Source organism: Drosophila innubila, chromosome X, assembly GCF_004354385.1.
Source record: "Drosophila innubila isolate TH190305 chromosome X, UK_Dinn_1.0, whole genome shotgun sequence".
Classification (NCBI taxonomy): domain Eukaryota; kingdom Metazoa; phylum Arthropoda; class Insecta; order Diptera; family Drosophilidae; genus Drosophila; species Drosophila innubila.
The window spans coordinates 3,263,907-3,386,478 of record NC_047626.1 but is presented as its reverse complement, the minus strand read 5'-3'; the positions used below and the strand labels follow the sequence as shown (position 1 = coordinate 3,386,478).

The following is a 122,572-nucleotide window of genomic DNA, read 5'->3' as shown; positions in this document are numbered from 1 at the left end:
ACTACAAATTTTAGCGATAAACCGACGGCAAAAAAAACGTCACAAACGATGCGTTTAGTGCAAAAACTGCACTCGACTGACGTCAGTGGCAACACTGGCAGCGGATGAAGAGCAAAAGAAGCGAAAGCTCAAGCTGAAACTAAAACTGAACCTGAGCGAGCACAGGGATGCACAAAGAGAGAAGGAGAGAGAGAGAGAGTGTGTGAGAGCGTGGACCAATCAGCGAGCAGCTGTGCAGTGTGCGAATGCGACAGCAAGCTGTCTTTTTATCCTGTGTTTGTAAAAACAAAATGGCTAACGTTGTACGTAACGTTGCACTTGTCGCTGTGTGCGAGCGAGATGCTGCGACTGTTAAGCTGATTTAATCACAGCTAAATAAGATGTTAACAGGCTGAGAGAGTGAGTGGTGAGAGTGTGGAGAGTGGAGAGAGGAGAGAGGAGAGAGGAGGGAGAGCGGAGAGTGGAGAGTAAGGCAGCTGTGCACGTTAAACTGTGCCGTTTACAGCAACAAATCGCGTAATTTACTTGTGTGCGTATGTGTGTGTGTGTGTGTGACGGATGTGTGTGTGTGTGTGTGTGAGCCTTGCACTGCGCTAAAAGGATTAATAAACGTTCCGCATCTCAGTTGTTCATTTGACTTTGCGCTTAACGGTTCAGCTGCCAGCGTTGCCAACCAAATTCAATTAACAAATTCTACAACTTTAATTTTTTATATCACAAAAAAAATAATAAACAAGTTGTGTGTTGTTGTTGTTCTTCTGCTTCTTGTTGTTGTTTAAGCCGTCGGCTCGCGTTCTTCCTCTTATTTTTTTTCTGTGCCATGTGCTATATAATTATAAACAATAAATAATTAACTAAGAAGTATAAAATATATTTATCAATAAAGCAAATTGCAATGTTGTTCTCATTGCTTTGAATTTCCGTTAAAAATTCCAAAAAATTGTTAAAACTGTCAGTGTTATTTATTAAAAAAAAAAAAACACTGTAAAGTTTTCGATAAAATGCAAAGTTCGAAATCGTTTTTGATACGCGATCTACTGGGAGACCTCATCAATCGCCGACAAACGGATTCTGGTAAGTTACGAGTATTATCCTGAAAAATTCGTTTAAATTTTAATAAAGATTCGACGGGGCTAAAATATTCCAGATAATATCCATAATTCTTGAAGAAAATATGTACGAAAGTTTATAATTATGTTGTTAAATATTATATGTTAGTGTAATTATCAGAAATCAGGAGTTATATTGGGCTTCAGATTTGAAAATGCGGTTTTTAAATTGATATTAAATATGACTTCAAATTTTGAGCTGAACCTGTGAGAATATCTACTTCGCGAGTCTGATCCTCAACTGAACCAATTTTTTGAAAAACAGGATCAATTCAAAAATAAATTAAATGCCATAAATTTCAAACTTTTCTTATATCACGCAGTTATTTGAGACTTGGAATAAAAATAATAAAACAATTTGTCTTTTTTGAATCATAATATACACTTAGAAAATATAAGTTTTGTTATTACAAAACTTAATGGATTTAATAAATCAAGAAAAATTTAAGACATGAAGTGAACCAAGGTTCAAAGGGCTAAGGGAATATAAAGTTTGGTTCGTGAACTGAACCTAAACTTTGTACTATGGTTCGAATTACCGAACCAAACATTTGGCAAAATGTTGGTTATTTTTAACATCTTTTATTATTTCAGGAAGAAAGTTTATTTTTATGTTTCTCCGCATTTCTTTTAATAAAAAAAAAATGTAAATATAAGAAAATACCAAAGAAATCATTCTTAAACTTGTGGTAAGGATTATTAAAATCTATATTAATGAAAACAATATCACATAAGATCAGTAATGTTAATACATCTATTCGTCAGATAATTTTGAAATAATTTATGTGATTGCTCTCATTTTAATAATTATTATAAAAAAAAAGTTTCTTAGGATTGACCCATATTTAAATTGCAACGCTTAGAATGCAAAATAATATAAAAGGTATAAAAAAACGCAACACACACACACACAGAGAGTTACACTCTCACACATTTCCACACACACACACACACACACACATGTGTGGCAAAACAATTAGCTACTAAATAGTTGTAATTGTTGAGCTAAACTTTATTTAATGTCATGCATAATTAGACGACAACCCTAAACACATGCACACAAACACACATACACACAAAGAGAGACTCAGGCATAGCAGATATACAAATGAGCGAACACCTGAGGCCATTTGATACCCTGTACTTACGTTCAAAGCGGGTATATTAGCTTGGTTTTCTTTGGTTTCCATTAGGAAGGTTTTATTTGAATTTGTTATGCACATGATTTTTTTTAATGATGATATTTTACTGCAAATGGATTATCATATTTTCTGCACTGAAAAAAAAAATACAGGTCTCAGGGATAAAATCAATTCAATGCGGTGTCAGAAATACGCTAATCGTCGAATTTTTTTAAGTCAAGAATTAAATTCTTGATTTAAGCACGATTTTTTCAGAAATGTTTTGATTTTTGTGGAACGAATTTTTTTTATTAGATCAAATACTTGGTTTTTTTTTTTATTCTTTGAAGTTTGAGTATTTACCATTTTATCCGCATATTGTCTAAATCCTGAAATCTAAATTTTTGATTCTGCATGCATTTAAAAAAGAATACATGTTAATTTCAAAAATATTAATCTTGCATTTTATTTTTTTCCTGTGTATTTACTACTTATTTTCAGTTCGAATTGATTTTAAAAAATACTTAAAAATTGTTATGCTTAAAAAAAAACAAAACGAATAAATTTATGACACTTTAGCTGCTAAATTCGTGTTAGTAAAAATTCATTCGTAAGTTTTGTCTTTGTTGAACTGAAATTTTTAATCAAAAAACAACAACAACGTATTTAGTCAAAATATATAATTAACTGTAGTATTATTACGATACAAATGCGTTATATGTTAATTAATTTGAATAAAATAATAAAAGAAATAAATAAATTTAAAAAAAAATTCAAAACATTTTTCATAGCATACTTTTGAGCGTTCTAATTATAGGGTATCCTTTAATCGCCTGCTGTAAGAGTTTTAAGGGGAATTTTGCATGCCATTATTTTGCATTGTTGTTGTTACGATTGTTGTTGTTGTGGTTGTTGTTGTTGTGGTTGATTCGAGGCTAAACAATCAAAGTTGTTGTACGTGACAAATTGCTCGAGCGCAAGTTACGAGTACAACAACAGCAATAACAACAACAAATTAAATTATTGCCCAAAGCGTTTTGTTGCTTCAACTGCACCAACCCCATATGTACCAGCCCTTACCCCCCCTTAACCCCTCTTTGCCATATTCGCACAATTTTTCTAGCTAAAAGTTTTGTTGTCGTTTCTAATTGAGGAGAAGTGTGAGATTTAAATGCCTGCGGCCAGTTTTCAGTGGTTTCTCCCTCCACCCCTGTCTTCTCCTCACACCCCCTACCCCTCACACACACACACACCAGCACAACATCAAAAGTGCTGGGTGCATGTAAAGTGACAGCTAATTGCCAGCAAGACAATTAAGAATCATGTGAAACAAAGCCCTAAAAATGGCAAAGAAAAGAAAGAAAACAAGTAAAACCGTAAGAAAGTCTTTCAGTGTTATCAAATCTGAGGTTATGTCAAGTAACAGTTAAGTTTACAGTTCGTTGCATACTTAACGGCGCATGTTATGGTTAATTTTTTATCAGGGACAGTAAATAATAATTATTTTGTTTTTTTTCAATTGAAAAAATCATTCAATGCTAATAACTGTTAAATATCGTGAAATATATCAACATTTTTCTTTAATGGTAATCTATGCAATTTTAACATGATCTTCAGATTTATGATTTTTATTAGTTTACTCATGAAATAATCATTATTTTTGGGCAAAAAAATAAAATTTAAGAAATAATCATTATTTTTGAGCAAAAAAATAAAACTCATAGCTTAAGGATTATTTCTTGAGTTTTATTTTTTTGAATCAAAAATAAAACTCAAGGTATTATTTTGACTTTTTTATAAGGAATATATGGACAACATTTAAATACATTCCTAGTCAGTGGACCATTTATAAATCAAAAACAAATTTTAATTAATATTTCCAATTACATAAATTAAATATATCATTTTAATATTTTTTTATAAAGTCATAATAATAACTTGAGTTTTATTTTTGATTTAAAATAAAAAAACTCAAGAAATAATCATTATTCTATGAGTTTTATGTTTTTGCTCAAAAATAATGATTATTTCTTAGGTTTTATTTTTTTGCTCAAAAAAAAAAATGAATATTTAATAAGTAAAAAAATAAAAATCATAAATCTTAAGACCATGGTAAAAAAAAATATTTTGATACATTGAAGTCAATAATTTTTTTAATTGAAAAATAAAAAAACAAAATAATCATAATTTACATTCATTATTTAATGATTATTCCTGAGTTTTATTTTTTGCTCAAAAGTTATCATAAATAAAATAATAAAACTCATAGCATAATGATTATTTCTTGAGCTTTATAATAAATCTTATAATGATTACAGTCCCTGTTTTAAACAGATTTGTAAAAAAAATAGATATATTCAATGTGATATTTATATGGAGGATTATGCTTTATATTAGCCACAAAACAATTCAATTAAGATTAAGATTTTTCTTTTTCTTCTTCAGTTTCTCAATAAAGCGTGGAACAAATTGCATTAAGAATATGATTAAATTAAGAAACTAAGATTGTATTCAACTAATTTTAATTACATAGTAAGCAAGGCAAAAAATCACCAAAATTTTGCTAAAGCTTTGGTTTGATAGAGAAAGACTTAGGTTCGGTTCGCCAACCGGTTTATATACCTACTGAACCCAAGGGTTTGGTTTAATTTAATAAGAAAAAAAATTTTATTGTTTAAAATTCTGCTTGATTTTAATAGCAAAGTAAAATTTTGATTTAAAAATATATGGAATTTCATAAAAATCTAAATTAGTTCTAGCATGATTTATTCTTTTATGATTTTTATTCAAAGTTTCGAATAGTTGCGCCATATTTGAAATGCTTAAAATGTATGTAATTATTTTATTTATATATATATATATATATAGAGCTATCTTTATCTTATCATTATATTTATCTAAACTTATCTTAACTTAAATTGGCGGCACATGCGAGTTTTTCCTTGTATCTCACAGTTCAAGTGCCTATTAAATGGCAATTGTGCCGCAAATTGATCCGACGTGACTTTTCATCAAAAAATGAAGCAACTCACTTGAGACGTCCCACAGTTCTACACACACACACACACTCTCTCACACACACACACGCATAATTGAATCATCATTCATATGTCGTCGTCTTCTTCTGCTTCTTCTTATTTTTCTATATGGTTCATATAAATAGAAGTCAAAACCATTTGGGGTTAAAACATAAAAAAATAATTTCCGCAGTAAAGTTATAAAAATACAAATCGTTTGCAACAAAATTGGGTATTCGACTAGCAGATACCCTGTAGTTAACAATAAAGACATTTAGGGTACAAAATAACGTTGAGTAGAATAAATATAGACAATTCATATTGGGTAAATATATTTTCTGCTTTACAATAAAAATATAAAAAAATGTTGACTTGTGAATTTGCTAGCTTGAAGTTTTAAGCAACTTCCAGCATTCATAACTTTGCCAAAACTGGATCAATTCTCCAGTGGAATATCATTTTGATCGTGTTTTGCTTTCTTATTTCATTTTGCATTTAAATAAAATTGATTTCGAAAAAAAAGTGTTCCCTCTAGATCTGAGCTTTGATACCAAAGGCTCCCCCTTTGAAATTTTGCAAATTAAAAATTTTAAATCTCAAGTTTTCACTTTTATTCAACTCCTTATTTCATAATTGTTATAAAACAACACTTTAAAATTAATTCTGAGACATTTAATTTTTTTTTAAAAAAAAAACATGTCAAATTTAACAAAAATTTTGACTTGTAAAGTTGCTAGATCCAAAGTCTAACCAACTTGAAACTGTCATAACTTGATCAAAACTGAACCGATTTTCAAGCGAAATGTCATTTTTATCTTGGTTTGACATTTTTATTCATTCTGCATTAAAATTTAAGTAATTTTGTAGAAAAAATTATTTCCCTCTAGATCTTGGATTTGATGCTAAGGGTCCCCCCTTTGAAATTTCGAAATTTTAAAATCTTAAATCTCAAGTTTTCACTTTTATTCAACTCCTTATATCATAATTGTTATAAAACAATACTTTAAACTTGATTCTGACACTTTTAATTTTTCTGTAAAAAATCATGTCAAATTTAACAAAAATTTTGACTTGTAAAGTTGCTAAGTCAAAGGTCTGACAAACTTGAATGTAGCATAACTTTGTCAAAACTGAACCGATTTTCATGGGAAAGATCATTTTGATCATGATTTGGCCTCTAAATTCCTTTTGCATTCAAATTTAATGAAAAATTTAATGAAATTCCACTAGTACGTTCCAGTATTGAAACCGAAAAAAAGCAGTATATATAAAAAACATCCTTTTTCCAAGTAGTTAATTTTGGGACAAACCAAAACAGCAAACGATATTTTTATGGGTCCGATTCCCTAGTTTAGTTAATTGTGCAACTATATGATATCCTGATACCCTGTAAATTGTGTTTTTTTTTCAATATTTTTTTTAAGGCACTAGTCACTAAACAATTTTTTTTTAATTTTTGTGCAGGGTATTTAACAAAGCAGAATCCTTGCTGGGCGTACACACACACGTGCCCAGAATCCTTCCACTGGTGGTTGTTTTTTTTTTTTTACCAAATCCTTATGCTGCTTCTGCTGCCCTCGGGCAAACATATAGTATGTGGGAAATAGCGTAAATTCCAATAGGAAAGGAACAATTGAGACAAGACACGTGAATTTAATCAGGCAGCATCCCGTAGCGATTCCAGGATATATATATATATAAATGTATATAATATATTTATAAGGATATTGCGAGACGGATATAAATAACATGTTTGATTGCTCTTCGAAATCAGAATCCACATGATGTATACTTGACTTTTTTTGTCTTGTTAATGGACCTCAACCAACGCCCACTTAGTGGACCCTCTCCACTTCTCTTCTCTGCTCTCCCTGACTTCGTCCTTTATCTTCTACATACATACCACAGGGTGCACTTAGCATCGTTGTCTCGCCACAGGATGATAATGAGAGTAACTTGGATAGGTCAAAAGTGCCTGCACGCGCTTGCATCTCTCAGATTCTCAGACTTGGAGACTCTCAGCTCTCAGCTCTCATCTCGTAGTTCTCAGTTCTTGGAACGCATTAACGCCACGCTGCGCTCAAAAAAGCAGACTACATTTTAATTTCAACCTCAATTTTCAATCGAAACAATCAAAACGTTAAATGTACTTACAAATTTCAAGTGCAATTGATAGAAATGGATCAAATTTCAGAAACACTAAGTTAATATTGAAATTTTTTTGTGTTGATTCAAGCCTTAACAATTTAATGTTAAACTTTATCTTGAGGTTAAATAAAATTGATTGAAATTCGAATGCAAACGTTTAAAAAATAAAATTAAAAGACAAATTTAAAATAAATCACATTCATTTTAGAAAATTTAATTATTTTCGACCAAGATTCGATTTTGATGCTAAGGGTCCCCCCTTTGAAATTTTGAAAATTCAAAATTTTTATTCTCAAGTTTTCACTTGTAATCAATTTCTTATATCGTAATAAGTATTAAACAACACTTTAAACTTGATTCTGAGACTTTTCATTTTTTAGTAAAAAATCATGTGAAATTGAACAAAAATTTGGACTTGTAAAGTGGCTAAATAGTATTTAGTAAATACGAAGTCTGACCAACTTCAAACTGTCATAACTTGATCAAAACTGAACCGATTTTCAAGCGAAATGTCATTTTGATCATTATTTGGTATTTTAATTCATTCTGCATTTAAATTTTATTAAATTTAAAAAAAAAATAATTTCCTCTAGATTTTACCAGATCTTGATTCGATGCTAAGGGTCCCCCCTTTGAAATTTTGAAAATTCAAAATTTTAAATCTCAAGTTTTTACTTTTATTCAACTCCTTATATCGTAATTAGTATAAAACAACACTTTTAACTTGATTTTGAGACCTTTCTTTTTTTTGTAAAAAATCATGTCAAATTGACCAACTTCAAACTGTTACAACTTGATCAAAACAGAGCCAATTTTCAAGCGGAATGTCATTTTGATCATGATGTGGCCTTTTTATTCATTCTGCATTCAAATATTTTTAAATTCGTTCAAAAAATTTGTATGTTTGAGGTCTAACTATTTATTTCCATGTCATATTTAATATAAAAAGACATCTTAACATTTTAAAATGTTTCAAAGTTAATTTGTTGTACCGTTATGTACCGGTACTGATACCGAAACCGAAAGAAAAAAACTGAAATAGAAGCTTTTATCGAAATAGTTATTTCGGGACGTACCGAAACCGAAAACGTAACATATATTTGTTTCGGTTTGATTCTCTGTTCTTGACGCATTTTTTAGACCAAAATTCGTAGTTTTAAAACCAAAATCTTGATTTTTGAACATATTTCATATCAGTATAGTTCCCAAATATTAAATAACGTAATATTAATTGACTAAATCTGTAATCCTTTCAGAAATCAAATTATCCAATCTGTAAATAATATAATTAGAGGTTATCTAAAAAAGTAGAAAGATTTTAAGACTATTGGTATTATAGGATATATGTTAAAGGGTATGTTTATTTACCTAATCATCTTAAAGTAAATAATACAATTTAAGGTAATTTAATTGTATACAAACATGTACAGGGTATAATGTAAATACAGGGTATAAATCATGCATATTTTATAAAAGTATTATTAACTGACTGAATCGTTTCAGAAATCGAATTATCCAATGTGTAACTAATATGTTATAATTAGAGGTAATCTAAAATAAATAATTAGAGGTCATCTAAAAAAGTAGAAAGATTTTAAAACTATAGGTATTATAGGATATAAAGAGTATGTTTATTTACCTAATCATCCTTAAGTAAATAATACAATTTAAGGTCATTTAATTGGATATAAAAATGTACAGGGCACAAGGAAATTACAGGGTATAAATTATGCATATTTTATAGAAATATTATTAACCGACTGAATATAATATATAATCGTTTCAGAAATCGAATTATCCAATGTGTAACTACTCGTAATATAATTAGAGGTCATCTAAAATAAATAATTAGAGTTCATCTTTAAAAGTAGAAAGATTTCAAGACTATAGGTATTATAGAACATAAAGGGTATGTTTATTTACCTAATCATACTAAAGTAAATAATACAATTTAAGATCATTTAATTGGATATAATAAATGTACAGGGCACAAGGAAATTACAGGGTATAAATTATGCATATTTTATAGAAATATTATTAACCGACTGAATATAATATATAATCGTTTCAGAAATCGAATTACCCAATGTGTAACTAATATTTAAAAAAGTAAAAGATTTTGAGACTATAGGTATTATAGGATTTAAAATCATCCTAAGGTAAATAATACAATTTAAGGTCATCCAATTGGATATAATAAATGTACAGGGCACAAGGTAATTACAGGGTATAAATCATGCATATTTTATAAAAGTATTATTAACTGACTGAATATATAATGGTTTCAGAAATCGAATTATCCAACGATGACTCGGACATAGACATTGAGGATCGATCGACACCGGATTCCAGGTCGAATGGTTGCCAGCAGGATTTGTTGCTGTCGCATCACTACAACCACAACGATGAGTCCAGTGTGGAGTCGTGTGGCACGGCAACGCCAGGACCTGCCACGGGTCATGGTCATGGTCATGGATCAGGATCAGGCGCAGGCGCAGGCGCAGGATTAAGTGCGGCAGCTGCTGCGGCTGGCATGGCAGCGGGTCTGCTGGCAGCCGCAGTTGCCGCTGACGGCTCGTCGGTTGGAGGTGGTACACCTGGTGGAGCCGGTGGAGCTGGCAACCTGAGCAGTGGCAGCTATGCGGAGCACAAGTTGCAGCTCAGCAAAAGCGGCAGAAAGCCGAGGCGACGACGCACGGCCTTTACACATGCTCAGTTGGCCTATTTGGAGCGCAAGTTTCGTTGCCAAAAATATTTAAGTGTCGCCGATCGCAGCGATGTGGCCGAAACATTGAATCTGTCGGAGACACAGGTCAAAACCTGGTACCAGAATCGACGGTGAGTAAATGCTATTTCTGATTACCTATACAAATGTCTAAAAATAATACTAAGAATAGCCAAATTTGCAAATTAAAATTACGAAATTACGGACTACAAATAAGATATAATTTTAGTAGAAAAATAAAATTTTTATTACCTTTAATTATAATTTAATATCTTTATATCTTTTAATTTGACAAAATTTATAAGAATAAATTATACCCTTTATTGCCCATTTTCATTCAAAAGGCACAGGTTATAAAAATAGCTCATAACACATTTTTCAACAAGATATTTTTTCTTATAACTTATAACACGTCAGGTTGGCCGAGTGGTCTAAGGCGCCAGATTTAAGCTCTGGTTCTCAATCGAGAGCGTGGGTTCGAACCCCACACCTGACAGCTTTCAAGACGCACTTTTTTTAACTATTCTTAACATTTTTTTTTTTTGCAAATCTAAAAGTGTTTGTCTAAAATAATTTAAATAATTATTATTTAATAAAAATAAATAATTTAAAATTATAAGACGCCTATTAATTTTTTTTATACTGTTTTTAAAATATATTTTATTCTATCATAACTAAAAATTTGGCTCTAAAATTTATCTTAAAATAATTAATAGCTAATGACTAAATAATAATTAAATAAAAATAATTAAAATTATAAGACACATATTTTTTTGACCTTTCCTTAAAATTTGTTGTTCGCAAAACTAAGAATTCTCTTCTATAATAAATGAAAAATATAAGAAAAGAATAGTAATTGAGATTATCAGGCCTGTTCCGGTTTTCACTTTCAACAAGAAAATCATGAACCTGTTCTTATAACAATCTGGAAATAATTTGCGTGTTGAATTTACTTTGAGTTGCTGAATTTAAGTCCAATAAAGTGCTAAAATATAATTTTAAAATGTTTAGCCCAAATGCAACATGAAAAATAACATTTTTTGAAATCCGATAAATGGGAAGTGAAAACCGGAACAGGCCTGTATAAGACGCCATTTTTTAAGACTGTTCTTACATTATATTAATTTTTTTATTCAAAACTAAGAATTCTGGTCTTAAATAAATAAGATTTAAAAAAATTTATGATACTTAAACTTATAACATTTTTAAAGACTGTTCTTAAAATATATATATTTTTTTCAATTCTAAGAATTTCGAGTAAAATAAATAAAAAAAATAATTAATAAAATTATATGACACATTTAATTTTTTTTTGCTAAGACTGTTCCTAAAATCTATATTTTATTTCACAAAACTAAGAATTCTTATCTCATGTTTTTTAAATATTTTTTTTTGAATTCTAAAAATCTCGTCTAAAATAAATTTAAAAAAAAAAGAATTTTAAAAAATTATATGACATATTATATTTTTTTTTGTTTTGTTTTAGACTGTTCTTTAAATCTATATTTTAATTTACAAAACTAAGAATCTCGTCTAAAATAAATTTAAAAAAAAAATTAATAAAATTGTATGACATATCTTTGTTTTTTTTTTTGTTTTGCACTGTTCTTAAAATCTATATTTTAATTTACAAAGCTAAGAATTCTTTTCTCAAAAATGGTGCACTTTTCTTGTATCAGTGTATAACATCTGTGTCTGTCTCTGTCTTGCTTGCAGCACCAAGTGGAAGCGTCAGAATCAGCTGCGTTTGGAGCAGCTGCGTCATCAGGCAACGCTGGAGAAGGACTTTGCGGTGCAGGAGAATGGCGCTGGCGGCGCTCTCGGCTGTTGCCCCAGCGGTTTGTCCAGCTCGTTTAGTGCCGCCGCCGCCGCTGCCGCAGCGGCAAGCAATCCGTGCAACTTCCTGACCTCGGCCGCAGCAGCGGCAATATTCCGCAACGTTGGCTATGTGCACGGCTGTCCCATGTAGAGACAACACACTTGCAACATGCATCATGCAACATGCGGCATGCAACATGCGGCATGACGTATTGTCATCGCTTTCCCTCGCTTGCCTATGTAAATAATATATATAAATGTTTTTGTGCAATACACGAATCTGTGCTTTCAACGAATTCTCGATTAATCGATAAACGATTTATCGATTATTTGTATTATCGATAAATTGAGCTATCGATTTATCGAAAAGTCCTGTTTAACAAACCAATACCCATCTCCTGCCTATCCCCCTAAAAGTCCTCTCTCCGCACGCCAGATCTAATCATAAACATTAGGCTTAGTCAAATTAACTGTAATATACACGCACACAAACATACACACACACACACACACACACAATTACAATTGTAAACACCATGCACTATATAAAAGTTTTTTTTTGTGAAAAATAAAAATTGGATTGCATATTTGATAAAGTTCGTTATGAAAATGAGCGAGTAAAATCATTGGGAATTTGGGAAAAGCTACGAAAATAAATGAACATTTTTTTTTCTAAAGTAAGTCGAAAATATTTGAACTAATAAAATGATTTAACTAAGTATTCGTACTAAGGGCCCCTAAATCAAATATGTTGTACAACTTCAAGTATCTTTTTTTATTTCTCAACTGTATTTAGGTACATTTTTGTACTGAAAATAGGACTTTACAATTTGTTAAATAAGCCTTACAATTTAGAAAGTTTTCTGTTTTTCAAAAAATTATAAAATGTTAAGAAAAAATCTTTTTAATTTCAAAAAATAACATCTAATAAAATGTAAAGAGATTTTTATTCGAATTAAAATTGAAAATCAAATAAAGTTAGTGTTTTTCAGTTTTGGTATAATAAAAAAATTAAGTTTCGATTGGGTTTTCCGATTACAATCGGTTAGTATAAGTTCACGGTTACGGGCTTTGACCCTGTTTAAAATTTGTAGTCTAAAATTGTGTTTAACATGCACGAACATGTCTAAATTACCGTTAGTCAACTGGTTAAAGTTAAAGCCCAAACATAAAAGCTTGCGCTCCGATTCCGAATCCGATTGCAATTGGAATTGCAATTGCAATTCTTATTCCAATGCGAATTCGCATTCATTGAGTAATGCTTAAAAATCAACTTGAGCGAATCATACAAAACGATATCAATTTGTCGCTATATAGTAGTAAATGGCAAGTTATCTATATACATATACATACAAATATATATGTATATCGATAGGCAAGTGTAAAAGTGCTTGTAGCTGGGGAAGGAGAAGGAGAATTGTCAGACATGCTGTCAGCCAACCGGAAAACAAGCAACAACTCGGCACGCAATTATAACGGGCCACATAACCGCAAAGAGCGCCCGCAAATGCAATATGCCCGAGCGCAAGCGAGACAGCAATAGTAACAAGAGCAGTTAGAGTGTGAGCGCTGGGGCAGCAGACGATGCGACGTCGCTGTCGACGTCGACGTCGCAGTCGAAGCGTGTGCGGCAGAGTTGTCAACTCTTGAGATGCAAAAAAATGCTGTTATAGTTGAAAAAAGCTAAATTTTTCATTAAAAAAAAACTGGAAAAAAGCGTTAACTTATTTAATGTTTATTAACATATTTTTTTAACTTTTACTTAAACTCTTAAAGTTTATCATAATAATTTGAAATTTAATTATTTTGTACACTGCCTCAAAAGGGTCTACTTAAATAGTCTATACACAGATATAAAAAAAATCTAAAATTCAAGATTAAAATTCTTTTTTTTTTTTTGATTTGATTTTTTGATTTTTTAATTTAAAACAATATGCGCATTAGATGGCAACGCCTCAACATTAATAAAGTCAAAAAGCAGCCGAAAATACAAACCTAAAATATTAAATAGCTATAATCATGCTTACAGAACCCCAAACATCTAAATATTTGCTGAAAGAAAAATGAAAATATTGTTTGAATCAAGAATTTTGTACTTTGTTTAGGAAAGTTGGGGATTAATGTATTTTAGACACCACATTGGATTAGGAGATAAATAAAAAAATCTTGCTTAAATCTAGTATTTTGTACTTGGCTTAAGAAAGTCCGGGATTAACTTACTTCAGACATTGATTTTATCCCGGAATCTTGAATATTTTTTTTCAGTTGGGTGCTATAGCTAATTTAAAACATATATTAAACCTTTTAATTGTACATAAGTATATATTTTTAAAAGTAACCAAGAACTGTACAAATATAAAAGCAAAACGCTTTTAAAAATAAAGCCAGAATTTATGCTGTCCACTGTTTTAAATTTGCTTACGCAAATTGACTTCGAAAAAAGCCAGATTTGATGGCAAAAAAGCTGTTGTGGCAACACTGGTCTGCGGTTTGATTTTTCATGCACATTTAGCTCGCGAGGATGAACGAAACACAAAAAGGACGAGAAATGTTTAGTCACAAATTGAATCTCAGTTTAACGAGCAGCAGCTGTGAGCGAGAGAGCAAGCTGGGCAGAGCGAGAGAGAGCGAACTGTTGAGAGAGACACACACTGTGATAGGTGACTGTAATGGCAGAATGAGAGCAGGCAGGGGAGGGGAGGGGGGGAGTGTAAGAGAGTGTAAGAGAGAGTGCAGTCGTAGTTCGAGTGGCCGCAAACGGAAGCAGCGCAGAACGCTAATTAAAAAGACACTTGACTTGTGGCAAAAGAGAGAGAGAGAAGTGGAGAGGAGAGGAGATGGGAAATGGGAGAGTGGCGTGGTTAGGGGTAGGGGGTAGTAAGTTGCCTTTGCGTTAAGTTTTGCCATGAAATTGTCTATGAAATGTGAATGTAATTTAATGAATAAAATGCAGCATAGACAGCAAATCTTTCCCTTCCTTTTTTTCTCTTACCTCTCACGATCTTTATTTCTATACACTTCGGAAAAAAAATCAAAATTTGCGTACTTAAACGGGGTATACTCAAGTGCAAGCGTTGTCAAAAGCTGACTGAGTTGGAAATTTTTAAAATTTATTAAACAATCTCAGTCTTCAAATACGCTTTTCGCTATGCCGGAAATTTTAAAATGAGAATTTTCTGAGATATATTTTTTAAGTACAATTTTGGGATTGATTAAAGTCTGCAAAATATCGAAACATACTAGTTTAAGTACGCAAAAATCTTAAATTTATTTTAAAATGTAGTTATTTCCACACTTCGAAAAAAAAATATTCCTTTTTTAGTCCCAAAAATCTGAAAATCGTCTTAATAGTGTTTAAAAAAGATTGAAAAGCAAAATCACCCAGTTTTTTTTTAGAAAAAAAAACCGTTCGTGCATATTTTAGAAATGATTATTCTTAGAAACCTCTTTTAAGGGTGATTTTTTTACAGTTAAGAAAAATATATTTTCCAAATTTCTTACTATTATGGCGATTTTATATTAAATGAAAATTTTTCAAGAGTGTTTTTTATTCTAAGTGTAATTTAGTTCATTTCAATCTTGAAACGAACTGTAGTATTTTAAGCATAAAAATCTCATAAACTAATTAAGTTTTAAAAACTCTGTTGTTTCGGGAGATATTTCAAAAAAATTTACAGATATTATAGTTGTCATGGTCTTATATATTCTGACCAACTTTGGCAAAAATCGGTCGATTATATCATATAGATATCATAGAAATAGTCAGTTCCAGAATTTTAAATTTAAATTAGATTTAAATATTATTATATTTAAGATTTGTAGTCCACAGCAAACTTGAAACTGTAAGAGCTCAAAGGTGAGTACCTAACTAATATTAGAATGTCATATTTTTCTTAGTGTACCCCAACTCTAACCCCCTTCCCTCTTCGCCACTACTGCTTTCATTGAGCTTTCCCCTCACATAGATTTTACATGTTTTATTGCGGTTCATTTGCGCATCTATTGAAATTTGAATTGCATTTTTAATTGGTACATTTTACGTCTGCCATCCTTTTGAGAGGACCCAAAAAGGATCCTCTCTCGCCTTTTGAGCCAACTTTGTGGTCCGTTTGTGGCTGCTGTTTCGTCCACTTTGATTTGTATTTATTTAATGAGTTATTAATTGCATTAAGCTTTCAGCTTTTGTAATTAATGCAACAAACTCGCAAATCAAACGAAAATACATAAAAAAAAAAAACATAACCTCAAAAGGATAAAGAATAAAGCATAAAAGGCGGTCAAAGTCAAAGCCTGACTGACTGACTGGCTGTCAAGTGGCCAGGCCAATTCAATAAAGTTGCAATACGAGTGTTATTCAGTATTATTAAATACAACTTTATTTATTTAAGTGCAGAGTATTAAAAAAAAAAGCAAAAAGCAGCTTTCAACACTGTTTTCTCTTTATGAGCATTAAGTTAAAGAAACATAGGTCTTATAGAACCGTTGCAATTTTAATGCTAAGGGTCCCCCCTTTGAAATTTTGAAAATTTAAAGTTTTAAATCTCTAGTTTATACTTTAAATCAACTCCTTATATCGCAATTAGTATAAAAAAACACTTTAAACTTGGTTCTGAGACATTTTATTTTTCTGTAAAAAATCATTTTAAATTGAAGACAAATTTTGACTTGTAAAGTGAACGGATGCATAGTCTGACCAACTTCGAATTTTCATAACTTTGTCAAAACTAAACCGATTTTCAAACGGAATGTCATTATAGTCATGGCTTGGCCTCTTAATTCATTCTGCATTCAAATTAAATTAATTTTGTAAAAAAAATTATTTTCCTCTAGATCTTGGTTTTGATGCTAAGGGTCCCCCCTTTGGAATTTTGAAAATTGAAAATTTTAAATCTCAAGTTTTCACTTTTAATCAACTCCTTATATCGTAATTAGTATAAAACAACACTTTAAACTTGATTCTGAGAGCTTTCATTTTTTTGTAAAAAATCATGTCAAATTGAAGAAAAATTTTGACTTGTAAAGTTGCTAGATCGAAGATTGGACCAATTTTAAATTATCATAACTTTGGCAAAACTGAACCGATTTTCAAACGGAATGTCATTTTGATTATGTCTTAGCCTCTAAATTCATTCTGCATTCAAATTAAATTAATTTTGTAAAAAAAATTATTTCCCTCTAGATCTTGGGATCGATGCTAAGGGTACCCCCTTTGGAATTATGAAAATTTTAAATTTTAAATCTCAAGTTTTCACTTTTAATCAACTCCGAATATCATAATTAGTATAAAACAACACTTTAAACTTGATTCTGAGAGCTTTCATTTTTTTGTAAAAAATCATGTCAAATTGAAGAAAAATTTTGACTTGTAAAGTTGCTAGATCGAAGATCGGACCGATATTAAATTATCATAACTTTGGCAAAACTGAACTGATTTTCAAATGGAATGTCATTTTGATTATGGCTTGGCTTTTAATTTCGTTCTGCAACCAAATTTTGGTAATTTAAAAAAAAAATATTTTCCCGGAGCCAATATTTTTTCGGTTTGATTCCCTGGTTTTTAATGCTAATGAGATTAAGAATTAAATTGAAATGGCTTTCTTGTGTTCTATTTTCATTTCAGATTTTTCATATTGAAAAATTAATGTATTTAATCTTCCCTATACTTATTTCGTACTGTATAAAAAAATTATTTTTATATTCTTTGTTTTGTAATGTAGAAATTTCAAATTTTTATATTTTTGTGAGACAGTATTTTAAAAATATATGCAAGATAATAACAACTGAAGAATTTGAAGGCAGATTAATATTGCAATGAAAATTTATTTTATTCTATTCTTCTTTAAAGAAGAATCGAAGAGAAACAGCAAATAGAGATAAAATTTAAATAAAAGAGCTTAATTTGATGACAAAGAATGAGATAAACTGTCTTTGAATTCTTTTCTATGTATTTTATTCGTTTTTGAAATCCAAGCTTAACGAGAAGCTTTGTTGGTTTTTTATTTTTTTTTTGTTAACGACTAAACAATTTAACAGTAAATGCGAGACACAAATACAGATGCACAAAACAATTAACGGCTAACGATGGTGACATCAACAACAGCAACAACAACAACAACAACAACAGCAACAAGCACAACAACAATAGGTGGGGTAACAACCACCCAGACAAGTGTCATCACGCCCTGCGGCACAAACACAATTTGCAACATTTTTCCAAACGGATAATGACAAACATTTTAATCACAAAATGAAACTGAAACCGCAACCGAAACCGAATCTGAAACCACCACCGAACCACTAAGAGTAAAAAGGACAACAACAACAACAGCAGCACACACACACACACACACACACACACCACTCTCAAACACTGTCAACTCAATTCTCTTCCGGCTAAAAGTCTCAGTCGGAAGTCAAGTGTCTTTTGTTATCATTGTTGTGGTTGGAGTTCGTCGACAAAGGCAGCAAAGGAGTTTGAGAATAGCGATAAGTCGGTGTTATCGATACTAACGACTATCGATAACAAACGTTCGATTATTATAAAGGTAAACAGCATCAATACGCAGAACTAGACTTCTATAAATGTTAAAGATTGTTCACATTATATAATTGCAATTAATATATCGAAAACAAAAAATTATCGATTCATATATATCGAGTATATATTAAGTATTATTTCTTTAATATACTATTTTGAAATTTTTTTAACTACTATATATTGATATGTATAATCAATTGTCAGTTTTTATATTAACTTTATTTCTTTTTGCAATTGAAATCAAATTTATTCTTTTGATTTATCGATAGAAAGCTTACCAACATAACAGACTTTACTTACTACAAAGTTATAGAAAAAAAAGGAACTATCATATTAAAATTATAATGAATATTAACTTCATAAACTATACTTATATAGCTTAAGTCAACATTAATAAATTATGAAATTAGAATTAGAATGCTTAGAAGTTATCTATAGTTTTATGATGTTTTTATAGATCTTCTAGTTTTTGATAGAGTTTGCAGCTTTAATTAAAAAGAAACCAACAAAATTTGTGAGTTAAACGGCGCTAAACTTAAATTACAACTGACTTTATAGGATTTCCAGCTTAGATAATTATTTTATTCAATATATTATAAATAATATACCCTAATATAATACTCAAATTCATATAATAATCTGTAATTCTAAAGAAACTGTTGTAAATCAAACCCAACTTTGGTTTTGAACTCTTAAAGCTAAAGAGAGAATCAGAGCAACGATCGAGCCTCATCGAACCTTAGAAATCCGTCGAAACTAACCAGTAGTTCGAACCTGTTTGATGTTTTAGGGGCAGCTTCAGACTCGGTCGATAAGGGTCGAGGCGCAGTTGATCGTGGTGCGTTGCATGGAACGCAACGATATAAAAAATAGTGGGATAGAAAGAGAGAGAAAAATAGATTAAAAATAAAATAAAATGGAACCGTCGTAAGTTAAGTGAAATAATATATTTCACATGTCTATAGTACTATACTTAGAATATTATTTCAAAACATGATGTTTCGTGAATCCAAATCTACAAACTATCGTGTAGAAAAAGAAAAAACAAAAGATTTACATAAAAAAAAAAATTGAACAGTCGTAAGTTAATGATAATTTCACATGTATTCTTAAAATAAATTCGAAAGCAACTTCATGGTAACGTTTCGTGAATCTAAAGCTACAAAATATCGTAAAAAAATAGAGAGAAAATTAAAAAAAAATTATGATAAACAAAAACAAATAAACAGTCGCAAATAAATGATAATTTCACATGTATTCTAAAAATATAATTCGAAATCAACTTCATGGTAACGTTTCGTGAATCTAAAGCTACAAAATATCGTAAAAAAAATAGAGAAAAAATTAAGATTAACAAAAAAAAAATTAAAAGTAGTAAGTAAATGATAAATTTACATGTACTCTCAGAATATAATGCGAAAACAACTTCATGGTATTGTTTCGTGAATCTAAGGCTACAAAATATCGTATAGAAAACTTTAGTCATCGAGATCCGAATAGGTATCGACGATAACAGGCACGAATGTCTCCTTCTTCGGCTTTTCTTTCACCTCCATTAGCAGGGGAACCTTGCGATAGATGCGCTGCAACTTGCACAAGATTTCACGTTTATGAATACCAATCTAATAAATTATATAGATAAAATATTTATTATAAACATATCGATCTATCGATCTATTAGTGGGGTGTTCAACCAACCTTAGCATACAAACCAAAGTCCGTGGGTATCTCATGGTTTATAAATTTGACCCAATCAACGATCGAATCAATATCGACGCTTCGCACTTCAAAGAAATGTTGTGGATAACCGAATTTCTTGAGATCCATATTATTATTGAAAAGCACAAATTCCAGCAGGTAATTAATCGACTTCAGCAAAATCTCCAGCTCTTTGAGCTCTTCCAGCTTCTCCTGAACCAATTCCAATACTTTATTATATCTCGACTTCCATTCAAGTGATAAAGCGAGTTCCTTGAACTCCCGATAACGATGCATTGTTAGGTCCATCTTCAATATATTCCCAACTATAGCCCACAATAGACACACGGCAATAGGAATGGCACAGTTATCGATACGCCCCAAACCTACGGCCAGTGTCAATAGATTTTTATTGTTATCGGCATTAATTTTACGCATTTCCGCAAGTATAAACTCCACATGGCCATGCACCTAAATATTGAAAAAAATAAGGATTAATTATTTGGTATACTGAATAAATAAATAAGGATCAATTAATTGGTATTCCTGTTATCGATGTCTTAGCAAACCTATCGCTAGCTCAACATTTTTGATGTAGAATTATAATAGCGGCCAAATCTTGATTATAATGGCATTCCGCAAGCAAATCGCTTAATATTTAACAAACTAATGACACTTTGAAAGTTTTAAGAAAGTGTGGAAAAAATGGACAGTAAGGTCAAAAATCGATTTTTTTAAATAAATAAAATTTGGATGTAGAATCAAACTAGAATGTAGTTTTCGGTTTCGTCAAAAAAAAAAAATCAAGTTAAAGTAGTTTACAATCGATTCCACAAAAATCGGACGAGGTTATATTTACTAAATGTAAACTTTATTAAAAAAAAAAAATTCCTCGAGACAAAATTAATATAAATTATTATCTGCAAGGGTATTTCAATATAATTTTACCAAATAAACTCAAATTTTGAAAGTTAAAGTAGTTTAAAATTGATTCCACGAAAATCGGACGAGGTTATATTTACTAAATATAAACTTTATTAAAAAATAAAAATTCCTCGTGACAAAATTAGTATATAATATCATCTGCAAGGGTATTCCAATATAATTTTATTAAATAAACTCAAATTTTGAGCTATTTATATCCTTATTATGCACATTTGGTACTATAATATTGATAACCTCGATTACATTAATACTCGACTTACACTGATTGGATCCATGCAATCGATCAAAGACAGAACATTCTTGACCAAAGAACATATAGATGACGTCTCGGGATAAATCGTTTCATTAATCAGGACTAATATGCAAGTTCCCAACAGCAGAGATCGATGCATCTGCACATTAAACATCAAGCGTTCAAATCTATACAGTCCATCAAAACTAGATATGATCTATCAAGACGGTAAAAGGTTAAAGTTATTATTGTAACATATAAGACTAAGTTTACTTACCGCATCTACTTGCATACCATTGGAAATGATCAAACTTGGATACTTTTTAACCAGTGGACTGCTTTTCAGATAGGAACGAAGTTTTTCGTAGAGAATGAATTTTTGTATCGATTTGTAGCGCATTTTTGTCTGAAAAAAAAAATAATAATAATTTTCCGATAAATTTAACTTAGTTATATTGTGTCAAAAATTCAGAATTGTACGACTTATGGCTTGGGCTGCACTATGATCAGTCAGTCAGTCAGGTCAAAGAGTTTTATATACATATATCGAAGATATTATTCCCAGAACTAATCGATAAACCAGACTAGCGATCGATTAAACAGAAGCAATTAGAGTTTCAGTATTGAGTATGGATTCTTTTTATTTAAATGTTTATTTTCCCATAGAAAATGATACAATTCACGTAAAATAAACAAATCCGCGCTACAGTTTAATTTCCTCGGATTTTGTTTATGAAGAAAACTGTCTATGTTTATGGAAATTAATACTTTTTTTTAACAGAAAGAGATGGGAAAGAAACGAGTGGGAAAAAAGTAATGGAGCTTTTGAGTTTTACAATACTAATTGGCAATTTAGCGACTTTAAATAATATTTAAATCGAACTGCTACTTAGAGGGGGGTCTATCCTCTCTTTCCACCCTCTGTCTGTCCTTCCGACCGTCGGTCTGTCGCCATCTGTATTATTTACATGTTAAACAACTTCGTTAACTAACAAAAAAAAAAAAAAAAAAAAAAAATTAAAACCGCCTACAGCAACAAACACATCAACTCGGTTTTTCAACAAATCAGCTCATAATGATATGAAAATCTGTTGGCTTTTGTGGCCCTGTCCAACCCCCTACCCCGCCCCTTTTCATCCACCCCCGCCCCACATTTACAGTGGCATCTGTAAACCACAAAAGTGCCAACTGTATGTCAACAATTTGTCTTAAATTAGGCGTAAAATTTACAGATTGCCCGCTTGCAAAACAAACAACGAACTCACCCCTAAAAATGCAAGTCACAAACTGACAAGTTATAGCGTGCACAGCTAGCAAATACCCTGTAAACTACTGTTGAAAGATGTTCAAAAGTGACAGAATTACACTGTAATCCAGATTTACTAGTGAAATATTGTCAAGCTTTTGTTTTTTAATGTTATGCAGGTGACTGATCGACTCACAGATGCCCTGTAAGCTAGTTTAAAATGCATCGAGTGCCAAAATATTGAATTAATTGACATATAACATGGAAATTCTGTCATCTGCTGTATTTTTCTTCTACTCAAAATATTGATAGACTAGTAGATACCCTGTATATAACTCAAAATTTGTATTATTATTTGGTGAATAAAATAATAACCATGTAAACGACATTTACTACAGAAATATAATTTACTGCTCTTCAGAAGTGATCGACTAGTTCATACCCTGTACCCTAAATAATAATAAAACTTGTTTTAAATATATATGTGTATATATACAAAAAAATTCATTAAGCCGCTTTTAATCAGAAAATTGATCGACTAGCAGATACCCTGTAATCTAGTGTGCATTTAATAAATGATTTTAATAAGGAATTTGTAAATAATAATACATACTATTGCTTGTCACACACATTTACAGGGTACAAATAGCCTCTCAATTTGAATGCTAATAAAAGGGTAGTTGCTACTTATCATCATCATCAACATCATCATGATTATTGTTATCGTTATGTTTGTTAATTCACATCTTTTTTCCACTCTCCTTTTTTTTCGGACCACACTTGACACTTTTCAATTGCACTACGTTAGAGGGGGATGGGGTTGGTATAAGGGGTGGGAGAGAAAGAGAGAGAGAGAGAGAGAGAGAGAGAGAGAGTGATACACCCCTCTGCTAATTTGTTGCTTTTATGCCATCTAATTGAAGTGAAAATACAGTTGGCATTGATTGCGACTTTGTGAAACAGTGGGCGGATTTTAGAGGCTGGGAAAATGATAATACTGCACTTATGTAGATGAACAGAGTATCAAGATTGCCATCAGTTTGACATAGATATAATAGCCCATGTAAGACTGAGCTGATTTGCATAATTGGCTCTGCTTTGTTCAGGCCAAGTTAACAGATAAATCATGCACCTTGCAAACAAACAATTAGGTAATTTAGATTCAAATCAGTACAGAAATTAAACATACAGTATGTCAAGTAATTGTTCTGACATAAAAAAACATTACGTAGAGGTTTTAGCTTATGTTAAAGATAGGCAAATGTATCTTGATAGATTTTTTTTAAGCTTGTTTTAACAATTTCGAGACGGAGTTTTTTTCTTTTTTTTTTGAAAACCAAGATATTATTTGGATAAAATTTTATATATATGGAAATATGTTATATGAATCGCGCCAAATTATTATGTCTTGAATACTCAAAACTATCAGTAACTATCGAAATAAAAGAAAAAAAAATAAAATAATTTGATCTTTTACAAAAAAATATATGAGAGTATTTTTTTTTTTTAATTCCTTGGTTCAAACCATAATGCAGGATTTACTTTTGTTTCGCGAATCGTTTTGTATATAATACCTAAGGACCTAAGATTTTGCATCAAACCCTTGTTCAATTTAAGATAGTTACAAACAAATTTTATTTTGTTATTTTTTTCCAGTTTTTTAAAATTCATACAATTTTCAATAAGAAAAATAAGTATAATAAGTAACTTTGGTAGTACTTTCAGTTTTTTTAATATGACATATTATTTTATAACTTGAATTATAAATCTCAAATATTTGCGTAATCTTAGAAAATCATGAAATTTATGCAACTATTTTTGTTTTTGAATCAAAGCTTTTATTTTAAAAAGTGGTTTGGTTTGTGCACATTTTCGCGGAGTGAAAAGGTTTAAGGATTCGGTTAGAAGTGAATAACTTCAAAGAATCGGTTCTGAAACGGTTTGCAACATTTTTTAAAATAATTATTTAAAAAAAAAGAAACTGCAAATAATTTTGCTGTGGGATTCAGTTGAAAAGCACAGCACTTATGCACCTACATACATATGTATTTGTGTATAGTAATCATATCTATAAGTTGAATATGTCGCATGCACATACATACACACATATAGTACATATTTACATACATATTTGCCCCTTGACTGCCTTTGTAAAATATGCATAATTAAAATATAAAATGCACAATGCTGTTGCCGTCGATGATGTCTTGGCAAAAGTTGTTAATCTTTTCATGCAGCTGCATAATTAAAATCTGAATATGGAAATTTCTATGAAATTTCATTCCTCCATTCCTTCCCTCTCGCTCGCTCGCACGCAAATGGGCCAAATGGCAAATAACAAAAATGAAAAAGGCAAAATAAAGACGACAACAAAAAATAAAAAAAACAACAAGTCGAAAAGACTACACTTAAGTGCACGCGACAGTTTGATACCCTGTATAGATGTCTATTAAAAATAGTGATGTGGAAAAATCAATTTTAAAATTTAACTTGTAATTCCTTTATTCATAACATATTTATACATGACTATACATATTTTAATATGACTTAAATAAAACGGTTTTTTTAATATTTGACCCACTATTTTTTAACTATGATTGTTTTTTTTTTTGCTAAATTCAGCTGTAATATACATATAAAATTAAAAAAAATAAATTGTATTTAAATTTAAAAATTTTTGAACAAATTTGCTTTTATATTAAATTTGAATCTTTTTGCCATTAAAATATAAATTCATTTAAAATATGTTAAATGTTAGTGTAGTGGGTCAAATAAGCTGTCAGCCCCATATATAGATTTAACAAAAGTCGAAATATCGATATATCGAGTTCTTTTACATCACTAACAATAATTATTTTCATATTAAAAAGAAAACTACATGCATATATATTGTACATACAGTTAGTCAAGTCACTTTTGTGACAAAAAAGTCGCCTTAATTTATATATTTCTGCTACAGGGTATCAAAAGGAAGAAAACTCTTAAACACACACACACAAATACACAAACATACGCTGACAGCAACTTAACAGCCGCCGTTGCTCGTTAACAGTCAGAGCTTTGGCCTCGCTGCTACTGTTGTTGTCCCTTTCACACTCTGGCATATTTGCGCTTTTAGTTGACGTTATGATATTTGTTCGTGCGTGTGTGTGTGTTTGTGTGTGTGCGAGGCAAATAATTGCAAAATATGAATGCATAATGAGCAGATATTTCCCAGTGTGCAAAGAAACTTCAAGCAGCAAGTGGAGGCTGGGAAGGGCAGAAGGGGGAGAGGAGAGGGGGGCGTGGGCGTGGGCGGCAACTTTTATGCTAAAATGTGTGAGTCGCGCGTGTTTTTGCATTTTGTCAGTTTCTTTTGCAAATGCGGCGCAAGGACACACACACACAAATGTATGTGTGTGTATGCTAACTGCTCTCCCACTCTTCCTCTCTCTCCCTCTCTCTGCTCCAAGACACTGGGGTTATCTTAAGCAAGTATCATTAGCACACATTCCACAACATCCACAGCACAACAACAACAACGCAAACAAAATGGCGAACTTTTGCAGCTCATTAAAATAGTGTTAAGTTGTCGCTGTCAAGTTAACCATTAACAGCAGCCAAAGGCAAATTGTAATCACATATAAATACACACATATATACAGACATGTGTACGTGTATGCATGTAAATGTGTGCTAGAATTTTCATATTAAATCAAATATAATTAAGTTGTTAAACTAACAAGTGAGCACGCTTTAGTCAAGTATCAGACAATAAAATACCCATTATACTATTAATTATATATGTATAAGTTTTTAAATCTACCTGTGTGCAAATGATTGCATACATTTCGGTCTGATTTTTTAAATCTCTAACGCTCAGCGAACCAAACCGAAACAAATATCGCAAATATTTCTATAGTCCCCATTGCATTAAAATTCATGGCTAGATCTAAAAGAAAAAAAAATTTTTTTGTGGAAATTAATTAAATTTGAATGCAGTATGAATAAGGAGGCCAAACCAAGATCAAAATGACATTCAGTTTGAAAATCGCTTCAGTTTTGACAAAGTTATTAAAGTTCGAAGTTGGTCCGACCTTCGATCACATGACATGACACTTTACATGTCAAAATTTTAGTTCAATTTAACATGATTTTTTTACAGAAAAATGAAATGTCTCGGAATCAAGTTTTAAGTGTTGTTTTATACTAATTACGATATAAGGAGTTGAATAAAAGTGAAAACTTGAGATTTAAAATTTTTAATTTTCAAAATTTCAAAGGGGGGACCCTTAGCATCGAAGCCAAGATCTAGATGGAAATAACTTTTTTTACAAAATTAATTAAATTTGAATGCAGAATGAATAAAGAGGCCAAATCTTGAACAAAATGACATTCCGATTGGAAATCGCTTGAGTTTTGACAAAGTTATGCAAGTTTGAAGTTGGTCAGACTTTGGATCTAGCCACTTTACATGTCAAAATTTTTGTTCAATTCGACATGATTTTTTACAGAAAAATGAAATGTCTTAGAATCAAATTTAAAGTGTTGTTTTATACTAATTACGATATAAGGAGTTGAATAAAAGTGGAAACTTGAGATTTAAAATTTTCAAATTTCGAAATTCCAAAGGGGGGACCCTTGGCATCAAAGCCAAGATCTAGATAAAAATACTTTTTTTACAAAATTATTTAAATTTGAATGCAGAATGGATAAGGAGGCCAAATCTTGAACAAAATGACATTCCGATTGGAAATCGCTTGAGTATTGACCAAGTTATGCAAGTTTGAAGTGTTGGATTACACTAATTATGATAAAAGGATGTAATTAAAAGTGGAAACGTGAGATTTAAAATTTTCAATTTTCCAAATTCCAAAGGGGTGTATTAAATTTGACTTGATATTTTGTAGAATTTGCAGTCACCATGCCATACGACCACAGGGCTTTGATGTCGAACAACTGCGTCAGATACTTGGTCAATCGTGTCTGAAGGATAAAACGGAGTTTATACAGGTTGCCGATAATGTGCTGGAGGTAAGTGAGTTCTAGAAATGGTAAATTGGCAATTCTCATGGTGTTCCGAACAGTTTATAGAGGGACTTGGCCAATTGATGGCACACGAAGAGATCGAATTTGGTTCCGAGCCGTTGGCAGCACTACACGTGGTCGGAATGATGGTCTATATGCTGCATCACGAGGATTTGGCCAGTACGCAGGTGCAACGCACCATTTTCATGCAACGCTGCTTCGATTATATGGCCTGCACCGAGGAGACGCACGTAAAAAAAAAAAAAAAGAACACTTAAATTTCAACAATTTTCAAAAAAATACTAAGAATACCAAAATGAATGGAAATGGAAAGTAGAAAACAAATCAGGAACACAAAACTAGGAAATAAAAATAAAAAAAATCAGAGATACGAAAAATATATCAAAATTGAAATAAAGGAAAAAAAAACTGGGAAAGCAAAACAAATAAAAATATGTTTGATTTCACATTTTCGTCTGTTTTTAAATTATTTTGATCAAGTTTCATAAATAAGCTAAACGGGAACTATTTTTTTCAAGTATTTGAATCCAAAATTAAATAATGGGTATAATAAGTGTAATAATTCTTACACTGCAATTATTAGTCAAAAATTTTTACATATTTGCAGAAAAAAATGCCAAGGAATCATTACTCTTTAATGAGTTTTACTTTTTTTTTGTTAAGAAATAATGATAATTGCTTAAGTCTACAAATATAACTCCAAATTCACTATTATTTTGTAAGTAAATCAATGAAAAATCGTGCTTTTCTAAATCATGATTATAATGCACAGATTAACCTTAAAGAAGAATTCAGGTGCCTTTATTTCTTGTTAATTTTTTGTATCTATAAGTGAAGGATTTTTCAATTTAAAAAAAAAAAACCGAAATAATTATTATTTACAGTTCCTGGAAATAATTGAATCTCTTTTTTTTTTGGCCAGGTGCATGATTTGTGCGCACAGATCCTGTGTCTGTTGGACATCAATGATGCGGACATTATGCTCAATTTGATTGTTTGCTGCCGGAGTGCGAGTCCGTTGAATACGATGGCTCAAGTCGTTAGCAGCTGTTTGCTCTGGGCCATGTTGGATAAACTGACCGATCTGGGCTTCAATACGTATCGTCTGCGCGCCTATCCCGAAATCATGATGGCCATAGCAATGGTTAATCCCTTGGATTATTTACAAAATTATCTGCATTCACTAAATTTGATTGTACGTGTAATTGGAGCACTGTTAATTGCCGGACCGTACGGTTCAACGGAGAAGTTACGCACCGAAGTGGGCGTACCACAGGAAATTCTCGTATTTCCGAACGATGATGCCGCCGTGCTTTTCCGTTGGCTCAACACGATCGTCGATGAATTGCGTGGTGAAATTCAGGTGCGCGATGCTCACGTTCAGGAACGCATGGTGATTTTGGAAATTTCGTGTGAACTGATGAAACTGGTGCATGGTAATCTCACGGAGTTCTATCAGCATCTCTATAAATTCACAGACTACGATGATGATGGCTTTATCTCCGATCATCAGTGTGACAACGACGAAGATTTCGAATGGTTGTTGTAAATTTTTTTTCACCTTTTTGTTTTTGCCTAATAAACTAAATAAACTACTTGTACCATTATTACCTGTTGTTCTGCTGCTCCGTGTGAGTATAAATATGTAAATTGTATATCTATAAAATATATTTAATGCAACAAATTAGATATTTTAAGCTAAAAGTTCCACGCGCTAAAAGCGTCACACCAAAATAAAACGATCTAAGCGATCCGGCAACTCTTTAGCGCAGGACTAACGGAATCAGCACAGCAATCGATTGTTGTCAACACGATAATTGCTAATCGAAATTTACATATTGTTAGCTATGCATGAAATTTAAAATAAAATTAGCAATTTATTATTATTTTTTAATTTTACAAAGCAAGCTAAAAAAGAGCTTGTGAAAGTTTTTAACTATAATTCTAAGCTCCGCGTGTTGTTCATTTTAGTGTTGAGTAATGTACGCTGCCCATCAAGATCACTACATTTCGATACATTTTTTAAACAGTGTATCAAAATTGAAATGAAACAGAGAATGCGTTTCTTAGAAAATTGTACTTCTAAATAAAGAAAAATAGCAGTAAGTTTAATAGTCGCATGAAGCATGTTCTAGATCACCAAGTTTACAAGGCAGCCAAAATCAGTTTTACTTGGACTTTTTTACATCAGTTTTTATAGGTGCTAAGCAATTGTATTAATTAGTTTTGTGTTCAATTAATCGACTTAAAAAATATAGATTAATCACTTTATATTAGATTTAACTTAAGCCGATTTAAACTGTCGTATAAACTCTTTGGAATCCACAGTCAAGTAATTGTTTTGACAAAAATTCTTATACTACAATTTAAATCGACTTAAAAATAAATCACTAAACAAAATGTGTTTATAAATGCGATGTAACAAAATTGGATTTAATCTAAATCGATTTAACCACATGACCCACTGTATGTGGATTAGTTAGTCCATGGATAACCAGCTAATTTAAATCGACTTAAGCTGCTGCATTAACTTGTTGGAAGTGGATATACAGTTTGTCAAGTAATTGTTTTCACCAAAAAAAAATCGGATTTTTATTTTTACTTGTTCTAAGAACCATTAAAAACTAAAAAAAAAAAATTTAAATATGTAGAATTTTCAAATTTGATTTAAGCAGTTACTTGACCCACTGTTTGTGGATTAGCTGGCCTATCGATAACCCGCTCACTCATCGAGAACACTATCGAGCCACTGTTCCACCTCGTTTTTACTGGCACTCGTAGGAGTCGCTGGTTGCACCACCGGTGTGGCAAGTGGCAGTATAGTTCCTGTGGTCAGTGTGGTCTGCTCCAGTTGAGTGTTGGTCAACGCAAGCAGTTCGTCCAGCTCATCGGGTGCTTCGATGGAAGTTGCCACTGGCTGTGAAGGTGGCAACTCTTTGATGGACTTGGCCGATGGCGCACGAGATTTGGAGGCGCTGACATTGCCATTGGACTCCCGTAGAATGCGCTCCTGATACGAGCGCTCGGCACGCTCGGCTGCTTCGGTTTGTGCCACGATTTGGCGACGTGTAAACATGTTTGTCGGATAATCCATGCGTTTGTAGAACGGTATTGTTTGCAGTCCCGCATTCAGCAGACTGAGATTAAGCGTAAAATAACTGCTGGCTGACTTTGTATGCAGCTGGGTTTGACCCTCGGCAATGTTGTTCCATTCCTTTTCGGCGCCAAAACTGAAATGTCCACCGCCAAGGCTGGGGAACTGTGACATCTGCTTGTAGTCGCCAGCGCGCAGCTGAGCCCGCGCATTCTCATCCATTGGTGCCCCGTCCACGCCCAACTCCGCCACATCCTCCGTGTCCGTTGGCATGTCCCGGCACTGTTGTGGCGCCAGGGAGCGTGTGCCACTGTTCCAACCCTTGCGTCCAAAGCGCGGCTCATCACTGGAATCCGCCACATCCACCAGACTGCGCACCGCTGTCGTCTGTGGTGAACTCGATGAGGTGTTCCCACCTCCAACTCCACCACGCTGCTGCTGTTGCTGCTGCTTGTGATAGTATTTATGCTGTTTCATATTTTTGCGATTGCTGCACAAATTATAAATTATTTTTAGCAGAGCAATTGCCACGCTTGTGATTACGTCAAACTTACTCCTTGGATCGATCGTCCTTGCCGCTCATTTTGCCCTTGGTTCAGCTTTTATGTGTGCTCTCCAAAAATTAGAAATTCAAAAACGCTTTGTTTACGTTTTACGTATTGTTGCTGTGGCAGCAGGAACAGCTGTGTGCAAAACAGCTGTTATAACAGTGCTGCCAGATGTCACGAACGAAATTGTTGGCATCGATAATTAAAAAAAATATATATATTCTTATTTTAAGCAACTAACTGAGCAATATTCATAATAAAATTGAAAATATATTAGTCTAATTTTTGGTTTAATCAAGAGTTTCTTGAAAACTAATAAGAATGATCTAAATTTTTTCGCTACCAACAATATAAATGTATTGTGCCATTGTACAGAAATTCTCTATGTTATTGCTAATTTGAAATAATGTTCTTTGTGATTTTTTCATTTAAATATTTTATTATTTAAAGGAATTTTTTATATGCAAATAATTAGGTTTTCTTCTAAGAATTGGGTAGTTTTCATAAAATTGGCTTTTTTAAATAAAAATTGGATCATTTTCTGGCGATTTTTTATTTTATTAAGTAGCAACCGTGGTTGACAGCTAATCGTAATCGTTAGTTGATAACATAAACAATAAATTTATCGATATATTATCAGCAGGCCTTGTGAAATCATTTCGTTTTTATACTATGAAATATTATGAATATTTGAAGTGAAATATCGTTAGAGTAGCGGCAAATGTTGCGTTTTGTACAAGGCATTCGACTTAGCAACAGTCAAACGGTGACAGAATTATCAGTGCTTACCGCTGAGATTTATCGTCATTGTTTCGCCGAGTTGGCCAAAAGCGACATCCATCGGCTGAATGGCGAACAATCGTTGAAATTGCTGCACAGCTTCGATGCACAGCCGAGCAATCAATCGGAGTGGATAGCGCCCACAGTGGATGATGTGTGGATCTTTGGCTATGGATCGCTGGTGTGGAAAGCGGACTTCCCCTATATAGATCGAAGAAGAGGCTTCGTTTGTGGCTATAAACGACGTTTCTATCAGCACAGCATCGATCATCGTGGCATTCCAGAGAAACCAGGACGAGTAGTTACTTTATTACCCGGAAATCCAGAGACGGATCGTGTTTATGGTGTCGCCTATCGCATAGCAGCGTTACAAAAGTCCCAGGTGCTGGATCATCTGGATTATCGCGAAAAGAATGGCTATGATCGTGTGAATTTGGAGTTTCATGAATATCCGACGGCCACGATACCCATTAAAGTTATCATGTACATGGCATCGCAGGCAAACGATTCCTATGCCGGAGATGTGTGGCAAGTGTCATCGATAGCCAGACAAATCTTCACCTCAGCGGGTCCCAGTGGTCCCAATCGCGAGTATCTATTCAATCTATCGATTGCAATGCGTCAGCTATTTCCCGATGCTATCGATGAGCATCTCACGGAGCTGGTGGATTGTGTTCAGCGTTACATTGAGCACGATGAGCCCACGTTACTGGAGCGTGCCTTGAGTGCAGAGATCAACCAAATATTGAGGGAGTGCATTGCTTATAATCCTCCCCAGCAGCACGAGGAGATTGCCCGACGCCTGGAGGCGTTACGTGTACGCTTTGAACGTCCGGGTTGGCGTGAAACATATCTGCAACAGGAATTGCCACCTGAGCGCTCTTGACCGCACGCAAATCGGGCGATTTATTTATTTAGACTAGCTTGTTCCCCTATGTTCATTCCTTAGTAAAATATAGCAACGATTATATACAAAAATTTCGAAAGTTCTGCTCTTTTAATCGTTTGCCAACAGCAACAGATTTTTTTTAATCTTTCTAAGATAGCACATAATTTATAGACCCTCTATTTTCTTCCATTTGAAGTTCTTTGATACATTTGATAAATTGATATTATTTAATTTTATAAGCATATAGTCATCAGTTTAACTAAATTATTATATTTATAAAATACATAATTTAAATGTAGCAATGAAATCGCGAGCAATCTCACAACAAACTTTTATTTAAATTTCGCGCTTAAGTTTTTGCTGACATCAGCTGTTAAATATATCGATAAGAAAACATCGCATCATTTTTAATTGAGTCGCAGCCAACTTCATTTTTCTAGCAAACGAATTCTGACAATAGCCAGATCTAGCTATAAAATATCTAAGTTGGCAACAGTGAACTCTATTCTGTTTGTCTCGTTTCGAACAGCAAGCAATATGAACAACGTGAGTAAAAATAACAAATATAATACAACATTTAAATAATATGAATGCATTTGATTTAAGGAGCTGAAAAACAAAGTTGAGACCTGTTGCCGTACGGCCGAGGACTTTACGCGTTTATATTATGCCTCCTTGGACAATCGGCGACATGTAAGTAAATTGCCGGCAATGGCGAAATATGCAACAACAAATAAATTAAATAAAAATATGTAATAAATGCATTTCTTTTTATGTACACAGCAAATGGGTCGACTGTATATAGATAGTGCGACATTCAGTTGGAACGGCAACGGTGCGCAGGGCCGGGAAACTATTGAACGCTACTTTCTGGAGCTGCCGAGTTCCCGCCATCAGCTGACGACCCTGGACTCGCAGCCCATTTTGGACGCCGCTGTGGGCAATCAATCGACATACATCATCTTGGCCAGCGGAACGGTTAAGTATGCAGAACAATCGATTCGCAACTTTCAACAATCGTTTGTTATAACCGCCGAGAATGATAAATGGAAAATTGCATCCGATTGTTATAGATTGCAGGAGCCATTACAATAAATGAATGTTAATATTTACATACACATATATATTATATGTTTATGTGCTCAGTGTCAGATACGAATTGAAAATGCTTTTTGATAATATAGCATAATTATGACTTATTAATTAATTAAGATAGTGGTAATTTTGAATATAACTACTATATTTAGTAAGCAAATAAATTGAAACTAAATTGTTTTTAAAATGTAAATACAAATGTAACTTAATTTGTCCCTTGTTTCTATAATTTTTTTAAAGTCCTCACAAGAGTTTTGAAACCAATCTTGTCATGATCGAAATAATGATATGCTAATCATAACATGCTAAAAATTTCAAAGTTACACATTTTTCAACTCCAAAGTGGCAGATTTGTTAATCAATGCTTAAACTTAAGCTAAATATTAGACAAAAGTTTTAGACTATGTAAATATTTATGTACATAGATCTTCCCATAACACAATCTTCATTAAAATCTTTCAATTTATTGCTTATACCATTTTTGCTTGCCCTTTTATTAGTTCTATCGGTAAACTAAAAGAGTCAATTAATTTTTTTAAACTAGACAGATTTATAGCTAAAGTCATATCTTTAAATTTGCAGTTTGTGTAATTACAAAATTGCCAGCCTAGCTAAAGCCCGGCCAAAATGGCAGCACTGCTGCCGACGAGCCGAGAGAGAGAGATGCATTCGCGTTAATTTCGCTGCACTTCGTCGTTGCTTGGTCTTTGGGGTTCTGTGCCGTTCGTTGTCTCTTTCTGGCCACGCACTCGCGTGACAACAATCTTCCAGTCCACACGCAACTCCAGCAGCTGCAGTTTAGGTTTCGCTTCATTTGCATTCCACATAAATATAAATTGAATTTGCAACGGCAACGGAAACGGATCAGGAAAAGGAAACAAATAAATAGCAACAACAACATAAAGTAGCTAAAAGGCAAGGCAACAAGTCGTGAGTGTTGTTGTTGTGGGGAGTGTGTGTGTGTGCGTGTGTGTGTGTGTGTGAGTGAGTGACAAACTGCCCAGTGCCTGACCTTGGCCTAGTTGGCGCGCACAGCAACAGCAACACTTGGAGTGGGCAGGGGCAGGAAAAGGAGGAGGTCAGCTGTCTTAGACAAACTGGCGGCAACATTCTTGTTGCCATGCCCAGTCAGAGCGTAACGAATGCAGCTGCAACTCCGGCCGTAGCTGCCGGCGGTGGCATTAATGCAGTAACCGCAACCGTAACATCTCAACATCAGCAGCAGCAGCAGCAACATCTTCAGCAGCAGCAGCAACACCTGCAACAGCAGCAGCAACATCTGCAGCAACAGCAACATCTTCAGCAACATCATCATCAGCAACAGCTTGCCAGCAACATGAGCATGTTGACAGTCAAAAGCAACATGGGAGCTAGCGCTCGTTATCTCTGGACAGATCGTGAGCTGCTCATGCATCTACAAAATTATACACCATTGATATTGCTAATTGATTTTGTGGAAAAGACGCGCACAAAACGTTTCTATGAGAGCTCCGAACGTTATGAGATACTCATGCTGGTGTTTATAATGCGCAAGGGAGCGCCATTTTGTGAGAACAAGCGATTTCCGGCCGAATATTGGGTAAATCTATCGGTGGGTCCAATTGCCGAGGCATTTGATCGATTGCAGGCGGCTATCGATATACCCGATCCACAGATGCCCATCCATATGAGTGTAACGGATTTGACCAGCTGGAAGCAAATGTTCGATGTCGCCATGTTGGATATTAGACGTTATGCATATTATACAGATCCAATGCAATTGGCCGATGTTGGCGTCTTTAATCGCATCACATTCGAGCAACGTTTTGGCATGCAGTGGCAGGAATAGAGAAATCTGACGATATCCTTGACCCACTCTTAAGAATACTCCTCTTCTAAATACATAGCATACTTATGTGCTAGGCACACACACAAACACACACATGCATATGTACCTCAGCAACATTTTGTATGTCATGGTGCAATTATTAACGAGGTGACTTATTAATTTACCACAAGGAGTCAAGGCTGCCACATTTGGTACATTTCCACATAAAACTGGTACATTTCTACATAAAACTGGTACATTTGTAGCAAATGTGGTACATCATTTATTTTCGAAATGGTTCATATTTACGAATATTTATGTATTTTAATTATTTTTTTTTTGAGTATATATTCTGAAGCCAAGTGAATTAAATACTTCACCTCGTTAATAATTACACCATGCGCAATTTACGTATGTATGCATTCCCATTAAAATATTCACCAACACATGCACACACATACAGTGGCTCACAGTTTTTTTGACCTACTACTTTTTTAGCTGTATTGTTTTTATCAGATACCGTAACGATTATAATTTTTTTTCTAAAAGATTAGAAAAAAAAACTTACTTTTGAATTTTTTAAAGAAATCATTTTTAATTGTTAAAATTATTTTAAATAATAGCAACAAAATATATTTATTAAATTTCAATTTTTTTATAATAACTAAGCCATAACTTTTTCAAAGCTTTATTATGTGTATTTTTTATAATAAGTAAAATGAAAATGTTTAGCTTAAGCTTAAACAATATTTAAGAAATCTGCGTTTAAAACTTATTTGTATCTCCTTCCTATTGAAATCTAAATTTATGTAAAAATTTCAATATGTAAGTCTAGTGGGTCAAATAAGCTAAGCATCACTGTGTGTTATATTAAATGTTGGTTTTAAGCATAGCGGAATTTACTTACTGTGCCTTCTCCTCACTCCTCACTCCCTCCATCCACTCACTCTGACCATCCTTGTCTCCTGTTAGCCATCTGGCAGCTCTCCAATATAATGGGACTATTATATATATATTATATAGACTCTGTATGAATATCAGAAAAATGCTTTAATGGAAATAAATGTTATTTATTGTTGACTAGCGTAATCGACGCGTTTTACAATTCTGTTGAAATATGCACATGCAAGCACGTAATTATGATGAATAATATTATTATAAAAGCCTCTTATCACTAAAAAAAAACAATCAAACCAATTTGTAATTTTTTAGTGAAAAGATGGCCATAAGTTGGTAATTATGTAAGTATTATAATCTAAAGTTAATCAAGTCTGACGTCAGAGATGTTTTGCTGCGCATTTGCTAAAAATTAATTTCGAAAATCTTTCGTTTTCGTAAGACGATCGCGATCAAAGATGCCCAAAAGTTTGCCTCGAGTCATCTCTTTGGACTCACGCAGTCCCAACTTGTAGATTTCTTCCTGCATTGCCTTAATCTTATCAACCAGTTGTTCTGGCGGCAAACGAGCAAATTCTAAAAAGGTTTACAGTATTAAAATTATTTCAGAGATTTAAAGATAAGCTCAGGTCAATTTTAAAACAAGCTGACATATTCACTCTAATCGGCTTAACTATCAGGATTGTTTTAAATTTTACTTTTCATCTTATAGAATTTCATTACATTGTATGAAATAAAATGTTAAGTTTGGACCTAGTCGATATTAAAAGCTTTTAAGGCCTGTCTAGGAACAATTCATTTAAAAAATTGTGTTTTTATTCCTTGCGTGGACGAAAATTGTTTCTTTGATTCTATGAAGTATTGAAGGTTGTGGTCCTAACAAGAGTTTTAATACCAATCTTGTCAGGATCGGGCTAAAAACACTTAAGAAATGCTAATAATAACGTGCTAAACTTTTTTGAAAATAAATAAATTTTTCAACTCAAAAAGGCGGGGACAAGGAATTGATTTTAGATTTTTTTTGGTACAACATCTTGGATTTAAATTTTTTTTGTGCCCATACAAATCGATGCACCCTACTGTATATAATTCTATAATAGCTCTGTGGACTGTCGCTACCTTGTTATTGTACCATGGTACTCTGCGCTGCACAAAGTTTGAACTAAATAGATACTATAGGTGTATGAATATGTCACCTTGTTAATAATTTTAACAACTCTGCTTACGGTTAATGGCCGACAAGTTGGCATTGGTCAAAATTCTTGCGGGATCAATATTTGGTGTATGTATCGGTGTATCGCTCTTGGTCAGAAACTCATCCATGCCAGGAACTAAATGTGTAAAATTGAATATGAAAATAACACACGTGTAACAGAGTGTGTGTGTGTGTGTACTTACAGCGCTCTGGCCACTGTACGGGCGACTCCCGCAATGTCTCCGCTGATTTTAAGTCATCCTCTTTGGCGGTCAGATTATTATTGGTGGAACTCTCAGCATCGTTGCCTTCGTCTTCAGTCTTCAAAGTGGTCTCTGCGAATTAACAAGTGATTAAAGGCAAACATAATGGTAAAAGGCGTATGTGCAACCCACCTGGCTCCAAGATTTTAATATCCACTTCTAAATTACTCATTGTCGCAATTTATTAAAATAGAATAGCAAAATCAATTACATCAATTGTAAACAAAATTTGTCCGCAATATGAATTTGGCGTTGCCAGCTACACGAAAAATGCTGCATGGTTGCCATATACCGATAATAATCGTCAAGCAATGCTGCAGTGCTGTACAATGCATATATGTGGGTAGTGCTGCAAAATTAAATTTAATAAATTAGGAGCTTGGCACTGTTGTCAGGTTAGCTATTTTATAGCTAGTGCTGGCTATTTTCAGAGTTAGATTTTTAGAAAAATTTTAAAATTGCTATTAGCTGGCTATTTAAAATATATATATTCGACTATGTTTTGCCATTTATATTTTTTTCTAAGACTATGCAGCGCAGGTACTACATTTGTAAATCAGCAATTATTTTTTTGTTATTTTTTTTTAGCTATTTTGCATTTAAATTACAGCTATTTTTCTGATGCTTTCCAGCTAGAAACACATAATTTTTTCTCTAATAAGTTGACAACACTGGAGCTTGATTTATTGAGCACGTTATTTACAGCTTGAGTTCTTGCATTTGCTGTATTATTTTATGTAAAAAAATATAAAGTTGTCATTCACTTTGCCTAATTTAATTTATAGTTATGCAAACTGTATGTTCTTGCGCTCTCTTGCCATTGCCAGACTATTGCCAGCTCGCTCTGACGCACTGACAAGCGACCTGACCTCTCTCTATACTCAACTTACAGTGACAGTTCAAAAGCTGTGGACGTCAAATTATTTTAATTCTTGACGTCTTAAGAGTGATTTAAGTGTGCCATAACTAAAAGCAATTGAAAGTGATAAAATTAAATATATTATATTTGTGGTAAAGTAAATCAATTTTGACATTGTCGTGACCTAAAGTTAATGTGCTGCACATGAACTTACGCGCCCAACTGTAGAATCGTGCGTGCGTACACTTTCTTTCAGTCATTGCCTCGCTCTTACTTTGCTTACATATTTACCTGTTCCCTTATTTAACCTTAGTACAACGTTTTTCGTTTTTTCAATTCAGTTGCTGTTCAACTAACGTAACGCGTGCAACTACCTCCAAAAAGGGGTTAAATATATACGATAAAATATTTGTTTTCCTTCAGTGGCGCCAAATATTTAAATATTAAAAAACAAAAGATTACAATTCATATGATATTTGTGCTGGCCCCGCAACTCCCCATTGATCCCCCTTGAGTAACTTAGTGGCTTCTACAGTGCGTGGCAATAACTCATGGCCGCTAGCAAACTTTCAACAGCGACGGTAACAACGAGCATCAAGCATCAAAATCCATTCGATGGCATTTGTGCGAAAATCTCAGCGTTCTACTTCGACTTAGATAATACACTTATCCCAACGCGGGCCGGTGACTCCAAAGCAATACGCAAGGTATGTACGAAATGTTTATACGACAGTTAAAATCAGTTTACACGAAATCAATCAACTCGCGACTTTCGTGAAAAGTGACTTTTTTGAACAACTCGTTCTAAATACAGCTAGTCTAGGTAGTGTTTTGGCAACATCAAAATGGAATACAATTAAACAAAATTTTATGGAATTTTATTTTATTTATTTTGTTCTTAGAATTAAAAAAACGTTTTTTTTCCTTGAATTTAACGATTATTTTAATTAAAAACAAATATGTAAATTTTTACTTTGTCAAAAAACTTTCTTGACAAACTGTAAATCTTTTTTAAGTGGGAGAAAATAAAATTGTATGTCAATTTGTCTTGCAATAAATATACATAAATTTTTTTTATGGATTAATGTCTATGGTTCTAAGAACAAGTTAAACAACTGTCAACTAAGCTATAAAGAACTCTGTCATATGCTTTATTATTATTATATATATTGCCTATATATTGTATAAAAACACAAAGTAACAGCTTTAAACTATTTCAAAATAAAAGTCCTGTATGTCAAAACGATTTAAGCTAATTGCGGTTAAGCTGCCTTATAAACTTCTTACTTCTGCCCCGACGGGTGAAAGTGCGCGCGCTCTGTGTCATGCTTCACCCACACTCTTACACGCACACACAGTCAAAAACATTTTTGTAAAAATTTTCCACTGCATTCGTTTGTTACGTATGTATGTATATATATATATATGTGCTACATATATGTATATGTCGATGATTTCTATGCCTCACTATCAGCAGTCGGCACGCGCGCATTTCTCATAGGGTATAAATACGCCTATGTGTGTTTGTGTGAGTGTGTGAGTGTGTGTGTGTGTGTGTGTGAGTGTGAGTGAATGCAAGTTTGATCAATGCACGTTGTCCGTATGTCTGTCTCGCTGTCTCTGTCTGTCCAACGCTAGAGGTCAAAGTCATAACAAAATGTGCATGCACATCACTAAATGCGCTGATGACACTTGTCAGTTTTATGCTTTGTTTTGTTGTCACATATATGTAAACAAAAACTGATCATTGATAAGAGATCAGCGAAATTGATTTTAATTTTAAAATACTCTACTCTCTTTTTTGTTTTGTTGCGTTTTCAATCAATTTTTTCGAAATGACGCATTTATGCGGAAGCTAAGACGTAAATGTCACTTGAAACGAGTTAAACTTATGCACTTTTTATCAGTGACGAACAAGTTGTATTGCGTACTTTAACCACTACATACATACGTACATATGTGACTGAAAATAACTGGACACACCTATTTTTTTAGTGAGATATGTAAATTTAAAAATTGTTAATGATAAAGTACTTTAAATTGTTTGTTTATTTTATTTGTCTAAATTTCCAACTTACAACACTTTCAAAATAAATACATCTGTCAAAAAACTAAAACAGCTGAATATATTTTAAAACAAACCATTTACAACTTAAGATGTTAATTAGTCAGTTAAAAATATAAAACACGCTCGACAGTAGGATATCCTGAGCCCAGGTACTCTTTTATAAAAGTTGATTTTCGACCAATTGTTCCTATGGCAGCTTTATGATATATGGAACCGATTTGAATCAAATCTGGTCAGAATGTACAAAACCAACATTTATACATATTTTATCAGTTTGGTTGAAAAACAAAAAACTTTCATACTAAAAGTTGATTTTTTACCGATTGGTCCTATAACAGCTATATGATATAGTCGATCGATTTGTACGAACTTCGGTCAGGATAGGCAAAACCAAGTTAAATTCTTATTCTATCAGTTTGGTTAAGATATCTCAAAAAACAAAAAACTTTTTTATACCAAGACTTCATTTTCGATTGAGCGTCTCTATTGCAGCTATATGATAAAGTAGAGCGATTTTAACCAAATTTGGTCTGGATGTATAATACCAGCCCAGATGCATATTTTATCAGTTTGGTTCTGATATCTCAACAAACAAAAAACTTTTTCATACTAAAACTTCATTTTCGATGTATCGTTCCCATGGCAGCTATATGATATAGTGGTCCGATCTAAAAATAAAAAGAATTTGATCTGCCTATGGTATCCAGGAACCTACATACCAAGTTTGAAGTCTCTAGCTTTTATGGATTCTAAAATCGACGCGTTCAAACAGACGGACAGACAGACGGACAAACAGACAGACATGGGGGTCTGCCACGCCCCCTTCTGCCTGTTACATACATTCTGCCAAACACATAATACCCTTTTTTGGCCATTTTCATTGGGCTCAGGGTATTACAAAACCTGTTAAAAGAAAAACCGGCTATAATAACATGCTCATTAATTAATTTATTTTTTGTTGACGCAAACTTGATTTATAATTGACATTTTTTTTGCATTTACAGCAGTTTTTCACTGTTTTTTCTAACTTGTTATCGTAGGTTACTATCGGTTTCGATTTTGCCCGATAAACAGTTTATACATATTTTGCAACTCACTTAAAATATCTTTTTAAAAAAAGATATGTGTGATACAAACTTTTAAGCTTTAAATGTAGTTTTTAAAATTATTTTTTACTTCACATTTAAATGTGTAAAATTTAAAAGATCATTTATAAGCATTCCGAGAATTCTATTAGTAGATAAAGAATTGATTTCCTTGGGTATTTCTTTATTTTGTGTTAATGGCTTGGATTGCTGGAAAATCCCATGATGCGTTCGGTTTATAGGAAATGCGCGTTATTACGAGTATTATTCAAGAGCTAACAAGTGTCATGACCTCATAAGTAAAACGTCTCTAATGCAAGAGTTTCCCCTACTCAGTCAGTCGTCAGTCAGTTTTGACAAAGTAAAATCGTTAATATTGCATTTTGAAAAATTTTTTTTTATGCTTACTCATTTTTAGAAATAAAATATTATTGTACTTTTTTGGCAGCTAAAGCTAACAAGTGTCATGTTGGCATAACTGCAACGTTGCTTGTCCAAAATTTACCTTACTCACTTACATACAGTTAGTGAAGTAATTGTTTGGTCAAAATTATATAATTTTTTGCACTTTATTTTGGCGAAAAAAAAACACTTGAATTAAAAATTTATTTTTTTTTTGTGTTTCTGCTTCTTGTTCTTAAAATAAGATTCATTGGACTTAACTATTTTGAGTAATAGCAAATTAGTATATTTAAAAATTTAAGAAAACAAAAAATTTTGATTAAAAAAACCAATTTGGATTTGCTTATGTGTTTGCTTATGGTTCTTTAAATAAGATAATGGTTTTAACTATTTTATGAAATAAAAAAATTATAAATTGTAGAATTTTAAACAATAAAACCTTTTGCAAAAAAAAAAAAACATTTTGGATTTTTGAAAATGTTGGCTTATTGTTCTCAAAATAAGATTCATTGAGTTTAACTATTTTAAGAAAAAAAAATCATTTGGATTTTCAAAATATCTTTAAATATTTTTGCTTATGAGATAAAAGATTGTAAAATTTAAAAATATCAAAAAAATTTCCAAAAAAAAAAAAACCATTTGAAATTCTAAATATGTTGGCTTATGGTTCTTAAAAATGCATCCTGCATTGGGTTAAATTATTTTAAGAAATTTAAAGTTTTTAAATTGTAAAAGTTTTGCAAAAAGAAAAAAAACCATTTGGATATTCAAAATTTGATTAAAATAAATTTTGTTTATGGCTCTAAAATAAAGTGTATATAACTTTTTGAAAAAGATAAAAAATTTGTAGATTGTAAAATAAAAAAAAAAATGGAAAGTTTGTAAATTTTGTGTGTTGTGAAAAGAATTACTTGACACACTGTTTGTATTTATTTATGTCACGTTCCCATTTTTAATTGCACATGTGTATGTTGTTAACATTTTTTTTTGGCAGCTTGCCGACGTGCTGGAAACGCAGTATAGCTTTACCAAAGATGATGCCAATCTGGCCACACAGAACTTTTTAAAGTCCTTCCGTCGCTGTCCGGACAATTCGCAGACGTCGCTGGACTCGTGGCGGACACATTTGTGGCGCGAATCGTTGCAGCAGAAGCATAAACATCTGGCCGATGACATCTATCCGCAGTGGCTGAAACTACGCTATCGTTATTTGGCCGTGCCGCAGGATTATGTGCAACTATTGCAGCGTATGCGACGTGCCGGCTATGCCCTGGCACTTATCACCAACGGGCCGTCGAATGCACAGTGGGAGAAGGTGGCCAAATTGCGGGTACGCGGCTATTTTGACTGTGTGCTCGTCTCATCGGATCTGCCGTGGGAGAAACCACATCCGGAGATATTCTATGCCGCATGCAATTTTCTCAATGTCAAACCGCAGGAATGCGCCATGATTGGTGATAAACTCGAGACCGATATCAAGGTGAGTGCATTATCTTATTGAAATAAATAAATCAACACACACAATGCTCGGTACGTTCAATAAAAGTACAAAACAAGAATTGAAGTAAAGTAAAAAATAAATTAATACTTCAAAATGCGAAATTTCAGGATTTTTAATATATAAGACTTTTTAATCGATAAAAATATCACTTTTAACTTAAATAGAATCTGAAAATCCGTTTCAATCAATCTTTGATCTGCAGATTTATCAGAGGTGCCTAAAAACAGAATTTTTAATAAACAATTTTTTTTTTAAATTTGTAAAGTAAAATGAACGTTCTGATAAGAATTATTGCTTGAAAAGAAATCAAGAAACAATTTTGAATTTCTTAATTTCTTTTTAAAGGTAATTTAAAAGTTTAAGTACAACTAAAAATAATAAAAAAAATGCAATATTTTTTGGAAATGTTTTTGTTTAAAATCTTTAAATAAATAAAGCAAATAATTTGAATTTTTTATTTATTTTTTTTTTTTTGAAGTTATATAAAAACGAAACCTTTAAATAACATTCATTTATTTAATTATTATTTATTCGTGTTATTCGTTTTTATTTTAGCCCAAAAATAAGAGTTAAATTTGATTAATTAAGTAAACAATTCAGATAATTTTTTTCGGGTATGATTTTTTTGTAAACCTTAACTCTTGTTTCTGGTCAGTTATAATTATTATTATGGCATTAAATGTTTATTTTCAAAAGTATTTTAAAAATAAAATATTTTCATAAAATTGATATTTAATTTATTTTTAATATCTCTTCTTAAGGTCAAATAACGAGTTAAGTTTAAGTATTTTTATTCGATTTTTTTTTAAGCTCAAAAATAAGAGTATAACATGTTTAGTTAAGTAAAAAGTGCAGGTTTTTTTACTGGATTGATTTTTTTTTTGGTAAATCTTAACTCTTTTTTCTGGTTAGTTATTATAGATTCAATAATTATTATTAATTTGGCATTTAATGTTGATTTTCAAAAGTATATTAAAAGTAAAACATTTGAATAAAATTAATATTTAAATATTATTAAATATCTCTTTTTACGGTCAAAAAACAAGCTCAGTTTAATTAATTGAATAAAAAATAATTTTTCTTAGATCTTAACTCATATTTTTGGTCACTTATTATAGATCCAATTATTATTATTATTTTTATTATTATGGCATTAAATGTTTACTTTCAAAGGTATATTAAAATAAATAATATTTAAAGCTTTTTTTAGGATAAAAAAAAAACAAGTTTAGTTCAATTAATTGAATAAAAAATTTAGGATCAATTTTTTTTTATCATAACTATTTTTCTGGTCAGTTATTACAGATCCAATTATTGTTATTAATTTGGCAGTAAATGTTGATTTTCGAAAGTATATTAAAAATAAAACATTTTAATAAAATTGATATATTTTTTTTAATATCTCTTTTTAAGGTGAAAATAAGAGTTTAATTTAATTAATTGGATAAAAAATTCAGAATCAATTTTTTTTTAATCTAACTCCTATTTCTAGTGACTTATTATAGATTCAAATATTATTATTAATATTATGGCATTAAATGTTTATTTTCAAAGGTATATTAAAATAAATAAATATTTAACATCTCATTTAAAGATCAAAAATAAGAGTTTACTTTAGTTAATTGAATAAAAACTTCAGGATAAATTTTTTTTTTTTTCTAAACTCTTATTGCTGTTCTGTGCAGATTATTATTAATATTGCTTCAAGCAACATATATAATTTGAATTTGAAAATTGTGTATTATTATTATTAATATTGCTTCAAGCAACATATATAATTTGAATTTGAAAGTTGTGTGCGCTCTCTCTCGCTCTCTCTCTGTTTGTCGGTCTGTCTCTGTCTAATCCACTTCATATTGTGATGTATTCAAGTTGATGTTGTTTCTCTATTTTGCAGGGCGGACACCTCGCTCAATTGGGTCTGACATTCTGGACACCGTTGAACAGCAGCAGTGCTGCACAGTGCCTGGACGATGTGGACTATAAGCCGCATATAAAGCTGAACAATCTGTTGGAGATTTACAAATACTTTCCGCGCTTAAATGCGGTGGTGCCACCGCCAGCATCGCCGAGCACAGCGCATCGACGTGGCAGCCACATGTGCTCCAGCAGCACCAGCAGCAGCTGTGATAGTGAACGTGCCACAGCAGCAACAACACGTCAGCAACAACAACAACAGCAGCAGCAGCAACAGCAACAACATCAGCAACATCAGCAGCAACAACAATACCATCAATGGGCATATAGAAGAGGCGGATCTTTGCCGGCAATGGATTGTTCCAATAGCGAGACGGAGAATAGCTGCGATAGTTTTCTCTAATGAAAAATCTAATGAAAATGTAATGAAGTACCTTCAGTTTACAAAAAGCTAAAAAAAAACCACACACTAAACACAACCTGGGACACAACACTAGAAACAAGCAACAGAAAATGAATTAATGTTAACTTATGCAGGAATTTTCAAGTTCAACTACAAAAAGCAGCAGAAGTCAAGAGGATTAAGAAGAAGAAGCAGCAGCAGCTACAACAACCACGTTTAATCTCGAAATCTGCCATAAAAATACTCAAATAGTTTTAAGGCTTTTTCCAACCACAACTTCCACTCCTTCAGCCACTCTCCAGGAACAGCAAAAAAAAAGAAATATATATACCTTAAAATATAAAAAAAAATATACATATACTATATGTATATATCATATGTATTTTTGTAAAAGCAATGTGAATATGAATATATATACTTGTATAATATATATACATACAATATATGGTACTGCATAGGTTAGTGTGCACAACACCCTGTATTTTTGTTGTTGTTTATTTTTGCACCAACCGCACCACAAACAGAGCAACTCTACACAACTCTACAAATAAAAGAAATTGTTAACTATTGACGTAGGATACTCTCTGTCTCTCTCTATATATATATATATTTATACATATATACTGTTAGCTGTTGTTGTTGTTGTTGTTGTTGTTGTTGTATTTGTTAAATGCTTATAATTTTTTTTTTTTTTTTGCATAAGCGCATGTTAACTAATATCCCCGCCAGAACTGAGATACCCATTAATTACCAATTTAGCAAACTGTTATTTGCAATGCAAACGCAAAAATCCCAATTCCCCAATACACAGTAAAGTAGCCTTAGGGATCTGCCTGATGTGTGTGTGTGTGTGTGTGTGAGTGCGAGTGTGTGTGTGCGAGTGTTGTGTGTGTGTGTATAGAATTGCACTGTTATATATTTATACATACAAAACAAAAAGTAAATGAATGAAAAGAAAAATAAACAATTATATTGCAAACTTAAAAGCTGTAAAATTTCAATTCTTTGTTGGGAATTTCTGTGGGGTTTTCAGCGGGGAAGTACCGACAAAAATCGAGTTACAGCTAACAATTGAAATATTATGCAGTATCAAAAAAGTGTTCAAATAATAATAGAATTGATATTCCACTTGCAAATCGGTTAAGAATTGACAAAGTTATGACAGTTTGAAGTTTTAGATAAAATTTAACTATCAAATTCTGATGCAGAATCAATTAAGAGGTGAAATAATGTTAAAATTGACTTTCCGCAAGGTAATCGGTTATGATTTGACAAAGTTATGAGTGTTTGAAGTTTTTGAAAAAAAAATTGAAATTTCATATTTTAATGCAGAATCAATTTAGAGGTGAAATAATGATATAATTGACATACCGCAAGGAAGTCTGTTAAGTTTTCACAAAGTTATGGCAGTTTGAATTTTTCTAAAAACAGACATAACTACCGTGATTCACCGTTATATTCAGAAAACTGTGGGTGCAGTCATACCCTAAATATACTACTACACTAGTATATCATAATCTTATAACTATTATTAACATAAAGATATTGCAATTATACTTGCTTGTTATTTTTACTACCTGTAAGAAAAACCGCAGGGTATTAAAAAACTTTATCAACTTGTTATCAGCTGTCGTACATATATTTTCAAATTAGACATTGTAAATACCATCTGATACTCAGTATACCTATTCTTTAATCATTTGTACGAATTGTGTCTTTATAGTGATATATTCAATTGTCTCTTATGTGCCAACTATTTTTAAATGAAACTTGGCAACAAAATCAAATCGTTGTACTCGTCTACAATTGGTTGCAGTCAGTAAATAAATGGGTCGACAAAAAGTTCGATGAGATCATTAAAAGTATTATTTGACATTTAGAAGAATCTTTAAGTAGATTTCAGAGAGACAATGATGGGAAAAAAAAAGAGAACGTGAGGGATTGTATAGATGAGATTCACGTATTCATATTCAACATATATATGTTTATTCCTTGGGAAAATATTCGAAATCAGAAATACTTCATTACAAAAAAATTAAGTATATTGAGAATTCTCGTTAATAAAAGCTATTTACAGCTTTAATGTGTTTTTTATGCAGTGTTATATAATGTCAAGTTGTACGGGTTTATAATTTATCCATTAAAGCAGGCATTTCCAAGTGGTTCGTCCATTGTCCTATGTGAACTAACTATCCACTAATGATATTTAAGTGAAACTTGGTATACATGAGTCTTATGCCTCTTTAATAAACATATGTTGAAATGGTACAGATCGAATTACTATATCATAAAGCTGTCATAGCAACAATCGCAAGAAAATCAATGATTATATAAAAAAAAGTTATTTTTTTTTTAACAAAGAAACAAATTAATTAACAAAGAATTATTACCCGACCACATGTGTATTATTGATACAAATAAAATGCATTATTTTAATAGATTTTATAAACTACAAATACTTTATTTATATGATAAATTGTAGAGCTTGCATATATGTAGAGTCTGAAAATGTAATCAACACACGTAAAACTGCAGCAAGGCTAAATTTAAAGTTAATGTTAACTGGCATTATCGTCATCATTCCATCCAAATATTTCATTAAATTATAAACATATAGATCTTTCTTTTCATCATTTTATATAGTATAAGTATAGTAGATATCATTATGCAAAATAAAAAAAAAAAAGTCACAAAATTATGAATACACAAATTACAATCAATAAAATTCTGAATATTTTTGTTTTTTTCTTTTTTCGGAACTGGTTGGAGGACTGGCTATAGCCGGATCTTGTCTAGACATTATAATTTTTTTGTTTTGTTTTTCACATACACATAACATATATAATTATGTAGTTGCATAGATTTAGTTTCATTATGAAAGAGCACTTTATCAGACTAAAAGAAATAACGTTAAAACCTTTAACCAAATTTGGAAATGGACATAAAAACAAACAACAAAAATATATATATATGAACATAATGTAAAATAGATCAATGGGGGAGGTGTGTTAAACTTTAGAACTTTTCACATTTTGTAGTCGTGTGCTTTTGTTTTGTTTTTGTAAGCATTGAACAACTCGCTTAAATCTTATGGAGCATCCAGATTGGATAATTTATCTCATATTGTTGTAGAATTTCTTTTGGGGGGGTTAAAGTTGGGGTTTAAGGGGGTTTGGCGTTTGTCCTTTATTCCTTGTTTTTTTTTGTAATGTTGTTGTTGTTGCTGTTGCTGTTATCGACTCATTTGTTCTGCGCCGCATAAATCTCCTCAATCTTTTTCCTGCGCTTGGTCAACAGCGGATTGTTGGACTTGTCCAGCGCCTTAATTTGCATCTGCAAAGATTATAAATAATTAGTTAAGCGAAAATGGTGAATCGAGTTTAAGCACGAAATGAAAAAAATCGAAAAAAAATTCGATAAAAATATCTAGATTTCTTAAAACACTTTTTATTTAAACAGGCAAAGGATGATAAAAAAAAGGGCCGTTGGAAAAAACTTCAATTTTGATGCAGGCACAAATTATTGCAAAAAGTTATAACAGTTTGAAGTTTTTGAAAAAGGTTCAAGTATGGAAACAATGGATAGCAATATAATGAAAATGAGTTTTCCAATTTTAAGCAGTATCAAGTTGAGTAAATTGATCAATATTTCATGAAAATCAATTTTATTAACTCGATTTCTTGTCAAAAAAATGTTATCGAAAATCGATAATAATATTTTTCATTGTATTTATTATAAAATAAGATATGTAACTTTGGGATTGCTTATGTGTAGGAACGCTTACCTGATCGTAATCGACACGCATGGTGGCCAGCGATCGTGTCATCTCCTCCTGGACTTCGGGCCAGGTTTCCTCGCCCTCTTTGAGCATGCGGCCGGTGCAGAGCGGCGTTTGGGGCACCGCATGGAACTGGGCAATCCATTTGTTGCGCAACACATCCTCGATGTGCAGACGCTTGCTGGGATCCACATTCAGCATGCCCTTGATTAGATCCTTGGCCGCTTGACTCACATTCGTCCATTCGGGATCGGGAAAATCATATTGTCCGGTGCGTATGCGTTTCTTCATGCCCGGCGATATGGCCAGACCGTTGTTGCTGTAGAACGGCGGAAATCCGCACATTATTATGTACATGACCACGCCCAGCGACCAGATGTCACAGCTTTTGTCATACTTTTGCGGACCGAGCACTTCGGGAGCTACAAATCAAATTAAATCGAATCAAATCACAAATTAATTAGTCATGCGATTTCCAAACGAGGCACAGTGGGTCGTTTGTTTAATTTAGCTACGATTTATTTAAAGTTGTACAACATTTCTAGTCGGAGTAATGCTTTTTTCGAATTAATCAATTTAAAAAATATTAGTTTTTTAATTTAATTATATTTAAAAAGCTTTAAAAACAAAATTAAAGTTTGTCCTAAGATTTATAAAAAGTTTCTAAATTTTCTCATATATCCATGTAAACCAAAGGAAAAATATTAGTTTTTTGATTTAATTAAATTTAAAAAGTTTTAAAAACAAAATTAAAATTTGTTCTAAGATTTACAAAAAGTTTCTAAATTTTCTCTTATAAACCAAAGGAAAAATACTGGTTTTTTTATTTAAATAGTTTAAAAAACAAAATTAAAATTTGTTCGAAGATTTAAAAAGTTTCATAATTTTATCATAATATCCATGTAAACCAAATGAAAAATATTGGGTTTTAATTTAATACAAATTTTAAAAAGTATTAATGAAATTAATAAAAATTATCTTTAAATTTTTATAAAAAAAAATATTATAAATTTCTTATTTACTAATTAATAAATATAAACGTAACTGAACCCGAAATTCGTATTAGGCATACAAATTTGGTAATTTGGGGACAAAGTTTTAAATGAATGTGAGCAAAAATGAACAAAAGGACCACTGTGCGATGTGTGAGAGAAGTAGGGAGATTAAATAGGTAACTGACCGACATAGTAGGGCGTATAGCAGGGCGTTTGTAGGGTATCATTGGTGAATGTCTCCTTGGCGAAACCGAAATCGGTCAGTTTCAATATCGCATTTGGCTGCTTTGTCGTATACAGCAAATTCTCTGGCTTGAGATCGCGATGTGCGATATCGCGACTGTGCAGATAATGTATTGCCGCACAGATCTCGTGCATTATCTGTGCCGCCTCCCGTTCCGTGAATGCCCCATCCGCCTTGTCCTGTATGCGCTGGAACAGCTCGCCACCTTCCATGCTGCAAAGAAAAAATATGCATTAATAAAAATCTGGGAATCAAACCGAAACAAATATAGGTTACGGTTTCGGTTTCCGCTACGTACCGAAATAACTATTTCGGTAAAAGGTTCTATTTCAGTTTTCTTCTTTCCATTCCGGTATCAGTACCGGTACGCAAAAGGTACAGCAAATCAGTTTTGAAAAATTTTAAGATGTCGTTTTATAATAAATATGAACGAATTTAAAAAGATTTGAATGCAGAATGTATTAAGAGGCCAAATCATGATCAAAATGACATTCCGCTTGAAAATCGGTTCAGTTTTGATCAAGTTATGACAGTTTGAAGTTGGTCAGACTGCGGATTTAGCCACTTTACAAGTCCAAATTATTGTTCAATTTCACATGATTTTTTACAAAAAAATGAAAGGCCTCAAAATCAAGTTTAAAGTGTTGTTTTATACTAATTACGATATAAGGAGTTGATTAAAAGTGAAAACTTGAGATTTAAAATTTTGAATTTTCGAAATTTCAAAGGGGGGACCCTTAGCATCCAAGGCAAGATTTAGAGAAAAATAAATTTTTTTACAAAATTAATTAATTTTTAATGCAAAATGAATTAAAATGCCAAAAAGTGATTAAAATGACAATTCGTTTGAAAATCGGTTTAGTTTTGATCAAGTTATGACAGTTTGAAGTTGGTCAGACTGCGGATTTAGCCACTTTACAAGTCCAAATTTTTGTTCAATTTCACATGATTTTTTACAAAAAAATGAAAGGTCTCAGAATCAAGTTTTAAGTGTTGTTTTATACTAATTACGATATAAAGAGTTGATTAAAAGTGAAAACTTAAGATTTAAAATTTTGAATTTTCAAAATTTCAAAGGGGGGACCCTTACCATCGAAATCGGATCTTGGTGGAAAGTAATTAAATTTTCTTAATGAACAAAAATTGAATGCAGAATGAATTTAGAGTCCAAATCATGATGAAAATGACAGTGCGTTTGAAAATCTATTCAATGTTGATCAAGTTATGTCAGTTGGAAGTTGGACAACTCTTTGACCGGTTCCGGTACCGCTTCCGGTACCGCTTCCGGTGTTATTCCCTGATAAAAATAAATCAATTTACAATACCAAATTTACATTAATTAATAATCTCGCAAAATTAAATTAAATTTAAAATGTTATACAACATAATTTTAGATAAAAAATGACACACAAAGCGAAATTGCTCTGTTTTCGCAATTTCATGAGAAATCTAAAAGTAACTGCGTTATTTTTAAACCTGCGGTAAGAAATCGTAATGTAAATTTGCTGTTCTGTCAGAATATTATATGATATTCCGGACTAATTTAGACAGACGTAATGATATTCCGAATGAAAATCTGACTAATTTTGACAGAGTTATGCCTGAGTTTGTATTATACCTATTCGTCACTTATTATCCATGTATATACATGGCTTTTGAGGTTGATGAGACATTTTTAGCAATGGCATTTAAAACTGTCAATTTAATATCGATTATAGAAAGTGAAGCTATGATTTTAGTAGAAAATTGGGAGGTTTAATGGTTTAATGATATGAAATTGGATAAGATGACTCCATAACTACTTTTCGGATTGAATTTGTCTATGACATTTTCAAGAGATTCAGAGTTTTAGTTGGAATATAGGTGTAGAATTTAGACGCACCATTCCATCACGACAAGTAGACACTTGCGACCACTGTAGGTGTTCTCGTAGACATCTACTATATTGACTATATGTCGACATCCGCTGACCCGCCAATGCAAATCGACCTCACGTCGCGCCTTCTCATTGTCCAGCAGCACTTTGAGGGCATAGTTCTGTTTGGTGCGTCGATTGGTGCACTGCACCACTTTTCCATTGATGCCCAGTCCCAGCACAGTGTCCGAGATTTCATAGTCGTCGACGAGCGGCGTCGTCTTCGGTTGCCGTTGATTCTGCAGCGAAAGCATTCTCTCTTTTTTGTGAGCCGAGCAGTATCTGTGACGGGAAAAAAGGAAAAGCGATTAGTAGTGCCTAAAAAGGTAGAAAGAAGCGTGGTAGACCCCATAAAGTATATAAACCAATTCACTAACTGACAAAAAAAAAAAGAAAAAGTTGAATTAAAAAAAAAAAATGTAACGGGTGGTAACGGTTGTCAATTTTATTTTTTTGATATTTTGGTTTTGATAAAAAATAAATAAAAGATAATAAACCGTTAATAAAAAAGTTTTTTTCGGTTAGGATATCGGTTAAGGTTACCAATTTCAATCGGTTAATACCGGTTATAGGTTACGGTTTAAATACCTTTTATTTATATTTTGTTATAATATGATCTTTTTGTAATTACAAAAAAAAAAAAAAATAAGAATCAAGCCTCAAACGCTTTCTTTTCAATCTAGATTTTCTTAATAATTCGAATTTTTTTCGACCCCGAATATCGAAAAAAAAAAACAAATTCGAGAGCGAATTTAAAGCTACATTGTTGAGTTTTGGAACATATAATATGTATAATAAACTCGAAAGGTATTCAAGAAATAGCTTAATTACAGGGTCTCTCACAGTCGGATTCCTTTGGTACTAGAATTTTTTTTTTATTATTGTTTATGAAATGCAAAGAAATTTGAAATTACTGTGTTTTGGCACTGCCAATATTGCCGGATCGTTGATAAATTGCAAGTGTCATCTTAGCATAGTAATTATAATGAATTTACATTCGTTAATTTTGAAGTCAATTTTATTTCAGCAATGACGTCACGTGCGACCGACAATGTTTAATAATTCATGTGTCTCACTTACACACACACACACACACACACACCCACACAAACTGACTTCCATGCAATATAATTTACAAATAAAACAATTCACTTTTTCGAGTTTCGTTGTGGGTAAAACAACAAAACAAAAAACAAAAACAACTTGTTAACAATGTCCAAAAGTTCACACTGTATTTATCGGTTGGTGGGAGGGGAAGGGGAAGTGGAAGGGGAAGGCAACTTCAAATAATTGAATATATGCATCTATCGAGTGATTTACAATGGCATAAATTTACTATCGACTGCCCTAAATTATATATACTTTTGTATATTTTTCAATATGTTAATGGGCTTACACAGATTTCCGTTTTGTTTATGAAATTTTATGCAAGCGGTTTTACCTGTGTTTGTCGGTGTGTTCAGTGTGTGTGTGTTGAGTGCGGGTGTGCGTGTGGGTGTGCAAAAAATGAACAGTTTGGTCAGCTGGTTCTTGGCCATGCGACTTGCACAGTTAGTTACAATAATAAATCTTGCACTAATTGTTAGGCAAACAAAAAGCAAACAAACATTACACAATTGTTCAACTGGGGAGGAGCGGTAACAATAAATAAAATAAAACAAAAACAACTAAGAAAATAAAATGCACTTGCAGGCTGGCAACTCTGATTGGACATTGAGCTGCGTTGGCATGCCCACTTTTTAGCCGATGACATTGTGTGTGTGTATGTATTAGAGATGGCACTTTTAGTTCAGCTTGCTAAACAAGTTCACTCGTTCACATTTGAGTCATTAACTAATTCAGTTATTTAGTTTTATGAACGATGTAAATAGGTTACAGCTGTTGACTGATAGTGAGTGAAATGACTTATAAATTTAAAATTATAATAAATGACAAATGCTTATTATTTTTAGAACTGAACTTTTATTTGTTTGTGTTGTATTTTGGGTTTGAGTATACGCTCAAAAATAAATTAAGGCTGTCAAGATATTGTGGGCTTAAATTGCTAAATTTAAAACAAAAAGTTGCTTGAAATAGCTAAAACAAAAATAATTGATAATTTTGTTTAAAAGATTTATGAATATGGACATATTACTAAGATTAAGATTAACTTATTTTATTTCATCTAGTGATATTTTGACAATGTCGATGAAATTAAAATCATTATATATTGAATGTTAAAAATTTTTTTTTTGACAAAATGGATTTTCTCTTAGCATCTCGTTGAATTTTTCAGCTTTTTCCATTAAAAAAATGTTAAATCTAGTTTTAATTTGTTAAATGGGAACACTGATCGTGCATCACGTATTATATTTAAATTTGCATGAATTTTATATCTTTAAGTGGATCAAATAAGCTGAGAGTCACTGTAGTTCATAATTGACTGAATTAATTCGTTCATTTGAACTTTTGTAGAACGAAACGACACAGCTCTACTGTAAATGTGTGTGCGTGTGTGAGTGCGTAAGTGTATTTACCGCTGATGAAATTTGTGCCTGTTATTATTTATTTAAATCACATTATGCTGAATCAAACAAAGACGGCATAGTTAATAAAACATGTGGTGAATTCTTAAAATGCCGTTGCGGTCACACATAACGACATATTGCACGCACACGCACTCACTGTAAGTTAAGCACACACACACACGCGTACGCACACACACATTCACCTGGCGTGTCAAAGCGGCAGCAACATGCGTCATGTCCCCCAGTAATTCTGTTTGCTATTTATTTAGTAACATTTTCACTTTGCGCTTATTTTTGTCAACGTACAATTGGTTCTTCTTTTTTTAACTCGTTTTTCAATTAAAGCCTCGTTTTGTTAAGATTGAAAATTAGCACTCAATGCTGCAGTTCACCTAAATGTTCTCGTTTTCATTAACATACCTCTTAAAGTATTTGTTTTTCGGCGTGCTATGTAACAATAACAACAACAACAACAATAACAAAAAGAAAACAACAATCCGAATTGAATGTTATTATTCACGAACGCAGCACGCTGCGTGTTCAAGCAAAAGCAAAAACAACGACTGAAGCAATGTTGCCAACTTTTTAGATGAAAAATAGCTGCTTCTGATTGGAAAGCATCCGAAAAATAGCTGAAATTGCGATGCAAAATAGCTAAGACCGAGACGGCACAGCTGTTTACCAAATTAAGTTTTAGTACTGCCAACTTGTCTTTTAACAGTCAAGTCGCAACAAAAAACGGACTGGCAGGCTTGGGTCACGCATTAATTTTTGCTAAAAAAAAAAAATTTTATTGCGCTCCGTTATAGATTGTGATAAAAGTGTGTCCGCATTAGAGGAAAAAATAGCCGGTTCTGTCTGAAGAGCTTCTGAATTTAAATTTATCTTGCACTTTTTCATAGTTTTAGAAGGTATATTGATAATAGCTAGATTTCCGGCTAATAGTTTAAGTTTTCTAGCAACGAACTACCTATAAAATAGCTAAGTTGCAAACAGTGTTGGCAGCACAGAAATGGTTACACCTACCTGGCAATAACAGTCTGGCAGCGCTGTATGACGCGCCATATTTGAATTATCACCACGTCACTGCTTTGAATTCACTTTTGATATTAAAGGGTAGTCTAAGCCGGCATCTTTACTTGACATCATTCATATATTAATGACTGATTGATTTATAAGCTAATCTCTATGTAAAAGACCTTAAGATTTAAACAATAAATAAGTATATTCAGGTTTTATAAGAGAACACGCAATCTTTATCATTGTCTTTAGCAGGATGAAAGGGATGTGAATACAACAAGTCCATCAACCTTGGACTCTTAGCGAAATAGGACGTCTTCTTCACTTACAAATTGTACGCATTATATATGTATATGCCTATCTTAATCTATTCTGTTCGTTATTATTGTTGTGCTTCGGGACAAAATGTTCTTTGAAAAAGGAAACTTAAAAAAAAAATCGTGAGTATTGCACTGATAACTCGCTTGGCTGTTGAACTTATAGTTTATTGCTAGGCACAAGCAGCAACTCAATGTGTCATTCATTATTCTTTTGTTTTGGGCTTAAATCAAATTGAAACATAATAACTAATTGCAATTTTAATTATTCTGTTTGTAACCCAACGAAAAATGTGTTACAACATTTTACAAATTTACGGGGATTCCAAATCTATTAATTTTACAATTATTTGGAATTATTTTGATCATTTCGAATTTCTGTTACAATTTTGAATGCACACACAATCCACACACAAACACACGTTCACACACACACTCACATACTTGCCCACACACACACGCCACACACACACACATACAAACAGAGGCGGCGATTTGGGTTTTTATGCGTTTCCTTTGATTTTGATTCGTTTTCTTGAATTGTTAATATTATATTGTTAGCTTTTGTGGTTTTGCTATTGTTGTTGTTGTTGTTGCTATCTGTATAAACGAAGGTATTGCTGTGGTTCGGGGGGGTGAGGGGGAGGGCACTTCAGTCGAGTTTTTGTGTTGGCAATCCGAGAGTTTTACGGACCAATCTCTGTGCGATCCTATTAAATTCCTCTCTCCGCTCCCGCCACATAATCGCTGCATCCACATTGGCACCACTCTCATCATTGGGTTCTACAAATTAATAATATTTATAATAATAAACTAGAAAGAAATTTTATACTTATGTATATACCCTTGCAAAGCCCTGAATTCCACTTTTGAATTAATTGTTTCCATGAAAATAATCTATATGATATAGTCGTCTGATTTTAGACAAAAGTTGTGCAGATTATTCAACGTAATAACAAGTACACAATCTGCGAGTTTGGTTGAGATATATTTAGAAACAAGGAACATTTTCATACTAAAATTTAATTTTCAAAAATTATTTTAATGACAGCTATAAGATATGGTGCACCGATTTGAGCCAAATTTGATCGAGATGTATGAGGTAATTTTAAATACATACTCCGATAGATAGAGTTGATTTTTGATAAATTGTTCCTATGCCAGCTATAAGATATAGTGCACCGATTTGATACAAATTTTGGTAAGGAGGAAAAACACCGATTGTTCCTATTGCAGCTATATGATATATTACACCGATTTAAACCAAAATTTGTCAAGAAGTATAAGACCAACTTTAACGCTTTTTTTGAAAAATTGGTTGAGATATCTCAGAAAACAAAAAAGTTTTTAATACTAAAACTTAATTTTCAACCGATCATAAGAATGATAGTTTTACGATATAGTGCACCGATTTGAACCAAATTCCGTGAGAATTTAAAAGACCAACTTGAATGCATATTCTGACAGATTGGTTAAAATATCTCAAAGTTTTACACACTAAAGATTGATTTTCGACCGATCGTTGCTAAGGTAGCTATTTATCCGATATATAAAAGATATCTACTTCATTCTCATACCCTCTGCAAGGGTATTTATGGGTATTTAAGCTAAGGCACACACTTACCGGCTAACATGCTGACCACACTCAACAGGATCTTCTCAACGCTCTGCACGGGACTCCAACGTTCGGCCGATAGTTCGTATCCCATGGGATCATCGCCGGGTGCATGTAATATCGATATGCAAACACGGCCATCGGCAAAAATGTTTGGATGAAACATATCACAAGTGAATTTCATTTTTGGTGGACTTAGTGGATAATCGGGTGGAAAAACCAGTCGAGCTGGAAAAACGCCGCCCTCAAAGCAAGTGCCTTCGGGTCCACTTAAAAATAAGAAAAAAGATAAAGGGGAGAGTTTAACAATTTGTTATATGCTAACAGCTTATCATACTATACGAATAATTCAAGTAATGATGATTAGGCATTTGCAAAACTCACGCAATTAGCGCCTCCCATTCAAAGAAATTGTCCTCACTGATCGGTCCAGCTGCAATCCCCTCGGGTGGATCCATCGTCAGCTCTGAAAAAGTGTTGTACAATTATAATAATGGACTTTAACAGGTGACAGCACTCTCTCCCCCTGCAAACCGCTAAAATTCTCTCACGCTCGCTCAATTACACCAAGCTTATGCGGCAGCAAAACCGCATTTCATTCAAATCTTTTGCTTGCGTGCTGGTGTTTGTAAACTGCGTTGTAGGGCAACTCGATTTTGTTTTTTTTTTTACAGGGACGGTTAATAATGATAATTTTGTTTTTTTTTTCAATAGAAAAAAACATTCACTTCTAGTAACTTTAAATGAGCGATTTTTATTATTTTATCGTAAAATAATAATTATTATGAGCAAATAAAAATATATATATAAAACTCATAAAAAAAGTGATTATTTCTTGAGTTTTATTGTTTTGTTTATTACTTGAGTTTTACTTTTTTGCTCAAAAGTTAAAAATACAAATGATTTCTTGAATTTTATGATTACAGTCCCTGGTTTTTGAAACCGACACTAACTGTCGTATAAACATGATATTTTTGTATTTTTTTCTATTACTTACGTTTGTATTCCGCCATCAGGCGACGCAGCGCCGAGCCAGCCATTGTTGTTGTCCACTTGAAATTGCAGCTGGAGGTCAAGTTATACGAATGCACCACGTTGGTATTTGCAAGCGTGTGTCATAGACTCGCTAATGTGTTTTGTTTTTTTAAATTTTATATAAAAAAATATATAACATTCAACTTTGAATAATATGTGTTTTGGCTTTTATTTTTGTCCGTATGCGTATGTCGATGTCGGCCAGCTTGAAAAAAAAAAATGAAACTACATTTTTCGATAGGGTTGCCAGCCTGTCTGCTTGTTTACAACACACACGTATGTAGTATATATTTTATACTTGTATGTATATATTACAATTGTTGCTTGTGTCACTAATTCCCATAATTATTTAGCGTTTTCATTATTATTCTTCTTCGCACGCAGTGCATTCGTGTTTGTTGCTCAATGCGATTTCTTTAGTTTATTTGTCACTTGCCAAGCAGCTGAGCGAATTCTTATTTTCTGCATGTGGCAACCACTAGCTCTTATCCGAGCTACCAGCTTAGCAATTTTCGCTCCAGATCTGAAGTTTTTCGAATTCCAATTAAAAAACTACTGAAAATATTCCAACTCATTACTACAAGAATCAAATTGTTATATGATTGTAGTTTTTTTTTTGTTTTTTAAACATTTGGTGGTGAAAAATAAATTATATTGCCTGTTTCTGTGTTTCAAGCTGTTCATACATACACCGAAAGACGGACAGGGCATAATCGACTCAATTTGAATTAGTGATCTATAATATATATTGCCTATTTTGCCTATTTTCAAGGAATTGAGGACAGAAAATCGATTAAGAAATTGTAAAAGCTTTTTATCTGACTCCTTGCAGATTTCCTGGCTTTTTCTAGCTATTTTTAAATACTCAGATAGCTTTTTAGACCCTAAAGTAGTTGACAGCACTAGCACTTAGATTGCTGGCGATATCTGGCAGCGCTAAATATTTATTATTGTTAAACGAAAAATCTGGTAACGCTCTATATATATTTATTGAAACGTAGAGTAAAATGTATTTTTTAACTATGAAAATGATGAATATTATAGCTCGTGATGCGGATGCGTTCGCTGATGAGCAGGCAAATGAGCCTTGAGCTGCTGCCAAAAGTCCACACGTTGCTGCAAGAGCGCTGCCTCCATGCGCAACAATGCTGACAACTTGTCAACCAAATCGTCGTCCACTTCCGACTTGGAACCAAGGCGCGCAAATTCAACTGGATACGAGGATGTGGGCAACCAACTGGGTAAGTTGCTGTTGTTAGTAACAGAATTCGGATTGCTAAAAGAAAGTTGTTTTATATATTTTAGTTGGTTAAACACTTGAAATCAAGCTTACCCTGTGCGCGCAAAGTTCACCCAGAGATTGAGCATAATTTCCCGCAGCTTTAGATCCTGACTTGTGGGCACAGCGCTAACAAATAGCTCCCGTCCAATGGGAAACAGATATTGCAGCTCCTCGGCATGACAGGCGCCATAGAAATCATTGCGTCCACCTTTGAATAACTCGGAGAAACTGGCGGCACCTTTATGCTCAAAGAGATAGACATAAGTGGGCGCCACTTTTGAATGTTGTGGATGCAAACGCATCTGCAGATACTCATCGATGCCAGCCACAAACCAGCCATCGGATACAAGCTGTGGAAGATATAGAAGTCAGTGTAATCCTCCTATAAGAGATGCCTTAGGAAGTTAAACTCACATCGGTCAGATTCTGATGATTGGACTTGTTGTAGTTGTGACCCGTTTGGAAGTAGAATTGCTCAATTTGTTGCGTTATCTGCTGTTGTGTCTGCTGCGGATGATGATCATAATAGAGCACAATGGGCAGCAGTTCTGCAAACTTTGTTTTGAACTCCTCCAAGAGTTGTGGCATGTTGAGAAGTGCCGCCGTCTTCAGCAATCCCTCTTCGGATGTCACGCCCAGCATCAGCGGCAGCTGCTGACCATGTGGCGCCTCTGCCTCACGTGGAGGCACAGTGAGAAAGGCGCCCTTGTGAGCGGGCTCAATGACGGGCGGAAAGGGTATCATCGGATCAAAGTCCCACAACTGTCAAATGATTATATATATAAATACTATATACTATATACTAGTTATAGGTGCATCGAAAGAAATTAAGTAATGGTAACACAAATTTTGAATTTGCGTTAATTTTTAAGGTTTTTTCAACAAGAAACCTTAGTTCTAGAATCAATTCTTGTTACCCTATTTTTGGGTTGGAAAATGTATTTTTTTCAATTGTATAACATATCATTAATAGCATATCTTTAGAGTTTTTGGTATAGATTAGTAGATTAGTACCAAAATTTTCAAAATTTAATTTTTTTTCCACATTTTTGAGTTTAAAAATATATGTTTTTTTTAATATTTAGCATATTACTAGCATATCTTTAGAGTTTGTGGTCCGATCCTGACAAGAAAGCTATCCAAAATCTAACTAACCAGGACTTTCAAAATGTAGAAATTTCCCCAATTTTGGAGTTTAAAAATGTAACTTTTTGAAATTTTAGCATATTATTAGCATATCTTTAGAGTTTGTGGTCCGTTCCTGACAAGATAGCTATCCAAACTCAAACTAGTACCAGGACTTTTAAAATTTCAAAATTTTCCCAATTTTGGAGTGTAAAAACGTAATTTTTTGAAATTTTAAGCATACTAGCAAAGTATATTAGCAAATCTTTAGTGTTTTTAGTCCAATCCTGACCAGATTGGCATTAAAACTCTTATTAGGAGCAGGAGTTTTAAAATTTCATAGAATCAAGGAGCGTTTCTTCTTCAAACATAGTTTTCGCCCATGCCAGGACTAAAAACACAAAATTTTTAAATGCAAAAAGCGGCGAATTAATTTTTACACTGTTTTTTTTTGTTGAAAACATTTTAGAATTGAACGTAGCTCGAATTTGGGCTACCATTTTTTGTGTAAAAAACCGATGCACTCTAAAATACACACACACACACACTTACAAACATATCATAGAGCGTTTCCACAATTTTCTCAGCTGATTTGCCGCGCAAACACTTCAATTTGGCTGCCCAATCCTCACCAGCTTCGCTGCAGTGCAGCAACTGCGTCAACTTCTCGGCCCGCTGAGCTGCCACGCCCTTGTGGGCGGGCTGTGCCCAGGGATTGTAATAGGTGCCCGATTGGGCAATGCCACGATGGAACAAACCACGAGATTGCTCCGAGAGCATGTGATAGGTGACACTGGCACCGCCGGCACTCTCACCAAACACGGTCACACTGTGCGGATCACCGCCAAAGGCAGCGATATTGTCACGCACCCAACGCAGCACCTGCAACTGATCCTTGAGTCCATTGTTGCCCGGACAGTCGAGTGTCTCCGTGCTGAGGAAACCGAGCGGACCCAAACGAAAGTTGGCCGAAACGAAGACAACATCATGTTCCAGCAGAAAATCGGGACCATAGAAGCTGCTAATACCCGAACCACATTGCCAACCGCCGCCATGGAACCAAATCATCACAGGCAGCGGCTTTGAAGGATTCGGCAGCGGATCTGGTGTATAGACATTCAGGTACAGGCAATCCTCGCTACCCTCAATGATCATGTCGCGTCGATACGGATCCCGTTGCATACAAATGGGCGCATCCTTAAGCGCCAAACGTTCACCCTGCCAACCGGGTTGCTCCACGGGCGGCCGAAAACGCAGCTCCCCCAACGGCGGTAGTGCATAGGGTATACCCATAAAGGCTCTCATATGTCGCCCGCTAACCGTGGTACGATGTCGTCCTCTAAGCCAGCCGCCATGTGGCAACTGCACCTGCATTCCCTGCGAGACACGTGCCTCGCTTTCGGTTCCGGCCAACAGGAGCAACAAAAATACAACCAATATCCACTTTAATCCGTTCCGCAGCATTGTCGGTGTGTCAGGTCTTGAAGTCGAACTGATTTGGCCAACACGGCGTGCTAACGGTTTTAAAATTACAACAATTCCACAGCAGCATCAGCACACTGGTTACAACTGCTATAAAAAAAAGTATATAAAAAAATATATATAAACACCAAAACGCAGAAAAAAACAGCAATTAATTTAATTTAATTGTTCAAAAATAACAAGCATTGCTAACAATATTTTTAACAATAATTAATTAAATTTATGTGAACAACTCAAGCCCAAACTCAACTGATCAACTTTGATTAATGTCTTCAAGTTGTGTCGAGATTTAAAAGAACCTATAACTAAAGCTTTAATGTGCTTGCTAAGCTTAAGATGTGTAAAGTGCAAATAATTTAAAAATTATGATTTTTAATCAACATAAAAAAAAATTAAATCGGAGAAAAACGTTTCAATTTCCAAGTAAGTTTGTATTTATTATTTATTTAAAAAAAAGAACCTTTAATTTAAAGCTTAAAAACTAAAGCTTTAATGTGCTTGCCAAGCTAAAGATGTGTAAAGTGCAAATAATTTAAAAATTATGATTTTTAATCAACATTAAAAAAAAAAATTAAATCGGAGAAAAACGTTTCAATTTCCAAGTAAGTTTGTATTTATTATGTAATTTTGCTCAAATTTGGGTTTTTTATGGGTTCTTAATTTTTTACAGTTTAAACTATCCCATCATATAATTTTAAATCTTTTATTTCTTTATTTACGAAGGCAAATACAAAGCTGCACCTAATCAAAACATAATCATTATTTTATATGTTAAAACTTAACAGGTTAAAAACTTAACAAAAACATAATAAAAGTGAAATAATGTAATGTGAAACTGAAAGTATTTTAATTTGAATTGCATTATAAATTCTTGATTTATTCAAATGTGTTTATTTTTATTTAATATCGCGAAAGTTATTTTGTGTCGACTGTTCATAGTAAATTCAAATTAATTAAAAATAAATTAAATGTAATTATAAAGATATTTTCATCCTGGTCTGATTGTTTTGCTTTTTTGGTTTTTCTTTAATCTTGCAACAAATGTTGGACCAATAATTTTCTTTGCCATATTAATGTCAAACTAAAAATTGTTTATTTATTTTGTTATATTAAAATGTTGTGTTTTTTTTTTTAAATTTTAATTTAAATGTATAATCTTATGTGGCCTGACAATAAATAATTAACTAAAAATCATCTCGCATAAAGATTGTTCATTTCGCAATTTGACGCAGTGTTTGTGAGTTATGCACCACTGTAGCTTGCAGGGAACTCGTTTACATACATACATAATCGCGTATATAGATATTAATATCACTTGTTCATTAATTAAAAATTCGTTTCATTTTTCAAATGTTTCTTTTTTTTTTTTTTATTCTTTTTTTCTACTTTAAGCATACGATTAGCATTAGTTTCTTTTTCAGCGTTTTTTCTATGCTTGACTTTGTACAATGGCTCCAAAACTAGACATAATTGATTAGAACAGTTAAAAGCAATCAAAATGGTTTTAATTATCAGTTTATGGACTCACATTATGTTGAAATCGATAATAGAAATCAATTTGGTATAACATTTTAATGGAGCCACATATTTAAGGAATTTAAGCGTCACAATTTCGGTGAGATTCTTGACTGAATAATGGGTAATTAAAACAGTATTCCTGTTTTCTTGCATTAATTTCCGTATTTTATATTTGATCTTAAAGTTTATTCACTTATTTAAATTATAACATATTACATTCGTTAATACAATACTTATATTTAAATTTATTTGCTGAAACTTGATGCGGGTGAAAGGTTCTCATATAAAAAATAATTTTATTTGCCAATCATTTGTTTGACAGTTTTAATATATTTCCCTGTAATTTTTTTTTAATATTTTTGACTTTCGGTTAGATATTTCAGAAGCCAATATCTTTAACCTGTTCTTAATTCATTTTGACCATTTTTGGGTTGATGAATTTGAGTCCGATAAAGTGAAAAATGATAAATTTTACGTTCTTAGCCAAAGTCATTGTAAATATTAACATTTTATTAAATGCTATCAAAAATTAAGGTAAGAACGGAAGACACCTGATTATAATGAATTTTTGCGTGATCGTTCTTTTGAAAAGCTTAAGTTAACTTTATATACATATTTTAATTTTTTTTTTTTACATTCTTAGAACTTTTCTTAATTTTTAACCAAAATTTTACTGATATTTCGAAGTCGAAACTTAAAAAAGTCGCTAACCGTTACGAAACCGAAATACAAAGACATTGCGTAATCGATAACATAGAACCAAACTAGAAACATTACCAAAACCCTAACTAAAACCGATATTCGTTAAGTTTTAATAACCAGACATGTTTATTTTTGTAATTTTGCCTAGTTAGCCATCAGCTTTGCTCCACTGTGCAACATAACTGAATCTGTCATGTTCTCAATCTGTGTCGAATGACCAGCAAATTATTTTGTCGATTAGAAGCGTTGAGAATTGTAGCTCCTTTCAATATTTCGTTAATTAGTGGTACATGCCACATGCGGATTGTGGATTGCGGGTTGCGAGTAACGCACTTCAGATGGATTTGTTGTTCACTTAACGGGTTTACTGTCAATCGTCCAAATAGTTAATGTGGTCAAAATGGTCAAAACATCATCATCATCAGTGGCCTTCATTTCGCTTTGCGTTTGAGGTTTGGCATCTAGGAATTTAGTTAAAGTTTTGTATCTTACACTAAGAAAAAAAGATCAACTTATAAAATTAAAAACATATATCTTAAATATTTTGTTCTTAAAATAAGATTATTTTAAGAAAAAATTACTTTTTATTATTATTATTAATTATTATTAAGACTAAGACAAGATAAGACAGAATAAAAAGAATTTTAAATCAAAATTTAAAAAAAAAATTATAAATATAAAAAAATTTTTTTGGTATTTTTTGATTTTTATTTTAAGAACATTTATTCCTAAATTAAGAACTTGGTCTTATTTGAAATGTTCTTATAACCAAGATGTTTTCTCTTAATTTAAGAATTTAAAAATTAAGAAAATTTTTTTTTATCAGTGTACTTGATTTTGACCAGTTTTTGATACTTCAATTTCAATTAAATTTAACTTGTTATCTTTTTATTTATGCATAAGCACGCAAAATATGTTGATATGAATGTTGCATGCAACAAATATTTCATTGAAACTCGAAAAAAATTAAATAAAAATTAAAATTAAATAATAAATTCATGTTGTTTAGCTTCGAGACTTGAAAGTTGACGCAACTGGGAGAAAAAAATGATTAAAAAAAATTATGCATTGAGACTCAGCAAAGGAAAAAAACGGAAGTAGCTAGTTTGGGTATACGCAACTTGTGTTATACCCTGCGAGCAGCAAGGTATAAAATTCAATAACTGATACTCGTGAATCTAGCTATTTGTAATAAAAGTAATATGTAATTTAATGATAAAGCATAGCAAAAAAAAGTATAACATACCATCCACTTGTTACGGATTTTTAGAATACGGGTTTTTATGGTATGTAATCTTTATAAATCCGTCCAAATTTAATACTTTTATATTGTTTAATTTATTAATATTATTATCCTTATAATATATTTAGAATATATAAAGAAAATTCTTTACGAGGTAAAAGTCTAGTGACGAAAGCATGTTCATGTCCCAAATTTTTTGATAAACTATTTTGTGACAAATGATATTCAATATTATTATTAATTCGCATTTTTTTTTTTGAATTTTTTGTACTAAATATAAAGCGTATACTTTAATATTTAAACTTTTTCCTATTTAATTTAAACAAAAAGTTTATATATAAACTTTTAATTGGTATATTTAATTCTTACATTAATTTGCTAAAGCATAATCAATAGATTTGCTAATTCTAGACAAAATCAAGTCCTTCTATTAAGCTGACTGTTTCAAACGCGACGATATACCTTATATTTAGTTACGTACAGGGTATCAAATACTGAAGCGCACTTAAAAAATGCCTTTGCATGCCAAAAAATACCGACGACTAATAAGCGCAGCTTCTGAGGCCTTTGAAGTTGACTTCACTTAATAACTGAGAGACAGAGAGAACGAGACGGCGAGAGAGAGAGACAGAGAGATGAAAAGAAAGAGAGGTAAAGGTAGAGAAAGAGAGTGATTGCTATAATTTTTGCTTTGCTTTTTTTTTTTCATATTTACCTCGCATATTTACCTTTAGCAAGTTTTACTAATATGCGACAAAAACCACTCTGAACCACACTTGACCCACCCGCTGTCCAATTGAAACGCCCTGTGCGGCGACTTATGACAAATGTGCTTGTCTAGGCCGCAGATTTATCTAGTTGGAATCACTTTTAATCCACTTGAGTGGCCATTTGTCAAATAACCAAACCAAAACAATGCACAAAATGACATTGGTCATTCGTAAAAGTGCCTGAATATTACATAGGATTTATGTCACTATTCACTTGATGGTTTTTGTTTACTCAGAAACCTGCTAAAGTGCATTTATTATTATAAAAAAGTTAGTGCTGAGTTAATTTCATTAAAAAAATCAAACAAATTAAAAAGTGAATTTTTCAGTGATTTAAAGCGAAACAAATGTCAATTTTGAAAAACTTTTAATATTGGTATATTTCTTTTAATAAGTTAAACAGATTCCAGATCTAAAGTAACAAATTTGTTATTGAAATTAGTTAAATTTGAAATGCAAAATAAATTAAGAGTCCAAACCATGATTATAATGACATTCCGTTTGAAAATCGGTTCAGTTTTGACAAAGTTATGGAAGTTCGAAGTTGATCATACCTCTGACTAAGCAACTGTACAAGTCCACATTTTTGTTAAATTTGACATGATATTTTACAGAAAAATGAAACGTCTTAAAATCAAGTTTAAAGTGTTGTTTTATGCTAATTATGATACAAGGTGTTGATTAAAAGTGTAATTTTGAGATTTAAAATTTTCAATTTTCAAAATTCCAAAGGGGGGACCCTTAGCATTGAAATCACAACCAAGATCTGAAGAAGTAAATTTTTTTTTTTTAAATTGAATTCAATTTAAATGCAGATTAAATTTATAGGCCAAATCATGATTATAATGACTTTCCGTTTGAAAATCGGTTCAGTTTTGATCAAGTTATGACAGTTTGAAGTTGGTTAGACTGCGGATTTAGCCACTTTACAAGTCCAAATATTTGTTCAATTTCACATGATTTTTTACAAAAAAATGAAAGGTCTCAGAATCAAGTTTAAAGTGTTGTTTAACACTAATTACGATATAAGGAGTTGATTAAATGTGAAAACTTGAGATTTAAAATTTTGAATTTTCGAAATTCCAAAGGGGGGACCATTAGAATCGAAATCAATATCTAGTAGAATCTAGAGGAAAATATTTTTTTTTAAGAATTTAATAAAATTTAAATGCAGAATGAATTAAAATGCCAAATAATGATCAAAATGACATTCCGCTTAAAAATCGGTTCAGTTTTGATCAAGTTATGACAGTTTGAAGTTGGTCAGACTGCGGATTTAGCAACTTTTCAAGTCGAAATTTTTGTTCAATTTCACATGATTTTTTACATAAAAATGAAAGGTCTCAGAATCAAGTTTAAAGTGTTGTATTATGATATAAGAAGTTGATTAAAGGTGAAATCTTGACATTTAAAATTTTTCCAAAGGGGGGACCCTTAGCATAAAAATCGCAATTAAGATCTGAAGAGGAACAATTCAATAAATTTGATGTTCTATTAAAAAAAATATTTATAATTGAATTTAAACATAAATAAAATGAGAGAAAACACCGAAAAAATGTAAAAGGAAAATCGCGCGTTTAAAATTGGTGTGAATGAAATAAAAAGGTCAACTTAAAGAATGCCTTAAAGATATTATTTTTGTTGTCTTACAAATATTTATTAACATATATTTTGCTTAGATTATGCAGGCTTTTGCGCTTTAAAAATGGGAAAGCGAAACGAACCCAAACCAACAAAACCTCCCACTCAATTGACAAACCCTTTTCCCAAAAAAACCCATGCCAAAACTGCCTAAAAGCCAAAATGAGAATGAGAATGAAAATGAAAATGATTTATTGAAGGTGAAATATTTATTGTTTTTTACACAAATTCTCGCTGTTGAGCAAATTTTTTATTGTGTTGCAGTGATTTTTTCACTGGATTTTTGTTGTTGTATTTTTTTTTGAAAAATAAACAAAAGGCTGCGCGGCATCTTTTGAATTTTTGTTTCTTACCCCTTACAAAATAAAAGTGAAATAATTATTAGCAAAAACAAAGGAAAATAACAACAGCAACAACGACAACAACGACAGGCAGCTGCTTAGAAATATGCGGGAATCCCCCTGCTGACTGCTCCTCAGCTATTGCCGTCCAAAAGTATTTATTTATTTTGCGTTTTGGGTCAATTCCTCTGGTTTCATTTAATTAAAAAGAAAAACGCGGCTCGCGACGCATAATAAAAAATATCCACATGCATGTCTGTCCCTTTGGCTTTTTGGCTGACTGCCAGAATCACTGGCTGCGCGTATTTACTTAGGATCAGGTGGTGAGACGGCCGTTTTCCAAAAAAAAAACTCACAGCAGAGAGTGAGTAAAGAATACACAAAAAAAAAATACACAAACAATGCAAAGAAGCCGCTTGCCGCCGCCGCAGCCGAAGCCAAATTTCAATTTCGCGGTTACTGCATATTTTCCCAGCCTTTGGACCTCTCTACACATACCCTGTACGCCACTTAATGCCACTGGGTATATAAAAAGCTTATGATGTTTCACTTTCGAACATATATAAGTTCAGCTTTATTATCATTTTTTATCAGAAACACTCCCAAAACATCAATCAACCATTAACTTAACAAGTAGCCTTACATTTTAGAACGGTTTTCGTTTGGTTTACATTGCTGGAACACCTCAGTATATGATTTAAAGTCTGAGAAATAGTTGGTTGATACTTTTGTCTTTAATTTGAAACTTTGCTTTCAACTTCTCACTTCGTTTTCTGCTTTACTTTCCCTTTACTTCTCGCAGTTCTCCTTATTTTTTTTTTTTTACTTTTCTTAGCTTCTTTCATGATTTTACTTTTCTTAGCTTCTTTCATGATTTTACTTTACTTTACTTCTTTATTTGCTTCTCACTTGAATTTATGCTTAACTTATCACCTTGCTTCTTAAGTAGCTTACTTCTCGCTTTGCTTTTCGCTTTACTTCTCTTCTTCTTATTTTTTTTTTTTTTACTTTTCTCAGCTTTTTTCATAATTTTACTTTACTTTACTTCTTTATTTGCTTCTTACTTGAATCGAAGCTTAACTTAACACCTTGCTTCTTAAGTAGCTTTCTTCTCGCTTTGCTTCTTCCTTTGCTTTTCGCTGTGTTTGTAATTTTATTTTACTGTATATTTGCTTCTCTATTAACTTTTCTAGATAACTTCTTGCAGTGCTTCTCAATTTTCTTATTTCTCGTTTTGGTTTGTACTTTACTTTTCGCTTTGTTTTTTCATACCCAGTGCTGATTTTATTTTTTATTATTGTGTTTTATTTATTATTTAAATTTTAATTCAAGCTTAGCTTTGCTTCTTTATTTGCTTCTCCCTTTAGTTTTAGGACTGTTTCTTGCTTTACACCTCAATACAATTTCTCTTAGCTTTTCGCTATGTTTCTCATTGTTTTTTATGGCTATATCGATATATTTCTTGTTTCTACACTTAATTTGCTTCTCATATAATTTAGTTTTTTGCTTCTTGATTTTCGATTTGCTTCTTTTACTTCATTTTTGCTGGCTGACTTTTTTTTAAATATTTTTTTAACGTTTAGCTCTATTCACATAGCTTCTTCTTTTTTTTTTTAATGTTGTTTATTTTATTGACTTTTACTTTAATTTACTTCTCTAATATTTGTTTATGTTTTACTTCTCACATAATTTTCCAGTAGCTTTCTCTTACTCCTCGTAAAACTATTCACAAAGTTATTGATTTTTAAGAGTATTAATTATTTATCATTCTTTTGATTAACTTCTCTAAATTTATTTATTTGCTTCTCACTTTATTTTTAGCTAGCTTTGCTTCTTCTTTTTTATAATGCGCGTTACGTTTCTTATTTTATTATAGTTCCTTAACTTCTCTGGTTTCTTCTTTTCATTCAGTATCGTAATTTACAGGGTATCTTTAGAGTGAGTTTTGCTTAGTTGATTGGCTTATTACTTGTTTGGCTTGAACGTTTTAAGGGCTGACAGAGGGGGGCGTAAAGTAGGCGGGGCAATGGCAATGTCAATGGAATTTAAACGAAATTTTGTAAAAGATGCCAAATCCAATGCCAAGGTCCAAACGGTACAACTTTAAAAGGCCTAAAACGCAGCGGCTTAAGCGATAATTGGCCACTAGAAAATGTCGATGAGAATATCAGGAATATGAAGGACATAATAAGACAGGGATGGAGTAAAGCTTAGAGATAGAGAGAGAGAGAGAGAGAGAGACAGGATGTTGGCATTCCAAATGTAAATTGCCAATGTCCGGGCCGGGCTTAGAGTCTAAGCCATGGCCAAAAGTTTGTGTGTGTGTGTGTGCACTGAAAAAAAAAGAACAACTTCTAAAATCAAGAACATTCATCTTAAATATTTTGTTCTTAAAATAATATTATTTTAAGACCAAATTACTAAAACTGAGATTATTAATCTAAAAAATTTTAATATCGTAATATAAGAATAAAAATCTTAAATTGTTAGAAAAGTATAAATAGGTACTATTTCGAATCAAACAAATTGTGACCCTGTGGCGCTCTGGTTAGAGAGGTCGCTTCATTTTGTGAAGCAGTACGCGGCGGTTCGAATCCCACTCGTATCAAATGAAAAGAACATTTATAAAATTACTAAAACAGAATAAAATATAAATAAATCAAAATTAAAAAAAAATTATAAATATAAAAAATAATTTTTATTTTTTTTTGATATTTTGATTTTAATTTAATTTAAGAACATTTATTCTTAAAATAAGAACTTCTTCTTAATTCAAGAATTTTATGTTCTCGACACATTTTTTAGACGAAAAATCTTAGTTCTGAGACCAAAATCTTGATTTTAGAAAATTTTTTTTATCAGTGTGTGTGTTTGTGGTGGTGAATTGGATTGAACGTGAATGCCACACAAATTGATATGCAGCAGCTGTTGCGTATTTAAGTAGGCTAAGATGACTAAGATGGCAGCAGCCTGCACTTTAGGCCATAATATTGTAGTAATAATCATAAAAATATATCTACCATCTATCCAACCATCCATCCATCTATCTATGTATCTATGTATCTTTGTATCTATATAGATATTCCGACAGTGAGTCAGAGATTAGTTCGGCTGATTGGACACGATGTGATTAAGTTGTCGTCAGGCGTTGCCTTTTGATGCGAGCACGTCGCGACACGTTGTGACAGGAATGAGCACACGTACTCTGCCAAAAAAAAAAAAAATAAAATAAGGGGGATTTCCCCACAAAAATTAACCCATTACGCAGACCATTAACAATCCAGCCGACTGTCAATGCATGTATGCTATAGCTAATTAGTTGTGGCAGCTGCTAACACACACACACACACACACACACATATATACACACGCACACCCACACACACACACACACTCAGTCACACCCTCAGTCACAGACTCTGTTGCTTTTATTCAGTTAAAAGCTGCTGTCAAACTTAGTTATTCAACACGATTTAGTGCAAAATCGAATGCAATACACACACACACACTTGCACACATACACTTACACACACTTACCCACACACACACATACTAGAAGAAGCGCTTGAAGCTTTCAGAAATTAAATTTTAGAACAGAATAAAAAACAGTCCTTGAGATTTTTTGGTTGTACATTATTTTGAGATTGCATTTCTAAGATTAAATTGCTTGGTATTAATCAGAATCCTTTAAATTCCTTTGGCATCCTTTTTTTTTTTTAAATTTAAATTGTCATAACTTTGTCGAATCTTAACCGATTTTCTTGCGGACTGTCGATTTTATCATGAATTGACCTCTTTTTTGATTCTGTATTCAAATTGAATTTAGCTTTACATATTTTTATCATTGACACTTATTCAATAACTTCACACCGTTATAACTCTGTCAAATTTCAACCGATTTCTTTGCGGAATATCAATTTTATAATTATTTGGCCACTATTTTAATTCTGTATCGAAATTTAAAAAATTTTTTTTCTATACTTTTCTCTTGAATCTTTTTCATAAAAATAATTCTCTGAAATAAACATTATTTAAAAAAAAAATAAAACTCATAGAATAATGATTATTACTACTTCTTTTTTAAGAACTTCACCAGTTTTTTTTTCCAACAAGACTCACGCACATTAAAGTCTCTTAGGCTGGTAAAAAAATTGTTGCGTATCTTGGCCAAAACAATCAGCCTAGAGTAGGCTTTTGTTAGGGCTGCGGCTGGAAATGGTGGGGAGCAAAGGGAAATGGGAATTTGTATTTTGAATGCCTTGGTATACCCTGAGTCCATTGAAAATGGGCAAAACAGGGTATAATGTGTTTGGCAGAATGTATGTAACAGGCAGAAGGGGGCGTGGCAGACCCCCAAAGTATATATATTCTTGATCAGAATCAACAGCCGAGTCGATTGAGCCATGTCCGTCTGTCTGTCCGTCGGTCTGAAAGCGTCGATCTCAGAAACCATAAAAGCAAGAGACTTCAAACTTGGTATATAGGTTCCTAGATACGATAGGAAGTCAAAGTTGTTTTTATTTTTGGATCGGACCACTATATCATATAGCTGCCATAGAAACGATACATCGAAAATGAAGTTTTAGTATGAAAAAGTTATTTGTTTGTTGAGATATCAGAACCAAACTGATAAAATATGCATCTGGGCTGGTATTATACATCCTGACCAAGTTTGGTTACAATCGGTCCACTATATCATATAGCTGCAATAGAGACGCTCAATCAAAAATTAAGTCTTAGTATGAAAAAGTTTTTTGTTTTTTGAGATATCTTAACCAAACTGATAGAATATGCACTTAACTTGGTTTTGTCCATCCTAGCCGAAGTTCGTTCAAATCGGGCGACTATATCATATAGCTGTCATAGGACCGATCGGTCAAAAATCAACTTTTAATAAGAACAAGTTTTTTGTTTTTTGAGATATCTTGAAAACTGTTAGAATATGCATTTAAGTTGGTTTTTTACATAGTGACCAAATTTGGTTTAATTTGGTTATATATATCATATAATTGTCATAGGAACAAGTGGTCGAAAATCAACTTTTTTAAGAGAGTACATCGGCTGAGGGTATCCTACTGTCGAGCGTGCCCGACTGTAGCTGCACCTCACCGCGAGCGAAGCGAGCAGGGGGCGGAGCCCTCTTGTTTTTTATTTTTTTTTGTTCTCTTTGGTTCGTTTTGTGCTTTTGCCATTTCAAGTGAAGTGCAGCTACCAAGGCTCATGGGCCAATGCATTCGAATGCCTGGCATTTGCCTTCAACAACAACAATAACAATACGAACAACAACAACAACGGGATGAATCTGAGCCATATGGCGGTTAAGGCCACGCCCTGTTGACTGCCCAACAAGCCGCTAACAAATCAAGTGCCACAATTGCTCCCCTTTCCTCTTCTCGAAACAAAAAATATGGTTTTGGTTCCACAAATTTTGTGGAGAAGTAGGCGTACCTCAAATTGTACGGCTCATTTTTGAATTGTAAATTCAATAAAGTAAAATTGTTTCTACTTTATTATACTTTGCTTTTTATTCAAAATTTGTTGTCAGATCGACTTATTTATATTTATAGACATTGTCTTCTTAAAATGAATATACAACATGAACTTAAGCGTTGTAAGGCCTGCACCGATTTAACTGAGGTAAGGTTCTAGCCAACAAAATAAATAAAACAGCCCGGATTCCGTCAGACGCAACTTATTTCACCGACACTTTTTGCTTAAAAACCGGCTTTATGTTAAAGCGTCAATTTTTCACCGTCATTCATCGATGAAAATAGCACAAGTTCGATTTGAGCGGTTTTTGGGTCGCACAAAAATAATAGAGTGTGCCCAGACTTTATGAAAATTAAAGTGATGGCATTTTTGTGCAAAAATCTATGCGAATTGTGTGAATATTAAAATTCACCGTCGGTGAAAAAGTGCTCGTCTGTAACAACTGCTCAGCCTAATCCAATTCCCACTCTATATACATCTAGCGTCGCTTAGCTGATCGTCTGACTGCATTGCGTATTCAAACTGAACAGAAGTTAATTGAATTGGGAGTTCAGGATACGCTACGTCACATCGATGGTAAATCATCCAATACTAGCTATACGGAATCGGTAAAACGATTACGACAGGCATTGTCAAACTATGTAAGGCTGGAAGATGATACTCAAACTCTACGCGAAGCAGCGCCTGATATTTCCCAAAGGAAAAATATCAATTCCAATGGAAATCCTTACATCCGGACTCAATTGTTCCTAGATTAGCGTTGAGGTATCCAAAAAAAAAAAAAAAACAACTCTCAATGGGATTGTAAATCTTACATAATGAAGGAAGAAATCCATTTTTAAACAGGTTCATCATTATGTCTGAATAACATTTTAAAGAATTATATAATAAAATATAATTATCTTTATCTTTAATCTTTATACTTAGCTAAGCAATAAGAAATGGTATTTACTCTAAGCTCTTTTCTTAAGATAAAATTCTACAGATATTTCACAAATCTAATCCAAACTGTTTCTAGATTAGCGTTGAGGTATCAAAAAAAAAAAAAAATACAACTTTACGGTGATTAGGTTTCCTCAATAGGATTGTAAATCTTACATAAAGAAGGAAGAAATCCATTTTTAAACAGGTTCATCATTATGTCTGAATAACATTTTAAAGAATTATATAATAAAATATAATTATCTTTATCTTTAATCTTTATACTTAGCTAAGCAATAAGAAATGGTATTTACTCTAAGCTCTTTTCTTGGGATAAAATTCTACAGATATTTCACAAATCTAATCCACACTTTAGCCAGTTTTAAGAGTTCTCTCTAAAGATTTTACACCTGCAAAAATGTTTTCTCTTTTGGAAAAATCTTTTAGACATAATTTTACAAGAATTTTAATTTTATTATTTATTCTAAAACAGAGCTATACAATGTATCCCTCAAGTTAATCCGTATTAGATGAAACAGAAACTACCAAAATATTTATTTCTTTAAAGAAACATGTTCTTTTTAAATTAAATTCACTAGAAGCTCCAACTTTTCTGAAGGTGAACGTCTAAAAGTAATTAACATCCGAAAGGAATAACTCAAGAACCGCTTAGTTGTACTATGAAATAAACTTGAGTAGTTCTCAAGGGGCATGATTTTCTGCTCTGCTTAGAATTATGGACCGGCATTCAAAGTATTCCCACTTCAAGTTGTCCAAATGTTTTAAGTGCACAATGCGACAACAACTAGAGACTCGAGACCCTTCGCAATCTTCCAGCTCCTTGGACACACATACTGAAACAATGTGGTAACAGGGCGTGCGAATATTTCAACGTGACGGTGCGTGATTCTTACTTTATACCCTGACTTGGGTTATTATCATTTAGTCAGCGAGAATGTTACAGGCTATTTGCACGACCACTCACATTTGCCACATTTGCCACATTTGAATGTGCCTCATATTTGGCTTTCCACGACCAAATGTGAAACTGTTAAGACACCCAAATTATAAATTATGATATTATAATTGGCGCAAATTTAATGCCTACCGATTTTATTGATGAAAACAGCTGGTTAAGGTGATAATTAGTCAGCGAGAATGTTACAGGCTATTTCCACGACCACTCACATTTGCCACATTTGCTCACATTTGAATGTGCCTTATATTTGGCTTTCCACGACCAAATGTGAAACTGTTAAGACACCCAAATTATAAATTATGATATTATAAATGGCGCAAATTTAAGGCCTACCGATTTTATTGATGAAAACAGCTGGTTAAGGTGATAATTGTTTTTTTTTTTACTAGCTAATCGATAAACATCGCGTGCTCGATAAAAAAATACTTAAGTTCACCGGAGAGAATGCCAAAAAATCGGCTCATTCATTATAAATGAGCCAAAATGATCATTCGGATTTTGTTCTGAAATGAAGTCCACATTTGGGCCAAATAATGAAAATGGCGTCGAATGAGCCAAATGTGCTGTCGTCGAAATAGGCTATTACTTACAGATAGAACTTAAACTTGTTTGAATATTTTTTTTTTAATGATTGCAACCATGTAAAAAAAACGGATTTGATAACACATCATTTTTGTTAAAAAACCGTCAGTGTTTTGTGAGCACTCAGAATTAAAAAGCGTCGGCTTTTCACCGGTGCTTACCGATGAAAATAGAACACTTTCTATTTCCAGCGGTTTTTTTTTATATTGGTTAAATGCATCTTAATTTTGTAATGATCAACCTTTCAAATGTCATATCAAGAGGTTTGATAAAATTTAAGTTTGATTGCTTATAGTAAAATAATTTTTTGCTTCATTTTGCTTACCTATTTATAGGAAGGGTATTTAATGTTTGTTATGTGCTCCCCTTTTTTTTAAGCTTGTTGTATTTTTGAATTTTTTTTTTTTGTTTTTTTTGGCTTTTTTTTGCGTTGGTTTTGCCATTCACACTTGAGCGAAGGGTGCGAATTTTGTCACTCCGTTAACGTCAAGGCCATGAATACATCAGTGGAAGATGTCGCGGATGCCAGTGTGGTGGGAATTAAGGCGGGGTGCCACTAACTGTGTGTTGGGGGCGTGGCAGGGGCAGGAGGCATGGAATGAACAGTTGAATGCCTGTTTTGGCTGTTTTGCGGACTGCCGCGACTTGTTGTTGTTCTTGTTGTTGTTATTGTCATCATTTGAACCCAAAAATATTTCACACCTATGTGTGTGTCTCTGACTGTGCGTGTGTGTGTGTGGCAAGTGGCAAGTGGCAGTTGCCGCTGCTCGTTTGGCTGTCACTTTGGCTGCTCGTTGAAATTCATTACGTAAAGCGGCTGCCAGGAAGCATCCAGTGGCAAGTGGCAAGCAGCAAGTGGCATGCAACATCGCAGCAGACACTGTGAGAGCTGAGCTGAAATAGAGAGAGATAGAGAGAGACAATGGCAGGCCGTGACAAACGTAACGGAAGACGGCACAGACACGGCCACAATGGCTAGAACCACTTGGTAGGGTGGGTAAGGATGGTACTATGATAGGATGCCAGGGTGATAGGGTGTTACGGGTGGCGGTGAGGTGGGGGCGTGGCAGTTACAGCCAAGTGACAGTGGCATGTCTAAATGTCGACGACAGGCCATTTTCTATAACTTATCTGATTTTAATTGCTTCAAACATGTGCGTGCACAAACTGCACATTATTGTCTCTATATATAAGTAGGTATTTGTATCTCTGTGTGTGTTTACACTCTGAAAAATATGTCAATCTTACATTAGAAATATTCTTACTTAAATTTAGGCCGTTTTGTTCTTCAAATTTCCAGATAACTTAGTACTGAAATTCTTAAAGGCATGCATCAATCTTAAATTGAAAATGCTGATGGAACATTTATATATATGAAATAATAATACGATTTTAGCCACACTTAGTCGATATATAAAAGACCAGGACAAATTTAAAATCTGTGAGTTTGATTAAGTTACCGTCAAATATAACAGATTTTATTTTTATTTAAATACTAAATTAGTTTAAGACTGTTTTGTAATTAAAAAAAGTTTTTTTAAGATTGAAATGGAACTAAAATTATTTGGATACAAGTCCATTTTGGTATTACTGTAAGATTTTTGTGTTTCGATCTTTTGACGGCTTGACTTAATCCCAAAACTTTTTTAAAGTAGCACAGAAAAATCGAATTTTTCGCTTTCCGGAACTGCAAAAAGTGAACTTGAAATGCGAGGTTATGTACTTTTTTTTTTTTTTTAAATTTAGAGTCTTATCAGCTGTTGACATTATTTATACTTGAATAAACCATGTTTAAAGTAAGTCTTGATTTTTTTTTAGTGTATATATATGTATATATAGTAAAAAAGGTTTTTAAAGATTGAAATGGAATTAAAATTATTTGGATACAAGCACATTTTGGTATTACTGTAAGATTTTTGTGTTTCGATCTTTTGACGGCTTGACTTAATGCCAAAACTTTTTAAAAGTAGCACAGAAAAATCGAATTTTCCGCTTTCCGGAACTGCAAAAAGTGAACTTGAAATGCGAGGTTATGTACTTTTTTTTTTTTTTTTTTGAAATTTAGAGCCTGTTCACATTATTTGCACTAGAATAAACCATGCTTAAAGTAAGTCTTGATATTTTTGTAGTGTATATATATGTATATATAGTATATTTCTGTGCTTTTGTGTGTGTGTGTGTGTGTGTGTGTGTGTGTGTCTAGCGCATCCTTTTGACATCCTTTTTTGGCGCTGTCAACATTATTTCACGTTGCCGCTTGCCAGACAAGCTGTTGACCCCTTCCTCCTCCCTCTCTCTTTGTGCTACCCTTTGTACTCCCACTCTAATTTCATGCCACTGTCCAACTACAACACGTAGCATGTCCCATGTGTGTCTCCAGCATTCTCTCTTGCTCTCTCTCTTTGTCTCTTTGTCTCTCTCTGCTATCTCTTTTTCTGTTTATCTCGCCAGCGCGCTGCGTCTTTTTATGAGCTTTGTCGGGCTTTGATGTTAATTACCCTGTAACAACGACGACGACGACGACGTATTCTCACTGCGACGCTACCCCCTCCCCCGCCCAACTCACCCCTCCTCGCGGCCCAAGATGTACACCCCCTCCCCCGCTGGCTACTCTACCCACACTCAAACCCAGCGAAGATAATCAAATATAAGGAATAACTCTAGGCAAGAGTGCTCGACCTTAAGTTACCCAGTGTGACTTGTACTCAACATAAACATTGTACGATATAATAATAATATTTTAAAATAAGTAATTACAGCTTTAAGATTAAATAACTTAACTTAAATTGACTCTTGACTCAAATTTGAAAGTCGAAAAAATAATTATAATAATTAACACATTGTTTTTTGAAAATTAACAAAATATTTTGAATATAACTTGCTTCTGATTGTTCCTCTATGACAGCTTTATGATATAGTAATCGAATTATATATTATAGATATATAGATTAGATTAGTTATGTACTTATCTCACATTCTAGCACTATCATTTTTATTTATTAAATGCTACCTACTAGTTTCTATAACAGCTCGGAATTTTTAAAATTTTAAGGAGCAAGGAGCAAAAAATGTAAAGCCTGTTCCGGTTTTCACTTTTAGCTGGATTTTTTTTTGATATAAATATTTTAACCTGTTTTTATTTTATTTTAACAAAGTTTTAAGGATTTTAAAAACTTTAAGTTGTAGAATTTTAGTCAAAGCAAAACGTGAAATTTGAAATTCTAATCCTAAACATAACGTACAAAATTTTATTTTATTTTAGAAAAACCAGAACAGGCGTTCATAAATTGATTTAATAATATAAAAATATTATTTGTACTTAAAAAAAATTTTGTTAGGTATATATTGCAATCTGTAAAACAAAATTCCAGACTTTAAAATAAAAAAATAAAATTTAAATAAAATAAATTTCTGGATTATCTGGTTTGAACACAGTAAATCTGCTATTTACATTTTAAATTTAGCGTCTATTTTTTTTATTTTTAAACTTAAATGTACCAAATTTCTTTAAAATTTTTTAAATTTGAACTCATTTAAAATAGATTTTTTTTTTAATCTGTGTCAAGTTGTCTGAAAAGTTGCTGGTGATTCTGAATTTTTAAAGTTTTTAGGGTCGACAAAATCTTAGAAAGCTACAAACGATTTCACACATTTAAAATACCCGCTTTTGGGTAATTTTTGTTGGTATAAAAAGCCAAAAACCACCCAAGCCATTGACGCTTGGTAAACAAAACAGCAGCCGGCAGCGTTGTGTGTGTGTGTGTGTGTGTGTGTGTGTGTGTACGAAGCGGTGGCCGAGATTATCTCAAAGGACCTATAAATCCAGTCATTAAAGTCAAAGTCACAAGACGTTGCCGGCTTATCAGCGTCGGGAGCTCAGCGTTGCCACTTGGGTAGCTCTCGCTGCGTTTTATAATAAAATTAAGCTAAAATACACACACACACATACAGTCATACACTCATACACACACATAGTCTAGTTGCTGCTTTCATTCTTCTTAATTTTAGCTTCATTTTTATTGCACGCATGTAGTTGGCACTCAATGCTTTTGTTGTTTTGTCTGCTCAAGAGTTGCCAGATGTTTTCTGCATACATACATATGTGCAAATGAGCTTGCTAGCTCCCTCTCTTTCCCTCTCCACTTCTCTGTCTTACTTGCAGACATATGTAAAGAATTGCTTAAAGTTGGAAATTAAGTTATTGCAACATCTTTGAATTGAAACGAATTGGAATTGGAATAGACTTTATAGTTCAGCAGTTGTATTTAAGAATTTAATTCATGAAAGCTTAAATATGATTATTTATTTATTAACATTTATTATTTACGTATTAATTAATTTGGTTTTTCTCATCTGCATGTTAGCCTTAACAGTTGGTTAAAAATGTTTTCTTGCATTTAGTTTAGCTGTCATTGTCTTGCAAAAATTTAACATGCAGTTTACCTACATGTTAGATATTAACAGCGTTGCCATCTGTTACAATGACACTAGTTGTATTAGGGATTTGTTTCTGAATGCCAACAGATATTCATTTATTTATGTAAATTTAATATATATGTATTTATAAGTTTGGTTTTTTTCATCTGCATGTTAATTTTAACACTTAGTTTTAAATTTTTTTTTTGATTAATTTTAATGTCATTGCTTGGCATAAATTTAACATGCAGTTTAGCCGCATGTTAGAAGTTTACATGTTAGTAACAGCGCTGCCACCCTTTTAAGCGGTGCTGCAAACATTCAAAATATATTTCTTCAAATATCATTTGTTTTTTTATTTTTTTTTTTTTTTTTTTTATTATTATTAAGTGTAGAACCTGTACAACATAAAATGTACCTTAACAACACATGGATGGAACATTAAAAAATAGACCAAACCTCATAGTAAATATCATTTGTAAAAGCAAAATTAAAATTGATTTCAGTCCAACTAAATTGTACTTTAACATCCACATGAGAAAATGTTATTACAAGTTAATTTTTCTGCTGAATTTAAGAAAATTCAAACACTATTATAGATATTTTTTTCAACATTAAACTATTTGATCCGACAATCAGTTGGACATGTTCAATTTCTAGGGAAATAAATCAACTGCAAATAAAGTTGTCAGCAAGAAGTTAATGTATAAGGTCTGAAATTGGACCAGCTCTATAGTTAAGCTACTGCTTTTCACATTCTTCTTTTTGCCATTTGATTGCTGATCTCTGGCACTTCGATTATGTCAGTTACAATCGCTGCCTTAAGCCAAATTTGTTGAAGGGCAAACGAGGGCAATTGGCAGCTAGAGATTGTTTAAGAGGGGTAGAAAGTGGACCCAAGAAACCTATACACACTCACACACACTCACACACTCTCACACACATTTTCATCGAAATCCACTTAACCCAACGAATATCAACGGACTCTATTAAAAATGCTTAGAAATGCGCTTAACATTCGAATGTGTTGCAAATAAATCTCCATATGTGAGTTGACATGCCCCATCTCCAGTTCCAGCTTTGGAATCCAAGTTCTACACCCTGCGGGAATGCCAACCTGCACGTGGTGGCAACATTGGCACACCCATGGCGCTTACAGCAGTGCTGCCGTATCTTGAGATGGCCAGAAAATGGCTAAAATAAATATATATGTGACAAAATTTAGCTCAGAATGTGTTTTAAAATTTTTAAAAATCTTGAAGGTGAAAGCCGCTTTAAATTTTATTGCTAAAAATTTATTTAACATATTTTAATAATTTTAAAATAAAAGAAATTTTCTAAAAAAAAAATAATTAATTACCTAAATTATAACCAATTTAATTTACTATCTCAATATATCTCTTTTAATAAAAAAGTATGTTAAAAAAATTAGTCCTAATTAATTTTAAGTTATTTTAAGGTTTAGCTTCTAAATTATTAAGAAATGTCTACTATTATATATTATATTATATATTATATATATTATAGTAAACTTAATTTACTATTTTAAAGATAGTTTCAATAAAAAATTAAATTAAAACAATTTAGTCTGTATTAAATTTAAAATAATTGTAGATTGTTAAACAATTTATTTTTTAACTTGTACAAAGTTTTTAAATACTATATAAGTTTTGTCTAAAAAGTGGTTTGAAACATGAAAAATAATGAAGTTTATTTTTATATTTTAATATTTCCAACAAGCTCTTGAAACTTGACTCATGCAATCTCAGTACTTTATAATCAGGAAGTTTCAAAAACTAAACGCATACGATTATTATAATAATTTTCTACAGACGTCAAAACTTGAGTTAAAGTTGAATTTTTTGAAGTTATATATATTTATTTTTATTTTGATATTTATTTTAATCAAAAGCTCTGCTAAAATCTGTCGGAAAAAAGGCTAAAAGTCGCAGCACTTGGAAGCTGCTGTGATTTTTTTTTTTTTTTTTTTTGAAAATTGTAAGATTTTTGCTGTAGCTTTAGCTGTCGCTTAAAAGCCATAAATAACTCATGGCTTGTTGCCTATTTCGGCTGCTGTCGATAGTTATCGAATGTACTGCCCCCTCTACTGGCCAGAAAGTGCCCCTTCTGGTCTATATCCCTGATTTCTCCTGATTTCTGTGCTTGGTCAGCAGCTGCCAAAAGTCACAGCGAAAGTTTTTGTTGCTTCACCAAAAAAAAAAGGAAGAAAATAAGTAAAAAATGCTGCATGAGTTTAATAGGCTAGAAGGGAAGTGTTAGCGGCAAAGGGAAGGAAGGTAAGGGTGAAGGAAGTGGTGAAAGCAGCGGTGAAAGCAGTGGCGAAGTGAGCAAAGTGAGCAAAGTGAGGAAAGTAGAGCGAGTTGTGATTTGCACTAATTTGGCGAATGTTGCCTGTCAAATTGCCTGCCATGTGTGGGTGTCATTAATGTCAGACTCGTGCCTCTGCCTCTGCCCCTGCCACGCCCCCCCTTGCCACGCAACCAGCGAGACAAGAGACAAAAGGCGACACAGAAAGACACTAAACAGAGAGATACAAATATGTAAGTCGTTAGACAGTTGCAGACACAGAGACGACTCATTAATGCCACTCATCAAAACTATAACTAATGTTGCAAGCTGAGTTCCTGTGGCATGTGACGCATGAATATCCCGACACTATAAATGATGACTGCAGCAAGGGGAAGGAGAGAGACATAGAGAATGGGGTGTCAGGCTGTCGCCTTGTCGCCCTGTCGAATGTTGTCCTCGTTGTCCTTGCGCGTAAATTGCTGCTAATTTTGTTTATCGCAGGACAATTATCCAAGTGAACGCACTGACAAATGAGACGACACACACATGTGTCTATTTACACTGCCAAAAATATGCTAGTCTACACAGAAAAAAAAGCAAATCACTTTTAAAATGCAGCCTAAAATTTTTAATTTTAAATATATTTTTTAAGTTTGTATTGTAATGATTATTTTATTTTTTTTATATAAAAAAATCACTCACTTCTCATGTACGTAGAAAAAAACTATTTACACCAAAAACTTTAGTTTTGTACAATCTCTGCATTTATCGCATGATTTTTGAAAATTCAGATTTTTACGATTTTCTTTAACAATAATAATTATGTTTGATTAAAAAAATAAAACTAAAAATAATGTTTATTTTTGATCAAAAAAATAAGACTCAGCAATAGTGATTATTTTTGATCAAAAAAATAAAACTCAAAAAATAATGATTAAAAATGTTTTTTATTTTCTTTCGCTTAAAATAAAACTCAACAATAGTTTATGATTCAGTTTATTATTGTTAAATTTAGAAAAAATGCGCTTAAACTGTCAACTACTTAAAAAAAAAAAAACAAAGAAGTCTCAAATATTTCATTTAAATAAAAAAAATCTTACAGCACATCAAAAATTTTTATATTTACCAGGAGTAAAAAAAAAAATTGTATTTAAATCATGTATTTACTGCTTGGTTTAAGAAAAATCTGAGATTAACTTACTTCTGACAGCATATTGAATTAATTTTATTTCAGAGTATTGGACTTTTTTTTTCGTGTAAAATTTGGTGCGTTTATAATTGAAATTATACTGTTGTCTTCTATAAACTTTAAGATTGCCGCGTATTAAAATTCTTAAATTTATTATGAATTATCTGAGGTATATTGTCTCGAAAATTCAGGGTTGCACGTCAAGCGCTTTGGCCTGTACAATGCTCAGTCAGTAAATATATACAGACAAATAATTTTATATATATAGATTGATTTTTAATTTAAGATTGTGACTGACTATTTATTTGACTGCTATATCATATTAATAGTCAGATTTTCAGTCGGAATATAAGAGACCAGGACAAACGTAAAATCTGTGAGTTTGGTTAAGTTATAACCAAATATAACAGAGTTTTTGGTTATACTAAATTAGTTTAAGATTTTTTGGTAATAAAAAAATGTTTTTAAAGATTGAAATGGAATCAAATTTGACAATGTTTAGTTTTACCACTTAGAAGCAAGAACATTTTGGTACTACTTCAGATTTTTGTGAACATAAACTGGAATGTTTCTTTTAATGACTTGAGTTACTTTCAGAAGAGTCTTATTTTAAAAGTTCGGATACTATTAATATGCGATTTTGGAACTCAGCTGGAAAATTTGACATTGTTTGTACTTGAATATACCCTGTTTAAGTATGGATAGCTTGATTTTTTTGCTGAGTGTATGCGTTTGTCCGTCTGTTGATGCCACAAACAGTGGCGCCACGGCTTTAAAGCCGCTTCAATTTGCCAGCTCGATTTTTGGCAGCAAAAGCAAATCAAATGAAATGAAACTCAACCAAAAAAAAAAAAAAAACGAAAAAACACGTTCGCATCTTTATCCAATTATGAATTTTTGTCATTATGCCGAGGCCATGGCAATAGCCAGTTGTGTGAGGGGGTAGGGGGGGGGGGAGGTAGGAACTCACCCCCTCTTTGCAGACTGATCCTGCTGCTTCCTCTGCCGCTGATGGCGACAAAAAACGAACGCAAAAATCTCATTATGATTTCATTTCGTTCAAATGAAGCTCGTGCTGGGGTCTAAAAAAGCTACCGTTGTCCAGCTGTTGTTGTTGTTGTTGTTGGGAGGGTGACAGAGAGGGGGTTGGAGGTGGGGGGTGGCAACTTGTCGCATGTGTTGTCCAGCATTTGGCGTTGGCTTCTTTGTTGTCCTGCAATTGGCGCTGCAACAGAACCGAAAAAAAAAAGATAAAATAAAATAAAATAAAACTTGACTTTGACTCTAGCTTGTCTGCTTCTCCTCTCTCTCTCTCTCTCTCTCTCTCACTCTCTCTCACTCTCTCTCACTCTCCTGCTGCTTCTTCTGTTGTCCCATTCGACGTTGCTGTCCCGTTTGTCCTGGCGACTCCTGCGCTGCCGTGGACAACGGATAAGGCGATAAATTTATTTTAAAATAAAATTTACTTTCCCACTGCTGCTGCTCGTTTCTTATAACCTGGCATTGCCTGTGGCAAGTGGTGTATGCTCAACTAACTTTTTTTAATGCTAACAAAATTATGTTTCATCTTCAATTTAAATAATATGAGTCAAACAATTATTTTACTACAGAAATAACTTAGTTTAATTATTTTTATTTTTATTTTTTTATTTTTTTTTTCAATTATAATAAATTTTTGAAAGTAATAATCAAATAATTTGGGATGGCATTATAGGAAGAAATTCATTTCAATCTTTATAATATATCACATTTAGTTGAGATCGAACTACTATATTTTAAACCGATGGAAAATAGTAATTTTGTATTATAAATTTCTTTTATTTAAGAAAAAATTATATATAAAATATAAAATAAATTTTCGTAGCCGTTTCAATTAAAATAAATTTCTTAAAATAATAATCAAAAATTTTGGGATTGCATCATAAAAAGAAATTCATTTTAATCTTTATAATATATCACATTTAGTTAAGATCGAACTACACTATTTCAAACCGATGGAAAATAGTATTTTTGTATTATAAATTTCTTTTATTTATAAAAATTATATATAAAATATAATAAATATAAAATAAATTTTCGATTCCGTTTCAATTATAATAAATTTTTTAAAGTAATAATCAAAAATTTTGGGATTGCATCATAAAAAGAAGTTCATTTGAATCTTTATAATATATCACATTTAGTTGAGATGGAACTACACTATTTCAAACAGATGGAAAATAGTATTTTTGTATTATAAATTTCTTTTATTTATAAAAATTATATTTAAAATATCATTATTTCTGGTTTCCATTTTATATGAATCTTAATTGTCACATATATTGCTCGTCTAAGCTAATTACAGGGTATCCTGGCTGTCGACTCACACAATTGGATGGCTCAATTTCTTTTTTATTTTCATTTTTTTTTTTTGTATATTTTCTTCTTATTTTTGTTGCTGTTTAATTTTGTTTGCTTTCTCGTCCTTGTTGTTGTTGTTGTTGTTGTTTGGTTGTTTGGAGGTACTCTTTAAATATGTATTTTCCCCCAGATTATTGTTGTCGTTGTCGTTGTTGTTGTTGTTTGTTGTTGTACCTTGTGCTCACCTTAACGGCTAAAAAATGTGCTGCTGCTTTTGTTATTATTATTGTTGTTGTTGTTGCTGTTTGTCCTGTCGTATTTAAATTAAAATGTTATTTATGTCAGCTGTTTGATTTCTTAACTTACCGAACCACCCTACCACCCCCCACCCTACTTTTATCTGCCCTGCGGCACATTATTTTTATTTTTTCCTCGTTTTCCTTCGCATTTTTCTTTTGTATTAGAAAATCGCCAGCAACAACAACATCAACAAAAAAAAAAATAAGCAGCTTAGTTAGTGTTAAACGGCTGGTACTGATGCGTAAGGGCAGCTCTGGAGGGGGTACCAATTGGGGGTGGGGGGTGGTTAGGGGTAGGGCTGGAAGTTGGGGGTGTATACATTGTATATAGGTCGTTGTCGTATCTTGTAGCTTCCGTTTGTTGCAGCTAAAGTTGCAACTCATTTCCTTGATATATGCAACACTCATTTCCATCTCCCTCTCTCTTGCTCTTGCTCTCCCTCTCTCGCTGTGACATCTTTATTTGCTATCAGCATGAAAATCAAAAATACAAAACATTTATATACTTTGATAGTAATACTTGTCAACTAGCTATGAAAATACAAACTTTAAATCGAGCTTAAAATCAAATTGTAATAATCGAGAAAAAATAAAAATAGAGTCACAAATATTGAGTTTCCCATATCACTTTTTTTAAGTTTTACTTATTTTGATGCAGAATCCGAATAGAGAACAAATACTGATAGAATTAGTATTCCGCTAGAGAATCGACTCCCAATTGACAATGTTATGACAATTTGAAGTTTTGAAAAGAGTGTATGGAAAAAATGCAAGAGTGTAAAGAAAATTGACTTTACAATTTTGATGCTGTATCAATTTATAGGCCAAATACTGTTTAAAATGTTATTCCGCATGAAAATCATTTAAGATTCAACAAAGTTATGACAATTTCAAGTTTAAAAAAAAAAAAATTCCAATTTTGATGGAGAGTTCAAATGAATTTGGTTTTTCAAGAAATTAAAAGAAAATAGCTCTATTGATTGTCAAAAAATTAATAGCGAAAGTTGAGTTTTGCTTTATTTGATGTATTTTTTATATAAATAAAACTCTTTGTTCTGACTGACTGATCATTGAGCAGCCCGAACCATAAGACCTCGAAGGCTGAAGTTTTTACACAACATAGCTGAGATAATCACTATACTAAACCTATATAGTTATCAAATCAAAACGAAGTCAATATAGGTTACGGTTTCGGTTTCGGTACGTTCCGAAACAACTATTTCGGTAAAAGGTTATATCTCAGTTTTTTTTCTTTCGATTTTGGTATTAGTACCGGTACGTAACGGTACTACAAATCAGTTTTGATGTAGTATGGAAACGTATGGAAAATTGGATCGAAAAAGCATCAAATTTTCTAGATGACAAAAATGCAGAATCAATTTAGAGGTCAAATCATGATCAAAGTGTCATTCCGTTTGAAAATCGGTTAGTTTTTGATGAAGTTATGAGAGATCAAAGTTTCTGAAAAAATGTCAAGGGGTATAAATGGGAAATTCCATAATAGATGGCTTCGGGTCGAAAAAATATCAAATTTTTTAGATGACAAAAATTTAAATGCAGAATCAATTTACAGGTCAAATCATGATCAAAATGACATTTCGCTTGAAAATCGGTTAAGTTTTAATCAAGTTATGACAGTTTGAAGTTGGTCAGACTGCGGATTTAGCCACTTTACAAGTCAACATTTTTGTTCAATTTCACATGATTTTTTACAAAAAAATGAAAGGTGTTAGAATAAAGTTTAAAGTGTTGTTTTATACTAATAACGATATGAGGAGTTGATTAAAAGTGAAAATTTGAGATTTAAAATTTTGAATTTTCACAATTTCAAAGGGGGGACCCTTAGAATCGAAATCAATATCTAGTAAAATCTAGAGGAAAATATTTTTTTTTAAGAATTTAATAAAATTTAAATGCAGAATGAATTAAAATGCCAAATAATGATCAAAATGACATTCTACTTGAAAATCGGTTTAGTTTTTACCAAGTTATGACAGTTTGAAGTTGGTCAGACTGCGGATTTAGCCACTTTACAAGTCCAAATTTTTGTTCAATTTCACATGATTTTTTACAAAAAAATGAAAGGTCTCAGAATCAAATTTAAAGTGTTGTTTTATACTAATAACGATATGAGGAGTTGATTAAAAGTGAAAATTTGAGATTTAAAATTTTGAATTTTCACAATTTCAAAGGGGGGACCCTTAGAATCGAAATCAATATCTAGTAAAATCTAGAGGAAAATATTTTTTTTAAGAATTTAATAAAATTTAAATGCAGAATGAATTAAAATGCCAAATAATGATCAAAATGACATTCTACTTGAAAATCGGTTTAGTTTTTACCAAGTTATGACAGTTTGAAGTTGGTCAGACTGCGGATTTAGCCACTTTACAAGTCCAAATTTTTGTTCAATTTCACATGATTTTTTACAAAAAAATGAAAGGTCTCAGAATCAAATTTAAAGTGTTGTTTTATACTAATTACGATATAAGGAGTTGATTAAAAGTGAAAACTTGAGATTTAAAATTTTGAATTTTTAAAATTTCAAAGGGGGGACCCTTACCATCCAAATCGAGTCTTCGGCTGAAAATAATTAATTTTTCTAAATGAACAAAATTTGAATACAGAATGAATTAAGAGGCCAAATCATGATCAAAATGACATTCCGCTTGAAAATCGGTTGGATTTTGGCAAAGTTATGACAGTTGAAAGTTGGTCAACTCTTTGACCTTGCAACTTTACCACAAAGCGTTTACCGGTACGAGCGTTTCGGTTTTCCGTTTTTGTAAGAGAATTAAATTCGGTTACGATTTTAGTTCGGATACCAAAAATGAAAGGATTAGATTTGATTACGGTGTTATTCCCTGGTTATGAGTTTTATACTGATTTCAATTTAATATGATTTTATGATATTTAATTATTATTTATTTAATATTTATTTATGTTTTTTCTTTTTTATTTATTTATTTAAAATAAATTATAATTGATAAACTATGCAATATCATGTTGGAAAAGTGTCTTGTAAAATATTGACTGAGTTGTGGAAATTCTTTAACCTCTTGTGTTTGTGTGTAGGTGTATGTGCACGTAGGGTATAGGTTTGTGTGTGTGTGTGTGTGTGCATGTGTGTGTTTCATATCTATACACATGCTCAAAGCTTTTATTGCTGGCTGCTTCAACAATTTTGCCAACATTTTGCTTTATTTTTTTTTATTGTTGCAGCCATTTGTTGTTGTTTGTGTTCTTGTTGTTGTCATACATAGTTGCTGTTGTTGTTGTTATTTTTTTTTCATTTGTTGTCTTTCTCTTGAGAGGCTTTTGTTGATTTCTGGCTGACTGAGCTTCAGCTTCAGCTCTTCAGTTATTTTCCATTTCTTTGCTTATTTCTTATTTCTTCTATTGCTAGCTCACTGTCTCGCTGTCTCTCTTCTCCTCCCCACCATTTGCTTCTCTTTTTCTTCTCTATTTTTTTTTTTTGCTATATATATAATATTTTTTTCCTTTTTATTTTGATATATATATAAATTTTTTTGCTCGTGTTGTTGCCATTGTCACTGTCGACTGCGACTGTGGATGAGACTTGCTTCTGATTGGACACATCACACACACACACACAATCACACATATGCGACACACACACACACACCCACACACTGTGTGTGCTCTTGGCCATTTTGTAGGCTCCACCCACCGCACTGAGAGATTCGCTTTGCTCTTTCACAAATATATATATATGTATATATTTTTATTTATATATGTGCTGTATATATAAGCATCGCCCCCACCCCCTGCCACACACATACTCCCACACATTGCTCATGTGTGTATGTGCTATCTATGTGTGTGTGTGTGTGTTTGTGTGTGTGCGCCAATAGAACAGATAAATCGATTTCATTTTGGCATTTAGCTTTGCTCTTGTTGTTTCTCTTCTTTCTTCCACTGCCTCTACCTTTCTTGCTGCTCTTCTTGCACCTTTTCTTCATCTTCTTCTTTTTTTTACTCTTGTTGTTGCATTTTAAGCTGCAAATTGTTGTTGTTGTTGTCGATGTGGCAAAACGTTTTTAAACCAAAGCAAAAAACTGAACTGCAACCTTTTGAACCACCTCCCCCCCCAACACCACCCTACAGCCACACCCCTCCGCACCTGTCTTCTCCACTCTCCTCCCCCTGCAGTTCAATACTCCCTTCACACACATACCCTAGAAAATCGCATTGGACGCACTAATTTAGCATTCCAGAGCCACAGTTACAAGTGAAGCACAAACTAAAAAATATACACTGAGAACAATAAATGCGTCACACGTTCACTATGTAAAAACAACTTTGAAAATTAAATTCTTAATATTTAAATACGAAAACATTTTTACTCAGAAAAAAAAATATCTTTACAAAATTCAGTAATAAAATTCTTGATTTTAGACTTTTTTTTTTGGTAATATTTTTTGGTAATTTTGGTATCTATTATCCCACTTAATTGCAGCAAGATCGGACAAGTAGAACGGCAGTAATAGCTAACCAAAGTAATCAATAATTAAGGCAATACAAGCACCCAAAAGTATGCAGTAGTCTTTATTAGATTAGATTAGAATTTCTACAAAGTACTATTGTATCTATTAAAAAAGGTTAAATTAGATATGGTCTGATTCTCGACTATAGCCTTATCGACTTGTTTTAACTGATTTTCATTTTAAATTTGTATATTGATTTATTAAATAGATCTGTTTTGAAATTAAAGAATTTTTTTCTTTATATTAAAGTTTTTTTTAAAGCAATTTTTACAGTCATTCACGCTGGTATTTAAAACCGAAACATACAAGTATTGGTAGTCGTTACAAAATCGATATACAAAGATTTTTTGTAATCGATAATCGAAAACCAAAATTAAAACATAACCAAAACCTTAGCTGAAACCGATATTCCTTTCGCTTGGATACCCTGCCTCTGACAGCAAATTTTTCTAAGTGTAATAGACAATTTTCAGTGTATTTCCAGATGATTTATTGGATATATTGAAATTATTTATTTATTCATTGTCTTAAGCTACAAAAAAATAATAATAAAATTTAAATTTTCCAAAAGCTGCTCACACCAAATTTCTGTTAGTGTAAAATCGAGTGTTTTTATCAGGGACCGAAGCACTTTAAAAATAAATATTATGAATTAAAAATTATTTGCTGATTTTCATAAAAAAGTTAAAAATTAACTATTAGTTAAAATTTTTATCACAAAAAATTAAAAATAATTATTAATTTCATTTTTTTACTTAAAAATTAAAAATAATTATTAAAATTATATTTGCTTGGTTATTAATTTCAATAATAACAAATTTAAAATAACTATTAATTTTATTTTTTTATTTAAAAATAAAAAATAATTATTAATTTTAATTTGTGTTATAAAAATCAAAAATAAAAATTATTTGTCAATTGTTAGTATAAAAATTAAGCAATAAAAATTGATTAAAAATTGAATGTAAATAAGCTTTGAAGCAAGTGCCGTATTTTAAAAATTCAAAAATATTTATGATGTGTGACTCAATACTTTTTATATAATACATTAAACGTCTCTTAAGGGACGTATATTAAGGATATTTAAGGTATTGAGGTTTACACTGGATTTTTATTCTTCAATTTTTATAATAGAAATTGACAAATAATTTTTATTTTTGATTTTTATTATAAAAATTGAAATTAATAATTAATTTTAATCTTTATAATAAAAATTGACATTAGTTATTATTTTAATCTTTATAATAAAAATTGACATTAGTTATTATTTTAATCTTCATAATAAAAATTGACATTAGTTATTATTTTTAATTTTTTATATAAATTTTACGTTGTCAGTTTTTTAAAATTCATAACTATTATTTGCAGTCACTGGTTTTTATTTAGTATTTTTCTATAAAATGTGATATGATATGAAAAATAATTTGTTGGTAGTACTATGTGATATTTTTGTTTGAGATGAGCTAGCATATTTTGCTGAGTGTACACTGAAAAAAAAGACCAAGTTCTAAAATCAAGAACATTCATCTTAAATATTTTGTTCTTAAAATAAGACACTTTTAAGACCAAATTACTAAAACTAAGATTATTAATCTAAAAAATCTTAAAATCTTAATATAAGAATAAAAATCTTAAATTGTTAGGAAAGTATAAATAGGTACTATTTCGTATCAAACAAATGATGGCACCATGACGGCAGTTCGAGTCCCACTCGTAACAAATTAAAATAACATTTATAAAATTACTAAAACAGAATAAAATGTAAATAGATCAAAATAAAAAAATAAAAAAAATATAAATATAAAAAATATTTTTTATTTATTTTATTTTTTTATTTTAATTTTAAGAACATTTATTCTTAAAATAAGAACTTGGTCTTATTTAAAATGTTCTTAAAATCAAGATGTGTTCTCTTAATTCAAGAATTTTATGTTCTCGACGCATTTTTTAGACTAAAAATCTTAGTTCTGAGACCAAAATCTTGATTTTAGAACATTTTTTTATCAGTGTAGCTCTAGGCCATATCGGAGGCAGCTGTAGCCGATAATACCAGCAGAGAAAACTTCAAAAGAGCACGGAAATGATTTCATTACCAGACACGTTCGGCGCATCACGTGGCCGGCTGAGAAGGCTTCCAGCTGCCACAAAAGGTGGGCGTGGCAGGTGCAGAGATGGGCGGCAGAGGGGAGGGAGGGGGGATTATAGCAGCTGTAAAGTGTGTGCGAAAACTCTTAAGAGGCAGTGTCACGTACGCAACGCGCCGCACGAAGCGTTTTTATTAAGCTGCAAGCGAATGGAGGGAGAGAGAGGGCTGAGAGAGGGCTGAGAGAGGGTTGGGGGGTATGGCAACAAGGTAGCAGCATTGATTACCAATTCAGCGGTCATCTAATCACGGCCTGGCTAAGACTAAGAACGTGCCACATGGGGCAAGCTAACGAAATTCGTCAGCTAATTAAAACACACTAAAGACAGAGGCTGTCTCTCTCTCTTACACCCACTCGCTTACTCACTCTATGTGTGTATGTGTAAGTGTGTGATTGTGTGTGTGTGTGTTTGTGTGTGTGATTGTGTTGCATACTTTCAGGCAGGCAGCACAATTTATGAAGCATAATTTCTATAAGCCAACACTCACTCCTCTTTCCACACGACAACCATTTCTCCTCCCTCAGTCACCCCCCCTTTAACCCCTCTTCCCACTCCCCACGCCACTGTAAATGTCGCGTCGCTGCGACTAAGCGACAAATGCGGCGGCAATTTAGTTAATTGCCTGCAATTATCCTAATGAGCGCCTCGCCTGAGCGCCAATGTAGCTAGCTAAGATTCCTCCCTTGCCCCTTTTCACCACTCCCCCCCCTCCACAGTTGTTGTTATTCGCGTATAAATTCATACATATATCCATATATTTCTTGACGGGGTACAACTTATTGTATTTATGACCTTATGGCGTCTGCCAAAGCATTTAACAATTACGAGCTCGACGCATCCCAAGACAAATCAGAACTAACTCTAATCTATTCACAGCAAACATAAATGTAGTCAAATTATAATACTATAGTATTATATATATTATAAATAATATATTCTTTATCTAAAAAATATAATTAAGCAGACTACAAATTAATTAAGACAAAATATAGCTAATAAAACTATTTGATTATCAAAATTGTTCGCATACTTAAAATTGTTTCTTAGCATTAAAAAATTGTGACTAGTGCCTTATAAAATATAACTTTTTAATCATCTAGGAGTAACCGAAATAATTTATTTTTCTAAAACCGAAACTTACAACGTTTGTACCGGTACACTGATAAAAAAAATGTTGTAAAATCAAGATTTTGGTCTCAGAACTAAGATTTTTGGTCTAAAAAATGCGTCGAGAACATAAAATTCTTAAATTAAGAGAACACATCTTGATTTTAAGAACATTTTAAATAAGACCAACTTCTTATTTTAAGAATAAATGTTTTTAAAATTTAAATCATAAAATAAAATAAATAAAAATTATTTTTTATACTTATATGAATTTTCAAGTTGTGATTTATATATATTTTATTCTGTTTTATTTAGTAATTTTATAAATGTTATTTTAATTTGTTACTCGTGGGATTCGAGCCGCCGCCGATACGAAATAGTACCTATTTTTTCCTAACAATTTAAGATTTTTATTCTTATATTAAGATTTTAAGATTTTTTAGATTAATAATCTTAGTTTCAGTAATTTAGTCTTAAAATAATCTTTTTTTAAGAACAAAATATTTAAGGTGAATGTTCTTGATTTTAGAAGTTGGTCTTTTTTGTCAGTGTACAGTTTCGGTACACGTTTCCAAAATAATATGTTAGTTTCTGCATTTTTTTTTTTTAATTTTCTTAACATTAAGTACAAAAATTTCGACTTGTAAATTGATAGCTCAACTTAATATTTCCATAACTTTGTCAAAACCGGTCCTCTGCATCCCGGTTCCGGTTTCCTTTTTTTGCAGTTTGAAAAATTAAATTTTTAAATCGCTAAATTTTCATTTTTATTCGACTCCTTATAGCGTATTTAGCAAAATACAAAACACTTTAAATTTGTATCTAATACATTTCAAAACTGGACCGATTCTAATTATAATATAATTCATTCTGTATTCAAATAAAATTTATTTCGTTAAATTTATTTTTTTTTATTCAAAACAAGCAACAATCTTCATTAAAAGTACTGTGAGGACAAAAAAACTATCGTGGGCTGTGAAAAAGAATATTTTTTTTGAACTTAATGAAGCTCCTTAATTTTAAAAAATGAATAATTCGATGTAGGATTGGAATTTTTGTTCTAGTTCAGTAATCAAAACTTATCAACTTTTTAATATGGAAAAATCTTTATGAGCGAATTTAAATGTGCAAAACAAACAGACTTGATTAGATAAATGTTTAAATTAAGGATATTTTTCAGAGTATTATTATGATAACGTCTATGTCAAGGAAATTGTTGAGTTCAGAATTCTAAAAAATTATCGTTTTGAATACCAAAATAAATTAAAGTGCAGCGGTTTTATTTGATGTTGTGACAAACATATTGCGATAGTATAATTATATTTACTCAAGGGGAGGTTTATTATATCCCCCTGCCAAGAGCGTTACCCCCTGCAATCCCCTTATCACAGCATGGGGCAATAGTTTCCAATCGAAGTTGAAAGTTAAGCGGTGAATGCAATTTAGGCAAATTTGATGATGTCTATGAGACACACAAGTAAACACACACTACACACACACACACCACACACTCGCACACACTTCCAACCACACTCGTATGTGGCATGTGGCATGTGACATGTGGCTTGCCGTTAGTCAAGTCCTGAGCTGTCGTTGCTGTTGCTGTTGCTGTCGTGTCTTGAGCTGTTCCGGCCCAAATGACATGCCATTTAATGTTAAACTTTAATGTTTTCTTGTAAGTGAAGTCATAATTTTGTCAAGCGGTGCGAGGGAGGCAGCTAGGGAGATAGATGGAGAGGGGAAGTGAGACGAGGAGCAGCCAAAACTGGAGCAGAGCTTTAGTTGCAGCACAGGTGGCATTATTTACGCACCCAAGCACCCAACCACCCACCGTACAGTGGACACAAATTCCACAGTTTGTGACAAAATCATATTTCAACTCCTAAAAATTTTCAAATGTGTTATATTCATAAATCTGTTGATGCAGAATCAAAATAAAGGCCAAATAAAGATAAAATTGATATTTCGCTTGGAAATCGGTTAAGATTTGACAAAGTTATGACAGGTTGAAAATTGTGAAAAAATGTCAAGTATGGAAATAGTGAACAGTGATGAAAAGTATGGAAAAAATTGACAGTCAAGGGAAAAAAATTGAGTTTTTCAATTTTGATGCAGAATCAAAATAGAGGCCAAATATTGATAAAATTGATATTTCGCTTGGAAATCGGTTAAGATTTGACAAAGTTATGACAGGTTGAAAATTGTGAAAAAATGTCAAGTATGGAAATAGTGAACAGTGATGAAAAGTATGGAAAAAATTGACAGTCAAGGGAAAAAAATTGAGTTTTTTAATTTTGATGCAGAATCAAAATAGAGGCCACATAATGATAAAATTGATATTTCGCTTGGAAATCGGTTAAGATTTGACAAAGTTATGACAGTTTGAAATTTGTAAGAATGTGTCATGGAAAAAGTATGGAAAAAAATGGACAGTAATGGGAAAAATCAAATTTTTTAAATAAATTTAAATTTTAGTGCAGGAACAAATTAAAGGCCGAAAAGATTGGATTTAAAATAATATTTAACACTAATTTGTTAACCAAACCTTAACAATTTTAAAACTCAAATTTTATTTGCTATATTTTTTTTTTTATCAAATTAAGTTAATTTCAACATTTTATACAATTTAAACTACCAAAAAATGCTATAGAATTATAGCAAAAATATAAAATAAATTGTTTTTTTTTTTGGTATTTTTTTTGTTGATTTCCTTGTAGATTTTTGATTTCTCAAAGTGCACCACAGTGCGCTGTTGTTGTTATTTATAGGTTTGTGGCAAGGCCACGGGACACAAGACGCGCCGACGGTAACGACCTCATGAAATAATGCGCCAAGTGGCGTTGCCGTTGCCAAAGTGTTTTATGCCATAATATTTATCTACCAAGCTACCCCACCCCGCTGTACCACCCCGCTGTACCACCCCGCTGTACCACAATGCCACCTGTATGACGGCGGTGGCGTGGTTCATTATGGAAATCGTGGATTTGCCAAATGTTTGCACGATCATTTGTCATCCTTTTTTACAGTTGACTTTTCAGCAGGGGCTTTTTCCTTGACTTTTCACGCATTTTCCACCGTCTAAATTATTGAAAATTTGCGCCGCAACATGAATGATATATAAGCTAGAAGCCGACAGAAGGAAACAGGACACAGGGCACAGCATACAGGACATAGGACACAGGAAATGGAAGACTGAGCCACTAAGGAGTCGCTGACAATCACAGACTCAGTTGCTGTCAGAGGACTTTAGCCGCTAAGTGGTGGCATGCCACGTCCTGGGGACTTTGTGGTAACTACACTGAAAAAAAAGACCAACTTCTAAAATTAAGAACATTAAAATTAAATATTTTGTTTTTAAAATAAGATAATTCTAAGACCAAATTACTAAAACTAAGATTATTAATCTGAAAAATCTTAAAATCTTAAGATAAGAATAAAAATTTTAAATTGTTAGGAAAGTATAAATAGGTACTATTCGTATTAAAAAAATGGTGGCACCATGACGGCGGTTCGAATCCCACTCGTAACAAATTAAAATAAAATTTATAAAATTAAAAACAGAATAAATTATAAATAAATCAAAATTTAAAAATAAAAAATTTATAAATATAAAAAATAATTTTTATTTTTTTTATTTTTGATTTTAAAAACATTTATTCTTAAAATAAGAGCTTGGTCTTATTTAAAATGTTTTAAAAATAAAGATGTGTTCTCTTATTTCAAGAATTTTATGTTCTCAACGCATTTTTTTGGACCAAAAATCTTAGTTCTAAGACCAAAACCTTGATTTTAGAATATTTTATTTTTATCAGCGTAGAAGAGGTGTTTGGGCGTAGAGAAGAGGAGGGAAGGGGAGCAGGAATTGGGGGAGGGGCATGTTGCCACACACGATTATCTCTCGTCGACGTAGACACACTTGTTTTATGACCAAACTGCGGCAACGGCGACACTTGACGAGCATTAGGCGCAGCAGATGAATGTGAATGTGAATAAGAGTATGAGTATGAGTATGAGTATGAGTATGAGTATGAGTGAATGTGTGTGTGAATGTGTATGAGTGCATGTGCAATCGAGTGATTGATCGATCATTCGCATCTGGGAATTGAATACATTTACAAAAACAAACAGCAGACAGGAAGAATTTTTACTCTATCCACCAAAAGTGTCCAATGGCAAAGAGTATGTGCGTTAGACTCATGCTCCAGAGGTCCACGGTTCAAATCCTGATGTATGCATTGGAATTTATCAAATCTCTAGCCACCAAAAATAAAATTTTTGAATTTAAATGGGGTCTTTTTTGTAAGTTGTGTAAGTGAACTTACAAAAAAAAGGAGTTTCATTTCAAAACATTAATTATTTCAATAAACTGAACCTACGTAAAAATGTTGTATTCTCTTACAAGAGAAGGATTATAAATTTATATAATCGTTGACAGAAAAATTAATCCGGAACTTTGGAATAAAACCAATCCAATGCGTTGTCCGTAGTACGTAATTGCCAAATTTGCTCAAATCCAGTACAAATCACTTTAGAAAAGCACGAGTCGATTTAGTCATGTCCGTCTGTCTGCTCATCAGTCTGTCCGTCGGTTGTTTGTCCGTCTGACTGTTTAAACGTATCAACCCAGAAACTATAAGAAATTGAGACTTTATACTTGGTTTGTTGGTTCTTGGATATCGTACGCAAATCAAGTTTGATTTTATTTTTGGATCGCACCACTATATTATATAGCATTATATATATAGAAAAGATCGGTCGAAAATCAAGTTTTAGTTAGATCAGATATTTAAGGCTTCTTTGACATTTTAAACTTTCCTTTCAGTTGTTTCCATTTGATAAACTTTTGTTTGACCACATAATAGGGTGGGTTGTTTATTGTTTGATTTTATTTTTAAATCAGACCACTATATTATTATATAGCACTATATATATAGAAAGGATAGTTCGAAAATTAAGTTTTAGTTAGATCAGATATTGAAGGCTTCTTTGACATTTTAAACTTTCCTTTCAGTTGTTTCCATTTGATAAACTTTTGTGTGACCACATGATAGGGTGGGTTGTTTATTTGAGGGTTTGTTGTGGTTGGGGTTAAAGACAAGTGTTTCGTTATGCAACTGGAGGGAAACTTAAAGTTGAAGTAACGCTGCAGTTTTGGAACTTAATGCACGCACTTTACTCAAAGTCGACGACTTGTATTGATTTTTTCGTTAAAACTCCGTGCACGCATTTGCCACAAACTCTGCCTCTCTTCTGCCCCTGCCTCCCTACTACATAGCTCCCCTTTTTCGACCCGGAACACCCCATTCAGGAACTTTTCAAAAACACAAACACAAAACTTCTGAGGTCTATAAAAGCCGCCGTCGTCGTCGTCGCCGCCGCAGAAGTTTCAAAAAACAAAAACAAAAAAAAAAGTGTTGGAAACTTTTGCGACGAACTAAATGTTATCATTCGTTGTTGTTGTTGTTGTTGTTGTTTTTGTTGTGTCTAAGCCATAGATGAGAGTACAGCCAGAAAAAAAAAATAGGCCAAGCGGTCGCTGTCGCTGTCGACGTCGCTGTCGACGTCGCAGTCAACGCAGCACGCAACTCTTTAAAGTGGCCAAGGCAGCGACGCTGGCAGCGACTGCGAAGGCGGCAGCATCAGTGTTTTGCCACGCCCACTCGCGATATCAAAAAGTTTGCAATTAGGTATTGTCAAAAGTTTGTTCTTGCTGTTGTTGTTGTTGTTGTTTGGAACTTTGGCGACGAACGGCCTATAAAATAATATGAACCGAATGTGGCCCAAGTTTTTCCGTATTAATGGAGCAGAAAGGGAAGGGAATCGGAGGGAAAGGAACAGAGAAACAGCTGATCAGCGTCAGAGTAACAGCTGAGCGGTAATGCAGAGCAGAGAGTGCAGGAGAGGGAGAGGGAGGGGTAGGAGGTGGGGGAACCGACTGTTTGGCGAGACGAAACTTTGTCTCGAAACAAACTTTGCAGCCGGCCCCAAAGAGAAATGCCAACAACAACAACAACAGCAACAACAACCACAACAACTTTAACCCTTTATGTCTGTTCAACTTTTAAGTTGCTTTAAACTTTTTTTTTTTTAAATTTAATTTATTTCTTTTTTTTTTGCTTTTTAAACTGCCCAACCTTTCTTTAGTTAACACATGCCAGTGCTGAGCTAGCTCAAAAAAGCACTCAACGATAGAAAAAAGTTTTCGATAAATGATCGATTACACTGCGCTTACACTGCTAAAAAAAACTTTTCTAAAATCAAGATTTTGGTCTCAAAACTAAGAAATTTGGTCTAAAAAATGCGTCAAGAACATAATATTCTTAAGAAAGAAAACACATCTTGGTTTTAAGAACATTTCAAAAAAGACCAAGTTCTTGTTTTAAGATAAATGTTCTTGAAATTAAAATCAAATAATAAAAAAACAAAAAATTATTTTTAAATTTTTAATTTTAATTTTTTTTTTTAAGTTATTCTTAAAATTTTGATTTTAATTTGTTTTTTTTTTTGATTTATATAGATTTTATTTTGCCTTAGTAATTTTATAAATGTTGTCTTAATTTGTGACGAGTGGGATTCGAACCGGCGCCTACTGCTTCACAACTGAAGCGGCTTCTCTAACCAGAGCGCCACGGGCCACTATATATTTCATATGAAATAGTACATATTTATTAGTTTCCTGACAATTTAAGATTTTTTTTTTTTGTATCAAGAACTTTAATTTTTTAGGTTAATATTCTTAGTATTATTAATAAGGTCTTAAAATGTTTTTATTTTAAGAACAAAATATTTCAGATGAATGTTCTAGATTTTAGAAGTAGATCTTTTTTTTCAGTTTAGGTTATAGCTTAGTGGCAACTCTAAACACAAAAAAAAATTGGAATTGCTTTATAAAATCAATTCAATGCGCTGTTAGAACTACGGTAATCACGGATTTTCTTTAAGGAACGGTTAATAATGATTATTTTGTTTTTTTTTTTCGTAAGTAAGAAAATAAAAATGATGTTTATAATGTAATTTTTTAGTTAAAACTTCTAATGATAACAGCCCCTGAAATATTTGGACTTTCGGTGCGCTCTAAGATTTTTTTTATCTAGAATTAAATATTAAAGGCTTGCTTAACTTTTGAAATTTTAAGACCTTCGCATTTTTTTCTTATATTGTCTTAATTTAGTCATAATATTTAAAATACTTGCTTAAAATCAAAATACATGCTTCAATCAGGAATTTTAAACTAACAAATAAAAACACAGCTGCAAATGCCAAAATTTTAAGGAAAGTTTCTGAAGAGCAAGAATTCTTGAGTTCCTGAACATAAAATTTTTGGACTAAAACTAAGTTGAATTTTATAGCCTTTTTTTTAGCCTATAAAATTATTTAATAAAAAGATGCCAACCTTTTTAAATAACTTACTTATGATAATAATTTTAAAATTAGTTTTTCACACTTTTAAAATAATTAATATCTGAAGATCAAAAAATTTAAATTTCATAATATTGTAGCAAGTTTGTTTGCATTAATTTTGAATTTTTAAATGAACTTTGAATATAAATTTAAATAATGAAATACTTTTCAGTTTGTTTTTCACAGCGATGAGTTCAAAGTTCATTGCTCTTTATGGGCACATTAACACACTGAGAGAAATTCAGAAAGAGAGTGAGGGAGACAAAGACTGGGTGAACTTTTCTGATAGCGTTAGCAATATTTTTGTATAAATTTGTTGCTTAAAACTGGCATAAGTTTAATTTTTTTATCCTTTCCTCTTCGCTCTCCCCACTTTCCGCTCACTCTTCTCCTGTTGCTCTCTCCTCGCTTTTCTTTCTCCAAGAACTCTCAAGTTTGCAGCAAAGTTTTCTCGCTCTATTGCTATCTCTTTTGCTCGGTGCCTGAGTAAGTTACTTAGTAAGTTCTGGAAGAAGGAGAAGGGGAGGGGGTTGTTAGTAGGCGGGTGCGGAGGCAGGGGCGGGGGCGGGGGGCGGGTGTCACGCCTTAAAGTTTAGTGGTACGCAAAGTTGGCATTTGCAGTTACTTTTATAGTCTTCCAGCTTTTCAGTTTTTCAGTGTCAAGGTCACTTGGAAGTTTCTTCTTCTTCCACTTCTTGTCTTCTTCTTGTTCCTGTTCTTGTTCCTCGTCTTCTTTTTCTTTCGTTTAATGAGCTCTAAGAACAACAACAATAAAAGTGTTGAACATATTTGAAAGTTGCCGCCGTTTTGATCGCTAACTTTGCCGTGGTAAGGGGTTGGTAAGCAGCTTGGTAAGGGGTTGGGCGAGGTTTACAGACATTGGTCAGCTTTATGCCCCTGCCTCTTATGTTTGTCATGTGCAAGTTTTTGTTAGACAAATTCAGTTTGTTTGCAGTTGTTTGTTTTTTTTTTTTTTTTTTTTTTTTGTTGGCGTCAACAAGTTGAGGAGGCGCCACAAGTACAGGGGCAACAAAGAGCTGCAACATAATCAAGAGGGGATTATGTAATTAGTCTGCAGCTGATTGATGAGTCCTGGCAGCATACTCTCTCCCTTTCTCCCTCTCTCTCTCTGTTTGTCGCTTTGAGGCAATCAGGCGGCCTGCGATAAAATTTAAATATCTGTACAAAGACGCAAGACCTTAATACGTAGCAACAACCACTCCCAACCACTCAAAAGCTATCTCAGCTACTATACACTCAACCTCAGCTCCCCTGCCGCTCTGGATATGCCAACGTTCATTTTGCGGACGGTAAACAAACAAATAAAAACAAGATTTTCCCCCCCTTCTATGTCTCTCTCTCTCCCACCCACCTCTATCGCTGCTCATCCAAAAGGACGTCAGCTCATCAGCAGCCATCAACCACCAAACGGGGCAATGAGTGGCTCTCTAGGTGGGTGGTACCAGGCAGTAGGGTGGGTTGGCTCATCCACTTGTCTGTAAAATGTCACAAAAGCCGTACCGACGTACCGACGGACAAACGGACAGACGGACAGACGTACGGACGTTCGAGCTTTGGGTGCTCGGGCTTTGTCCGGTAAACTTTATTAAGGATATGCAAATATCCTTAATTCGAAAATGATTTTTAATAGGATCGAATGGAATTAGTTTATTACTTTTAATGAATTTTTTATGTCGCCGCCAAAGTCGCAAGTTCGCAACGTACAAGGAAGAGGAAGAGTACAAGGACGAGGTTGCTTTTGTTGTGCATGAATATAATGGATTTCATTTGGGCCCCCGTTGCAGCTAAAGTTGAAGTTGAAGCCACGGCTTCAGCTGAAAAAGCCAATCACGTGGTTTTGGGCCAAGGCCCAACAGCCGTACCGGCCGTACTGGCCGTACTATCCGTACCGGCCGTGTCCAAGCAAGACTAATGGTTCGCTCTTCGACTCTCTCTCTCTCTCACTCTCCCACTCGAGTGCGACTAATTTGCTTGCAGATGATTTATTGATTTAAAAAGAGTCTCAGTAACGCCCTCAGCCTCCCCCAAAGTTTGCCGTCCAGTTCAGTCCATGCATTGTTTATTTTGATTTTATTTTCATTTTCATTCTTACATTTTTTTTTTCCGTTCTTTTTGCAGCTAATTGATTTTTTCAGTCAGCTAATTTCACCCAAAAGAGTTTTCACCACAGAAAGTTCCTTTTTTTTTTTCTTTCTATTTTTTGTTTGCCTTCTTCAAGTGCGGTAATTAAAAATTGTCGTAAATCAGCTTCGACGACTGAGTATGGCCCAAATGGTAGTCGCCTTTGAGCCGGGTAACATCTTTAATTTTTTATTTAGGAAAATTTAAATTTAATTAACTGATTGCAGCTTTAAAAGCTGCCAAAATATGTTGACCAGTTTGTAGATTGATTGCTTTTTAATGCAAGCAAAAAGTCATTGAAAGTGCCGGCAATAAATTGCGGCTGAGCCACTGAGAAGGGAAAAATGTAATAACAATAAAAATAAAAGTAAAGTAAAATAATGCAGCTAGTTACTCACCTCAAAAATTATTAAATAATAAAATAAAGGTGCCTCAGTATAAGATAATCTTTAAAAATTGCATATACTGCAGTTTTAAAAAATATATAAAAAAAAAATTTAAAAATCTGATATAGTAAATTATAATTTACTAATATTTAAATAATTATTTTAGGAGTTCTAAGCCTTACAAGTGCCGAAGTCTTTGCAAGGACAACGTTCTAAAATGCTAGAAATTAAATAATTACATTTATTTAGGCGAATTACGCACTTATTGATCCAGCGTAAGTGTAATTCCGATGCATAAACTCGTAAACGATATTGATTTTAACTCTGAATTTCAATTTATACCCAGCAACCATTAAAAATAGGCAGTACAGGGTATAATGATTATATTCAAATTTATTAGGCATCAAGTAACATCTCTGACTCCATAAATTATATGGAGTTGAGTCTTAATACAATATATATATCTAGCTTTATCAAGATATCTAGATTGACGTTTTTCCTTTTATTTTTATACTTTTTTACTAAGCTAACATTTTTTTTTTTTAACTTTTTAAATAAATCTTTAGATTTTCGATTGCGCTAAATTTAGCAGAGTAACTGGTAGTCGTGTACACTCTGTTCGACCGTGCTTATTACATGTTTGTGGACTTTCAGAATTCATTTGAAGAAATTACAAAATTTATTATGCGCAGGCAAAGCCAACGAAATTTGTCAATGTAAAACGTAAAACGTAAAACGTAAAATGTAAAATGTAAAATGCGGTGGTATGATTATGGAATGAACGGTCGTGGTATGACTAAATGTAACCAAGTCGGTTTTGGTCACTAAGTGAGCTCCTTGTTGTTATTGTTGTTATTGCTGTTGTTGTTGCTGTTGTTGTTGTTGTGCTTGTCAAGCAAATGCCGCTGTCCGCAAAACCCAAACACGTATTTTCAATTATTTCCGTGCCAACGTCGTCGTCGTCTTTCCCCTACTCCATCTGCTTCTTCTTGTTGAGGCAGTGCTGTCAAAATTTCTGGTTCTAAAATACTTAATTTGCTCAACTAAAGCAGTTAGTTATAACTTTAAATAATTATACAAATTGCTTGTCAAAAATTATATTACAATTGTGAGAAAAATAAGCATTTTTCTCAAAACTATAGTCTAAAAAAAATCGAAAAATTTCAAAAAATTGGAGAAGTTTGATTGTAAAGTATTCAAATTATAGTAATTTCTTCTTAAGTTGTCTCTATTTAAAAAAAAATCTTTTAAAAAATATTTTTTAAGATAGTTCACATATTTTTAATTATAGTGAGATCAACAGTTCACACAGTACTAGGTATATTACTTATTTTTGTTCAATATATGTGTACAGGGCTTATACATATTTTTATAATAATATAATGTTCTTATAATATTTCACCGTCCTGGTTTTCTTAAATGTGTTTTTAAGTTCTTGAAGAATGAAACGCAATAAAATTGTAGCAGTCTAATCAAAAAAAAAAAAAAAAAAAAAAAAAAAATTATTAAATTATTAAATTATTAAATTACCAAAAATCAAAAGTACAGTCTAAAAAAAAATCGAAAAATTTCAACATAATTGGAGAAGTTTGATTGCAAAAAATTTTAGTAATTTCTATTAAAGTTGTCTTTATTTAAAAATAAAAGCTTAAGGAAAAATATTTTATTTAAGATAGCTCACTTTCTAGTATTTTTATTTTGTATTATAGTAAGATCAACAGTTTACACAGTACTTAGTATATTACTCATTTAACTTTGCTATATGTGTACTAGGCACATAAATATTTTTTTTCTAGCTTATAATATGTCATCGTCCTGGTTTTCTTAAATGTGTTTTTAAATTCTTGAAGAATGAAACGCAATAAAATTGTAGCAGTCTAAAAAAAAAAAAAAAAAAAAAATTGCTTATAATGCCTATTATAATTTTTTTAGCAATGCAATTTTCAAATATAGCAAATGCTAGCTATAAATCGGCTTAAAAGGCAACACTGTGTTGAGGTAGACGTGCCAAAGACGAACCTCAAACCCGGTACTCGGTGTACGGTCGTTGGTACCGTTGGACCGTTCGGCACGGGGAATGTGACAATGTGCAGTTGTTGTCGTTGTTATCGATGAAATATAGAAGCACAAACACAGCTGCAAATTAAAGCAAAATTTCGTATGCATAAGGCATAAGAAACAAAAGCCAACACGCCAATGTCCTGTCCAGGAACATGGGAACACAGGAAAATAAATCCCTCCTCAACACACAGGACTCCAGTAAAAGTCCTTGCTTCATCTTTGGCTCTTCTGGTCGTCATCGTCTTGTCGTCTTGCGCAAAATTTAGTCATTGCAATCTACTTAATCATTTTGGTCAGACTGCTAGTTGAAAGGCGACTGGGGGCTGGAGGGCTGGGTTGGGGAGCGTGGCATTGTGTGCCATTTGTAATTGGTAGTGCTCCTCCGAAAAGCGCCAGGCACATCCAGGGGAAAATTCCTTAATTGTTCCGGTTACCCGCACAATCCATTCTCTGCATTTTACATTTTAACCTCAGAATCTACGACAGGCAAAACCAAGTCCAGGTGCCACTGACACTGCTGACACAACAGGGTGTCACCCCCCCCTCCCCACCTTCCTCTCCCCTCCTTTTCTTACCCCTCCTTCGCCTGTTCGCTGGCTTGTTTGGCGCTGCCGTTTGCCGGGGCCAAAGGTAAACCACAGAAATACAAATCAAATTTTGTTGTGCGGCTAAAAAGCGTTGTGGCGTTGCCTTTCCCTCTTCCTCTTCCCCATCCTCTTCCTCATTCTCGTCCTGGTCCAAGTCCTTGTCCATGTTGTCCTCGAGCTGCCATGTCGAGTAGTTTCTCTTGCGGCTTTATATACGTGTACACTTACCAGCGAGTCGCTTAACTATGCAAGACAGCTTCATTAAAAACTAATCTATTTATAAGCTGCATGTTATCGGTTGCATTTATCGATTATAATAGTTAATTAATAAATATTATTTATTACTAGTTTGCTTCTTTAATAAACTAAGATTTTATTACTTATTGTTAGACCCTTTGATAAAAGTGAATATCGAATTTAAATACATTATGTTAAAACCAAGGCTGCAAACTTTCAAAATTTGTTTAAAGGTTCGGTTCGGCGGTTCGAACCATAGAGCAAGACATCGGTTCGAACATTCGGTTTATATACCCCCTGAACCCAAGGTTTGGGTTCGAACCTTGCTTCAATTTCATGGAAAAAAGTTTATTATTTTACATTTTTCTTTACATTTGGAACTCATTAATTTTTTTTTTTTTTTTAAATCTAATTTTTATAATAATTTAAATTTATTAAAAGATTTAAAAAAGAAATAAATAATAAGATTTAAAATAAGTCTAATCCGAAGTCTTAAATATTTCCTTAATATTAGAAAACCATTAAATTTATGTAATTATTTTTTTTTTTGAACCGAACCTTTTATTTTAGAAAGCGGCTTAGCTTAGGTTCGGATTCGCAAAGTACATAATATTAAAGGTTCGGTTTGTGATCCGGTTCAAACTGCTTAAAAGTCCGAGCCGAACCAGTTCTACGAGTTTCGTTTCAGAACCGGTTTGCAGCCTTGGTTAAAACTAAAAAAAATGTTTGCATTTAATAATTTTATTCTTTCTTTCAGCTTAATAATCAACTGCGAACTGAAACCGACATAAGGTATGTATTTTGGAGTTACTCTACAAAATAAAAATTTTTTAAATCGAAAAAAATGATTCACTTAACTATAGAATTACTTATTGATTTTTATTTTTAAGCAAAAGCTATTATAATTATTGAAGAACACATTTTTTTTTAACAAAAAGTACTGTGATGGAATTAAAGCAATGGTTTAAATAAACATTTTTTTAAACATTAAAATTCTTCTTTATTTCGCCGCTTTTCTTTTTGAAATTGAAAGGGTATTCCGCTACCGTTCTGCAGCTTCGATAGTTTATCTTTTTATGCAGCCTGCAGCTGCATGTGTGTACGTATGTGTGTGTGAGCTAACTAACTGTGCATTGTGGCTGTGTGTAATATTTTGCAAATATGTTTTATGTGCCCACATTTCGAATCCCTAAACGAATCTTCTTCTGCAATTCGGTTGTCCTTGTTGCTGTTGTTGTTGCTGCCACGCTTCGCCACCCTGGACCTTCTGGTAGGGTGGGGTGTTGGTGTCACCGAAAAATTGTGTTGCACAGGTAGACGACGGCAGTCGGATAGTCATGTAGTCAGGTAGTCAGGTGGGTAGACATGTCCCAGAGCCCAGAGCACTGACATTAACTGACTAACGCACTGACAGCTGCCACCCGCAGAATCCCCTGCTTCCACTTGCCACATGTCAGCTGGAAATGGCAATAGAAACGGGAATGGGAATGGCAATAAGAAGGGTAACGGTATGTGGCATGTGGCATGGTATAGAAACCTCAAACTTAATTGTGCGGCGGCGCATTCGGCGGTTAGTTTTACGCAATTCAATTTGGCTGCATCGCTGAAAATTCCATGTAAAACGACAGCAGTAAATTCAAGTGTGCTGCTTTTAAAGCGTCTTTTAGCTAGTTTAAAGCTTGGCGCATAATTAAAATCGCACGATTTTCCAGCTGCCAGAAGAAATGAACGAAAGAAGCAGCAAAATCCTCCACAATGATTCCTCAATTTCTCGGTTGTGCAATTTTTGCGTATTGCCCGCAGGCAATCCAAAAATGTTTTGTGCCCGGGACCAGCGAGAAGAAAAAGGTCAGATAACTGGAAAATATTATTAAAAACGAGGCAAAAGACGTTGAGCGTAAAAGGAGTTTGGGAGTTTGGGAGCTTGAAAGCTGGACAGGATTGGATTGGATTGCCTTGGACTGGAGTGGACTGGTTAGCTAAGGCGCCAATTTTGGGCAAAAGGCTTATATCCCTGAGGAGTTTTGTGCGCACAACAGAGAGAGAGAGGCGACGTCTCTTGCTCTTCTCCTTCTCTCTTGCATAAAAAAGCAGGGGTAGAGAAAGAGAAGGAGCAGGAGCTGGAGCTGGAGCTGGAGTCTTGGCCTATCCACAAATGAATTAAATTTCAGTTTTATTATTAAATTAACTTGGCATGAACACCTAAAGACACAACAACAACAACAACAGCAACGGTAGCTGCCAAAAATGTAACCCCTTCTCGTGGGGGTGGGGTAGATTTGGAGCCTTAAGGGGTGGTGGGGGGAAAAGTGGGCGGAACAGGAAGCTGGGCCAGCTGGGAAGTGCGCCCGGCCGCTCGAGCCAAATGAATTTTGCAGTCATTCTTCAGTCATTCCTTCAAAGCCCTTCCTACAGCCGTCCAGCCTTACACTCCTTGACTCCTTTCACATCCTTGCTGTCATCCAGAGCAGGACGACGACGTCGCTTCGCTCGCTCAGCTGTAAAGTGGAATGAAATGTAAATTTTTAATAAGCGTTTTCGCTAATGGCTATTTAAAACTCCGACCTGCCTCTGTAAACCCCCACTCCACCCCTACCCTTAGCCATTCACATGCTTATACATGGTAAACCCCGCTACCCTCCAACCCTACACTCACTTGTTATATAAAATCTAAATGTATATCGAGTGATTCGACAGTTGAGACTGATGAGCTGCTGAGTGAATGCCTTAAAAGGTAGTCGGGGGTAGTGCACTACCAACCCTTACATTCATTCTCTTTCATTATCAGCGTTAAAAAACCAGAAGCAACAGCAATTTTCTTATTTTCGCGTTGCGTTGAATTGAAAAACTATTAAAATACTTCCGACAGCTGAGCAAAGACAAAGAAAAGTGAGATCCTGGAGCGGTACCAGCTGTAGGGTTGCACTTTGAATAGCTGTATTGCATTAAAGATTAACTATTTTTAAAGGAAAAGAGATAAATAATAAGTATTTGCAACTAATAATTATTAGAAAAGTATAAAATTTCATTCCTTAATCTATTTTCCTGTCTTAAGATAGGAAAAGTCCTTTATCTATGGGAGGTAGTGCACTACCAACCCTTACATTCATTCTCTTTCATTATCAACGTTAAAAAACCAGGAGCAACAGCAATTTTCTTATTTTTGCGTTGCGTTGAATTGAAAAACTATTAAAATACTTCAGACTGCTGAGCAAAGACAAAGAAAAGTCAGATCCTAGAGCGGTACCAGCTGTAGGGTTGCACTTTGTATAGCTGTATTGCAGCATTAACACATTATAAATTAACTATTTTTAAAGTAAATGAGGTAAATAATAAGTATTTGCAACTAATAATTTGTAGAAAAGTATAAAGTTTCATTCCTTAAATTATTTTCCTGTCTTAAGATAGGAAAAGTTCTTTATCTATGACAAAACCTTACACTACTTCAAATATTCGTATGTTCATAATAGATTAACTATTTTTAAAGGAAAAGAGATAAATAATAAGTATTTGCAACTAAGAATTATTAGAAAAGTATAAAGTTTCATTCCTTAAATTATTTTTCTGTCTTAAGATAGGAAAAGTCCTTTATCAATGACAAAACCTTACACTATTTCAAATATTCGTATACGTTCCCATTTTCTGACTATATTCGCGTGTTAAGCTATAATTTAATAGCCTAACTAATTAATTTTATTCAAAGTGTTGACAAGTGTCGCCTCGAATGAGTTTCACATTTTGTGCATTTTTCAAGAGCCTTGAAATCAAGTTGGCAAAAAAAGAAGCAGCTGAGCAGGGGGAATGTGAAATAGGGGAAAGTCATTTAGTTAAATTTAGTTTTTCAATTTGATTGCACAACCTTTTTTTTTTTTGGTACAGGCTCAGCTGGGCTAAAGTCACCAAGGAAAGCACTGGGGAATGAGGAAAATGGTTAATGGCAAGTGTAAAGTGTAGAATCTATCTGTATTTCTGTATTTGCAAGCTCATTTCGTAAGGGATGGGGGTGGGGGGAGGGGGAGGTAAGGCTGATTTGATGTTGACTTTGCTCTTGGATAATTTTAAATCTTTTGCAACATTTTTCATCATTTATCATTTCATCGAGCCGAGAGAAAAACCAAACTCAAAATGACTGACAACGAGCGGCTGGTGTCGACTTAGAGGGTGGGGGGGTGGTACGACTGGTGGTAGGGGCTGGTACCCCGTCAACTTGTGGTTAAAAGAGAGCGGGGGGGAGGGGAGTGAGAGCGATGACTGACGATGTTGAGAACGAGACTGACGAAATCGCTGGCGATTATATGCAAAAAAAAAAAACAAAAAAAAATGTATGAGGGGTAGATAAGAGGGGTAGATAGACAGTGTAGGGGTTGGGGTGAGGGTAGGGGAGGAGGAGTTACGCTCGCTCACAGCGAGATAAATTACCAAACACTTAAGTTGGATTTTCGAGATTTTTATCACGGCATGGATTAAGTGACTTCAGCGAGCGAACAACGTTGTTGTTGTTGTTGTTGCTTTTATTGTTGTTGCCACCTTTTGTGGCAGGCAACATTGCCAGGCAGATGGCATTTGGCCTGCTCATTTAAGGCCAAGCACCAAAAAAGTGAAAAATGTGCCAATTCATTTGGTTTAAATTAGCGACCTCCGTTCTGGCGCAACAGTCAGTTCCGTAACGGATGTTGTTCCCGTTGTTCCCCTTCTTCCCCTTGTTCCCCTTGTTGTTGTTCCCGTTGTTGCTGCTTATTTATTGTTGCGGCACGGGCGGTCGCTCTGATAACTGTGCGAATTTTTGGTCGGTTTTGATTAATGCGCGCAGATAAGCGCGATAAATTTCATTAAAAATTGCACGGCAATTCATAAAAACCATCTGCAAAATGAGTTGCAAATTATTTATGGCTTGTGGCATGCGGTGAGGCATGCAAAAGCTGGCCAGGTGAAGAGGTGGTGGAGAGGGGGGAGGGGTCTAATTGAAGAGTCAAGCATTCAGTATTAGCCAGCAATCGCAAATAGAAAAAATGTTCATTCTTAAACGTATATTATTAAATTAGTTTACTTTTTTTATCCAAAACTTAAGAGCTAAATTATTTTTTGATAAAAAAAAATTAAAACTATAAATTAATATTTCAATTTCAATTTTTTAGAATCAATATTTTATTTTAGAATCAAAATAAAGGCTATTTTTTAATTGTTGAATTATTTATTTAAATTAGATTCAACTCCTGTTCTTTAATAAAATCATAATAAATATAATAATTGAAATCAAATTTATATTTTAAAACCCAAAATAAAAGTTGTTTTTAAATTAAAAAAAATATATTTTAAATTTTAGTTTGAACTTTTATTTATTATTATGATATAATAATTGAATATATACTTTAATTTAAAAATCAAAAATAAAAGTTATTTTTCATAATTTCCTCATTCCATATATGTATTTTTTGTGCATTTATAAATATTGTAATATTAATTTATCAAATAAATATTATTTTATCTTATTTTTCTATAAAAAAGAACAAAGTTATGAAATAATATTTGAATATATATTTTTTTATAAAAATCAAAAATAAAAGTTATTTTTCATAGTTTTCTCATTTCATAAATGTATTTTTTTGTGCATTTATAAATATTGTAAGATTAACTTTTCAAATAAATATTATTATATTATATTATTATATAAATATTGAATTTTCGATAAAAAAGAACAAAATTTAAGTTATTTTAAATAGTTTTCTCATTTCATAAATGTATTTTTTTGTGCATTTATAAATATTGTAAGATTAACTTTTCAAATAAATATTATTATATTATATTATTATATAAATATTGAATTTTCGATAAAAAAGAACAAAATTATGAAATAATAATTGAATATATATTTTTTTTATAAAAATCAAAAATAAAAGTTATTTTTCATAGTTTTCTCATTTCATAAATGCAGTTTTTTAAATTTAATAAGTATTGTAAAATTAACTTTACAAATAAAAATTTCATGAAAATTTAATTTGAACCAAGTGGTGTATTTTCAACATATGATACAAAAAATGTCCTTAAAAGAATAGAAATAACCATAATAAAAATATAAAAATAATTTGTAAATTCAAAATTGTAAATAAACTTTTATATCTGACTGTGATTTGATTTTTATAATATGTATAGCTGTGGAAATTTTTAATATACATAGATCGGAATTTAAGTATTATTATTATCATAATTTTTTTTTTTATTAAATATGATCTATATATTTTTTTTTATTTTATTAAACTTAAACTAATTTTGACTTTTACAATTAATATTGAACATTTTTATATTTGTGGCAGTTTTAAATAAAGATTGAAATTAAATTATTAATTTAATTGTTTTTAATCAGTTTTTTTTTTTTGAAAACAACAATATATGATTTTAATTCAATTATTTATCTTTCAAAAATGCAAACCTTTACAGTTTTTGGTTTTAGTTTTAGCTGCAGCTTTAGTTACCGTTGCATGTGGAGCACAAACAATGTGCATTAAATGCTGCAGTGCAAATCAAATTTAAAGCACAACAACAGCAACAAAGCAAAGCAAAGCAAAGAAAAGAAAAATATATAAAAAGAGAGCACAAAAAGCTTTGCACACAAATAAACTAACTACGTGCACATTGGACAGAGAGTGAGCACAAGCACAAGCACAAGCACAAGAGCAAAAGAGAATGAGAGTGGAAGCTGCTGCCGCTGCTGCTGCTGACTGCATGCCGAGAGCGTGGGTGTGAGTGTGAGTGTAAGCACACTAGCACAATTTCAGTGAGAGCACACAGCGAGAGCGGCATCTCTCATGCTCTCGCTCTCGCTTTGACTGCAGCTGCTTGTGGCCGTGGACAGTAGTGTCGTCGTCATCGCAGTCGTGCAACGGACGCTGCGATAGGTGAAGCCAGCAAAAGAAGGCGGGTCCATTGCTAAGGCAACCATCAAGTGCACAGCAACAACAACAGCAACAACAACAACAAATGCACGCAGCAGCCGCGCAGCAACTGCAGCAGCAGCAGCAGCAGCGACGTCAGCAGCAGTGCAAACCAAAAGCTGCAGCCGGGCAGCGACGTCAGCAGCAGCAGCAGCAGCACACAAAAGAATATAAGCAAAAGAAAAGAAAAAAAAAAATGTGACGTTGTGCAAATTTACGATGCTCGTTTTTTTCATTTTCTTTCTTTTTTCTGAAGAGCGCATCGAAACTGCTTTTTTTTTTTTGTTTTGTGCGCTTTTTATTTTTTGCTGTTTTTGTTTGCCGCCATTTTGTGCGATTAGCGGCGTTAGTCTTCAGCTTTTTCTCTCTCTGGCGCATTTTTTTGTTGTTGCTGCACCGCTTACACATGGACAGTTGCCTGCAATTGCTGCAGACGACTGACAGAAGGGGCGGGTGGGTAGGGGCGTGGCGGGGCAGCTTTACCGTTACTCATATGCAATCGATAACGGTGCTCTGCTGAAAAGGATTATCAGATCTAATTAGTATGTAAAAACGCTATTAAAAATAATGCAAAACGTAATGAAAGCTGAGAAATGAATGCATGAGTAGAGCATGTGCCGTTATTTATATTATATATGCATACATACATACGTACATATAGATTAATGCACTCTGATATATATGTAATCCTTAACTTTGGTAAGTTCTTACTTTTGTTTAATCCGTTTTGTTCTTACAATTTTCAACATGCTGTGTACGAAAACTTAAATTCTTAAATTAAGTATGCAACGATCTGAAATTTAAGGTTATGTCTGAACATTTCTATGATAGTTATATGATATACTCGTAATAGTTCGAATTCAAGCGAACTTAGTCAGAACATTTAAAAATATAATATAAAAAAAAAAAAAAATATTCCACTTTATGATTTCCGTCAGTTTTTGAGATCGTTTTAAATTGAATATATTTGTTTTAGTACAGAGTTCTTGTTTTTTTCCACAGTGTACATGCAATATATTACTTAATATAACTTCTTTTTAGTTGGACTATTTGGAAACTGAAAATAGCGAATTTAGTTAATTCTGAAAATTGTATTTTAATTGTTAATTGTTCTTCTTAAATGCTACAATTTTTTTTTTTATTTAATGTGAATTTAAAAGTACCTATTTTATTTTACTTAGTTTTTATAGCCTGTTACTGTTACTATTAATAGTAACTTATAAATCCTACAATGAGTTTATATGAAAACGCATTGCTATTTTGTATAGCATACTTTTTGGGGAATTAAAATAATGACTGGATAATCAGTTGGTGGGGAATTCAATTGAAAATTATTATTAATACTTGCTTTAGCATGTATTTATTCAATTAATGCAATTCCTTATTGTGTTCTTAAACTAAGGAAAAACGCAATGTCTGTTTAATACCATTTAACACTCTTTTATTGAATTGGATATGTTAAGCCAAATATTCTCTTCCAAGTTTCATTTAAGAAATAGTTCTTTAAAAAATAACATTATTCTTTTGAGTAATTTTCGCTTCTTTCGCTTTTTCAATCATGTTCTATAAATTTATGTAGATATTGCATCATTTAACATAATTTAAATGGCAATTTATGTTTTACTTTATAGAAAATTTTGCTCTTTAAATTACAAGTAAGCAAAGTAATGCTTAAATTTAAACAATTTACCGAATTTATTAAATTTTACATTGTTCCCTTTATATTTTAAGCTTTCAAACTTAGCGCAATTCCCTAGTGAAATAAAAACGACTTTATTTAAATTTGCGCTGCAAATTGATTTAAAGATTGTTTCTTATATATATTTTTCTTAGATTTTTGTTGACTTTGTGATGACATAATACTAAAGAAATAATCGAATTTGATTAGGAGAATTTGCGAAAGCAGTTTTGTTTCGATTTTTATCGATTGATTTAGCTAATTGACTTGGACTCCCCTTCATTTTCTACTTTTCCCCTCTCCGCTTTCTAACAACAAGCGGCTGTGACTCAAGAAGAAGCAGTAAATTGAGAAAGAAGCGGGAGAAAATGGAGAATGGGAGCTAAAGAATGAAGGAGAGGCGCGTAAATCGCGGCAACAATTGTGCTAAGAAGTATGTCATAAATTTGAACACTATAAGAAGAAGAAGGAGGAGGAGAAGGAGAAGGAGGAGTAGAAGGATAAGGCTGCAAAGCAGACAGAGCGACAAGTTGTTCCAAAAGCAGCGACAATTGCTGGCAATTAAAATGTGGCGCATTTGGGAATGCGCCCATTGACACAACAACAACAACAGCAACAACAATGAGAGCAACAACAACAACAACAATGAGAACAACAACAACAGCAATGAGAACAACAACAACAATTCACGATAAGGGGCGACAATGTCCAATGTCCTTTGGACTTCCATTTCCAACAGTTCTTATGCCTTTTGCTTTTGCACCCATCGGTGGTTTCTTAGCCAGAACATTTGCTTCTGCTACTACACTGAAAAAAAAATCATTTTAAAATGCCACTTAAAAATTCTTGCTTTTAGCATATATTTTTCAAACGTACAAATATTCAGTATATTATATATATATATATATTAATTTAGACAATATGCTTTTAAAATGCCATTAACTTAACATTTAAAAAGTCAAAGGCATTAAATTGTATTTTTTTTAAGTAAAATATAATATTAAAATTTTTTTTTCTAAAGCAAATAACTATAAATAATAATTAAATTTCACTTTTAACATAATATTTTTATTTTTTTTTAATATAATAAATAAATAAAAGATTATTTTTATTTTTTTTAATATAAATAAAAATAAAAATATTTGCATATAATTTTTGAAATCAATCATTAATTTAAAATTTAATAAATAAATTAACTCTTGCATTAAAATTTAAATATTAGAAAATTGTAAAATTTTATATCAAAAATACCACTAAATACTACGATTAAGATAATACTGGCATACAATTTAACTTTTAATATATTCATTATTATTCAATGAAAATAAGAGTTATTCTTAAGTTTTAATTTAAAAAAGTCAACATATTATATGTTGTTTTATAATATTTTTTTTTTTTAAATAATAACCTTTAAGTTTGCTGATTATAATTGACAAATCTTTATATATGAAGCTCTTTGTCCTGACTCACTGATCAATGCACAGCTTAAACCATAAGACCTAGAAGGCTGAAATTTTCACACAACATAACGTATTTATTTCTTAGTGTAAAAAATTAAAATTGATTATTGTTATTATTATTATTGAATTATTGATTATTGAATTATTGTTATTTAAATGAGATATCGGAATTTCTGTTCTTTCAAAATCGCATTGCATTGAATTTAGAGCGGAGTTCCGCATTTTTTTTTCTGTGTATTACTTTCTCCCTCTCCCTGCTAGATTTTCACTTCTCTGAAATCGTTGCTGCTGTTGTTGTTGTTGTTGTTGTTATTATTGTTGTTGTCGCTTTTCTGTTCGCTGTCATTGCCATTGTTAATGAGAATTTCTTGTTTTAATGAAAACAAATCATTGAGTGTAAAAGACTTGGATTTTATTTTTCATTTCCGTGATTTTGTTTGTGCATTTAATTAAGAAAATGGAATTAACGCATTTGCCACCCAAAACTCCTCATTCCTTCCTCGTATTTCCCCACTTTCCTCTTCTCTCTCTTTCCTCTTTTGTGCCACTGTCGACGTCAGTTTTCCGAATTTCTTCTATTTTAATTTTCTTGATTTTTTTTTTTTTTTGCTTTGCTTTTCTATTTCATTCGCACTTTTGGCTTTTGTATTATTGTTTTTGCTTATTTTTTGTGTTGTTTTTGTTATTGGCGTTAACGCGGGGCGTGTGGCATTGAATACAACAACAACAGCAACAACAATCGAGACAACAACAACAACAATTGTGACAACAATGAGCACTTTTTGGGGTCTGGGTTCAATGTCGCCTTTAGTTGTGCGGCCTGAAAACATTTAGCACTTAAGTAGCTTATGTTATTGATATTTCGATAAGAAACTGGGAAAATAAAGAAACAAATAAAGCAGCAGAGAGGGGAAAAAAATATAAAGAGCTGCAAAGAAAAGTTAAGCAAAGTAAATGTGGTGGATTGAAATTTCAATAAAGCATTATGATGTTTTAAATATGACATTTATAACTAACTACTATTTCAATTGTTAAAAAAAAATTAAAATATTATTTGTTATATCAAGTAAATATATGCTTGTTAAGAAAATCTCAAGTAAAAATATGCTGGATATAAAAAATATCAATTAAATATTTGCTGGAGCATAAAATCTCAAGTAATAATATGCTAAAGTATAATATACCGAATAAAAAAATTGTGGATTTAAATAAGTATCCCAATTAAAAATGTGCTGTTAAGAAAAATGCCAAGTAAATATTTAATGCTTTCAAAAAAATGTCAAGTATAATTTTACTGGTAGGGAAATAAATAAATAAATATTTGTTGCTGGTGGAATATAAACCAGTGCCAGTAATAATTTTTTGTTATCTTGATTTTTCAAGCCTTTCAAATGTCAGCTGAAAAATTTAAACTAAAAGTACAATTAATCCTAATTAATCCTAGTTAATTTAATGTAGAGTTGAATACTCAACTAAATTTATAAAATATTTATTTCGCTTGCAAAAAGCCAGTATTTAAAAACTTATTTATTTACTAGTTAACAGATGTTAATTAAAATTTTTAATCAGTATTCCCAGCAATGTACAGAAAATCTTCTTGTCAAGTACTGAATATTATTTATTTGTATGATTTTATAACAACCAAGAGCAGTTGGCCTAAAGTTAAATAAAATAAAATTTAGAAAAACTAGCTTAAAACTAAAAATCAAACTAAAAATCAAACTGAAAAAAAAAATATATATATATTTTATTATTTTTAATTTTGTATTGTTAAAGTAAGGGTAAAGGCTTTTTATCCCCAGAATGTATGCTATAGTTTTTTTTTTGTGAAATTCATGTGAGAGGAAAATCTAAAAATAACTAAAGTCGACCATAGAATATCCGTGTATTATTTAAATATATATAAAAATATTTATAAGATATTACTATCTAATAAAAAGTACTGCATACTTTTAGGTGATTTTTTTTATTTTTATTTTTATTTTTTTTTTTTACATATTTACATATATATATATATATATATATATTGACAAATTATCAGCTTAATTGTTGTGCATACAACTTGAACTGAAGGGTTATTTGGGTGCTTTAACTACAATTATAATAAATGTGATTTTAATATTTAATAAAAATCTAAAATTAAGTATATTCTCTATATTTACAAAATTAAAATAAATTAAAGCAGATTAAAATAAATATACTCACATGCAAATATCACATTAGCTGCTTCAAGAACTTTGATGATCGTTGGCGACTGTTGCCCCCTCCTCTCCCCTCCCCTCCCCCACTCTCGTGGCTCTTGGCCAACAGTCAGGCCAAAAGATGGAGGCGAATGCCAAATGGTTTTGTTGTAAAATGAAATTCGCGCATAAAATTTGAGCCGAAGCAGCTGCGACGCAAGTGAATTAATTTGAATTAATTTAAACAGCGGGGCAGGGGATGAATTTCGGGAAGGGGAGGGGGAGGGAGAGGGGAATGACTGCAGCCTGTGCCTATTGCTGGCAAGGGAAGGGGGAGGGTGGAGGGGAGAGATATATTTAAGTAACTGCGCCAACACTTGTGCCGAGTAAAAAACAGGAAAAGTCTGAGATTGAGACATTACAGCAGATTCCGAAAGTCGAATTTAAAAATGTTTTGCGTTTTTTTTTTTGTTCTACTCTCTGTTTATATTTTATTTTATTTACATTGCAGCTGGCATACACTGGCAACAATTACCAAAGAAAAGAGACCAAATATTGGTAATTGGCAGGAACATTTTATTTTTAAATTAATTCATAGGCTCATAAATTGAAGCAAGTTTACAAGACATTGAAGACATTAATGATTTGAACAGATATTTAAAATGAGCGAGGGGAACAAAGAAAATAGTAAGGGAAAACGAAAAGAGATTATAGTTAACTAATTTGATTTATTTCTTATATAATTCATAATCCTGATCCAAAGATCTACTAGGTTAATGAATTTTTTTTTTTAAAATTGTGTCAAATTCACCGACGGTGAGAAATTGAACAAACGTTCTTCAGTGAAACGTTCTTCAAAGTAATCAACAGTTTACTCAATAAAAAATTAATGAATTGAAGAAAGATTGCTAGAAAAAAGGTAGTGTGAGAAAAAAGTGTAAAAATAATGAGTAAGAAACAACTTCAAAATACCAAAAGAATAAAATATTTAGAGAGACAGAGCAATATATTTAAGTTACTGTGAGACGAGCGAGAAGACAAGAAAGTCGAAAAAATTATGAAGCAAAAGATATTTTTTTTAATAGTGCTTAAAAAATCGAATTATTTTATCTACATATATAAAACTGACTGACTGACTGCCTAACTGACTGACTCACTGACTGACTGACTCACTGACTGACTGACTGACTGACTAACTGACTGACTGACTGACTGACTGACTGACTGACTGACTGACTGACTGACTGACTGACTGACTGACTGACTG

General features: G+C 32.6%; 12 protein-coding genes, 1 long non-coding RNA gene and 1 other non-coding gene across 17 annotated transcripts; 8 read left to right on the top strand and 6 right to left on the bottom strand.

The window, feature by feature from the left end:
• Positions 1 to 1,001: 1,001 nt before the first annotated feature.
• Positions 1,002 to 12,548, top strand: LOC117793370 (homeobox protein B-H1). The gene is made up of 3 exons (XM_034633677.1): positions 1,002 to 1,074; positions 9,684 to 10,233; positions 11,837 to 12,548. The coding sequence occupies exons 1-3, from the start codon at positions 1,002 to 1,004 to the stop codon at positions 12,087 to 12,089; spliced, it is 876 nt and encodes a 291-aa protein (XP_034489568.1). The 3' UTR covers positions 12,090 to 12,548.
• Trnal-uaa lies at positions 10,533 to 10,616 on the top strand. The gene has a single exon. It is a non-coding gene; the product is annotated as a tRNA-Leu (tRNA).
• Positions 12,549 to 19,388: 6,840 nt separating the features above from the next.
• LOC117792413 lies at positions 19,389 to 29,232 on the top strand. Its single transcript, XM_034632562.1, has 4 exons — positions 19,389 to 19,403; positions 27,487 to 27,610; positions 27,664 to 27,855; positions 28,548 to 29,232. The coding sequence occupies exons 1-4, from the start codon at positions 19,393 to 19,395 to the stop codon at positions 29,172 to 29,174; spliced, it is 954 nt and encodes a 317-aa protein (XP_034488453.1). The 5' UTR covers positions 19,389 to 19,392; the 3' UTR covers positions 29,175 to 29,232.
• A 337-nt stretch (positions 29,233 to 29,569) lies between these two features.
• Positions 29,570 to 31,407, bottom strand: LOC117785382. Of its 4 annotated transcripts, none has more exons than XR_004617508.1 (3): positions 31,274 to 31,407; positions 30,233 to 31,209; positions 29,570 to 29,600 (listed from the first exon to the last, which is right to left on the bottom strand). XR_004617508.1 is itself a non-coding variant. In XM_034623375.1 (3 exons), the coding sequence occupies exons 1-2, from the start codon at positions 31,300 to 31,302 to the stop codon at positions 30,348 to 30,350; spliced, it is 891 nt and encodes a 296-aa protein (XP_034479266.1). In that variant the 5' UTR covers positions 31,303 to 31,407; the 3' UTR covers positions 29,684 to 30,249; positions 30,314 to 30,347. The 4 variants fall into 4 exon arrangements, 3 of the variants coding, with proteins under 3 accessions (XP_034479266.1, XP_034479244.1, XP_034479257.1); XM_034623375.1 differs by lacking the exon at positions 29,570 to 29,600 and having other exon boundaries at positions 29,684 to 30,249; positions 30,314 to 31,209; XM_034623366.1 differs by lacking the exon at positions 29,570 to 29,600 and having other exon boundaries at positions 30,233 to 30,249; positions 30,305 to 31,209.
• Positions 31,408 to 31,911: 504 nt separating this feature from the next.
• On the top strand, positions 31,912 to 33,033 carry LOC117783873 (putative glutathione-specific gamma-glutamylcyclotransferase 2). The gene has a single exon (XM_034621433.1). It carries the CDS (start codon positions 31,989 to 31,991, stop codon positions 32,931 to 32,933), a length of 945 nt encoding a protein of 314 aa, XP_034477324.1. The 5' UTR covers positions 31,912 to 31,988; the 3' UTR covers positions 32,934 to 33,033.
• Positions 33,034 to 33,394: 361 nt separating this feature from the next.
• Positions 33,395 to 34,147, top strand: LOC117790113 (NTF2-related export protein). Its single transcript, XM_034629401.1, has 3 exons — positions 33,395 to 33,482; positions 33,543 to 33,629; positions 33,720 to 34,147. The coding sequence occupies exons 1-3, from the start codon at positions 33,474 to 33,476 to the stop codon at positions 34,029 to 34,031; spliced, it is 408 nt and encodes a 135-aa protein (XP_034485292.1). The 5' UTR covers positions 33,395 to 33,473; the 3' UTR covers positions 34,032 to 34,147.
• Positions 34,148 to 34,995: 848 nt separating this feature from the next.
• On the top strand, positions 34,996 to 36,063 carry LOC117790914 (high mobility group protein DSP1). The gene has a single exon (XM_034630531.1). The coding sequence runs from the start codon at positions 35,152 to 35,154 to the stop codon at positions 35,857 to 35,859; it is 708 nt and encodes a 235-aa protein (XP_034486422.1). The 5' UTR covers positions 34,996 to 35,151; the 3' UTR covers positions 35,860 to 36,063.
• Positions 36,064 to 36,887: 824 nt separating this feature from the next.
• On the bottom strand, positions 36,888 to 38,472 carry LOC117786294 (protein lin-52 homolog). The gene is made up of 4 exons (XM_034624479.1): positions 38,326 to 38,472; positions 38,134 to 38,265; positions 37,962 to 38,066; positions 36,888 to 37,311 (listed from the first exon to the last, which is right to left on the bottom strand). The coding sequence occupies exons 1-4, from the start codon at positions 38,363 to 38,365 to the stop codon at positions 37,148 to 37,150; spliced, it is 441 nt and encodes a 146-aa protein (XP_034480370.1). The 5' UTR covers positions 38,366 to 38,472; the 3' UTR covers positions 36,888 to 37,147.
• An 854-nt stretch (positions 38,473 to 39,326) lies between these two features.
• Positions 39,327 to 46,976, top strand: LOC117786287 (N-acylneuraminate-9-phosphatase). The gene is made up of 3 exons (XM_034624467.1): positions 39,327 to 39,759; positions 43,602 to 44,087; positions 46,006 to 46,976. The coding sequence occupies exons 1-3, from the start codon at positions 39,604 to 39,606 to the stop codon at positions 46,426 to 46,428; spliced, it is 1,065 nt and encodes a 354-aa protein (XP_034480358.1). The 5' UTR covers positions 39,327 to 39,603; the 3' UTR covers positions 46,429 to 46,976.
• Positions 46,977 to 48,868: 1,892 nt separating this feature from the next.
• On the bottom strand, positions 48,869 to 56,450 carry LOC117788750 (MAP kinase-activated protein kinase 2). Its single transcript, XM_034627605.1, has 5 exons — positions 56,288 to 56,450; positions 53,328 to 53,642; positions 51,387 to 51,658; positions 50,213 to 50,628; positions 48,869 to 49,761 (listed from the first exon to the last, which is right to left on the bottom strand). The coding sequence occupies exons 2-5, from the start codon at positions 53,612 to 53,614 to the stop codon at positions 49,669 to 49,671; spliced, it is 1,068 nt and encodes a 355-aa protein (XP_034483496.1). The 5' UTR covers positions 53,615 to 53,642; positions 56,288 to 56,450; the 3' UTR covers positions 48,869 to 49,668.
• A 626-nt stretch (positions 56,451 to 57,076) lies between these two features.
• LOC117782808 lies at positions 57,077 to 73,342 on the bottom strand. Its single transcript, XR_004617333.1, has 2 exons — positions 73,297 to 73,342; positions 57,077 to 57,639 (listed from the first exon to the last, which is right to left on the bottom strand). It is a non-coding gene; the product is annotated as an uncharacterized LOC117782808 (long non-coding RNA).
• On the bottom strand, positions 57,335 to 60,064 carry LOC117782797 (ubiquitin-conjugating enzyme E2 G2). Its single transcript, XM_034619842.1, has 4 exons — positions 59,817 to 60,064; positions 59,204 to 59,285; positions 58,829 to 59,088; positions 57,335 to 57,987 (listed from the first exon to the last, which is right to left on the bottom strand). Exons 1-4 carry the CDS (start codon positions 59,857 to 59,859, stop codon positions 57,857 to 57,859), a joined length of 516 nt encoding a protein of 171 aa, XP_034475733.1. The 5' UTR covers positions 59,860 to 60,064; the 3' UTR covers positions 57,335 to 57,856.
• LOC117782788 (venom carboxylesterase-6) lies at positions 60,820 to 63,723 on the bottom strand. The gene is made up of 4 exons (XM_034619829.1): positions 62,814 to 63,723; positions 61,551 to 61,898; positions 61,188 to 61,486; positions 60,820 to 61,130 (listed from the first exon to the last, which is right to left on the bottom strand). Exons 1-4 carry the CDS (start codon positions 63,633 to 63,635, stop codon positions 60,893 to 60,895), a joined length of 1,707 nt encoding a protein of 568 aa, XP_034475720.1. The 5' UTR covers positions 63,636 to 63,723; the 3' UTR covers positions 60,820 to 60,892.
• Positions 73,343 to 75,394: 2,052 nt separating the features above from the next.
• LOC117792880 lies at positions 75,395 to 76,355 on the top strand. Its single transcript, XM_034633190.1, has 2 exons — positions 75,395 to 75,595; positions 75,931 to 76,355. Exons 1-2 carry the CDS (start codon positions 75,542 to 75,544, stop codon positions 76,204 to 76,206), a joined length of 330 nt encoding a protein of 109 aa, XP_034489081.1. The 5' UTR covers positions 75,395 to 75,541; the 3' UTR covers positions 76,207 to 76,355.
• Positions 76,356 to 122,572: the final 46,217 nt, after the last annotated feature.

What these genes read in the sequence shown, in the direction of transcription:
- LOC117793370 (XM_034633677.1), top strand. Translation starts at nt 1,002, where the DNA reads ATGCAAAGTTCGAAATCGTTTTTGATACGCGATCTACTGGGAGACCTC. An exon ending in TCGCCGACAAACGGATTCTG is followed by an intron (nt 1,075 to 9,683) that starts GTAAGTTACGAG and finishes TAATGGTTTCAG; the next exon opens with AAATCGAATTATCCAACGAT. An exon ending in ACCTGGTACCAGAATCGACG is followed by an intron (nt 10,234 to 11,836) that starts GTGAGTAAATGC and finishes TCTTGCTTGCAG; the next exon opens with CACCAAGTGGAAGCGTCAGA.
- LOC117792413 (XM_034632562.1), top strand. An exon ending in TTGCCGATAATGTGCTGGAG is followed by an intron (nt 27,611 to 27,663) that starts GTAAGTGAGTTC and finishes TGTTCCGAACAG; the next exon opens with TTTATAGAGGGACTTGGCCA. An exon ending in CCTGCACCGAGGAGACGCAC is followed by an intron (nt 27,856 to 28,547) that starts GTAAAAAAAAAA and finishes TTTTTTGGCCAG; the next exon opens with GTGCATGATTTGTGCGCACA.
- LOC117785382 (XM_034623353.1), bottom strand. Translation starts at nt 31,302, where the DNA reads ATGAGCGGCAAGGACGATCGATCCAAGGA. An exon ending in AAGGACGATCGATCCAAGGA is followed by an intron (nt 31,210 to 31,273) that starts GTAAGTTTGACG and finishes TAATTTGTGCAG; the next exon opens with CAATCGCAAAAATATGAAAC.
- LOC117783873 (XM_034621433.1), top strand. Translation starts at nt 31,989, where the DNA reads ATGTTGCGTTTTGTACAAGGCATTCGACTTAGCAACAGTCAAACGGTG.
- LOC117790113 (XM_034629401.1), top strand. An exon ending in CCTTGGACAATCGGCGACAT is followed by an intron (nt 33,630 to 33,719) that starts GTAAGTAAATTG and finishes TTATGTACACAG; the next exon opens with CAAATGGGTCGACTGTATAT.
- LOC117790914 (XM_034630531.1), top strand. Translation starts at nt 35,152, where the DNA reads ATGCCCAGTCAGAGCGTAACGAATGCAGCTGCAACTCCGGCCGTAGCT.
- LOC117786294 (XM_034624479.1), bottom strand. Translation starts at nt 38,365, where the DNA reads ATGAGTAATTTAGAAGTGGATATTAAAATCTTGGAGCCAG. An exon ending in TATTAAAATCTTGGAGCCAG is followed by an intron (nt 38,266 to 38,325) that starts GTGGGTTGCACA and finishes GTTAATTCGCAG; the next exon opens with AGACCACTTTGAAGACTGAA. An exon ending in CAACTTGTCGGCCATTAACC is followed by an intron (nt 37,312 to 37,961) that starts GTAAGCAGAGTT and finishes AAACCTTTTTAG; the next exon opens with AATTTGCTCGTTTGCCGCCA.
- LOC117786287 (XM_034624467.1), top strand. Translation starts at nt 39,604, where the DNA reads ATGGCCGCTAGCAAACTTTCAACAGCGACGGTAACAACGAGCATCAAG. An exon ending in ACTCCAAAGCAATACGCAAG is followed by an intron (nt 39,760 to 43,601) that starts GTATGTACGAAA and finishes TTTTTTTGGCAG; the next exon opens with CTTGCCGACGTGCTGGAAAC. An exon ending in AACTCGAGACCGATATCAAG is followed by an intron (nt 44,088 to 46,005) that starts GTGAGTGCATTA and finishes TCTATTTTGCAG; the next exon opens with GGCGGACACCTCGCTCAATT.
- LOC117788750 (XM_034627605.1), bottom strand. Translation starts at nt 53,614, where the DNA reads ATGCTTTCGCTGCAGAATCAACGGCAACCGAAGACGACGCCGCTCGTC. An exon ending in CTACTTGTCGTGATGGAATG is followed by an intron (nt 51,659 to 53,327) that starts GTGCGTCTAAAT and finishes TTTTCTTTGCAG; the next exon opens with CATGGAAGGTGGCGAGCTGT. An exon ending in TGCGTGTCGATTACGATCAG is followed by an intron (nt 49,762 to 50,212) that starts GTAAGCGTTCCT and finishes TAATCTTTGCAG; the next exon opens with ATGCAAATTAAGGCGCTGGA.
- LOC117782797 (XM_034619842.1), bottom strand. Translation starts at nt 59,859, where the DNA reads ATGGCTGGCTCGGCGCTGCGTCGCCTGATGGCGGAATACAAAC. An exon ending in CCTGATGGCGGAATACAAAC is followed by an intron (nt 59,286 to 59,816) that starts GTAAGTAATAGA and finishes ACACTTTTTCAG; the next exon opens with AGCTGACGATGGATCCACCC. An exon ending in GAATGGGAGGCGCTAATTGC is followed by an intron (nt 59,089 to 59,203) that starts GTGAGTTTTGCA and finishes CTTATTTTTAAG; the next exon opens with TGGACCCGAAGGCACTTGCT.
- LOC117782788 (XM_034619829.1), bottom strand. Translation starts at nt 63,635, where the DNA reads ATGCAGGTGCAGTTGCCACATGGCGGCTGGCTTAGAGGACGACATCGT. An exon ending in ATCATCAGAATCTGACCGAT is followed by an intron (nt 61,487 to 61,550) that starts GTGAGTTTAACT and finishes TATCTTCCACAG; the next exon opens with CTTGTATCCGATGGCTGGTT. An exon ending in GTGAACTTTGCGCGCACAGG is followed by an intron (nt 61,131 to 61,187) that starts GTAAGCTTGATT and finishes ACTTTCTTTTAG; the next exon opens with CAATCCGAATTCTGTTACTA.
- LOC117792880 (XM_034633190.1), top strand. Translation starts at nt 75,542, where the DNA reads ATGAATATACAACATGAACTTAAGCGTTGTAAGGCCTGCACCGATTTA. An exon ending in CCTGCACCGATTTAACTGAG is followed by an intron (nt 75,596 to 75,930) that starts GTAAGGTTCTAG and finishes ATATACATCTAG; the next exon opens with CGTCGCTTAGCTGATCGTCT.